At 44.2% G+C, this 144179-nt stretch overlaps 1 long non-coding RNA gene across 2 annotated transcripts; it reads right to left on the bottom strand.

Annotated features, from left to right (window-relative positions):
• Window positions 1-43861: 43861 nt before the first annotated feature.
• On the bottom strand, window positions 43862-102722 carry LOC144798794 (uncharacterized). Of its 2 annotated transcripts, XR_013603648.1 has the most exons (5): window positions 102665-102722; window positions 85258-85288; window positions 69981-70034; window positions 69028-69063; window positions 43862-44268 (listed from the first exon to the last, which is right to left on the bottom strand). It is a non-coding gene; the product is annotated as an uncharacterized LOC144798794 (long non-coding RNA). The 2 variants fall into 2 exon arrangements; XR_013603649.1 differs by lacking the exon at window positions 85258-85288.
• Window positions 102723-144179: the final 41457 nt, after the last annotated feature.

The following is a 144179-nucleotide window of genomic DNA, read 5'->3' as shown; positions in this document are numbered from 1 at the left end:
AGAGCACATCTGCTGTTTGAGTGCTTTACCCCCAGTGCCATACACAGAAAATCTTTCAGGTGAGCGGGTTGGTGAACTCCGCTCCGTGGTAGTTGGCAGAGTTTTGCTGAACTCTGCAGTCCAAGCAGAGGGTAGAGTAGGGAATACTCTGCAACCTCCGCTGGAGGAGTGGAGTTCCCCACCCATCCTCCTTATTTGAACTTTGCCAACATTGAAATCTTCTGCCATATTATTTGTATATGTATAGAACTGAGCAACTTCTTAGAGCAATAGGTATTCAAACAATGGACTTCTCTTTGGGTAATATGTTTCAACATATTGGGTTTCAAAATGTCTTTGTTAGTGGGATCAAAATGTGCAAGGTATTCAATTTCAGGTAGGCTTTTCAGGACTCTTTGGCATGATGATGACAATCCAAAGCTAAGCCAAATGACTGACCCGGATTAACCATATAAGCTTGATGACCTTTAATGGTCACGTTTTATAGTATTGACGTCACAGTGAGAGAGAATCTGGATGCTAAATCTGTATAATCTTTTACTTAGGGGTTGGTCAGCTGATATTTCTTCCCATACTTCCTTCATATCAGTTTTTTCAGCCTATGTAATGTAGGAAGTAACAATGTCCAACCGCCGTAGAGTTATCTGCAATAAACTGTATATCCATGTTAACATCCCCCATATGTATAGTTAAAGAGTTGCAGTCGTGGATCCATTTTGATGCTTGCAGTCTCCTAGGATTGTAAGCAACCCAATGTCTTACAGGATTACATTCAATTGTTGACTCTTCCTTCTGTAGAATGGGGCTTGAAAATCTAAAGCGACATTTTGAGTAATATTTAGATTTGTTCCGATATTTTCTTAAGCAGTATTTATAAAACTTATGTAATTTAAAGCGTAAAGCTTGCTAACCTAGTTTCTTATTTTGCTTTTTTGGGTATGTCACAAGTGGCATTACGTTCAATAACATTCAGAACAGATCCATCAGAGTTGGATCCAAACTTCAGTGCATCTTTGATCCACAGAACAATAAGAATGTGTGGCTTACCTCTTGCTTGATACTCTTTTCTCGCCAAAAAAATCAAGTACCTCTCCAATGGGATTTTTATTTTCATGGGTTAAGTAGTGAACCTTAGTTTGAAATTTGTTGTTGAAGTATCTGCAAACAATGGCAGAATCCAAAGAACATAATTCAGTGGGTGTTTTGAAGTTAATGTCTGTTATACTTGCATTTTCTTTCAGTAGAAATTGATACAAATCGTCCGATCCATACTTAGCACAGCTTAAAGTAATAAACGAAGTAGAAGGTCCTAAATGTCTCAGAATTCATTTCTATTCTCTATGTCTTCTAAACCAATATACATTTGTCCCTCGCTGACATGCCATTGTGTTGATAAATTTAGTCTAGTAGTGCACCTCTTCAACAAAATCCTGTGCTGTTATTTTAGTAAAAAACAAGGGGAGTTAGGCCCAAAGGGACGAGGATTAGGCAGGGCCATTTTGAACTATTATCTCTAGAACAGTAACCTGCACATCAAACTAATTTAAAAAAAAGCAAAAACTCTTTATGCTAAAGGACAAACACTTTTCTTCTGTTTATCGTGGTATATTTAATTATACTCTTTTATCTTAATATTTCATTTCAAATTTCAAACATTGGTGTACAGACAAAAACATCAATATTCCACAAAACCAGTTCAAAACATTTCATTATCTATTTGAAAAACAATCTGAAATTAATAACAATAGTGCTCAATAAGACAATATCACAAGACATACAAATAATAATTGTGACTAAATATTGCCAATAAACAGCAGTAACCGTTTAGATATCAAATTGCACTGTTCAATCGACGCGTTTCTAGTACTGTTATTTCTTTCACAGGACTCTCATCAGGGCTGTATGATTCTTGTCTGCAATGGATTGTTTACGACAAAAAGTAAATATTAAAAACTCTCTCACTCTACACTTTTTCCAGTTCCAAATACCTAAATAATTGTCATTGTACCTGAATGACGTGGGCGCACTCTCTCAAATTATAGCTTCTTACTTAAATAGTATGGATCTTGAATTAACGGCCTCCCAATTTTCTAAGGACAATAGTAAGTATGAATTTTTGTGGTTCACTGTACACGGCGGTTTATTCACATCTCCAATATTCTATTTATCATGTCATACCTTATTAGATGATGTATATTTCAATGCTTCTGTAAGCATTTTGGGGCCATTACTGCCTCTGTAAGAAAATGTGTGGTACATAGTTCGTTTTTCTTTAATGAACAAAACATGTATCGCTAGCTCGGGGCTGCTTGATAAGTACCTGTGTCTAAATACATAAATCCAGTCAGATTTGTTCCTCATTAACTTTTTTAAAAAAACGCTTTGTGTCTCTTTTCTACAAAAAGAGAGAGAAGGGTCGTCTGGAAGCGACTCAAAGACCACTCTGCTCTCTGGCCACTGTCTGCAGGTCCGGACGAAGCGCTGAGGGCGAATTCTTGACAGTGCTCCACATGTAGACGCTCCGGCATCTGCCATCTCTACAAACTGACTGAGAGCGATCTGGAGAATCCACCTTATTGTCCAGGAGCCTGCATGCTTCCTCTTATGACATGAGTTGGAGAAGTTCCCCTCTGAACTGGAAGATCAGTCGAAATGGGTGCCCCCACAAGTATGGATCAGAGGTGAGCAGAGATCGGGCGGCATGACTTGTGGTTTCAATAAAGTGGATGCGGCCAGGTCCCAGTAAAGAGTCAGCACGTGGCCCCGGAACTGCAGCGGCTTCTTGCCTCTGGCCAATTGGCAGATGCGTTCTTTCTGTGGGAATTTTTGGATGCATGACAGAATGTCAGCATGGGGCGCAGGGGTGAGTCTCCCAGAGCCCACTCCGTGGGTGAGATCTAGTTTGATCTCAAAGTTTGGCGGCTCATCAAGAATTGTGTAGAAGAGGTCACCCACAATGAAGTGATGTCAGGGCCTTCTGAACCTGATGGAATACCCCTAATGTGGACATTATTATGGCAAGACGGGTTCTTCAAGTCCTCCACATGGACCTGCAGATCCAGGTGTTGATCACAGAGGCAAAGGACCTCCTGCTGGAGGTGCTCAATCTCCTCCTCCTGGCTTGGCCCATGGTCCTTCAATGTAAATACCCTGTCTATGAGGGAATCGATATCTCAACAGACTTCTTTGACATCAATTGAAAGTTCCTTTTGCATGGTCTGGAGGTCTTCCTGTAGGGACAGAAACAGGGTCTCGATGAAGGAGTCATTCAGCACGGTCTCCGGTCTGTCAGGCTCTGCAATGTCTGCTGCACCTGAGGTGAGCATAGGGCCCTCCGCCTGAGAGCCAGTGGTCTTTAGCAGCATGTCTTTCAGGGAACGGTCCTTCCTACCCCACCCTGTAGCCATGATGGTAGAAGCGGCAACATTAGATTTGACAAGATGATGTAGGGGTCTTTATATTTCCTTAGAAAAGTGCTCTATCTCCAGGTTGATGGGTCTGGAGCAGGACCTCAATGACAGGCGGCCCTGGATATCTACAGTCAGTCCTGTTATGGTGAGAGTCTCTGGGTGTGGAGAGCAGTGTTGTTGGTAAACACTCTGCAGCGGGAGATGAGGGCAGATGCACCCAATCAGGTACAGGTCGTGAGGGAGGAAATGTGAGGAGCCGTGGCAACCATGCCCGCTGCATTACTGCAGTGTTACATTCAGCAGTTAGTGTCACAGCTTTGAGCACCTCAGGAGTCACAGCGCAGTGCAATCTCTGGTATCAGCACACCACCAGTTCCAGCCCCCAATACCGGGTCTCCAGCTCCTGCCCAATAGCATAATATGAGTGGGAGAGGGAAGTCCCAGGAAGCGCTGTGCGACAGCAAGTTGAGAGGCACTTATCTGGCATCTAGCCGCTGGGCCAATGGACTATGCTGGCTCTTCAATGCTGTTTGGGGTACACCAAGGCTTTCAAGAATGTCATCCACTAGTTCTGCGTATGCAGTGCAGACCTCGAAGCGGTTGAATGCTGCCTGGTCAATGACGTTCCTTTAAAACTGCCTCATCTGCAGCCCATATCGTTGCCTTGCTGAGCCCCGAGACACCTATCAGTGGACGGATCCTTTTTTGCAAATCCAGCGATTTCCCGCACCTACCTTTGGGCCCGACAGATTCTGGAAGAGGGGCTTTGCCCCACAGCTGCGCCACAAGTCACAGAGCCACATTACTACAGGCCTCATCCTGAAGGCAAATTCCTGATCTTGCCAACCACTTATATCGGGCCCCTTTGGACCTTATTATTTTCCGGCGACATCCTTATGCCTACTCTTTTGTCTACTGTATAGAGGTACACACAGTACACAAGCCATTCTTTATTGAAAAGTGCTAGCAGCGGCTGACCACTGGAAGTTATTCTGGCGCTAGGTCCGTATTTCAAAACTATATACTAACGGACCCGAGGACCTCATTTATTATTCATGATTTTCATTTTGTGTTTGTTTCCCCTCAATTCTATGGCTTTTATATTGGATTGCATCTACATTTGTGCCCTGAAGAAGGTGACGGCTAGCCTACACCGAAACGTGCGTCGGCACCATGTACAACAGGAACCGCACTTTGGTATAGAAAGAAGAGTCATTGACTGTTCATGTTTCACTGCATAATCCATATGCTGTTTCTCTGATCATTGCCATCAATGTATCTCTGAACAACTTTGAATGTAATTTGTGTTGCAGTACATTGTTGGGTCATTTTTTCTGATTTGACTCTTTGATTATTGTTATCTGCATACCACTGAATTTTGACATGTTGTTTCCGGCTTTTTTCTAATGTTTTTGCAATCCATTTCACTGTATGTTAGCGTTAGTGAGATAGTTGAGTGAATGACTTGTAGGTATGTATGAGTAATTTGAGTCAGGATTGTAGGGGTATGAGAATTTTTTAATTGTCCTTGCCCTCATTCATTTTGCTTTGGGGGGCCCCATTTCTAATGTACCCTGTATGAAGGTTGCGTACATTATATAGTTGTATTAATATGTTATTGATTTTGTCTTTTTTTGTTTTGTATATCTATCAAAAACTACTTGTACTATATAAAAAAAATGATTTTTTTAAATGGTTTACTTTGAATAGATAGAATTGTTTTCATTTGAATATTCTGAATTCTTAACTTTTCACTCTTCTTCTCATGCTCCATTTACCATTTGTTTGTCTGACCTTATTCTACAGTTTTTTTCCCCGACTCTGAATTTGACTTTTCTGACTTTTCACCTATTAGTGATGCATTGCGCTCAGATTGACCTGGTGGCAGGCGATACTTTCTCTCTCCGTCTTGGGGAGGGTTGTTATTCTTAATTCAGCAGTTAGTGTCACAGTCACAGCTTTGAGCACCTCAGGAGTCACCGCGCAGAGCAGTCTCTGGTATCAGCACACCTCCAGTTCCAGCCCCCAATACCGGGTCTCCGGCCCCTGCCCATTAGCATAATCTGAGTGGGAGAGGGAAGTCTTGGGAAGAGCTGTGCGACAGCAAGGTGAGAGGCACTTATTTGGCATTTGGCCGCTGGGCCGATGGACTTTGCTGGCTCTTCAATGCTGTTTGGGGCGCACCAAGGCTTTCAAAAATGTCGTCCACTGGTGCTGCGTATGCAGTGCAGGCCTCAAAGCGGTTGGGTGCTGCCTGGTCAATGACCGATTTCAGTACCGGCAGGATCAGGGAAAGACCTGGCCCAGCCCTCCATATCCGGGGCCAATAGTGGAGCTCCCAGGTGCTTCATAGCGGGCTGGTTCTTGTCACGGCCTTCCCTCAGCCGCCTCCGGCCTCCTACAGGGCCTGCATCCCGATGCGGGGACGTCCAGGCTTGCAGCCTGATCCCCCTTCTGGGGGGCTGAGATGCTCATTGGGAGCCCGGCCTTGTTGCGTAGGCCCTGCACCTCATCAACACTCCCCAGACGCGGTCCTCCTCTCCCCGCAGAGTAGGTCGACAGGGACCAGGAAGCCATGGCAGCAGGGTGGTCACTCTGCAGGTGCACCAGGACTGGTCCCGTGGCAGCGCATCTAACTATTCATCTTGGCCAGATTGGCGTTCGGCTCTTGGCCCGCTGTGCTCAGGGAGGCTTCTGGACTGCTGCTTCTCGACTCAAGCCCCAATCTCAGCCTCCAAGGGCTTTACGGTGAGCAGGCCAAGGGCCTTGGGCGGAGAGACAGAGAAACACACCTCAGCCATCCACGCCCCCTGAACATCATTTTAAACAGTGTTGGGGCAGCACCAAGACACTTCACTGCCTTGTGCTCCTTTGAATAATGTTTTGACTGCATGAACTTCATGCTATTGCGTATAAAGATTTAATTAAGTGATTGCGCGAGTTGCTCTCTTTCCTTTTTCTTTCCATATAACTATAAAACAGATTTGCGATTGAGGCTATTTTCCATGGTTTGAGTGGATAGTATCTCTTCGCCAATTTGTAAACTTCACTGGGCCTCACTTGATTTGGTGTTGGGCACCTACTGCACTGAGTTACTACACATGAAACAGTCACTGTGCCCAATGCATTCAGATAGCATTTTAGAATGCTTCTTATAAGACCCTTTTTTCCTCTTTTTTTGCTTTTGTTTTTTGTAGAACATCAGTGGACCCGGAATGTTGTTAGGCCATCCGCATTCCTGAAAGGCTTAATGTTGTGAGGTTGGTATTTTTTTTTTTTTTAATTATTTTTTTTAAAGTTATTTATTGTCATTCGTGCGAATATACACAGCAGTGTGCCTACAACCATATTTAGGCCGGCAGCGATACACAATCAGTAATGCAATAGGAAAGTCTTCAAAGATTAGTATAGGGGCAATCAACTGGAGCATCCATTAGCATAATGATACTGTACTAGGCAAAGATACGACAGTCCGTACAGCAAGCCTACCTGCAACTGAGTAATGGGCAGCGGGGGCACATCATGTGGGACAGCACAAACATCATTAGGGTCAATACAACATTGAGGAGAGTCATCACCGCAATCATCAGGCTCAATATACCATAGTTTCCCCTAGGAGGAACGGCGGTGCAGGGTCGACGCATAGCTGTCAGTCAGACCTCCAAACGGAACAGCGATGCAGTGCACAACAACTAACAAGCAGAACCCTGAAAGTCGATCCCACCTGCTTGCTCACACCGGTACGCAGAAACGCCGGCTAGGAGAGGGGAGTCCCAACAACCAATATGGCAGTGCCAGCGTGATCCCCCTACACTGCTCTCCCTCCGCCATCGCCCCACCCAGTGCATCTGTATTTAGTCCGAGTCAAAAGCCACGGATAGGCCAGTAGCGTCGGCATCCTCCCCCCCCTGTGATGTAGGTGTAAGAAGGTATGTCTGCAGAGGGCCCCAGATATCAGCAGGCCTGGAGCTGGGAGGCAGCAGTTCTACGAATACGCCATACTGCTCCTGACAATATAACATGTCTTGCACCCAATCTTTGAATTTCGGGGCCCGGCCCCGACCCCATCTACAAGCCAGATGTCTCCTCGCTAATAAAAGCGCAACGTTCGTGAATTTCCGTATCGTCCGCGCTAACTGTGCGGTATAACCCAGTAGGAACAGCAGTGGATCCAAGTCCATAGTAGCCCCTATCATGAGGGAGAGACCCTTGCAGACCTGTAACCAATATTCTTGGACTTGTGGACAGCTCCACGCCAAGTGGAAGAAATCCGCCCCCTCCTGTCCACACCTGTCGCATCTATCCGAGTCCGCCAGGCCAAATCTGACCTTCTTGACCGGCGTGTAATAAAGCCTATGGAGGAATTTGTAATGTATCATTTTGAAGCGACAGCTAGACATCACGGTTCCGGATAGATCACAACAATACTCCCATTGCTCCTCCGTGATCTCACTGCCAAGATCCAAGGACCAGTGCGCTCTAGCCGCACTCTCCACGACAGGCAGCTCCCTCCGGAGACATTTATAGATATTGGACACTAGATGTGCACCATCCGCGCTATTCAGCACAACCGCAAGCGGGGCAATATTGGGTGGTTCCTGAGGGTATTCAGGTAGCAAGGCTTTCAAGCCCTCTCGTAGCCGTATGTAATAAAACAATTCTAGGGGGTTGGGCGTAAATTCCCCAAAGAAACTATCACGAGACCGAAACACGCCATCTTGGAATAGGTCGCCCCAAGTTAGTATCTTCAGCCGAAGACACAGTTGGCGGAATCCCGCTTCCTGGAGAAGCGCCATCCGTGGATGATACGACAGTGGCAATCTGGCTGTGTATAATAATGAGGCGTGCAACTGCTTCCCAATTCTATGCCATGCATCCATTGTACACGTCACTGTATTAATGTGCATTTCCAATTCCGATACGGGGGCATGAATCATCCCAGTCAATGGCAGTGGATGTGCTATCCAGTCCTCTGCTGCAACCTGTGGCATGAAAGGAGCAGGCTTTATCCAATAGTACAAGTAATGTGCCTGGGCACTCAAATAGTACACCTCGAAATCGGGAACATCGAAACCCCCCACATTGTAAGGTTGCGTCAGAACAGCCCAGCGAAGTCGCGCCTGCTTGCCCCCCCACACCAGTCGGATAAGTTCAGAGCGTAAAGTTTAAAAAAAGAAGGCACCCGGGTAATAGGGAATATTGAGGAAGAGATACAGGAAGCGCGGCAAAACCACCATCTTTATGAGGGAGACTCTAGCCGCCATGGAGAGGGGCAGTGCGATCCATCGTGTCACCGAGTCAGATAGTTTCGACACAGCCACACCATAGTTCATTCGCAGCGTATCTCCCCGATCTCTCGATATCTGTATCCCCAAGTAGCACACTTCCGAGGTGCACCACTCCAGAGGATAGTCAAGCGGGAATTCCGACACAGCTGTTGTTAGGGGGAAGAGCTGGGACTTTCCCCAGTTGATAGTGACGCCAGACAGGCCCCCAAAGGCGACAAACTCCCTCAGTAAGGCATTCAAGGTGGTCTGGGGGTCTTTGACGAACAGCGTGACATCGTCAGCGTAGAGGGAAATAGAAAGTTGTCGCCGAAAGCAATTAAAGGCGCTGTCTTTGTGTAGCCGGCGGATGCGGCATGCCAGCGGCTCTATCGCGATGGCGAAGAGCAATGGGGAGAGGGGGCATCCCTGGCGGGTGCCCCTCGTGATAGTAAACTTATCAGACAGACAGCGTTCGCAAGCACCCTCGCCGTCGGAGCAGTATATAACAACCGCACCCAGCTCACAAAAATCGGGGGAAACCCCATTCTCTGCAATACCGTGAACAAGAACTCCCACTCTACGGAATCGAAGGCCTTCGATGCTTCTAAAAAGATCGCAGCGAGAGGTATCCCGGGGCTTACTGTCTGTATAAGGGAGAAAACCGTACGGAGGTTGTGAGAGGTAGATCGCGTAGGGACGAATCCCGACTGATCGGGCAGAATAAGCGTGGTCATGAGCAAGGAGAGTCTCGTGGCGAGCACCTTGGCTAGGATCTTGGCATCGCAATTCAGGAGCGACAGCGGGCGATAAGAATCACAGTGCATTGCGAGTTTACCAGGCTTAAGTAAAGATGTGATTACCACCTCTCTCATAGAGCGCGGCAGCACTCCCACCTCCAAGGCATCCTCAAATACCTCCCGCAAAACCGGAGCCATGATATCCACATAGCATTTGTAAAATTCAGCGGGAAGCCCATCGTGGCCTGGTGCCTTCCCGTTGCTCAAGGACATGATGGCATCTCGCACCTCGTCCAGCTCAAGTGGCGCCCCTAGAAACTGTCTATGGGCATCGCTTATCCAGCAGAGCGCAATATCCCCCAGGAAGCCATCCAAATCCACGTCACCGCTCGCACGAGAAGTGTATAATTGTTCATAGTGTGTTCGGAGAGTGTGAAGTACGCCAGCTGAGTCTCTCCGTACCTCCCCATCAGGTGTTGTGAGTTCTAGGATAATGTTCGAGCCACGCGCCTCCCGGATTATCATTGATAGCGCTCTTCCAGGCCTCCCCCCTTCATTGTAGACGCGGGCCTTCCAATGCTTTCCCTTGAAGTGCACCTCCCTCTGCGCCTCAGCCTCGTACTCTGATAATTTAGCCCTGAATTCCTGCTGTACCCCCCCCCCCAGCTCCCTGCACCATGCTCCCCTCAAGGGCCCTCAGGTCTCCCTCCAACCTATGAAGTGTACGTTGTATATCTCTGAGCACCCCGGAACTTTTAGCGATGCACCAACCCCTCACCGTGACTTTAAAGGCCTCCCATACTGTTTCCACACTATCCACGGTATTCTTGTTACGGGGAAAGAACTCCTCAATATCGCCCCTGAGTTCCTCGCGGAAGACCGTGTCCACCAGAATGTTAGGGTGTAGTCGCCAAGGTGGCCGTGGTTTATCAAACCCGGGCATATCTAAGGTTAACAAAACCGGGCAGTGGTCAGAGTGTGTTCTGGGCAGGTGATGGGCATTCAGGACAGATGGTGCTAAGTTCCTAGACACAAATATGTAATCAATTCTTGCCCAAGTACCCGTATAAGATGTGAAATGTGTGCCGTCACGTTGTTCAGGGTGCAGGTGTCTCCAGCCGTCGACTAATCCCCCCTCCTCCACTATCCCGTGAAGGGTATCTCTTGCCCTGGGATGATATGACGAACATCCGTCAGCCCTATCCAACCTCGGGTTTAAAGCCACATTAAAATCTCCACCCCAGACAAGATAACTAGAGCCCACATCCATCACAGCACCCCACAGTCCAGTGAAGAAATGGGGGTCATCAACATTAGGTGCATAACAATTGGCCATGGTAACTGTCACCCCACCCACCCTCCCCCATAGAATCACATACCTCCCCTCTCTATCTATGCGTTGACCCTGTAGTGTAAACGGGAGAGCACGATGTACAAGGATGGCCGTCCCCCTAGCATAAGAGGAATAATTTGAAAAGACCCTCACTCCCGCCCACCTTCCACCAAACACAGGGGCAGTCAACGGCGGGTTGTGAGTCTCCTGCAGCATGACCACCTGAACGTCATGTCTGTCCCAGTAGGCCATGAGCTGCCTACATTTACGCGCATCCTTAAGCCCTCGTACATTCCACGATATGAAATTACACTTGTTAACGTCCCCTGCGCCTATATAAGCCCAGTCGAACTAGCTGCATAACGCAAAAGTGCGCCACCAACATCATCAATGAAGCATAATCATTCCTTCCGCTGCCGGCATTCCAACATATCATCACGTCTTTCCGCTCTTGTATATCACACTCAACTAACACACGCATCCCCCAAACATTCCCCCAGCCCCCCCCAACTCCCCACACAGGCCTCCCCAACTTGCCAGTGTCTCCGTCCCCCTTATCCCACCCCAATCCCTTCAGCAAACAGGGGTGGCGACATGCCCCATAACCGCAGTAACTACGCGTGTAGCAGCCGCTAAGCATTCGTGCAAATGTCGTACATTTCCCCTTGCAGGAACCTGTACCCCCACTCACAGCAGTCATCCAACAACATCCTCGGCGAAATAGCCGGAGTCGCGCCAGAAACCCAAAACCATGCAACAAGAACCTGCAGCAGTAGAGGCCCGGTAGCGTGCTGTAGAATATAAGCCTGTGAAGCAGGAACCCAATCGAAAGCACAGCAGCAACATCAATAGTTAATGACAAGATAACAAGCAAATGAGCCGGCCGCTCACAAGCAATTGAACCCCCTCCCACCACCCACCTGAGCAACCCCAACCTGCCAGGACCCCTCACCCACCCCCCTCCCACAACGAACATTCCCAAACAAAATAGTAGCACCAATAAGAGCAAAGTGCACGGGGAATACCCTTCAGGGTGCAGTCTAGGGGCGCACAAAACCACCCCCCATGCCTCACCATTGGCCCGCATAGTTCAAGGAGGTGCGGCCCAGGCAGCGGGGGGAGGGTGCCTGGAATAATTAACCACCATAGTCTGGAGCATGTCCAGCGTCCACATGTTTTATGTGACAAGTAGATAGGAGAAAATCCCAACTCGCAATTCTCCGCTGGGGGGGGACAGCTAAGCAAAAGTGTGTAGGATATGACACCAGTGCGCGGCAGCCCCCCATGCGCACCCATCAGACATCACAACCAAATAACATGCAATATCACTCATCTTCGTCGGCGGACTTGATACCCTCCTGTCCGTCATCTCCACCGCGTCGGTCAGCAGCCCGCTCTCTCCTAAGCCGTTTCACAAAGTCCTCTGCGTTCTGTGGGTTAGTAAAGAAAAGTTGTTTCGCCTGATGTGTCACTCGCAATTTGGCAGGGTACAGTAGGGCGTAATCCACCTGGAGATCCCTGAGCTTCTTCTTCACATCCAGAAATTTACGCCTCTGCTCCTGTACCACAGGCGTGAAATCCGGAAATATGGTGAAGTTGACTCCGTCATAAGAGAGTGTGCGAGCCGTGCGGGCCGCATGCAAGGCTGTGTCCCGGTCCCGATAGTTGAGGAGACGAGCGATTATCGGTCGTGGCGGTGTCCCAGTAGCCGGCCGCGGTCCAAGAGAGCGGTGCGCCCTCTCCACGATGAACTGCTTAGAGAAGGCTTCCTCACCGATCGCACCGATGAGTATCTTCTCCACATAGGTTTCCATCCTGCCCACGTTGGTTGTCTCCGGTACGCCAATCACGCGTATGTTATTGCGCCTACTTCTGGCCTCCAACTCCTCATTCTTCGCTGCGATTATCCGGAGGACATTATCCATCCGCGCCAATTGAGTAGTATGGGTAGCAGCCGTATCGTCATGATCAGAAACGCGCTGTTCCACTGCTGTGAGTCGTTCCTCATGAACGTCCAGTTTTTGTACCACTGCATCCATTCGTGATGATAGCTTATCAACCTTGTCTACTATGGTCGCAAATCCCTGTCGCATTTCCTGCATCATTTGCTGGAAGTCAGGGGCAGCAGGTTGAATAGCAGAGTCAGGTACCGTAGAGGGAGAGCGGGACGCCCCCGCATCCTGTACAGCCCGGGAGTTTCTCTTGGCTGCAGAGGAGTCAAAAGATAGTTTCGGCTGTTTATTATCCGGCTTACCCATGTCGAAATATCAAAAAACCAGTCACGCCCAGTCGCCGGCACAGTGTCGCAGCTCAAAATCGTCACGCAAGCTCCAGCCCAGGTAGGTGAAGGATTTCCCCCGCAGCCACGTAGCACACACTCCCTGCAGGATGACCAGCCGGATGATTCAGCAGAAGAAGAGACGTCTCCCCGTAGCCGAGTTATGAAACCCAGGCCAATATCAGCAATGTAGGTAGCATCAGACAAGGGTGCGAAGGAGAGCAGGACAGCAGCACAGTTCAGGAACCCGTCCCCAGCACCAGATAGTATAACGCCAGAAGCGTCGAAGTGCAGCCAAATTCAGGCAGTGTAGCCCCTCACCGTCACTGGTCAAACACCCAGGGGGGCGGCAGGCAGGCCTCTGCGGCAAGGGAGGAACACAGCAGGCAGCAAGGTCGCAGATGGTGGGCGCAGCTCCCAAAAGCACAGCCCGCAGCCTCACCACAGCTCCAGCCGCCACTCCGCCGAGCACCAGGTAGGAGACGTCAGCAGTAGGCCGCCCACGGCCAGGAATGATCCCCACGAGGCCTCAGCACCCACAACCACTGTGATCGCCACTCACCATCGGGCTCTGCAGCTCAACACGGGATATCTGCAGCCCCGCAGCGCAGCAGGCAGGGTCCGCTCTCGGGCCCCAGATCGGTCGGTCCCACAGGATGGCACAGGGCGGGATCAGGGTATCTACGGTCCAATACGGCGACCAGGGGCACGAGCAGGCAGAGGAACAGCCCCGCCTCACCTGGGACACTCCGCAGTCACAAGCACCATTGCCGTCAGGTCCGCCAGCAGCAGAAGGGCGCCGCAAGGCAATGCGGCAGCCGGGCAGGTCGGTGTATCCCTAAATGTCCAGCAAGGATCACGAGCAGCTCACCTCGCAGACCGGCGGCCGTCGCCGCTCGCCGCCAGTAGCCGGGACCCCAGGTCAGAGGGGCTCATCCGGCAGCTCCGCAGCAGCTCGCTCAGGAGGGCCCAGTCGCCTCGTGGTGCGCCGCGGTCCCCAGCCACACACCAAGCCGGCCAGCAGATCCGGGCACCTCAGACCACTGCACGGACGGAACTCCAGCCGCCTGTATCTCCGGGCAGAAGCGGCGGTTCCCAGCAAAGCTTCAGCCTATCACGCAGTAAATCATCCCGCTTCGGTTCATATGGACCCTGGCATCACAGACGGTGATTAAGGTAGGATAAAGGAAGGATAATACTTCCAGGCAGCAAGAGCCTCACATTTGTGCGGCCATATTGCCAGTGCGCCCTCTAGCGCCCCGTGAGGTTGGTATTTTGACACATTTTAAAAAAAAATATCTTTAGAGCAGAGTGACATACCATCTGGGTCCCGAAGAATACTTTGGAATCCCTCTCAGGATTGACCAATGGCAGAAATATGCTGACCACACAAATGGGGTATATTTGTGGAGAATCCCCTTGTCCTCTCTGATTTGTAATCCTATCCCGTCGGGCATCCCAATAAAGTTAGTTTAGCCCTTCGGAGATAGTTTTAATTTTCACCTCAATACTTCCTGCACTCTGCCCCTCACTCTCCGATAACATCAGCTCATCAGATTGAAAACACCACAGCTCCTCCTCATACAGGAGCTGTAACCCACACCAGGGGCCTTGCGGTCCTAGTGTGAAGAGGGAACCCTATGATGAAGCAAGTCACTTTCAGTGAGTGAGGATTCTTTTCTTTAAAGAAGCACACTTCCTTGGAGACACCTAGGTCTGTGGTTGCCTTCCCTCTTTTCTATTGAAAATACCAGACTTACCCTGTGTTACTTATATTTGATTGAGGGAGTAGTACATATCTGGTTGGGCATTTATTTATTTATTTATTTATTGAACATTTATAGAGCGCATCTCTCTTTGGATCCTCTTTGTGTATTCAATATGTTGTTGTCTTGCAGGATTTATTGACAAAAAATTGCCAAGGTCTTGCAAAAAGATTGATATACCTATTGGCTTATTACATCTTTAATTGACTGAGTCTAACAGTAGATTCAGTATGAAGAAAACGGAGTATGCAGTTCCTAAGGAAACCAAAAGTGACTATGGTAGATTGTGCAGGTGACTGTCTATCAGGAAGAAGGAAGGGGAATTCCTCCTTTGAGATTTAGGGCCCTCACACACCCAGCCAGCTGGGTGTCATGCTTCATCATTGGGCATGCTCCTCGTCGGGTCGGCGCTGCAATACCCGACGGGCACCCTCAGTGGGGGCTCTTTGGCGGAGATCTTTTAATCCTTGTCGTGAGGGTGAGTGCGTGTAAGAGGCCCTGTAGTGTAGAAGTGTAGTGGGGTGTTGTGTGAAAAAAGGAAGTTAAAACAAGGTCAAGAGGATCAGGGTAACTATTTTAATGATCCTGTCTCCCACCTTGATTAAAAGAGAAGTGGTGGCGACTGTCTATAGTAATGTTATAGTCAGTTGCTCATAAAACTCATGCGGTCAACATGTTTCTTGCCTTGTTTGTCCCATCCGGGATCAAGCGGCAATTCTTCAGGACCTATGACTAGTAAATGTTGATGATCTACACTAAATATCTAATAGTGTTAACAGTAGATTAACAATGACATTGCTCTACCAATTATTGCCATTATGATTTGTAAACTGATGTCCTGTAATTTCCATGGTTTTTTTATGTTGTTACAATTAGAGTTTGATTTAATTTTTTTTTGAAAGACAGCCAACGTTTTGTAAGAATGGGCTATTCACCACAACGAGGAGCGTGTCTTTCACAAACAATTGTATTTACTTACATAGCTACTGTCTGCATTAATTCTTGTGTCATCAAAATCGATAATATATAGTCTTGTTATTTTTTTTACACAAGGCATAGGGATCTATGCCATTGCCTCTTTCAATACTGTAGAGCCAATGTAAATTATTGCATATTCTTAGCTTAGTCCCTGTAATTTGTGTATTGTTACCATGTACGTCAAATGCCAAATAAAGAGGAAACTGTTCTCTTCCAGTATATACATCTTTGATAATTAGGAATCTTGCTGCACACCAAGAAATCTGCTTTTGCTCTTTTATGTGCTCAAATCTCACTACAATAAATTCAATATCTTCATTCTTTGTAGATGTCAGAAAGTCCACTACAAATATCATGGTTCCATTTACTAGTCCTTCTCTTACATGTAAATTGTTACGTAAAATAAACATGGCAGTTTTTATACAGATATAAATCTTTCTCCTATCCTGCTGTACAGGACACTGACTTTTTCATCTTTGGAATTTTGTAGCTGAAGTTTGCTTATAGGTATGTTTAGTTTGTGATTCTCTACGTTATATTTACAAGGGAGATGTGCAGGTTCTTCTTTTTTCCAGATGTACCATTTCAATATTTATTTGAGCACCTTCTTCAACAGTTTGCCTTAAACAAACCACGGATTGTGATAGTGACAGAAGATAATACTTTACTTCAGCAGATGAGGAAACGATTTTCTAGTAATTCATTCTCGTAGCATATTCTTTGCTTCTTTTGTCACAATGCCAAGGCAAATGTATTGTCATTTGTTGGCATATTCTTCATCATTAGCTTGCCTCATACTCTGTGTTAGATCTGTGTATGTAAAATGCAACCACATGTTGACATTCCCTATACTTGTCAGAGAATTCAGTTTGGTTCTGCAAACATTTTTTTAAAACAGGTTCACCTTTTACAGGTTTTAGCTGTAATAAGTTTCCCAAAACAATGACATTTTTCCCCCAAACAGCATTTTGTAAGATCTTCTGAGCACGTCTTGCGTCCTCAAAAAATGAAATGGCAACATTAAGTTGGAAGCCATGCTTACTATAATCTATGATCAAAGATTTTATTTTTTATAACTCTATCAAGATCTTGACATGTATCAGTATTACATTTTAAGTATTCCATTCTGTTATCATGGCCCACAGGCAGTAACAATAGATGATGTAAAGGAATTACTTTGATGTTATGTGCTGCTAAGCCATTAGGGACAGGAACTACATACAATAAATTTGAAGTCGTAACTTTTAGCACATAAGCAGTAATTACTTTAATAAGAAAGAGTTTCCTAGTTCCAGATTGGCCGCTCACATTCTGAAATGTAGGTTCAAAAGTACTACATTGATATCATCCATTTTCATGTTGACGTCCATGACCCACTAACTGTGTTATGCTTATGTATATTTGTTTTTCTTCTTCTGTGTCATAACTCTGTTTGTGATAATTATTAAAAGTAGGTTTTGAACAACGTGTTAAAAATCCATTGGTCCCTTCAACATGAAATTAAGGGTGGGCGGAGCTCACAGAGTTGCACTATGTGGAATTTTGCAAAGTTGCATAAATACTCTGTGGAAGTCCATGGAGTTCAACTCCGCCCTACACCAGACCCACGCAGTACCAAAAGGCACCTAAAGCCCCACAACAGCATACTTACTAATTCATAAATAGGCCATGCAAACACCAAGCAAGTAGCAACAAAACAAAAGAGGGACACAGGACTAGGGAACTTGCACTCTGATACTGGGAGACAGCAGGAATATGGAGAGATGCCGAGTGCTCCAACAAGTAGAGGCTGGTAGCTGCTCCTCTTTAGCAGTGGCAGCGTAATGTGGTGTATGGTCAGTGTGCCCACTGCCTAGGCCCTACATGCACCCCCACTAAGATCAGAACTCGCTCACCCTTGAGTTCCCCACACCCCCAAATCTGGTGGTCTGTTATTCTCATGGCTGCCATCTACCATGCCTGTGGCTCAGGAGAGGGTGGCGGCTCGGAGGCCTCTGGGTGTAGGTAGAGGCTAACACTTTTGTCCTGCTGCCGCTGGTGTCCTGTGACTGTCCTGCAATGCAACCCTGCAGATGATTTGGGGACTGGCTATGAAGAAGGCGCTGTGTCTTGGAAAGGAGCATACCAAGGCCATAGATGGGCACAGGGGGAGAGGTCAATACAGACAGGCACACAGTGGGACTAGTCTGGATTCTGCAGTCTCCCACTCAGACTAATGTGCATCGTCCACCATGGCGAAGCAAATGAGAGGATCAGGAGGCTAGTGAAAGGCTCCGCGCGGGGAGCACCTTTCACCCATGTCAGCCTCCTCCCCCTTTTTCTACCATGGTACAGTCCACATGTCCAGAGTGGCTGCGGTTTTCATGGAGTGCAAGACTAGGAGGGAGAAGGAAGACCCAACAGAGAAGCAGCTGCAGGTGAGCTAAAAGGATGGCGAGCTGTGGCACAAATTAAAAGGGGTGACTAGCAAAATGATTGTCACAAAGAACGGCAGGTGGGTGAACAGGAGGACATGCATGGATTTTTAAAACAGCTTTAGAAGATTCGGAGCACATCTGCTGTTTGAGTGCTTTACCCCCAGTGCCATACACAGAAAATCTTTCAGGTGAGCGGGTTGGTGAACTCCGCTCCGTGGTAGTTGGCAGAGTGTTGCTGAACTCCGCAGTCCAAGCAGAGGGTAGAGTAGGGAATACTCTGCACCCTTCGCTGGTGGAGTGGAGTTCCCCGCCCATCCTCCTTATTTGAACTTTGCCAACATTGAAATCTTCTGCCATATTATTTGTATATATATAGAACTGAGCAACTTCTTAGAGCAATAGGTATTCTAACAATGGACTTCTCTTTGGGTAATATGTTTCAACATATTGGGTTTCAAAATGTCTTTGTTAGTGGGATCAAAATGTGCAAGGTATTCAATTTCAGGTAGGCTTTTCAGAACTCTTTGGCATGATGATGACAATCCAAAGCTAAGCCAAATGACTGACCGGGATTTACCATATAAGCTTGATGACCTTTAATGGTCACATGTTTTATAGCTACTGACGTCACAGTGAGAGAGAATCTGGATGCTAAATCTGTATAATCTTTTACTTAGGGATTGGTGAGCTGATATTTCTTCCCATACTTCCTTCATATCAGTTTTTTCAGCCTATGTAATGTAGGAAGTAACAATGTCCAACCGCCGTAGAGTTATCTGCAATAAACTGTATATCCATGTTAGCATCCCACATATGTATAGTTAAAGGTTTGCAGTCGTGGATCCATTTTGATGCTTGCAGTCTCCTAAGATTGTAAGCAGCCCAATGTCTTACAGATTACATTAAATTGCTGAGTCTTCCTTTCTGTAGAATGCTACATGCTAAAGCTACATTTTGAGTAATATTTAGATTTGTTCCGATATTTTCTTAAGCAGTATTTATAACACTTATGTAATTTAAAGCGTAAAACTTGCTAAACTAGTTTCTTATTTTGCTCTTTTTTGGGTATGTCACAAGTGGCATTACGTTCAATAAAATTTAGAACAGATTCATCAAAGTTGGATCCAAACTTCAGTGCATCTTTGATCCACAGAACAATAAGAATGTGCGGCTTACCTCTTGCTTGAGACTCTTTACTCCCCCCCAAAAAATCAAGTACCTCTCCAATGGGATTTTTATTTTTATGGATTAAGTAGTGAATCATAGTTTGAAATTTGTTGTTGAAGGGGAAGATGGCCGGCTGAGACGCTTGGTCGCGAGTTCCGACAAGACTCCAGGATAACAAATCTAAAAAGGGCTTCTCAATGCAGAATTAGCTGAATAAGGATGTGTTAAAATAACCTACTAAACGCTAAACGCTAAACGCTAAAACACGCCTTGCTGACATTTTCACAGAGCACCCTTTCCCCCACAGACGAGCAGACAGACCCCGCTTACCTGACTGGTGAGAGCGGTGAGAGCGGTGGGGTGAGTGCAGCGGTGAAGGCAGTTTTGACGGCGGCAACCTTTCCAGTCTCGGTTTGTTGCACCTCATTCCGGCTGACTGTTAACCTGCTGGGAGATATCTGCATGACGGGGTGGATAGAAGCTGTAGTGCGGAGAAGTTTGGACCCGGCGGCCAGCTCCACAAGCAGAGGCGGGCTGTGGGAGAGAGTGCGAGAGGCTGCCCGGGGTTACAGAAAGAAACTCGGCAAGTTAAATTTCTCCTTCCGGGGTAAGAGCAGCAGAGACTGCAATCCTGCAGCGTGTGCTTGGACAGATGGGACAGGTGCAAGCGTGGGAAACTCAGAGAAGGCTCAACAAGGGAATAGCAACAAGGTATCCAGCGCAAGGCTCTGGGAAAGAAAGATAAGCTCTAGCTTGCATGAAAACCGACTGGTTTTATTAGGAGAAAAGCGCAACGAGAGACATTGTGAGTTTGCTATAAATGCAAATTTGACGTTAAATCCTTGCTGGATGAATGAAAGGAGTGGTGAAAATCTCTCCCCTAAGGAAGCATTCGAAGAAAGGGGGCACACACATAGCAGGCAGCAAAGCGGAACTGAGGCAGAGGCGGCAAAGGCTGAAGTAGAAAATCAAGAAAAAGATCTGTTATCACAAAATTCAGGGAAAACGGATAACAATTACACTACTTCACCACTGGGAAAAGATAAATCTGTCAAAGATAAAAAAGAAAAAGGTCTCCCACATTTTTTACAATTCCCTTATTTTACAAGATCTAGAACGAAAAAGACACAAGCAGTAGGAGCTTCATTTTCTGTGTTAGGGAGAGCGGAAGAGGGAGGAACAAGGTCTGCATACTGCATACTGCCTCAGAAATCAAAACCTAGGCAAACAGAACCTTTTACAGTCTACAAAAAGGTGTATGACCCCGAAAAGCACAAAGAAAAATGTGAAACATCCTCCACGCTTAGAGGAATTAACAGAGAATATAAAAAGCAGAGGGTCTAGAAAAAGCAAAGACCAGAAAATCAAGATTACACCTTCTCTACGATCATACTTTAAGGTACAACAAGTAGTACAAGCAAGAGGAGGGGGTAAATGTCTCGAAATTAATACGACTGACGTAACAAACACAGCAATTATAGCGGGCACGGCACCCCTGCAAGTATCTGTAACAGTACTAGTACTAGACAATCAGTGTGATAGCCCAATTTCTGAAGAAGTGGTGATGTTTACAGACAAAGAGACACCAGTGAGAGTAGATATGCAGTCATCTCCAGCTCCAGACTCAGCTCCATTTCCAAATATAAATGTAACTCTCCCAGTGAAACAATCAATACCCCCAAACGAGTCTCCTCAACCAATACATTTACCTCAAGCAGGCTCAATGACCACATTGCAAGTTGTAAATGATCAAGAAATCGACTTAGAGTTTCAAGAAGACGAACCAGAACCAGAACCAGAACAAGAACAAATGGAGTATATAGCTAAGAAAAAGACAGAAAAAATCCTGGAGGTTTGCTTGGACAAAATGATGGAAAAGATAATGGGGGAAATGAGAGAAAAATTCTCTATTTCAGAAGGAAACCAGAACAAAATACAGGAAGTCGTTGAAAGTCTTGACCAGAAACTAAATGATTTAGGTGTCAGAGTCACATCGGTTGAAAATGAGCTCGGCTCCTTAAGCACAAAAATAGACACAAACCAAAGAGAAATAAGACAATTAAAAGACAATGAGAAAGCCATTAAGGACAAATTAGAATCTTTGGAAAATCAAGGAAGAAGGAACAATATTAGAGTACTGAATGTCCCTGAAAACTCAGAGGGATCTGATACCAAGGCCTACGTTATATCTCTCCTAGAAGAATACCTTCCCTGGACTAAAGACTGTGATTTGGCAGCAGACATTCAACGAGCCTACAGAGACCCATTCAGAAAGAGTAAGGAGAGGAAAACTCCGAGAAAAATCTTGGTAAATTTCAGAACCTACTCTCTGAAGGAAAAAATATTGAGTGAGGGTCTAAAAATTGGGAACTTTAATAAAGATAATTGGTCATTTCGTATACGATCAGATATATGCAAAGCCACACAAGACAGGCAATGGGAGCTAGGGCAACACATGCAGGAACTGAAAGCCCTCGGAACAAGTGTACAACTGAAATTCCCTGCTTCCTTAAGAATAATGTGGCGAAATAAAATGCATAACTTAAGGGAGCCTAAAGAGGTAGAAAACCTTATTCAGTCAATAAAAGACCAAATCGAGATCGATAAACTAAACAAGGAATAATGTAGCAACGAAGTACTAGAAGGAACAAACTCTTCTAAAAAGCATAAGAAGAAAACATAAAATGGGACAGAACACTCAGTAGTAGGATACATAATGAGAAGCACCCACGTAATAAAGAACAGAAAATAAAATACCTAGAGAATCGGAGCACGAAATCGGGTGTGATAACACCTGAAAAGGAGAAAAAGGGAGGCTTCCCCAGGGAGGGAATCTCAAGTAACACTCAAACACACAAATGCAATTTTGTAAATACACACGGGTGGGGAGCAAGGTAGGGAAAAAAGAAAAAAATCCTCAAAATTGGAATATAAAAGGAAAAGTAAGGGAGTTAATGGCTGCCTCAATCGAAACAACGACTTAAGATGGCAAAAGAGAAATCAATAAAAATTCTAACATGGAATGTTAATGGGCTTAGAACCCCTGCTAGAAGAAGAAGGATTGTGGAATACTTGAAAGTAATAGATAGTGAAATTATCATTCTTCAAGAAACACATCTACAAAATGCAGAATGGACTCAACTGGTAAAAAATTTACGTTGGATTGGATCAAGTGTACACACAACACAAGAGTGCAATATAAAAGGGGTAGCAATCATCATAAAAAAATCCCTTAATGCCAAAATAGAATCGGAAGAAGTAGACAGCAATGGTAGATGGGCAATTGCTAAAGTCAGAATTGAAGACCGTATCCTCACACTTGTGGGATATTATGGCCCAAACAGGGATGACCCAATATCCCTTAAAAAACTGTACTCTGAACTTTTAATATTTCCAACCCCGATTGGTATGGGAGGAGATTTCAATATTATAGAGGATCCTAAAACAGACAGATTGCCTCCAACAAAACAATGGAATCCACCAAAAATGAGGGAATGGCTAGGGATCTACAAAAAAGACCTAATTTTGGAAGACATGTGGAAGCAAAAAGGTGTAAAAAACTGCCTGTACACTTACCATAACAAGAAATTAGGACACAAATCTAGAATAGATTTCTTCTTAATGAACAAATCTTTGCGAGCTAATGTGAAAAGCATTGAACATTTACCTGCGCACTTATCAGACCATTCTGCGGTACAGCTAACTATAGTACTTCCACAACCCCATCTGCCCAGCAGGTGGACAGTTGACCAATCAATCCTTAGAGACGAACAAAGTGTAGAGCAACTCATAACAACCTCCTTCCATTACTTTGAAGATAATGCTGTCGGAACATCTAAAAGAATAATGTGGGATGCTTATAAAGCGGTAATAAGAGGTAAACTGCTTAGCTTGGGAGCACACAAAAATACAACAAAAAAATTGGATATTAAGAAGTTGGAATTGGAAATTAAAGAAGTAGAACTACAGTTAGAGTGTGACATAACTCAAGAATTAAGGAAAAACCTAGAAGAGAAGCATCGTAATGTAAAAGAGAATCTGACGGACTACCTGCAGAACATAGTCAAAGAAAAATGGGAGAACAGCAAATTAGCAAATTATGAATATGGCGAAGGTTGCGGGAAAATGCTAGCCTGGAAAATGAAAACTGATCAGACCAGAAATAATATCTTAAGTATTTACAACCAAGATCAATCATCCACCTGTTCAGACGATGTCTCAATAAGGCAAGAATTCTCTAAATTTTTCACTTCTATATATAAAGAAGACACAAATCCATCAGATGAAGATATCAAGAATTATCTTGAGAATGTTCCCCTTCCAAACCTGACAGAGGAAGAAGTGAATTTCTTGAACGCCGAAATAACATCAGAAGAAATAAGAACTGCCATATGTAACCTAAAGAGAGGAAAAGCTGCGGGCCCAGATGCGCTGCCTAATGAATTTTATATTGCACTAAAAGAAACACTGATTGAACACTTAACAGAAATAATGAATAAGACTTATCTGGGACACGAAACGATACCCGACTCATGGAATGATGCGACGATTAGCATTTTATTAAAACCAGGGAAAAATCCAAAGAACTGCGCATCGTATAGGCCAATATCACTTCTCAATTGTGATTATAAACTGTTTATGAGTGTAATAGCTAAAAGACTATCAAAGGTTATGGCTAAATTAATTAACCCGGATCAAAAGGGTTTTATAAAGGGCAGACAAATCCAGGAAATTACACACGAACTAGTGGCGACAATTGATGTAGCTGTCTGCGAAAAACTACCTCTAACGATTGTCACATACGATGCTGCCAAAGCCTTTGATCGTGTAAACTGGGCCTTTCTAAATAAAACCATAGAAAAAAACAAATTAGGGAGCAACTTTAGTAACATGGTAAAAGAAATCTATACTAACCCAAGAGCAAGGATAGCAGTTAACGGGAACCTCACGGAGAATATTAAGATTCAGAGAGGCACAAGACAGAGTTGTCCCCTGTCCCCATTACTCTTTAATCTGTATATCGAACCCTTGGCCTGCTCTATTAGAAACCAATCGCGCATAACACCTTTCAAATATCGGAATTGGACAAAGAAAGTTGCTCTCTACGCTGATGATCTTATGGTGTTCACTGATAACTACAACTTCTCCAAACTAGAGATTGAGGATGTAATGAACAAATTTGGTAAGGTCTCAGGTTATCTGATAAATATCGACAAAACAGAGGTAATGAGCTGGAACACTACCTTAAACACACCTCTTTTAAAGGATAAAATAAAATATTTAGGCATCACTATAACAAAAGAACTCGGAAAAATATCGGAAACAAACCTAAACATAGTGGTGAAAGAAACAAGAAGACTACTTAAAATCTGGTCAGGTCTGCCGCTAAGTTTTTTAGGCAAATCTAATGCAATAAAAATGTCAATCATTCCCAAATTCACTTATCTCTTTAATAACATTCCGTTAGAATTTAAAAAAGAAGCCTTAAAAAAAATACAAGGAGAATTATCTAGCTTTATTTGGTCAGCAAAAAGTACAAGAATCTCATGGAACAAACTCAGGAGAAAGAAGGAACAAGGTGGAATAGCAAGCCCTGACATATACGAATATTATAGATCTTTCCAATTCAAAAATTTCAGAGTCTTGTTAAAGGTACATCAAGCCTATCCAATCTACTTACAACATCTAACAAACAGTGAAGATTATTTCCTATTCAAATTTGGCCACCCAAAATTCTTTAAAAAAGTAAAACTGAAGGTTCTGAATAACGCTGTTAAGCTTTGGAATCAGATAAGAATTGCCACAAAGATGCCCTACTATAGTAGTATGGCTCCAATATGGGACTCGCCAGGCACCCCAGAATGCTTAAAGGACTTACTATCAAGCCCACTCAGACAATCTGGAATTGAAAAATGGGGACAACTACTGGATGAAAATGCTTTAATATCCTGGGAACATTTGCAAATAATAACAGAACGAAAAATCTCAAAGTTTAAATATTATCAACTATGCAGTTGGGCAAATACTATTCCGAAAGGACTAACAGATCCGAATAATTTGGAACCAGAAATGACGAAAGAGGTGGTAATAAAGAAAGAAGTTTCAAAGTGGTACTGGACTCTAATTGAATCCGGCGAAGAAAATATTACTACACCTGAAAAGATATGGAGGAAAGATCTACCAAATGAAGCCTTAGATCTAAGTCAAATCTGGAAAAAATCAGTAGAGAAATGCTGGTTGTGTGTAAAGCCCGCACCCTTAAAAAGAAACCACCTTTTCTCTATACATAGAGCGTATTGGACACCCAAAAGACTATCAAAGTTTAAAGGCTCGGCAGTAAAATCGTGCGCCAAATGTGGTGAAGAAAAGGTGGATGATATCCACATGTTTGGTGGCTGTCCAGCACTTACGCAATATTGGTAAGAGATCGGTAAGACACTAACTGCAGTACTGGGAACACCTATAACTGTGAGTACTCTTTTAATTATTTTTGGGATCCATTGTAATACTCAACCAAATCTGATGAGGCTAAGTAAGCATCAAGAAAATCTACTGTTCGTTATGGTCCTGTTAGCACGCAGAGAGATTTGTATTAACTGGATAAAACCAGCTCCACCAACCCATGAAAATTGGCTAAACGCTGTAATAAGAACTAGCAGATTGGATAGAAAAGGGAAACAACCCAAGAGAATGAAATACTGGGAAATCTGGGAAAATTATGTCACTTCCAGATGATAAACTAGAACCCCTTCTCAATTGGAGTTTGTCTTTACCTTTTTGGCTCCTTTTCCTTTTTTTTTTTTCTTTTCTTTTTGGATTCCAATGATTAAGCGGAACAATAATTCCAGGCACGATATGAAATCGGCCAAACATCTCAAGGGCCAGATACGAACAGAAACAAAGGAATTATTGAGCAAGATTAAGGTGTACGGAAGGAAACTGACTGGGTAGATCAAAGAAATTGAGAAACTCCCCTTGTATCCATCGTTAGAAGACAAGGGGCAGTATGGTGGAACAACTACTCAAACACGGTCGAACTCCCAAACACCTTTATTCTTTCTTTGCATAAACCGCAATATGAGGAAAAAAAAAGAAATTTGTTGTTGAAATATCTGCAAACTGTGGCAGAACCCTAAGAACATACTTCAGTGGGTGTTTTGAAGTTAATGTTTGTTATACTTGCATTTTCTTCCAGTAGAAATTGATACAAATCGTCTGATCCATACTTAGCACAGCTTAAAGTAATAAACCAAGTAGAAGGTCCTAAATGTCTCAGCATACATTTCTATTCTCTATGTCATCTAAACCAATATACATTTGTCCCCCGCTGACATGCCATAGTGTTGATAAAGTTAGTCTAGTAGTGCACCTTTTCAACAAACTCCTTTGCTGTTATATTAGTAAAGCCAGTTCCGGTTTGCATAATATGTGCAACAGCATAAGAAGTGACAGAAATTTCACTTTCATACAGCAGTGTGAAAATGTAAAGAATATCTTGACGAAAGGGTGGATCTTTTGAATATAGTCTGCTGCTCGTTAAACCGATGCAGAAATTTGGAGTGGACGATCACCATATCGTCCATCTTTCCCAGTGGGGAATAAATGAGGTTAACATCTTGCTTTTAGTCTTTCTTCTCAGATATTAAATGACTCTCCTCTTCCCTGATGCAGTTCCTAAACATCACCATCATGTCTCTGGTGTGTAGTGGGTGTATACTATAATGTTCATATATTTGTTCACTTTGTTCCTGATTAATCTGTTCAAATTGTCCAGTTTGATTTTCTTTTCCCAAATGATAAGTATGTAGATGAGATAAAGCTAGCAATGTTCAAATCTTTATAGTATACGTTGTTTTTCTGAAGCTAATGTATTTCTTTCTGAACTTTGTCTATGCTTATTAATTCTTGCCAAACATGTTTGTCTTTTGTAGGTACTCAATTGCCTAAAATCACTGACAGTTCCTCTCTTTGGCCTTCAACCCCAACAGTGGTCATGTGTTTTTTGCAAAATGTAATGGAAGGAAAACCACTTTTCCTTTCAATGCACATATTAGTTCATGTAGCTGACATTTTCCTGATTTTGGTTGCATTCTAACAATGGTTTAAAAAGGATGAACTGTTTGAATTAAACTGCTTTCATATAAATTCAGTTGGAGTAGTTCTGGTGGTATCGGATATATTTCCAAATTGTTATGAATCCCACGTGAAGGCCTCAAGCTATGGTCTAGTTTTCCTAGGCAGTAACTGCAGATTAGCTGATATTCGCAGACATTGTATTTTTCTTCCACAAATAGAGAGTACAATTTCTTCCTGCTAATTTGCCTTCATTTTCTTTGTCAAGGAGATCAATCATTTTAACTTGTTTGTTAAAATGTGCTCATTGGCAAAAAATGCAAAGCTGATTAGGTATTTCTGAAATTGTTTCTTGAAATTCAAGAATATCTGTTTTGTGATTGAACAAGTTCATGAATGGATTTTTGGCGTGAGTGTAAGTGAAGACAATTTCTGGACAATTATTGCTCTCATAGAATGCATCAAAGTACTTACATTGTATATAGTCCATCATAGTGTTAACTTATGCTGGATTAGAGTTAGGTAGAGCATAATTGAGTTGTTCTAATTGCAATGATGGGATTTTAGCAAAGTTTAATGCCCACACAAGTTTTCTTATTGTTGAATGATGTGTGGAGAGCATTTTAATGTGATGGAATGTGGTGTCACCAGAGTTTTTTCTGAGGAAACTTAAAGAATGTCCTTGTATGTTAGTAATGGCCCGAAATGGGCAGACATCTAAGGTTTGTAGAAGTGTAATTTTTTTAAGTACTGATGATTTTTTAAATGTCATCAGAAACGTTCTTACCTTCAGAATGGATGTTTCTCAAATATTGCAAATAGAAGTGCAATTCTATTCATATACTGGGTTTTCTTTCGTCCTGCAAATCATCAGTAGATAATAATTTTTATTTTCTTTGTTCTTTACCTGCTACATTCCTATGTAAGACTTCGTAACAGCAGCCTTCTTGTGCCACTGAAAGGACTGAAGTATCGTGTTGATGGTAACTCTCTTTGTGAAACTATGGTTCAGTGCTTGAGGTATGTCTTCAAGTGCCTTCGATAATGTTGCAGAGGTTTATTGTAGTTAGTTATTTTTTTACGTAATGTATGTATTTTATAGGTTGAAATTAAGTTGTCCAGGCTTTTGATGCAATTCATTATGAAGATATAGAGTTTTCTTTTTATAACAAATTAATTTGCCAGAATAAGTTGCACATGTAGTTTCTGTCAGTTAGTCTGTCTTTTTCCTTATGAAAGGAAGTGTTTGAAGCAGATTTTTTAGGACACAAGTTTTATAATGCTTTGCAGTTATATTCTTAAGGTGTTCTCTTCTTGAGAAAGTGTGTATTTTCTTGAAGGGGCAGCAAATGTTGTTTGGAATGGCTAGGTATGAATATTGGCCTCTCTAGTAATTGCTTCCTACTTACCTTTTTAGTACTAAAGTAAATTACTTAAATAAAAAGTACATAAATGTATATTATTCTACCAGTTATATTGGTTTTGAGTAGGCATCCTCTTTCTCGTTCCATTATTTCATTTTTTTCTATCAGTGTTGTACAAACTCCATTTTTTCTTCTTCAGATATTTTTTTGAAGGCATGTGAGGAAATTTGTTGTAAGACAGGAAAAAGTATAGGTTTGACTACTTAATGCTGTAATGCAACTGGTAACTTTTGTATGGTAGTTCTGTTTTTTTTTCAAACCATATTCTATAAAGCAATATACATGTTTTATGTAGATATATGTAGATGGAAGGGATGATATATTATTTCAAATTTCTCTGTAATATTTTGAAGAAGTAGAGTTGAATTCCTTTCCAACAATCAAAAGAGTGAGTATATCTGGTAGTATTGGGCTGTGTTGATAGTCCAGTTACTGGTATAAACCAATGATGTTCTGCTTAAGTTCTTCAGTTTATTTGCCATCTACTTTTATATTTGATTTCATTGTTATGTGACTGGAAACATGTATTTAGTTGCAATAGGCTGTGTTTCTAGCCCATTTTCTGTTAATAACCAATTACATAAAGCTTTATTTGTGTTTGTAATTTTTATGTCTTTCTTTTTATTGTTATGTGACCAGAAACAGGTGTTTCATATGTCTTTGCACTAAGTTTATAGCTGCATGCTGGTTTATGTTCTGACATCATTGTGGTTTTTGGTCATATTGTGCTACATTTGTCATCCAAAATTAATAAAAAACAATCATTGTTCTCCTTTGAAAATGTGTCAATGATAACTACTTTCCTACGGCCAATAGTCTAATCCTGTATATATTTGTCTCTGTGCCTGAGTGTTCCTCATTCTTGTATGTTGGTCCAGGAGCACAATGGTTTGTGTACGGTATGTTGGACACAATTTAGATATTTGCGCCAGAGATCATGTGAAAAGGCATATTTTGATGCAAATATTGGTTTGAAAGAAGCAGACGTTACATGGATTGAGAAAAGAGGTTGAGATGGAATTAATTATTGCCTCTACTACCCTTTGTTGGTGCATGTGACCGTCTGCACTTTATGATTATCCACTACAATAGACATTATATAGGACACATAACTGGAATTAGACTAGATATAGAAATGAAGAGACATTTTCCAACTTGATGTGTATGCTTCCAAGTACACATTTTGTCTTCTCCAACACTTGGCAGAGAAAAAAGTTCTAGTGGTCTATTTTAAAAGTTTGATTAAAATCGAAGACATTTTAACAAGACATTGTCAGCATTTCCTTGGAGTTCATGTAATGTCTACTAATTTTCATCTGCATATCAAATATTCACACATTTTTCATCTGTATATCAAATATTCACATGCTGCACTGTATCATCTAGATGTGTCCATGTTATCACCTATGAAAATCATGTTTTCCCTTCACATCTCAACACATGGCTTATCCAACACATTTAACTATGATTACTATGGAAAACAACCAAACTTTTAAGACATATGTTGACTGCCACCCACTCTCAGCTGCCTGTTTACTTCAGGGTCAATTGGTACTCAATATCCCAGGAGGCCATGCGTAACCCAGGAGGAGCCTGCAATCCTGCGCTGTGCACTATTAAAGTGTAGCTTGTCGCCTGCTACGCGGGATGTCTGACTGTCACACCACTCTCGGCTGCCTGTTTACTTAGGGGCAGATTGGGACTCAATATCCCAGGAGGTTGTGCGTACCCCAGGAGGAGCCTGCACTCCCGCGCTGCACACTATTAAAGTGCAGCTTGTCTCCTGTGGCATGGGATATGTGTGGGCCACGTCCGGGCGAAGCCTGGGTCAAGGGTGGGCCCGTCAGAGACCAGAGGTGGCTGGGCTGAGCTGGGCCTCTCCCCTTGGTTTTCTTGCTTTTGGGGCCCGTATTCTGCTGACTTTTATCCCCTACTGGCTCATTCTGCAGTTTGGCTCTTGGAAGTGAAGCCCTCCTTGACCCATTGAACTTGAACATGGAGAATTTGGGGGGAGTATCTGAAGTTGATCAGGACTCACTGTGTAAGAGGTACTGTTTTGCCTTTTTTAATTTTTCCCAGCTCAGCCTCTTTCTTGGAATGATCCTGGGACTATTTTTTTTCCAGACAGCCATAGAAAAAAGGAAAGTTACACAGAGCGGCCTTGGAGAAGCGTGTGTTTAAAATAAAAAATCCAAGAAGGCCATTAAGCATGCAGGAGGGAATTGTGTTTTAGATAGAATTGACAACCTCATAACTGAATGCGAGGAAATCTTAGTTCCATCAGAGCCTATGGCTAGTTCTAAAACCAAAAATCACACTCTATCAGCAAATTCCAGAAACTCAGTGTGTATTCCAGACATATTTAGGAAGCGCAGCACATATTGCCTTAGGCCTTTGCCCCCGAACCCTACTGACATCGAGGTTGACAATGTAAAGAACCTAGTCACCCCACAGACCCATGACTCCCCATCCATAGATGTAATCTGCAGCAACATATTTGCACCACTGTTATCTATGGCAGAACATCTGCAGGTGGGGGAGGTTACTGAGGTAGTGGGGGCTGGAGGGAGTAACAACCGACCACCTCTTAAGGGGCAGGATATCCTCAACATTGCCATATTAGCGATTATTAAAGAACTAAGAACAGAGATCAAGGCTTTGCACTCGACTATACGCGAGCTCAAAGGCCAGGTAAAACATCTAGCCACTAGCAAGAGCGTTACAACACAAATAAATTCTCTGGCCTCCGGAAAGGCAGTCACTTGGACATGGACATACCACATACCAACGTTAGTTCCCATCAGCCATCATCACGAGACAGCACTGATATCTCAAAGCAAAATTTGGCTAAAAATGGTTCCTCTAGCAAACCACCAGTGAGGCGGTTTGAGCCACCGACTATGGCCAAGAACTCTCGCTAGAGGCGGGAGTGTAGTGAATCCTGGCACAAGAGCTGCTCCATTAAGCATCCTGTGAGAAATAAGAGCCACGTCCTCCAGTAATACGATCTATATGACCAATGTTCGAACAATTCAATTCAACAGAGGTGGGATGGCAAAGACGCCCTTAAGAATAAATTAATACATTGGATTAGGCATGTGAGAGTCTGTAGGTCAGTCATCAGAGAAGATTTACTGCAAGTGAGAAGATGTTCTTGCACCAACAGTCCGATAAACTGTATTCAATTATCTTAAGTAGATGGTAGGCTGGCTCACAGTTTAATTGCATTGGAAGCAAGAACTTCTATTCCTGAGACATCTGGCATCCAATTTAAGTATAACTGCCCCAATTATAGCCTCCCATTGAGTAGCCCCACTATCGTACTACATCTTGGCCAAGATTCGATCCTGACGTTAAAATACTGACTCAGTGCAATATGTCCTCCGATTTGGTGACTCAATCAGTCTTTATATCACCATTAGAGGGCAGCTGCAATACTATTCAAGGACAAAGGGGTATAGATTGTAGGGAGCCACTTACGCAGTCGGAAGAGCCCATGGGTGGGGGAGAAGTTGATACATCCTGCCACTGCCAAGTCTGTGAAGAAGATCAAATCCCCAGATTTGGATCCCCTAAGACCCCCGTATTGAAGGCCCAATGTAAGCTTAAGATGGTGTCATGGAATGTGGTTGGGGCTAGACCGAAGAGCTCCCGCACTGGATTAGCTTTATGGAAGCCTTTGATATCTGTGTCCCTCAAGAAATCTGGGGCTCCACTCAATATCATATGCCAGTTTATCTAACATTTCACTGTCCCACTATTCAGAGCAATAGAGGACACCCCTTAGGTGGTTTGCTCTTTTGGGTAAAGATAGAACTTAACTGCCAGGTCTGCAAGCTTTCCTGTAACAACTCCGATATATTAGGTATCCAACAGAAGGGTGCGACTTGCTCGACCATTGACATCTATAATGTTTACGCTAGAAGTACCGGGGGGTAAATCTCTTGCCCTACAGGAACTTGAGGAGCTCCAATGGAAAAGGCACTTTTTGCACCCCCTTATTGTAGCCGGGGATTTGAATGTGACATGTGAACCCCTGGTGAGGGATGAGATCTCTGAGACAAGGGAGGAGGATGATCTTTGGCAAGTTCCACAACTTGAGCTACCCCCCATTCGAAAATAGTTGCAAATAGCTCTACAGTTAAATTCCATTACCTTGGCCTATGGGCTGAGAGCCACAAATGGGCAGGCCAAGTCTGATAGAATGGGTGCTAATATCTTCAACAGATCCGAGGGTGTAATTTGCATTGATTTTTTTCTACTTGACCTGAGGCTATGGCCCACACTCATAGATATGAGTGTGGGCTCAGATAGCAGATTAATGGGAAGTTCAAGTTCTGGCAAGATGAAAGACGGGAGTTAGTGGTGGAAAAGATGTTGGATATGGGGTATGAAGGGTGAAGTTAAGGTGAGGGTACGTAAAGGTTAATGAAGGCAATGAATGCGTGATTGCAACTGAGCTATATATTTTTTGATCTAGTAGAATGGGTTCGAGTTAGAAATAAGAATATTGACCTCTAGAACATTTTAGAATGTTTGACACGTACTACTTACATTTTATAAGCTTTGTAATGAATATATGCATATATTTGGTTGTGTAGTATTTAAAAGGATTTTTTTGTTGTTATTTACAGTTACCCCTGATGAAGGACCCCTGGGGGTCCGAAATGCATTGGGTCTTAATAAACTGCTTGAGACGAGTGATGCTTTTTTACATATTCTTGGAGAGAGGTTTGGATGGCCCGCCTGAATATGAGAAACTTAGGAAAATGTGCATTTACCTTGCATGGTTAATTGAATGGCAATAAAAGTGGAGGAAACGAAAATGAACAAAAGTAGCAGAAATTAAGAAGGAGGAAAAGAAATGGCGAATTTAAAAAATCTGAAAGCAAATGCGCAATGGAAAAAAAGGCTGTCGCCACTGCCTTTGGTGTAAAAGGAAGTCCCAAAATAATGTTGTTATGTGGGCTCAAGTGTCCATAGCCACCAAAATCCCCTGTGTTTGAGTTTACATTCCCCTTGGGATTATTCCTCTATTACATCCAGAGTGCATTTAGTGACAGGAGAGCTCATCCCATCAAACGATAACTGCTGCCTTAAGTAGCAAAAGGTGGCCCTGGATGAGGATACGCTCCAGTCACTAAATGAAGGATTGACAGCATGTATGGCAGACTTTACAGTCTTGCTTGGGCATCCGGGAGATTTGGAAGCAATGGTGCATAGGACCTTCCTTTTTTCCAGTGTTCTAGCTGCACACTTTGTCGACTCCTCACCCAGTCCAGCATAAAGCTCCAGTGGAACATCGCGGACTGTTCAAATTGAGAGTGTAGGCAGACAAAAACGGCAACTAACATCTGCCCTTAGATCCAATAATATCTACCTAGTAAGAGCTCGGAGAAGGTCTTATAAAAAAGCCCAAAATACTGCCAAAAGGTAGTGGGAGCAGAACAGGTGGAGTCTCATCAGGGAGGCATGTACCTGAAAGGACTCCAAAACTTTCTGGCTTTTAGTGACTCAGGGGGTCACAAAGAGGTATTTGCAATCTTCTAGTAACATCAAAGTTTTAGCCTGATATGACCATTTTAAGCTCTTGTATGCGCCCCCCCAGTCAGTTTCGGCGACACCCCACCCAGAAATATTACTCACTTTTCCAAAAGGAACTCTTTGCGATTAGTGACATTCAGTTTTCCATAAATTCAATAGCTCAGGCTAAGACCCCTGGCCCGGATGGCATTCCTGGCGACCTGTTTGTGCACAATAGAGAAAACTGGTCGGCCTATATTCTGATATTATCCAATACCATTGCTGGGGGCGCTTCCATACCCCAGACATGGAAGGGAGCAGAGGTGATCCCGATCTATAAAAAAGGAGATAGGTAATTGCCCAGCAATACAAAGTATAACGGAACCGCAAAGGAAACGATATGCTGGAGTTAGCTGAACCCGGGAGCTCAATAGCCAAAGGCATGCGCTCCAGCAACAGAACTACACTATAAAATCAAGTGGATTGAATTCAGGGTGGAATTCATCATTATCAAGCCACGGATTAAATAGTGGCTATACGTGAACAGGATTAATAAGAAGTCCTACAGAGAAAAAAACAATAGACATTTGGTGCATCGTTATAAGGGAAAATATATATAACCTTATGGATTGAAATCCAACAAAGTGCTTTTGCACTGGTTTGTGGAATATCCAATTGTGGAAAGGGATGTACAATACCCCTTGTCCTGAAGAAGGTGGCTTTAATGATGTTATGCCACTGAAACGCATCAACGCTTTATGAATTTTGTTAGATCTGTGGAAGGACAGCAGCAATACAAACACTTTACTCTTTTGGGTTGTGCTGTTTATAACACCAGAATTAACAGTGTTATGACAAATACAATTGTCTCACTGTATTCCTTTCCAGGAACCTTTGAAGTGTAATGAATTTGTTTGCTTGTGTTACTTTTGTAACAGAGATACATTTTAATATGTCTTACTAAAGGGAAATATTTTTTAGTAATTGTTTATTTGTGCATGTTTTTAACATACCGTGTTATTTTGGAATAAAAAAAATAATATTTTTTAATAAGTGCTCTGGTGTCCCGAGTGGAATTTTAACCAACTTCTGGGTGAATGTCGCAAGTGGCAAATAGGTCAGTGATTTAAATGGGTGATATCTCCGAAGAGAAATATTATTTTTAACCAATTGCCCAGCAACTACACACCCATCAATCTTATTGACTCAATTCAATAAGTGGTCTGTCGAGCATTGCTGGCCAACATACTGCATTGGACCAGTGAGAATAATATCTTAACTCCCCTCCAAGCTGGGTTTAGGGGAAAGACTGAGACAGTAGACCAGGTGTTCAGCTTCCTCCTCCTTTTTGGGAAGATTGTGGCCATCGGTTGGGGGATTCTATATGTGGTTCATTGACCTAAAAACTACCTTCTACCTTGTCCACAGACAAAAACTGTGGCAAGTTCTTTCAGAAATGGGGATGCAGTCGTATATGTTATCTCTAGCTCTCTGCCTTCATGATGCTACCTTTGCTGGGGTGATCAGGGCCAGCTCACTGATGGCACTGATGTTGGTAGGGGCGTCCACCAAGGGTGTGTCTTGGCCCCTACACTTTCTCCCTGTACATGAACAACATCCTAAAGGATCTCCAAGAGGTGCCAGCCGATGCACCACTATTGGGGGGTAAAAGGTCATGGCGCTCTTTTTTGCGGACGATAATCTGCTTATGTAAAAAAAACGGAGGCTCCAGATTCTGCTAAATGGTTTTAATGACTTCTGTAAGATGCGTGGACTTGAGATCAATACTGCAAAGACAAAATTCTTGACAATCAATCGCCACAAATCTTATTGGGGTTGTCCAACCTTAGGTGATACTCCGCTTGAGAGTCAGCACATTCAAATACTTGGGTATAAACTTATCCCAAAGCCTGTCCTGGAAGCCCCAGGTGGTCAAATATACTTTGAAGCTAACTCAAATAGCTGGGTCTTTGAGGAAGGGTCTTAGTATCTTCCATTCCAAAGCAGTGACAGCACCACTGCAGATATATGAATCCAAGGCAGTGAGTTCTGCCCTAAATGGGGCAGAGCTGTGGGGTTTCGACTGGCCAATCTTGTTAGTGCAGAGAATAAGTTTCTGAGGAGCTTGGTCCTGTTGCCAAAGAGCACCCCCTCCTCCCGTTAAGGTTAGATATGGGCAGGAAATCAATTATTGATAAGGATAAGTGTTGTGACTTTCCTCTTGGTCCCTTCCTTCCCCTCCGTTTCCCCCTCTCCTCTCTTTCCCCATGGTATCGCCCGTGCTGTCACCCAGTAGGCAGCCACAGAATGTTAGTGTGAGTCTCACGATCCTGTCAAGCTGGGAGCACCTATGTTATATGGAAGTGAATAACTGTTCTTGAATATCACCACGTGTGTACCTTTATTACCACATTTTTGGCGACGGAGGTGACGGAGCTGAGCCAGGGTCAGTGTGGTGTCTTCCCCCTGGAAAGTATGAGCTTGGACGAGGAAAAGGAAAATAAGAGGAAATGAAGTGAAGACTTACCTTGGGCGTTCGTGGGAAACTGAAATATTAAAGAGAAGTAAGACCCAAGTTGAGGAACAATGGAATAAGCTCAAATTCGTGAAGAGAGCAGTTTAAGCCGTGTGAAGAGATCCAGCGGAGCAGGGAACGAATTCAAATCTCTGACACCGTGTTTTGAAGTTGATGAACTGAGTCTTGCATGTGTTGCATATTGAGCGTGACCGGTGAATAAACGTGGAACTAGTTCATCGTAAGAAAAGCTATTGTGAAGGTAAGGAACCTTTGTAGCCTAATACTTGATTCGGTGCTTATCGTATATGAAGAGCCTTGGTGACTAATTCGAGGAGAAGTGAGCGGATAAGGGATCTTGTTGGGAATCAGCGCGAACGGCGTTTGAAGTGAAATCCTCCTCGAATCTCCAGTGTGCTGCCAAAGAAAACGTTTTAACGTTTAAGCGTGTGAGGTGAGATTCTCATTGTATCTACAGCGCTAACCCAACAGCAGACGGGTTAACGCACTGCCGCGGTGTGGCCATTTTGACAAAGAAACCACATGAAAATACTCCAGTAAGGAGGGATAATGACTTATTTTTTTAATTTAATGGCAAGTGGAAAAGAAGGAAAAAACGGCACTGATTATTAATAATTATGCAAATTTAATTGAAGAGGGAAAATAAAATTGAGCAGTTAAAAAAAAAAACTTGAACAAGGAAAAGGTATCGGCGAGTTATAATGGGGAGATTTTGGTGAATATTTGAAACAGCGTTACCTCGTTTGTGCTGATTTAAGGTATTTTAGCGAGTAAAGTAAAAGACTCTACAGCGTCGATTCTTGGACTTATGTAACTCCTGTTAATAGAGCAGCGCATTACAATCTAACAGTGTTTCAAAGGAAAGTGAGGCGCACGTTGAGAGTTGGAATTCCATGGATGTGTAAACAGAATAATTGTATGCAGTGTGACTCTCCTCAGAGCGAAGCGGAGAAACTCAACCACACAATATGAGTAAAGCAGCATCAGCGAATGTCGACTTTTCGTGTAACACTTCTTCAGTTTGATTTAAGAGAAATAATTATCTTACCTTGAAGCAGTAGTTTCAGGAACCTGAGGTAAACACGGTTAACAGTTCCTGGCGGCGCTTATTGAGCGTTGCTCTTTCCTCAGCTTTGTGGCGCGAAAGGGAGAGAGACGCACTTCACGTAGGGGCGCCACCTTACTGTTTATGCCGAAATTGCACCTTCACTCGTGAATTCCTGATCAAAATTTAATCTAGTGGTACAGCAAAGGATATTCTTATAAAAGCGTGCTGAGCGAAGACAAGAGGGATGATATTAGTACCTCCCAGGGTGGAACTTGAGAGTAGCACTTCAAAAGCCAGAACCTCCACTTTTAAGTTAAATTTTGAGGAAAATAACTATATGAGCTAAGGGAGAAGAACATGATCTGTTCCTAATAGAGGGAGAAGGAACATCTGAACTAAGCTAATCATCGGTAGCTTGTCAAATGGTAATTCAATAGCAAGAGTACGAAGACGGTATCCTTTGTGCTGATCATATGTGAAAAAAACCAGGAAGAAATTACTGTACTGTGGAAACATAGAGGAAAATATAATTACACGAGTTTTGGTTTATTGCGATATTAACATGGATAAAAACATGATGTTTAAATTACCACCACCTGAGCCATTTATAAAAAGAGACGAGGCTAATATCGCTGAATGGGAAGAGTGGAAGGAATATTTTTACAAATATATTTCCATTTTTGATGAGGAGGAGAAACCTTTAAAACCAGAGGAAAAGGTAGGAATACTGTTACACAGTTTAGGAGCCGGTGGACGGAAAGATTACCATGACATAGAAAAGGAAATCGATAAGGGAACAGACAGGAATGTTTTTGAGAATGTCATGCATACTTTGGATGAACATTATAAGCAAGTATTGAATGGAGATTCACAAAGAAGTAAAATATACAGTGAAGAGGGAGATATCAAAATAGTAGTGAACAAGTGTGAAACTAAACTGGAGTATACCATCAAAATAGGCAGAGTAGATATTGACATTAACGGTGACTCAGGGTCACATTGTACAGTAATAAGCAAAAGAATATGGAATAGTTTATTGGCAATAACATTGGGGGATGAATTGGAAGAAGCTGACATGTCCCTGGAAACATACACTGGTGAAAGCATTATCTTGATTGGAAGGAGAGAGATGAAGTTGAGTTACAGGGAGAGAAGTACTTGGAGTAAAGTGTATATATCGGAAGAAGAATTCTCCATACTAGGATGGGATGAACAATTGAAATTAAGAATAACGCACATTCCCAAAATCTCAGAACCAATGGGTAGGCTGCCCATAATCAAAAGTAGACAAAGTACCAAGTTGGAGTTGTTGATGGTGAGAACACCAGTATCCATGGATGCTGTTGGAGGGACAAGGGCTGTTTGGAGGAATGAGCGGATAAGAGAAGCAGCAGTTGACAAATCCAAAAGAAATCAATATACATCCTGGAGAGAAGATGGGGAAGGAAATATAAGAAAAAGTTTCAGTGAAAAGTTCAGTGAGGATGAGGTAGGAAGGAAAAAAAAAGAACTTGTTTATAAGGAAACATGTACGGTAACACTATCCACGAAGGCAGAGGAGGACCTTGGTAAGTCCACCCGCCACAAAGAAGTGAAAGCGTGGCGCTCTACTGCACGGGCCGAGTCCAAACCTTTTACAAGGGAGGAAGGTTCTAAGGACATTGACCTAGGAGGAGTTGTTGGTCAGATTTTGATTGGATCAAAGGGTAACAAGCAAGGAGAGTATTGGGACTGGTTATATAGCGAAGTGTCTGTGATGGAAAGTGAGGAGGCACACAACAACGACCGATATCCGCACCCCAAAGTTCTGTTAGGAGGGAACAGGAAGCTTACCGCAGGCTGGAGAGAATATGCGTTCAGAGACACTGAAGACCCAGCCACATTCTCCAGTAAATCGTTTTTGAAGGAATCTGAAGAAAGACCGGACTTTGACGAGGCACTTACCAAAGGTTTTACAAGTGGCTCTGGTTCAGAGTACTACAAGGGTACTGATGTTAGACCCAACGCTGATCTTGATGATGGGAAGGAAACCGGGTACATGTGTAGGGGTAGACGCAATGTTACATGGTCCAGGAAATTTCCCAAGAAAAAGAATTATATGGATGTGGTCACACACTTGGGTGAAGAAGTGTTACAAGTAAATCGGGGACAAGAGCACAACTGTAAAGGAGATTGCTGTGGCTAGTGGCACCCAGAGGAATTAGGGGAAGAGAAGTAGTTGGAATCTCTCCCCACCCATGCCCACACCATGAGGTATCCTAAGTGAATGTTTGTTTTTGCTTTTAGGATTGGCGCGTGAACACAAGTTCAGGTTACCGGTTGGCTCACCTGTTTCAGTTGTTAAATCCCTTCATCCACGTTGGGGGGGAATGGACAGACCTTAGGATGGACACACACGGAACTTGTGACCACAGTTTCAAAGTTACCCCACTTTTGAATTGAGAGTGGGTAAGAACTATACGTCTGGGTCTGGACTAAATGCAGATTATTATTACGTAGATTGCAACCGTTTATCCGTAAAGGCATCGCCGCATTATGCATAGACTCTTGTAGCCAAATAAACCCAGGTCACTTTTGTTTCGTGGCCCCTTTTCATCCTTCGTTTTCCATGGAAGGACTCCTGTTACGTGGGCACTCTAAACTGTCCTGGCATTGTCTGTATAATAGGAATCCTGCTGGCATTGTCTGTATAATAGGAATCCTGGGATCCCTCCCCACTTTGGGTCTTGGTTTGGGCCTCTTCCTCTAGGTCAACCCTTGTATTGAACCTTGCTAAGGGTCTTTTCCGTCTCTCGCTGTCGATTTCCTCTGCGCATATGTGGTCTCCACCCTTCCTCTGTTCCCCAGTTTTCCTCCCTCCCACACTCTCTCTCTCTCTCTCTTTCCCCCCCTTCCCCTACCTACCGTGGTTTCCCTAGGGAGTATGATGTGTTGTGACTTTCCTCTTGGTCCCTTCCTTCCCCTCCGTTTCCCCCTCTCCTCTCTTTCCCCATGGTATCACCCGTGCTGTCACCCAGTAGGCAGCCACAGAATGTTAGTGTGAGTCTCACGATCCTGTCAAGCTGGGAGCACCTATGTTATATGGAACTGAATAAATGTTCTTGAATAACACCACGTGTGTACCTTTATTGCCACAATAAGCTCCGTCACCTTTTATTCTGGAGGACGCCTAGAACCACCCCTGAGCTAGCCCCCTATGCCAAGGCGCTTGATGAAGTCATTCAACTAGACACACAGCATAAAATGGGATGGCTAAAGAATATATAGCATCTTCTATCTGACTTAGGGTTGGAGGGACTCTGGGAGAACAGGGACCCAGTCTTAGTTACTACTAAAGCCTCTCTTAAAATGCAGTTTTGGGGTTAGGTAGTCAAAACAGCAACCGCCAATACCAAAGAGGGCCTGTTAACTCTAGAATTCAACAACCATACATCTATTGCCTTTTTTTAACCATATTTAGAAATAATACAGAATCCTAGTAACTGGAAATGATATATGCAGCTCCGATTTGGCACGCTTCCCCTGAATGCTATCACCAGTTCTTAGAGTTCCACTCAAGTGTCATAGCGCTTCTGTCCTCTTTGCGCCGCCGTGTTAAATCCGTAGCACGTCTTGTTTGCCTGCCCAGCCTACCGATTTCCAAGAGGTAGTTGGCTTGCACCTATTTGCAGGCAGATGGGAATATGCAACCATGTTGAAGCGCTGCGAATATTTAGATCTGATCCTAGCCCAGTGATAGCATGCGCAGTGGCAAAATTCTTGGAACTTATGTGGAACCGCAGGAGAAAGCTCCTGCAAGCAGATTGAGGTTGAGGGGGTTGGGGAGAAACTTCCGGAGGGTTACAGTTACCACTGTACTGTGTAGCGCAGATAGAGGGATGTCTCCCTTGCACACTGTGCTTCTGGTCTGAGTTTTAAATGGTCTAAACTGATGATATGTCTCTTTAAAAGATTTTTATGAATGAGGTGATTCTCTTAATGTATTTAGAGTACTTTTAAGTAACGGATTAATTGCATTTTTATCTAGAGGCTTTTTATTATTAATGATTTTCAGTCTCATATTGTGTTCAAGAGTTGTACTGTACATGCACTTCTTTGGTCAAATGGCCGAAATAAAGTGTAAACTATTTAAAAAAAAGACCCACCCTATATTATGTGTAATGTCAATTTGTATATTTAATGTTTTTTTGTATTTTTAAGGTATTGCAGTACTTCCTAGATACATTTGCAGTACTACTGTGGTACGCCATACAATTGTTTTAAAAAAAGCATAAATGTATAAAACTTACTTTTCCTACCACACTACACTGGGTCATTTATTATTGTATTGTACAGCAATAGTACTCTCCACCATTTGAAATAGAAACACACAAAACAGAAGTGTGCTGTAATCAGCATGGCTGCAATTTCATTTGGAAAGGGCTTTCATTAATCAATCATATTCTGTTTAGTCATCTCCATGTACCGCAGTAGTACCACAGTACTTCCACTGCCTCAAATATCACTAAGTTTTGTGCCTCATAACTTAGCAACTACTGAACCAATTCACTTCAAATGCCAAAAGGATCGTTTACACACCATAATTGAGTTCCTGACAAATTTCAATAAAATCTGTTCAGCCGTTTTTGCACTACGCATGAGTACAAAGTCTATGGACAATAAATACACTGGTGGAAAAACCTGCTTTGGGACCCCTCTTTTTACTTTGCACCCCTTTAACTTATCACCACAAAACTTTCCGTTAGTAGCCAATGTAGAAAAAGTTATAGTCCTGAACAGGTTAGTGGAGATTCATCAAACAGGGGCAAAGTTATTATCAAGCAAAAATCCAAGGAATTCCTATCCCTGGGGATCCTAACTAAAACGACGGTGTAGCTACTGCCACTCTGTAAAGTTAATAGGGCATTTAAAGAGGTCAGGAGTAACTCATTCGCAATCTCTCAGTATTAGGAGAGGCTCAGTATTAATAGTAATGGAGTATCATTGGTTCCTCAGTATTAAAAGTGACTGAATGGCATCAATGGCTTAGTGCAATCACTGGGTCACTATCTTTAGTGACTCAGTGTAATTGGTGTTAGTGATCAGTGGGTAAACATAATTTCTGATCGTAAAGTTACACCTAAAAACTTGCATTTCGCATACTTGGTAGTGGTCTCCCCAACTAGGGCAGAAATCTCTACAACCCTGCCAGAGATATCCACATGAGGGAGGGAAACCTCAAAATTGAAGGGAACAAGAAAATTATATACACCTGAACCAAATCACACACACCTGTCACACATTATTTTCCAAGAACAAATACTTCCCACACGTAGGCTCTGCTTTTTCCCTCTTTATCTTTCAGATTCTGCAGCCACCACATTCTTCCGCAATAATGCAGACTTAAACTTGGAATAGGAAGAGAAATTTCACTGAGGTGGAGACAACCCGTTTAGTAAAATACAAACAACTGCATGGGCTGCATATATTCAGCCTCAGTGTGAAACAGAATGCAGCCATATGACAGGAGGTGACAGACTCTGTGAATGAGTTGGGGAGTTGAACCACGCATTATGGTGGATATTAAAAAGAAGTGGCAAGATGAGAGGAGGTGGGTGAAGGAAAAGTTGTCCAGGATTCAGCTGCCCAAGTTCTTATGAGTGGTGCACCTGGATCCCATCGCCATCTTTCCCCCCTCAAGAAGAGTTTCCACTCCTACAATGCCCACCTTCTATATTGGTTGCCGCTTTTGGACAACACTAGTGGGGTGCCAGGTAACATTTTAAAACCCTCTCTTACACAAAAAAAAACTACCATCACTCACCCATATCTGTCCTTCCCCCACCTACATTGGCAGACATCACATTCATACACTTCATAAACATCATATATCACATACCGTATAACTACCTAGAAGTTGTGAGAACATTTCTTTTAATTGTAGTCTTTTCATGCAGCCACTCTTTCAAGCAGATTGTGTCGGGAGGGTACCATAAATGGTAACCCCCCTAACAGATGAGTTGGTAAGTGCCCCAAGACCTTTTGTGAGGTCCAATTTGGTACAAGCAGCATAGTCCTGGCTAGCGCACTTGATAGCTGCATGGACTTGTGTTCTTGCAAGATCTTCATGTCTCATGAGAACAATTGCCATCTTGGGCACCAGTCTTCTTTAAACCACGTCCAGAAACATTCTGGCGTGCGTTGTTCAGGCATTCTAGCTTGGCTTCTGCGCTGGAGCTCTTGCCCCACAGCGGTGTTGCTTATCTTCTGGCTGCAATCTTCAGCAAACCATTTTTTTTCTGCAGCTCTTTGCTTCTTCGATCTTCAAAAACCTGAAAAAGTTGAAAAGAGGAATTTGTGGTGAAAGAGCATAGTGCAGTAGCGTGCAGTGTAGTCATCCAGCCAAGTGAATTGGAGTTTTGTAGTTTGAACATTAGAGAACTGCATTACTGATCTGATATTTAAAACATTTGCTAGAGACAGTGACTCTTTGGTCAGCTTATTTGTAGGCAAACATTACAGAACTTGTTTGAGATAAATCTGTTCTAGACTCTGCAATACTTACCAATGCAAGTAATTGGTAAATTAAGAACTGTGAAAAACCTAGGTGATTGAAACATTGCATGAACATATTTTTTGTGGTTATTAATCAAGAATTGTTAAAAGACGTGATTGAAACACTGCATGAACATAACTCACTGATAGCATTATGCTCATAGTACTGACAGATAAGTGACTTCTAACACTGTTAAACCCCTCTACTGCAATCAAATAGAGAAGATCAAGGTCGTCACTATGCTTGGTGTAAGCAAGGGAAGGTGGGTACAGCTGGGGTACAGTTATGGTTTGAAAATGGTGGGGCAAAGTGAACCATGTTAGAGTAAGGTGCATATACTTACATCGTTCTAGGATTACTCTGGCAAGATACACAATGAGGGACTCAGAGACAGCCTTTAGAGGACACAAGGGTGAAAGAGGTTATTTCAAGGTAGCCCACAGAAATGTAGAAGTGTAAGAACTGCATGAAAAGAGGATTGAGATGAGAAGCTGAAACACTTGACGTCAGCGGAGTCGTGAGCGATGCCGTGCCTCTATGACGTCCAAGTCCACGTCGGCGCGAAACTACAAAAAGAATTTCCGAATGTTGCTGACGCAAGGGGGATATTCACAAGGTGAGGAATCCACACGGCAGATGTATCAGAATAACCACATAGGAATTCATGAAAAACAGTGATCTCAACAGAAAATGATCACAAAACCAAAGGTCACTGAAAGAGTGTAGCTGGAGCAGGGAGGTTCTCAGACAGTGTGCTGCTTACTGTTGCTAACAATGGATTAATTTCCTTCCCTACTTATCATTTCTGGAAACACTTCATACAAGGCTATTATCACAAACCTTGTCAACAGGATAGGGAGCTAAAAAACTTTGACTTATCTCATCAGAACAGATACACAACATCACTTCCATTAACAGTTCTCGGAACCTCGATAACATACGAAACTAAGCAAAAGATAAGCATTTCCTTGGTGATCTCTGAACCACACAGAGAACATTCTACAATTAAAGCATTTCTTTTAAGCTCGTAGTCCAACTGACATTTTCCATGAACCTAGGCATGATTGAATACACTGGTAAACATGTTTCCCTCTCAACACAGATAGCACAGAAGACCAGGACAGAAATTAAATAATCTTTCTCAATTCTTCCCTTTGAATGCCCCTTTTACACGTGCATTCACTCTATTTCTATTTTCATCATTTGCATAATATCATGCAGGCACCATATACTTATGTTTACTTGAGGTTTAGGGATGCAAGATGAAATACATAATGACAGGGCTTGAATCAAAATGCAACAGAAAGCCAACACTACTCTTAGTAGTAACCAATCCCAACTGCCAAAGGACAGGCCCCAGTTCCAATTTGCACTTGCCAGGCCCTCAAGATTATTCATTATTTCCTCAATCTGGGCAGTTATGTTACTTTCTTCATTGTGAATTCCCATTATACACTTGTCCTTCAGTATCACACAAATCTTACCCTTCTGGGCAATATAAAGTCTATTGCATACCTATTTTGTTCCGAGTACGCTCACATACTTTCTAATTCTAAAGTTATACTTTTTAAAGCAGAGATGATGGAGCTGGACAGAATCCGATGTTTGCACCTGAACTATTCTCTAGCTCCTTCCCCTTTCACCCCTGCAACACCCCCCAGGGAGAATATTGAGCCATTGTGTAGGAAAACATTTTTCAATTGCTGTAATTATTAATTTCAAGATCTTTTACTCCATCACAACATTCTTTAGTTAATTTTCTATACCATTCCACTCAAGTTCTAATATCAGTGCATGGCACCTTCGTGGGTTAAAACCAATCCTACTGGCACACCTTTGGTACCATTATAGATACTCGAGTACATTCAGTAACAGAGGAAAAATAATCTGGGGCGTGCATGCAAGACCACACCCCTAACCAGTTTATGGGCACAGAGGGAAGAAATGCAGCAACAGTGGCGAACTCAACCCCGGACATTTTTGCAAAGCACTAATCAGGGAAGAACATCTCCAAAAAGGCCCAATAACTGAAAAGCCAACAGCACTGAGCACAGGATAGTCCAGGAGGACCAAATTGAAAAGCTGATCAAAAACGGTCGGCAAGAGGGGGCCCCAGGACCAGGAGGCATTCCTCCATGCTTGTTTAAGGAGGATCCGGCCTTCTGGGCCAGCAAGCTAGCTCCACTCTTTACCTCCATCTTAGAAAAGAACACCATCCCACCCTCTTGGCAAGGATCGATTCTCATTCCAATTTTTAAAGGAGGGGACAACAAATGTCCAGGAAATTACCGGCTAGTCGTCCTAATCGACAACGAGGCAAAGTACTTCGCAGGGACACTGCTCAATTCACTTCGGGCATGGGCAGAGGAACGCTCAGTAATCCCTCCAAACCAAACTGGATTCACAAGAGACACTGGCACTACGCTTAATCTCATGGCTCTCTCTTGCTTGATAGAACAGGCAGAGTCCAGGCACCAGACCACTCTACATGGGTTTTATAGACTATAAATTGGCGTTCGATAAGGTAAACAGGGCCAAGCTATGGCAGAAGCTCTTCTCACTGAATATACCAAATGGTCTATTAAGAGCAGTACAGCTACTGCATCAGGACACGTGGGTCAGGATCAAAATTGGTGATGGTCCCAAACTAGGCAGCCTACAGTTGTCAAACCTATTGTACTCCGATTACGTGGTCCTCCTAAGTAATACAAAGATAGGCCTACCATAGCTCATGGATGCTACTGCCGCATACTCAAATAGGAACGAGCTTCAGATAAACAATAAGAAAACCAAAATACTGGTGGTTCGTCCAGGAAGGCCCAAGAAGTTGGCATGGGTCTTAAACTTGGAAAGCATCATGGAAACTAACTGCCAAAAGTACTTAGGAGTCTTCTTTAACAACAACGTAAGATACAAAAGCCATTTGGGAGAGCAAAAAAGGAGAGGAACAGCGCTAGCATTTGCACTCAGTTCTATTCGCAGGAAACTAGTCGGTCCAACATTCGCTCAAATACTCCAGGTGGCACAGGCAAAAATCATCCCAACTTTGACATACGGAAGCGAGGTGCCAAAAGGTTTGGATAGCGGCCAACTAGATAAAATCATAGCAAAAAACTTTAGAACAGTCTTCCAGCCACCACCAAACACGTCCCCAGTACAAATCAGGCTGGAATTCGAAATCTGTAAACAATCACTGAGCAGAATGATGTCCTTTCTACTGAGCTGCCACAAACTGAGGATGTCAATGGAAGGTAGCCTAACGCACCATCAATGGACCAACCTGAATACAAAACGATGGCTAGCGGGGTACTGCTACTTGACAAGCGGGTTAAAAATCTTATGTCTGAGAGATGTATGGGACCTACATGTCAGCCAAAAGTAGTTCAAAAGGCTTGCAAAAATAAGCGCAATAAAGCTCTCCTCCATGGAAGACAAGTCAAGTCTTGCAAGCAGAAGCCATGGTTGGATGACCCTTATATCAGGTGATCAGTTGACTACTCAGAGCTATTTAACTTTACCATTCGGTGCACACACTAAACTATGCTTTTTAAAATTAAGATTAGGGGTGATCCCCTTGTCTTGCCACCTTCCCAAATGGAAAAGAGATCATGCCCAGGAACAATGTCAGCTTTGTGGCCATCATAGGGAAGACATAATTCATGTTTTATGTCTGTGTCCAACCCTCTTGAAGGAAAGAAGGTCCCTTCTACGAGGGGCTGGAACATCAAGGCGTTCAGAACGTGTAGAGCTGCAGTATTGGCATGTTTTGATCCGCGGAACACAAATTTAAACTGCGCACTGGTAAGGTTTATGGACCAGGCAGCAAAAAAGCTGGGGGAGGGGACAATTCGACCGCCACCTCAGGCAGCTACACAGACTTCAGGACCTCCACAATAGCTGGGCAAGCTTCCTTGTGGCACTTAGACACATGAAAATCTGTTGGAAAGCTCAAAACAAAACTCCCACCAAAAAAACAAAACAAAACAAAAAAGGGGGATTGGCGTATAAGCTGGCTAATTCTGGGACTTAATATACAATCATTCATGGGCAATGTGCGTATTTTGGACATGTGGGTGGCCGGGCGTTTAAAAAAAAATTTATTACAGGAATTGGGGCTCAATTTGACACAATTCAACAAGTGTTTCATTTTATCTTTTGTACTTGCAAAGGTTTTTTGAAATCATGCAATAAAGTATTCTTACTTACTTCTGGGTTTGCGTGCAAGGGCTCCATTCCCTCATAATTAACTATAGCATACTACATCCAATAGTATGTGGCTCACTCTTGTTGTATTGAGAGAGTATTGGTTTGTGCTTCAATCTCCTTGAACAGTTTAACATCAAATCAGTTTCATTCATAGTAATTATGTCACAGCATCCAGCATAATAATCATGTACCTTGGTCACAGTTATTTTCTCATAGTAGAAGCCTGCAAGAGTCACAATCTCCTCATCAAAATACAATGTGTCACATTGCGTGCCACTGTTACCTCAAGGATACCCTGCTGTGTCCAATTAAATAGGCAGGGTCCTAGGTAGGCAAATCCACATCAAGTATGTCTCTTCTCGAATTTGAGTGGTCTTGTGAATGTCCAGTAAACTGCCCACAAAGCAGAGGTAGAGTGGATGAAGTAACATGCTATTCCAAAAAACCTTGCATGCGCTATGACAAAAACATTAGCTTGGGCGCAAGTTATGAAAGTTAATACCATGCATACTGTAATAGTTATTTTGCATATTACGTGCTCCCTTTAGTTGATCTTTAGCACCAAGTCATCACTCATGTTAACTGTTAATATTCCTTGAATCTTTTCACGCATATGGTATTGTTGCTGTATTTGCAGGTCGTTACAACCATGAGGTTAAGAGACGTTACTAGTACATCAAAGCCTGGGGTCCGATAGGCAAGCTATCATTGGTTGTACCACAAAGGTGGTCTTGGTCTCAAATTATATCGAGGCTTACCGATATGCAATGCCCGTGGGATGTCTGCAGTCTGTGGAGGTTAAGGATCATCCGTAGGTGCTGGTGAAGGTGCTCGCTTTACATGAGTGACGGGTATCCAGTTTTTATGCCCCTAGAATTTCAAAGCAGTGATAGAAATCAGCAGCACTTGAGTAGGGCCTTTGCACCTTTTCTGAAGACAGTTGTTGAGCTGGAAGCTCTTGGTGAACACCTAGGCCCCAGGCTGAAGACAGTGTCCTACAGTCGTGGATGATACAGGAAAGGCGTCTTTCACCTGGTTGAGCAAAAGATTAAATCTTTTAGTCAGGTCAATGCAATAATCCCTCAGTGTTGCATCTCCAATGTGTACAGCAGCATTTCCTCGAAAAGCCCTCCATATTGTAATCAGTCTGCCAGTCACAATCTCATGCAGACTCAATTTAGTGGTGGCATTTGGCATACTGCTCATGCTTAGAAGTGCTATGGGCATGCATCTACCCAAGTCAACTCAGTTTCTGCAGATATCTTCATAATCTTTGCCTTAAGAATGTCATTTCTCTTTTAAACCTTGCTTGCTGCCTGTAGGTGGTACACACAATGGAACTTCTGCTTTATAGCTAGGGTCTTGCATACCCATTCCATTGCTTTATTTATAATGCGTGGACCACTATCTAACAAAATTCTACAGGGGACCCCGAATCTTTGGATCAGTTCCTTCAGCCAGAACTTACTGACTGCTTGTACATCAATCGTGTTCTTAGCATAAGCCTCTATCCAGCCAGAGAACATACAGACCACCACCAGTGCATACCGAAATTTGTGCATGATCGGAACTACGCAAACTCTATCTGTAAATGTTCAAGAAGTTCTTCAGGAGTTGGGAAGTGTCCTGAGGTGGTGGATGTTCCCTTACCATTGTTAAACAGTCCAAATGTGATACAGTTCTTGCTAATGGCCTCTGTATTCTTCCGGACATTCCTGTTATACCAAAATTATGAAAAGTACCTACCCTGGCATCGTGTCCCAAATGTGCAGGACCACGTTATATTATATACCAAATCCTTAGGCAATGTAACCATTCCTTTAGGTGCTACCCAAATCCCATCAACCTCGGTACCCTCCTTTTGCCATTCAATTTTTTCTTCCTCAGTTGCATTCTGTTGTAATAAACAGGAATCCATATAAACATTGCATTCTGTTTGTGACTTTTCTTCAGACCGAGCCACATACATAGTACTTCTTTCTGCTAAAGCAGTATTTTTTTGCAGTTTGAGCAACATAATTATTACCCCTACTTACATCATCAGTCACCCTCTGATGGACAATATATTTGACTATTGCTAAAGCTTGGGTAATGCCAGGGCATTGAGAAGGCACACAATTAAGGTACCATGCTTTACTTTGGTACTGCTAGAGGTCAGAAAACCTCTCTTCCCAAAGCCCACCAAAATCATGTGCAACCCCAAAGGCATATTGACTGTCAATATAGAAATTCACTGTAAAATCTGTACTCAATTTACATGCTCGGGTGAGAGCTATTATATCTGCTGCTTGGGCTTGAAATTGTCATATTGTCTAATCTCCACTACTGTTTGTAATGTAGTTATAGCAGAAGTTGCTCTAGTCTCTCCCGTTGCTAGTTTAAAACATGATCTTTTTACCCATGGATCTGCACCCCTTTCAATAAAGGCTTTGTCTGAAAAACCAATTCTGTCTTTAGTCTGGTGCTCCTTTACGAAAATACAATGATGCGATTGTGTCATTTGATCTTCCTCAGGCAAAGGTATCAACGTGGTTGGGTTAAAAAAAAGTACAGCAATGTAAAGTATTATTGTCAGCTGACAATAGAATCAGTTACCTAGTAATTCTGGCATTGGTCAAGTGCTGTGTGCGGGGTTTATTTAACAATGTATGAACTTGAGGGGGAATGTACACATTCAATGTATTTCCTAAAACCAAACTCTCATTTTGTTCTACTGAGACTGCCGCTGCTGCTCTCAGACATTTGGGAAGTTCTCTAGCTACAGGGTCTAATGTTGCAGACACATACGTACAATGTCTCTTAGGGGCCAGTGTTCCTGTGTGAGGACTGCAAGGGCACATCCTTCTCGTTCTTGTGTAAAAAGGTGAAACTCTTTAGCATTATCTGGAATCTCTAATACTGGAGGCTCACAGAAAACCTTCTTAATATTCTGAAAACTTTCACTGTTTACTGCATCCAGGGACAAGGATCAGTGACATCCTTATGTATTAGGTCTTGTAAAGGTTTGAAGATGAGGGAAACGTTTTGTAACCATTGTCTGCAATAGACTGCCATACCTAGGAATGAATGCACTTCATCTTGTATTGAGGGGACAGGATGTTGCATTATTGCACAAATGATTTTGGGATATTCTCCTCTCCCCTTTAGTAATCAGGTGGCCTAAGTAGAAGACCTGCTTTCTACAGAACTTCAAGTTCTTTGGGGATGCTTTGTGACCATGAGATGCTAAATAATTAAGCACGTGTATAGTAGCCCATGTGCACTATTCTTCCGTGTCAGCTGCTATAAGGAGATCATCTTTATATTGTAATAATGTCAACCCGGGATCCACAATATGTTGGTCAAGGTCTGCCTTCAGTATTTGCCAATAAATTGAGGAGGATTCTGTGTAAGGCTTGAGAAGCTGAAGGAGAAAATATTATTAGCTATAGGGGTGCAGGGGAATGGTGAAGAATGCATTGGCAGAGTATATACTTGGAAAGTAAGTGGCTGAGGTAGGTACATTAATTAGTAAGAATGCTGGTGGGGTTTGGCACTATGGGAAATCTGGGCTATACTATCTTGCACAAGGCACCATTCATCAGGTTTTGAGAGGTCCTTAATTTGTTTGCGTACCAGGAGAATCAAAGAATTACATACGCTCCCCTTTCTTTCTACCAGCACTTCTTAACCAGTGCTGATATTATTTCCTGCAAACCCAACTCTCGTTCTCGTGAAATATGGTACTGTGGAACTTGAGGCAGTACAAAATTCTGCTTTAAAACAACATGAATAGGTTCAACATTCAATATCCTTCCCATATCAGATTTGTTTAAAGCCAAAACATCAACTGTTACATTCTTTCATATGATATCAGGTAAATAATCCAAAACATCAGATTTAATTTCAGTAACATGGACATACATTTGAGATACGAATATATATACATCGCTGCATTCAAAGAAGACACCATCCGGTGTACATTTGAAAACAGCATTCATTTTCTTCTATAAATCAAAACCCAATATAGATTAAAAGTACTTTTGTCAGAAACCACAAAAGAATGCTTACTCGTAATCCAACCTAGAGTAAACATTACAGGTTAACTAATATAGCTTGTAAGGGAAACATTTGAAATCCCTACATAGTGTTTGTCATCCCCAAGAGTGGTAAGTATCGATAAGGAACTTAACATCATGACCATTAACCTCTCCTTGAACATAGGAACACTTCTGGTCAATAAACAATGCAGACACAACTACTCATTTTCCCATCCTGACACCCCTATGCTTCATAATATTCCTAATCATAAATGTCTTAGGGCATCATTTGGTGGGTCTGCTGTTGTCACTAATCAAAATAATTCCTGTTTATTGGACCCGACGGAGGTCCTGGACTACAAATGGTGAAGGAATTGGGTTGATATTGTAGTGGGGGGTTTCATACCAGATTGGAAATTCTTGGGTATATTAGGACATTCATTGTTCAAATAGTCATTAGCACCACAAATATTACATACTTGGTATGACTTGGGGAGTACCTCTCTACCCATTCCTCATTCTCTGAAGCCTCCACCTCTCTGGGTGCTGCCACCGAATTTCTTGCCCCGTCCCCTATAAGTGGTGTGAAAGTGCTGTAACTTTTGAATATCAACTTTGTTTTGTATTCTATTGTTAGTTCTCTTGTTGGTCCCACTGTTGTTGTTGAAACTCAAAGCAATATTGAGCATTAGCCAATATCTTATCAAGTGGTTCCACTGACCAGCAAGGAATAACTGTCTGAAGGTGTTTCTTGATGGAAGGTAGTAATCCTTGCACAAATGCATTTACTAAAGCAGAAGTAGAACCAAGGTTATCTATATCTATTCCACTACAGCTTTAAAAGTCTTCCTTATCCTCTCATAATAGTAATTAACAGATTGAGCTACCTGAAATATTTTATTACAAGCAATTCACTATAAGGCACTCTAGACCCTTTAGTGGCAGACCCAGCGTCTCCTCAGAAAGGGAACCATTCTCTTGTCATCCTTTGGCCACTGCACCTTTTGATCAGTTTTAAACTTAGCCCACCGTTCTGAAGGTGTAATTATGGAAAGCATGGTATCCAAGTCCTTCCAAGTCAGCACACCTAATTTCAATATCTGTTCTACCTTCGAAATACCATGCATGAGGCTCTCTCGTAGATTAACATACAGCCGTGATCAGGAACTACGGTTCGAAACGCGTAGGAGAAAGACACGTTTTTGAAATAAAGCAAATTTAAATCACCGAGAGGAGTGCTGCAATATTATTTTGTGGAAAATATTGGCGAGACCCTGTCCTGGTCTCGACGCGGGCACCAACTGGAATAGTGCTCCCACTGTGCAGGACACTTTGAGCAGTGATATATATATATATATATATATATATATATATATATATATATATACACAATATTTACAGTGGAAGACACAGGGGGAAAAGACATGCATATCAAGAAGGCATGTGCAACAATAGTGCATAAGGAGAAGATTAAAAAAACAGGTGGGTAACGTGAATTTACTCAAACACCCCAGAGACAGAAAATGATACCATGGGGCTTTTATCCTCTCCCCATGTCCATTGGTTGCCAAGGTCTCACCTTTATTCATCAAGTAGTGTGTTCCTAGTGTTCTGGATAGTTGGTAAAATAATGCCAGGAAATTCACCCAAGAGTCCGGGTGTCAGTTCAAGTCAGGTCCCAGCTCGTGATCTGTACGAATAATAGGTCTATTAGCTCAAGCAGAAATGTAAATGTAATTGCCTTAATAACTTCAATCCTAGTATTTACTATCCGCGGTGTATGCCCCAAACCATTGTAGGTGCCATACTATTGGATCACGCAGTGCCATGTAGCACTGCCATCTAATCCTACATTCCATTTCCAGGTGTTAGCAATAAAGAACTACCTAAACATCAATGATAGAAAATATGACACGTACACGTACAGTTCAACAAATACAAGGGACCACGATGGGTCCAAGTCCATATTACCTGGACACCTGATAAGTGCCCTCCCAAGAAGCGTGGGGGAGTGCAACTATTGCTTGGCCCAAATCATTGTAGTTGCCATACCAATGTATGTTACAGTGTAGAGTATCCACACATGGGGTGAGAGATAACCCCTTCAATAATAATAGAACACCTTGGAATATGTAGGGCTCCACACTGGCCCTTTCACTGCGATGGCGAAAACTAACTGGGGTGGCCTATGTCCATCTCCGTATGGGCCACCAAATTGCCGAAGCTGAATTGGAAATCACTCTTCAAATAAAGAAGGAGCCAGTCCTAGGAAACTTCAGTATCCATTTATTATCTGCTGCAGCAGAGATCTCTGAACAATCAAACATATAGTCTGAGTCCGCTTACAGACTACTCAGTTTATATAACTTCATAACCACATATGAAATAATGAAAAACAATGATTTCAACAACAAATTATCCAGAAACCAAAGTTTGTTGTTAGAGTACAGCTGTAGCAGGAAGGATCTCAGACAGTTTGCAGCTTACTGTTGCCAACAATTGATCAATTTCCTTCCGTACTCATCATTTTTGCAAACACTTCAAGGCTAATATCACTAACCTTGTCAACAGGATGGGGAGTTAAAAAACTGTGACTAATCTCATGAGAATAGCTACACAACACCACTTTCATTAACAGTTCTCTGAACCTTGATAATATATGAAGATAAGCAAAAAATAAGCATATCATTGGTGAGCTCCGAACCACTAAGAGAACATTGTGCAAGTAAATCATTTATTTTAATCACGTCTTCCAACTGACATATTCCATAAACTCAGGCACGGTCAAATAAACTGGAAAAAATGTAATTTCCTCTTAACACAGATATCACAAGAGAACAGGGAAGAAATCAAAATGGCTTTCTCAAGGGGACACCTAAGGCACTTTTCTGAGTCACCTAATGGTCCATCAGGGAAGAAGCAGTAGGTGTAGAGCACAACATTATACCAAGGACTTCACTGAAAGACCGCAAGACTTTTCTTCTAATAATATCCCAAACAGCTTTCTCCTTGAATGTGTGTTTATCCTCTTACAAATACTCTGTGATGAGTGAAATTGTGTATTAGCTTCTTAGACTTCCGAACCTCGCTGTCACGATGATCGAGCTCCTCAGGATCAGGATGATGCTCAAAGGGGGTCCACCTCCTGATGTCCCCGTACTCTGACTAATATATCATATATACTGAGTATAGAGGTAATCAAGCGAGGGATAGGGTTAGGGTGGGAACAGCGGTGGAAAAGGGATATCTTTAACACAAGAAACAACACATTAACATGATATAGATACCTAACTGCTCTCATGTATTTCTCGCTATGTGTGTATCCATACCCTGTAGGTTAATCAGGAGATGAACCCTTCCTCTCTCACTACGACAAGATGCTTATCTCACCGCAGGAAAGGACACACCTATAAGTCAAAGTACACAGTTATACCTTTTGTCAACATTGTCTGACTCTTGTAAATATGCCACCAATCCACATACGTACCATCTGTCATCCACCCTAGAACTTAAACAAAAGCCAACTCCAGCACCAGGAAGAGGTAATCAATCCTCAGTGTAGTTCAGGTGCTAGGACAAAAGAACCAGGCACAAGATAATGCATGTATTTAGTTCCTCTGGTTCCAGAAAGAAGGGGAGAAATTATAATCCAGGAATAGATCAGCTGACCCAGCCTTAAGTTTGAATACCCTGAATAAACAAATGAAAAAAGTAAAAGAAAAGCAAGTCTTGAATCAGACCATCCACACCGGATGATGCTGATCTTACCAGGACTCCAGATTCACAGCAACTTCCCCAGCACTCCTGGGAAAGTTTCCTTTCAGTATTGATGCATGAGACAATAGCCATGAACTGAAGCGGAACACAGATCCGCCAGCTGAGATCAGGAATACCGACAGAGATGAAAATACTCGCTCAGCCAAGCGGTATCCTAGAATGGCACCAAGAGCTCCCTCACCGGACCAAAGGAGGAAGGGCAATCACAAGCATCTCCCAGCGCCGCTCAGAGCCTAGAAGGAATCAAAGCAAAGAAGGCTTTCAGGCTCAGCCGAGCGGAACGCGCGAGGATATTCCGGGAAAGGAACAGCAGCCACCACAGAAGGAACTTGCGTCTCGTCCGAGAACGCAGTTCCCGGTTTGACATGATCCGCGGGAACAGGGCGTCCGCACCAACAGGAACCTCAGCAAGACTAGAATCACGTACAACACTCCCTGCGTGTCATATGACTAAATACAATTCAGTTCCTCCCAGAAGGACGGCCTTCTGGGAGATGTAGTCTGGCCTGCATCACATTCAGGTAGGCACGCCAGTCAGGAGCTGAAACTCGCCTTACTCCTAAGGGATCAAGCAGTAGGTGAGTGCCTTAGTTCTTGACAGAATGACAAGTCCATGTTTGCATCCTGTCAGAGCAAGATAAAGTTGCACAATGTGACCCTGAGGGACTTAGCTAATATGTTAATGAACCTTCAAGCCGAGACTCAAGCTCTTTTGCAGCAAGTAGATCGGCTACAGGATCAGGTATCGGCTTCGGCCAACCATCCATGGGACGGGACGTCACCTTTCACTATATCATAAAGCTGGTGTTAAAACTAACAGCTTTTTCCCTCCCAACCACTTTGCCTACTCACACAATACCGGTTAGTGAGGGGATCCAAGCTCCAGTAATCCTTGTTACTACCCACCTGTGGTCCCTTTGGCAGCTCCAGAATGGTTTTCTAGTAAAGCTACTAAATTTGCTAAATTCATCAACCAGTGTCAACTCCACTTAATCTGTAGGCCTACCTTTTTCTCTGACGAACAATCAAAAGTTGCCTTTGTGCTTTTTTTTGGGAGGTAAAGTAGCAACTTGGTCAATGCCACTTGTGAAGAGAAACAACCCACTTTTATATATATATATATATATATATATATATATATATATATTACCTACTGGCGGTCGCCAGTAGGTATATATAGTTAGGATTTTTTCTCTATGGGATTTTTGAAAATTCTATGTCTAATAACTTTGCCGTTTGTGGACGGAATTGGCTGAAATTTTCAGGAAAATGGCACATTTTGTTTCTGAGCAGCCTTTGAAAATTTGGGGGGGGTTCGTCAAGGGGGGGCCGAGAAAAAAGGGGGGTCCCAAAACGCGTTTTTCCCATGTTAATTTCCATAGGGCGGTTGGCCTCACTTTTAGCCCGAACGGCTGAATGGATTTGCACGAAACTTGGCAAAATTGTAGGGACTGGTAGCCCGATGTGCCTTTTGTAGGTCTCAATATATGTGCTCCAGTGGATTTTGAGAAATTAACGTTTAAAAAAAGATATATATCTGTAAGCGCGGACCGGGCAGCGGCCTAGGACGCGTACTTTTCGCGCAACGGAGCTTTGTGAAGCGAAGCTGATTGGTTCTCCGGCGTCTGTCAACATTCCAAACAGTCCGTAGTGGCCGCAAACAGTCCGTAGTGGCCGCCATCTTGTCTCTCGGTAGGATCGAGAGACAAGAGGAGGCCAAAGCGAAGGGGTAAATGACCATAAGGGGGAATAGTAGATCCTCGCTGACCCCCTAGGTTTGATGTGGAGGTTTTAAAAGGGCCCCGCGGGGCAAAAAAAAAAAATTATAATAATAATCTTACGGCTGAATGGATTTGCACGAAACTTGGCAAAATTGTAGGGACTGGTAGCCCGATGTGCCTTTGCTAGGTCTCAATATATGTGCTTCAGTGGATTTTGAGAAATTAACGTTCAAAAAAAGATATATATCTGTAACAGCGCACCGCTTCGCGTACTTTTCGCGTTACGGAGCTTTGCGAAGCGAAGCTGATTGGCTCTCCGGTGTCTGTAAACATTCCAAACAGTCCGTAGCGGCCGCCATCTTGTCTCTCGGTATAATAATAATCTTACGGCTGAATGGATTTGCACGAAACTTGGCAAAATTGTAGGGACTGGTAGCCCGATGTGCCTTTGCTAGGTCTCAATATATGTGCTTCAGTGGATTTTGAGAAATTAACGTTCAAAAAAAGATATATATCTGTAACAGCGCACCGCTTCGCGTACTTTTCGCGTTACGGAGCTTTGCGAAGCGAAGCTGATTGGCTCTCCGGTGTCTGTAAACATTCCAAACAGTCCGTAGCGGCCGCCATCTTGTCTCTCGGTAGGATCGAGAGACAAGAGGAGGCCAAAGCGAAGGGGCAAATGACCATAAGGGGGCATAGTAGATCCTCGCTGATCCCCTAGGTTTGATGTGGAGGTTTTAAAAGGGCCCCGCGGGGCAAAAAAAATAAATAATAATAATAATCGAACGGCTGAATGGATTTGCACGAAACTTGGTAAAATATTAGGGACTGGTAGCCCGATGTGCCTTTGCTAGGTCTCAATATATGTGCTTCAGTGCATTTTGAGAAATTAACGTTCAAAAACAAGATATATATCTGTAACAGCGCTCCGCTTCGCGGAGATAAAATTATATCTGTATTACCTAGCTGTTGCTAACACCAGTTAGCGACGGCTAGTAGGAGATAGCGACCATCTTGGGCCCCACTTTGCATGTGAGTGATATTTATCACTAATGACATGCAAAGTGGGCATGCCAAGATGTTAGCGACTGGAAACAGTCGCTAACATCGCTATCTCCTATTATCAACTTTTGGAAATATTCGAGATAAGCGCGAATATCTCCAAAAAGTAACAGCTGCCCTGAGCAGTTCTTAGCCATGTTATCCTATGGGAGGTGGATAACATGGCTAAGAGGATTAGCTCGGTAATGCATGAATATCGCTGAGTTTTCAGCGATATTAATGCATTGCGGTCGGTTTTTATCGTATTTGCGATAAACTTTGATAATAGTAAGGTTTATCTGCGATAATTTCTGACGGTAAAAAAATCTTTGCAATGCATCGTTAGGGATAAATATCGCTTAACTTTGGTAATATGCCCCAACGTCTGTTAACGTTCGATTCGAAGGAAATCAGGAAGTGTTGAAAAACATTGTCTGCGCCATCTTGTCTTTTTTCAAATGCCACACTTTTGTCGTGCACGGCAGCCATTTTAGATGCCTTGACCAGACCCACTCTGTGCACGCTGTCGATCCTTAGCATGGCTCCCCACCCTCGCAAGCATCTCCCCCAGGCAGTGGTCACCCCCGCTCTCTGTCTTATGCATGGGTAATAAACCTCCCCCCATCTGCGCTGCTCTTTCCTGAGAATCACACCCTGTGCCCGCCCGACACCTCCCTTTCGCCCTATTCACTACTGCACCCTCTGACACTCCTTTTCCTCTGTGTCCGATTGTCCAGGCTGGTCCTAGGGTATCAGCTAGCCCTGCAGATGTAGTTTATGGCCACAGCTGTAAAGATTCACCCCTCTTCAAAGGAGTTATAGTAGATCAAGGCCCACACTCGATGAGATCCGTCACAGCAGAAGCGTTGCTATTATCTGAAAACCATCCTGTATTGTGATTGGGGAGGGGACCGAGCGTGAAGCGGAAGATTCCAGGGATGACTCTTTGTACATCAAAGTTTTTACAATTATGTGTCACATTAAAAATATATAGCACTCCGACAAAGTAGTAAGATTATAAAACTTTAATAATTTATAAATATATACAAGAAAACAAAAATAGTAATAACATATAAACATTTTTAGGGAAAAACAACGAAGTAGCGGTCGGCTGTGCGAATAGTCCCAACGCAGCACAACGTCCAGATTTCCGGCGTGGGGCGGGTCATCAGTAGCAAACTGTTGTGCGAATAGTTCCAAGGCAGCAGAACGCGCTGAAATCTAGATGACACGAAAGTGATGTCTAGTAAGTTGCCACCCAGCAAATAACGGCGTGGGGCGTCGCGTGGGGGTGGGTCTTCAGTAGCAAACTGTTGTGCGAATAGTTCCAAGGCAGCAGAACGATGGCACCAAGGTGATGTCCAGTAAGTTGCCGCACTGGTTTTGGTATCCTACAATGCTGCTCCGAATAACGGCGTGGGGCGCCCCGGGGGAGGCGGCGTGAACGGGCCTCTCCAGGTGGAGTGTCATCTGTTGTAGTGGGGCGCCCCTTTACCGTTTCAGTTGCCATTCCGTCCGTTTTTGGTCCACTGTGTCAAAAGCCGCAATTCAGCTGAGTTGCGCCCACTCTTGCGGTGCAGCGATAGGCGGCTGTCACAGGACTCTCAAAATGGCGGCAGGCTCTTTCCTTTTTGGGCCTGGTCCACTGAAATGGCCCTGGGACACCTTGGAAATCGGACGCTTGTCTGCTAGGTCTTGGACCCCATTCTCGAAAGCGTCCCCTCCGCCTTGAGAATTCATCAAAAGTTTTGGGGGCCCCGACTCCTGCAGGCTTCTGGTGGGGAGCGGCTGCCATGATTGCTCGCGGAATGACTACGACGGAGCTACGAGATGGTGGTGCTCTCATGCTGACGCCAGCTTCAGTCTGAAACATCCAGAAACAAGGTGGGGCTTTCATCGTTTGGAAAAAGAAAAAGTTTTCATCCAATGAAAAGTGTTGTTTTTAGGTCATATGATCAAGCCTTCCATCATTAGGAAACCAAAAGTAAAATGAACCAATGAAAAGTTTTATAAACAAGTCACATGACCTGTTATGCGGCATAGGGTATAAAATGCGGAGAAAATACGTTGGCACGTGAGGCGGCGTCAGTAGCGGACCGATGTGCGAATAGGCCGAAGGCAGCACAACGCGCCAAGATCCGGATGGCACCGAGGTGGTGTCCAGCAAGTTGCAGCACTGGTGTGGCCATCCTACAATGTTGAAAGTCGGCGTGGGGCGCCCCGTTGGCCTGTGAGTTTGCGTCAGTAGCGGACCGATGTGCGAATAGGCCGAAGGCAGCACAACGCGCCAAGATCCGGATGGCACCGAGGTGGTGTCTAGTAAGTTGCCGCACTGGTGTGGCCATCCTACAATGCTGAAAGTCGGCGTGGGGCGCCCTGTTGGCCTGTGAGATGGTGTCAGTAGCGGACTGATGTGCGAATGGGGCCAAAGGCAGCGCAACAATATTTTCTGACGAGAAGACACCACAAGGCGCTGAGATGCCAAGATCCGGATGGCACCGAGGTGATGTCTAAGTTGCGGACTGATGTGCGAATGGGGCCAAAGGTAGCGTAACAATATTTTCTGTATGGAAGATACCACTAGGCGTTGAGATGCCAAGATTCGGATGGCACCGAGGTGATGTCTAGCAAGTTGGTGTGGTCATCCTACAATGCTGAAACTCGGCGTGGGTCGCCCCATTAGCCTGTGAGATGGCGTCAGTAGCGGACCGATGTGCGAATAGGCCGAAGGCAGCACAACGCGCCAAGATCCGGATGTCACAGTGGTGGTTTCATAGTTGAGAGGCACTTCATCTGCAGTGGGGTGCCGAGATCCGGATGGCACCGAGGTGATGTCTAGCAAGTTGCTGTACTGGTGTGGTCATCCTACAATGCTGAAAGTCGGCGTGGGGCGCCCCATTAGCCTGTGAGATGGCGTCAGTAGCGGACTGATGTGCGAATGGGGCCAAAGGCAGCACAACGCGCCAAGATCCGGATGGCACCGAGGTGGTGTCCAGCAACTTGCCGCACTGGTGTGGCCATCCTACAATGCTGCGCCGAAAGTCGGCGTGGGGCGCCCCGTTGGCCTGTGAGTTCGCGTCAGTCAGTGGGGGCTGTTTGAGGATCTGACTGCATTGGAAAGCAATGTGATGCTGTGCGTCGCCCCCAAGATGGAGGTTCCTCGGCTGCAGTGGGGCGCCCCTTGGTGTTTCACTCGCTATGCAGCTGAGTTGCGTGCGCACTTGTGGCGAATAGGCCGAAGGCAGCACAACGCGCCGAGATCTGGATGGCACCGAGGTGGTGTCCAGCAATTTGCCGCACTGGTGTGGCCATCCTACAATGCTGCGCCGAAAGTCGGCGTGGGGTGCCCCGTTGGCCTGTGAGGTGGCGTCAGTAGCGGACCGATGTGTGAATAGGCCGGAACCAGCACAAGGCGCCAAGATCCGGATGGCACCGAGGTGGTGTCATAGTTGAGAGTTCTGAGCAGCGCTTGTAACACTGTCTGAAGCTTATTTGCACCTGCTGCAGCTTCACTATTGCCCTGGTGTGGCCTAAGATCGCCCATGACATAGGCGGCCACCTCCCGGGGTCCGGCGGAACTTTTTTCCTTTTCCTTTCTGCATCTTGTCCCAAATTCGTTTGACCTGAAGACACGACCAGGTCCCTGAATGTGTGCAGGGGGACGCTATTGATTGAATCAAAATGGCGGCTTCACACAAAGCTGACTCAAGCGTTTTCTGGTGGTTTCATAGTTGAGAGGCACTTCATCTGCAGTGGGGCGCCGAGATCCGGATGGCACCGAGGTGATGTCTAGCAAGTTGCTGTACTTGTGTGGTCATCCTACAATGCTGAAACTCGGCGTGGGTCGCCCCATTAGCCTGTGAGATAGCTGTTCTTTGGATTTGGGCCTGGTCCACTAAAATGGCCCTGGGACACCTAAGAACTCGAACGCTCGATTTTTTTTTCCTTTCCTGTACATGCAAAAAAAGGTAAATGCCCGGTATGTTACACGCTTCATCTGCCACGATGAACTCTCCAGAGGAACCGAAAAAATATATAGTTGTGGTAACTATACCATGCATCGTCATATGGAGAGGTGGCACCAATTAATTATAGTGCTGCATAAAAGAGAGATTTGGAGGAGAACCCCTGACCTGCTAGTACATTCATCAAAGAAGTGGCACTGAGAGCTTCAGAGGCAAGGGAAACGGTCCCAAATATTTAGAAGAACTTTGGAAAGATTAAAATGACATGTTTAGATTGTGGTAAATTAATTTCATGTGGGCAGATGAGTGTTACTCTAATAAATACAGCATATGAACATCATCATAGTCGATGGTTGGTAGAGACATTTTGACTATATCCTGGACCTGCCCGTCCTCGCCCAAAATGGCGCCGGAATAAATGGGACTCGTAACTCCTTGTTGTGTACTGGTTGCAGAACCTTGAAATCACGAGATACGTATGCAGTTTTGAAGCACATGGCGGGCGGGGACGAGAATTGATTGAATATTTCGACATCCCTATTGATATTAAGTTCTGATGTGTTATTGATTACTGTACTGTTGAAAGTTCGAATTAACGTCACCCATGGTACTTGCCCGCAAATGTATATCTAGATAATTTTATTGTAACTGGCCCTGTCGTATTTTAATTATAAAATGTACGTCCACCGATTCCGTAACTGTTAGACACCTTAGTTCTTGCAACCTAATGGCCCGCCCGTTACGTTCCTCTACAGTGTAAATGTCTACTCATCACATACGATTACAGTTTGCTCCGTGGCCGGCCCACGTGGTTATAGGCTCGTATTTGTATAATGAAATTTTCACAATAAAGGTTTTTAAAAGAAAACATGGTAGTAGTATATACATTGGTAAAGTTTGTAATAATAGTCACTGTTTTAGAATCATTAAAAGGCAAGTGAAATAAAGCAGACCAATTACATGAAGGGTAAAAGGTATAATACGAAGGAACGCAGTAAAGATAAATGGTCATGGGCTGTTGTGTTTTCTATTCCTGCAACATAAAGTGATCGATAAGAATCTCATATTCAGGCGTATCGGCGACTAAGACAGCAGGTCGACCCTCTTTTGCTCAACGGCTCCATCATGGGACGAAGAAACGCTCTTTTTCTCGAAAAAAGAATATATTTTACTTGCAGGACAGTTGTAAAATTTCCGGGAAAGTACATTAGCCTGGAACATTATAACATATATTTAAGAAAAAATAATGTTCGGAAGTAATGAAAAGCGTAATTTTTAGGTCATATGAGCAAGCCTTTCATCATTACAATAAGAAAAGTAAAATGAACCAATGAAAAGTTTTATTAACAAGTCACATGACTTGTTATGCTTACGTTACGCGCTGCGCGCCCCGGATGACTTCCGGATGCGCTAACGCGGCGCGTCATATGACGCATTACGCGACAACGCAGGTCCAGAATATAGTCAAAATGTCTCCACCAACCAGCGGTCGGAACACAACCCCTTTCAGCAGGCTAAATAGTTCTGTTAAATGAGAACAGAAGGGACAGGCAACAAGAACCATCAGTGAAAGAGGGGAGGGCTAGTTCTTCTCTACCGGGTTACATTGGGGCGCTACCGGAACTGATCGAATTGGTAGTCTACAGTGTTTCTGGATGTTTCAGACTGAAGCTGGGGTTAGCATGAGAGCAGCATCATTTCGTAGCTCCGTCGTGGCCATTCCGCAACCAATCATGGCAGCCGCTCTTTATCGTTATTTTGGGCGGGGTGGGTGGCGGAGCCGAGCTGTTTTGCAGCCATCATTGTGTGGAGTTCAGTTCATCTCACTAGTTTTGTATTTGTCATGAGGTGTTGTTCCTAATGTTTCTATTTTAGCGAGGTCAAAAAGAGATCCCATTAGTGGCCTACTGATTTTGCTCGATTCCTTTTCTTTTTTTTTACACGATTTTTCGTTATCTGCAAAGACTAAACAGAGTATTGCGACTCTGTGTTTGTTTGTAAATAGAGAATGAACCAAAGAGAACTAATTCTAAAACAGTAAATACTTGGATAACAATCAATCAAATGGAGAGAGAAGCAGGCACGACGGATTACAACGGGGGCAAAGGCCTGCGTTAACTACCTTTCACTATCTGCAAAGAGAGAGTACTCCTAATAGAAATGAGGGGGGGGGGCACCATTCAAAGCAGATCAGTGTGCATAAACACGAAAATGTTTTCACTTACCACGTACTTGACATTCGACAGCTTATGATATTTGCTATTAAAAAACCATTGAAATTCACTGAAAAAACCATAGGTTATAGACCATATATAGTTAGGAATTAGCATTTACAAAACCTTGAAAATTCACTGAAAAAACCATAGGTTATAGACCATATATAGTTAGGAATTAGCATTTAAAAAACCTTATTTTACTCACACAAAACCATTGAAATTCCATATATAGTTAGTTGCACTAACTATATATCGCGCACCTGCAATCCACTGCTGATCATGTCACATATTACATCATTCATGACATGGTCAGTGACATCACTGATGACATCACTGATGACATCTCAAATGACATCACTGATGACATCACTGATGACAACATCCAGTGACTGTATGTTTCTGTAAAGTTAAAATATATCTTACATATTGAAGAATGAGTGGATGTATAAGTGTCTGGATGAAGGATTTAGTAGGTGCGTGACTGACTGTATGAGTGAGTGATTAAATGTGTCTCACTGAATGCATGGGTTAGTGACTAAACTGTCTTAATTTGTGCATCATTATGTCTGTTGTTCTGTAAACTGCTGCATGTGTTGATCATTAGCTATACGAGAGGCTATATGTGTTATTAATTGCTTGCCCAAGTATTTCTATGGGAGATTGAGTTTGTGTGGGGGTGGCTGGAAGGTGTGTGACTCTATGCATAGATGTGTGAACAGTTTATTCACTAGGTGTATGAGTTCAAGAGTGCATGTGGAAACAGCTACATGGGCAGTTGACTGTGTGCATGAGTGTATTGATGAGTGAATGGATATCTCAATGCTACATGTCATAGTAAGTACATATGTAAAACACAGTACATGTGAGAGTTGGCATATATAAATAACTGTGCATGAGAGCCACCGAATGAGTGAGTGGTTGTATCGATCATTGTGAACTTGTATCAGGGATTGTATAAGAGAGTAAATATGTGTTAGTATATGTTTCAATAAGTAAGGTGTGTTTAACTGTATAGTTGAAGAAATGGAGATGAGATTGTTTCTTTGCATGACTGACTGGGTGTGTGAGTAACTCCATGGATGAGTGGAAGTGTGTGAGTGTCTGTATACACTGAGTGTATCTAAGGTTATATTAGAGTCTGAAGAGGTTTATCGTATTAGCACAAGAATGATGTCAAATGAGATGTCATCAGTGATGTCATCAGTGATGTCATTTGAGATGTCATCAGTGATGTCATCAGTGATGTCACTGACCATGTCATGAATGATGTAATATGTGACATGATCAGCAGTGGATTGCAGGTGCGCGATATATAGTTAGTGCAACTAACTATATATGGAATTTCAATGGTTTTGTGTGAGTAAAATAAGGTTTTTTAAATGCTAATTCCTAACTATATATGGTCTATAACCTATGGTTTTTTCAGTGAATTTTCAAGGTTTTGTAAATGCTAATTCCTAACTATATATGGTCTATAACCTATGGTTTTTTCAGTGAATATATATATATATATATATATATATATATATATATATATATATATATATATATATATATATATATACATATATATATATATATATATATATAATCTCTTAAAGACTGATATGAAAAAATATTTTGACCAACATATATTTATACAATCAGTAGACAATGATTTGCTGAATGAAAACAAGGTAATAAGGACTTGTTGACCTACATTGCTACATTCAAAAGGATAGTAGCAAAATCAGATTGGTTAGAGGAAAACAGAAGTTCTGTGTTTTGCTGCTATCTAAAAGATGAACTCAAGGATGCGTTGGACCAGGTAGACAACCCTTCAGAGAATCATGAAAATCTAATGGACTTGGTGTTTAAACTTGACCATAAAGTGGATAAGCGAAGCTCCGATCAAGAGAGAACCGATACCAAGTTCATGGTGGTATAAGAGAAGAACACTGAAGCAAGGATTTTAAATGATTCTGGGCCTGTGAAAATCTAAGGGTTGTGCGGACGGTTATCCAAAGAAAAGGGGCAACATCACAGACAGAGAACAGAAATTCTGTTTTTACTGTGGCAAATGTGGCCATTTTCTAAAAGACTGCAAGGTAAAAGCAAAAAAGAAACCAAAAATTTCAGACACCACAAAAAGGATTTGTAAAACTAGCTGGCCTGAAAATCTAGGGAACCAGCTTTCCCGGGTTAGAAGCTTCACAAGGTTCCCAACACTTAGCGCAGATTAGTCAAATTTCCAACTCCACGCATTTTTATGTCTCTACCAGTTTGCAATCACAGGGAATGTCACCCAAACAGATTGAACTGGTAATAAACTCCGGATTGACCGGTAACTTCCTAGATTTTAGGCTCCTTCGGTTTTCAATTCAAAATAGAAAAAACCTGGTGGTCAAGCACAGAATTGATGGAAGCAATGTCTTGTCAGGGCCTGTAACCTAGAGAACCAACCTGGTCTTGTTGACAATGAAAGATGGACTTTCTGAGAATATTTACTTTGACCTCATTAAGGCTCCACAATTTAGGACAATACTGCGAACTCCATGACTGGAAAAACACAACCCAAGGATAAACTGGTCAGAAAGAATTGTTTAGTTTTCCTGCCCATTTTGTCAACACCATTGTTGAGAAAGAGAGAAGAAAACCAACAAGGTTACTGTGGTAGAAATTACGGTAGACAAACATTCCTTGCCAGAGGAGTACCAAGATTTCACTGATGTTTTTGATAAAGTCCTGCCCTCTTCGGCTAAACTAGCAAAGGTATTCTTACAAAATATGGTTGAGTTCCATAAGATTGAATAAAAGTTTATTTCTCTTTTGGGCTATAGAGGGTGGTGTGAACCAATCTGATTACCACCTAAAAGCAGTGTAGACAGATGTTGTATTTGTGTTTTTATTCAAATGTATGCATTTTTGATTTCTATGTTTATGTACATGCTTTTTGCTGTGTATTTAACATGAAAATGAGGTCCTCAAATATTGTTTAATGAATCTGAATACCCTACTAGGACAGTGCAACAGAGATTGTATATTTTGAATTTCAATTTGCTTTATAAAAGGCTTATTGCTTTAAAAAAAATGTTTTTACATTTCACTGTATATCACCCCAATGTGTAATCCCTTGAGATTTAAATTGATGTGCCCAAAAAGTAGTGTTAGGAAATAAGTATAGCACAAAAGCAAAATCACCATTTGTTCAGTCTTTACATCTACCCTGTCCCTTTTGGCCAATAGGAGTGACTCTTCTTTTTTTGCAAGCTCTACAGGAGTCCATCAATGCTGATCTCAGATAGAGGCCCACAGTTTATCTTGGAATTCTGGAAATCTATATGTGATATCATGGACATTGATGCCAGATGCTCTTCTGGTCATCACCCAAAAACAGAACTTGAAGGATAAACCAGTATTTGGAGCAATACTTATGGTGTCAGCTACTGCAATCTGACAAAGATTGGGCTGAGTATTTATGGGTAGTTGAGTTCCTGTACAATAATGTCATCAATGCTTCTATTGGTTATTCACCCTTCTACTGTGCAAAATGTAATACATTCTAGAAATATAATGTTAGGATGTGGGGGTTAAGATCAGGGTAGACCTACCGGGACTGCACCACTGGTCCACATCTCGCACTGCACCTGAAAAAGAAAAAAACAGAAAACGTTTTCATTTTGCAGGAAGTCCCCACAGAAACAAAAGAAGGACCAGAATAGGCATACCAGAGGGAAACAACTAAAAGCAAAAACAGACTAGAAATTACAAGTCAGAAAGAGGAGGAGACTTCACCCGGCACAGGAGAGGTCTCAGACTCAAAGAATGCTGGGAGAGGACCAACCACGCAGACCCATGTGAAGCCATGAAATGCTGAGAAGGACCCATTGACAGACTTTTGCTGCAGGACCTGAGGGACGACGCTGAGAGCACTCGGCAGGATCAAGACAGCTGTGGGCAGGAAACTTCAACCCGCCATGATCCTGGAGAAGTGTGGTTGATACAGGTGCGTGACTAGTTATGGTCTTTGACAGGGAAGGCGGGAGGCTGTAATGGGTGGGATGGGTCAGGGGCTAAACTAGTTGTGAGCAGCCCAGATTGGCCCTAAGGAAAGAGATTACAGAGTCAGGTGCCACCATGAATATGTTCCAATTATTTTTGTACCTTTGATTTCACCCAGGAAAAGGATTGTTTATTTTTGCCCGTTTCATCTAGCCTCTTCACTGCGGCAGTTATTCCACCGCAGTGCTAGACATTCCAAACGCGAGCGTGGTCACGACGGCTTCTGGCCGTCATGAGCACACGCCCACTGTGACTCATGACGGCCGGGAGCCGTCATGAACATGGAAGAGGATAATTTAATCCCTGTAAAGGAAGGGACTTCCTGGTTTTTTGTGCTCACTTCAATAAAATCCCTTCTTGGGGTAAAACAGGGAAAGACTCAAGAAGAGGAAACCCAATCACCCCCCAGAAACATTAAGACAAACCAGCAAGAAATGAAAGAAAGTATAGATAACAGACACTAGCCAGAGAATAGGTTATTGTATAAAGGAATAGAACTTACCTGTGTTTTTCTCTTTTCCTCGAGGGTGCTGGAGGGCTGAAATCCAGTCCAAACCTGGGAGAAGAAAAGAGAGGAGAATCAACACTATATGTCAATAACTTTGTAAAGAAATACAAATACCACCATCAAACAACCCAACAAGAGAAACGTGTCTCGCATGCCAAGTGACAAATAGACTTAAATCTTTAAAATTACACCTTGAGTACAGCAATATCAGAATTGCAAGACCATCTACACATGATACAAAAAGCACAAAATAATCTGACTGTAGCTATAGAAGGAGTATGCTGACAGACATCGTTGTCCAAGTCCCGAGCTTTATCTCCCAAGAGTTCACCGGAGAAGAAGCAGTAGGTGCAGACCACAAATTCACACCAAGGGCATCACCAAGAGATCACAGGAGTTTTCTTCTCTAAATATCTAAGAGCCATTTCCCCTCAAAAGTTTGTTTCCCCTCCTCTGTGAAGGGTGGGAATGTCTAGAGAGGAATTTTGCATTTGGTTCTTAGACTACTGGACCTCATCTTCCTCCCACAGGATTAAGCACCAGGTGAGTACCTTAGTTCCTGACAAATTGGATGCCTTGGCTGGGACAGAAATAATTGTAGGTGCAGCTGGGCATCACATTGGCAAGGTATCTCAATGCAATCCTACTCCAAACACTGGTATGTCCAATGTTGCAAACACACTATAAGGTATTTCTATCACTTCGCTTCACAATGTGTATTTAATAGCTTATAATTATAGTAAAATCTGGCACTGACGTTTATATTGTTCCACTTTCCTTTTTCACTTTTAAGGGCCCGTGTTGTTGTCTGATACACCATCTGACACAAAGTCTACTTCTGCTGATAGCACTGCGCCAAAACCCAGACTGGTACCACATAGCACATGGATGGTAGAGACTGGTAAGTTAAATGTTTGGTCTTTTAGGTTTGGGTCTAACCTATCTATTTATTTGGAACTGACAGGGTAGGTGAATATATATCGTCACACATTCCTATTTTCACCCAAGTCAATTTGTAATGCAATTGTTGATTAAGATATATTTTCACTGATAAAATCACCCTTAGACTTGACATTGTGAGAAAAACATTAATTTTAAATATAATCTTCATGTATGACTTAAGATGGCTCACTCATCAATTTATGTATCTCTCTCCTGTCAGCTCCTGTCATACAACATCCCCTGGTGTCCACCTTGAGAACATCAACATCCTTAACATCAGGGTACATATTGGCAGTGGCCTTTAGGCCATTTATGATCTGTTAGTCAGGTAAGTCAGGGAATCTCTGATCTTTACTTCTACATGTCATAATTATTACTTTACCTAACTTTTTTTATATTGTTTATTTTATATCAATCATGATTAAGTGTTTTATTTGGGTTTATTGTTTTCCTATCATGTATTTCTCTCTGATATGCCAGCATTTGGGGTCAAGGTCACTTTTATACCTTTCATGTATTTATTTCTGATATGTCAGCATTTGGGATCAAGACTACTTTTATAGTTTGTCAATAGCCATTGAACATAATTCTTTCCACTATAGCTACTTAATCAGGATATACCTTAGCAACAACAATTAAGAAGATAATGGTACAGCAGCTGACATCACAACAGACATTCTGAAATGAAACAATTGTGGATCAAGCTATTGTGCTGACCTTTTCATGATATAATATTTCCATACATGGATCAGCCCCTTAACTTCATGTTTCTTTATGTTCAGTAGGCAATACATGTATTAATTTTTTCAGAACAATGTCAAGTAAAGTACTATGTAGAACTTTTTAATTCAAAACTGTAATTGATGTATTTCAACTGTTTAAATCTTTGTGCATGTACTAGGGATGTTGCATCGATCGTTGATTTAGAACTATATACAAGCAGAAGCCGGTGAGAAATCCAAGAAGAAAATGCAATCTAAGTCATGGCAACTATCTCAGCAGTGACCACTGTTGAAGAAGAAGAGCAGGGGGAGGAACAGGAGCTGGCCAAGGAGGAAGACCTAGACAAGAAGGGGGACGCTGTTGTCCACACACTGAACATTTCCAATAAGAGCAGTTCATTTCTGGCAGTAATCTTCCTCCAAAATCACTTCTGCGAATTACTTGGCCTTTAGCCAAGCAGCCACGGATGCCTGTTACGCCTATGCAAGACTCACCTCCACAAAGCCCTCAACGAAGATGGAGCTCTCTACCATCTCCTACTCACTCCTCCCATGAAGGTGCATCTCTGGTCTTTCTCTCATTCCTCTGAGTGAGAGAATATACTCTTTTGAGGAACAGGTATTCATCATTCTACGCCACACAACCACCCAGAAGGCACCTCCCTCCACGATGGTCAAGCTGCTGGCCATGTCAGATGGCCTTGCATGTGGTGGGGTCAACATGATCTAATTCTGCTCTCTGAGGCAATATTTCTTTCGTACAACAGTCTAATGTACGACATATAGTCAGGCAATGGGGCCTACTCTTCATGAGATCACACTCTTCCTTAAAGGACTCTCTCAGAAGATTGATAAGCAGACGTGTGCCTTGGATAACAGTTCAAAATGTTATTAAGGCATGGCAAAGATGCATTGAGAAAATCTTTGAAGTTTCAGGGAAGTGAGTGCAAAGCAATAAGCCTTGGCCATGAAGATGATAGAGGCAACAGGCAAATGGTATGCTTCACAGCCACGGCATGCACAAGTTTTTTAGCAGTACCTCAACCTGTAAGGGACACACCATCTCCTAACCAACCACCTTGGTTACATGTACCTTTAACATCGCCACAAGCAGTAACTCCACCACCACTAATTTAACCACCAACAAGACAAGTATTCTCTCAACCAATTTCACCACCAGTATTGCATAGGCAGAGTAGTAGATTAACCCTCTAAAAATAAATGCTGTTTTGTTAATTTCACTACTCTATCCCTCACAGACACAATGAAAACCATTTTGAAAAATAAAACATGGTTGCTTTCATCGGTTTTCAATGTTTGGTGCTGAAGGTACCACATAGCAAGGTGTTATTTATGTACTGTCTGTATTGCATGAAAAAATGTCATTTTGATATTGAAAGCACCTTCAAAATAACTTAAGATTTCTTTTGCATGACACATGATCCATTTTTTTAAAACAAGAAAGAAATCAGTGTTTGACATTTTCTATGAACAATTACAAAATTATAAACTTGAAAAAAAATTAGTGTGAATAATTAAAAAACTATCCTTGAGTATGGGGAGATTTAAATAAAATGGAGTCTCTTCTGAGGGGGCAAGTGGGGGAAAACTTGAAGGGGGTGGTTAAATAACAACAACATATCAGCAAGTCTCAAGGGAGGGAAATCAATATGTAAAGAGACATATTTATAATAAAAAGTACATAAAGAGTCCAAAAGCACTGGCCCATAATCATTTTTAAAATTTGTTTAAAAACAAAAGTCAAAGTTCATTAAAGTCCACTGATTTTTATTTGAATACTTGACAAAATATAACATCTGTCGACCAACACAGAAAATAAGGAGTCAACATATTTCAATCAGTCATTAGAGCATTCCATTACACAAGCCATTGGCGGTCATCATATTGTCTAACAGCAATTTTGAACAATGGTTATATTCACATATTAAGCTGGTCAAATATCCCGTGGGATACATCTTGTCCCTTTATGTCATCATCAAACATAAGTGCCCCTGCATTCATGCACGTGATCTCACCTGCAGTCACATTTTCTAGACGTAATGTTCTATCCAGTACCACCACACTTTGTGGAACTTGTGGGGGCACCACTAGCTTCATACATTACTTTTTCTGATCCATATATGTATCCATTTCAGCTCCTCTGTTTCATTCTTCACCACAACGATGCTAAAGCCCTCCTCCAGTGTAGATATTAAAAGTCTGGCTGTGGCAGAACCAGACACCCCACAGGAAGAAGGAAACACCGGGGCAGGAGGACACGGGTATGGAAAACGAGCTAGAGATGGGAAAACAGGAGGTGAGGCGTGCATTGGGAGCTAAAGTGTCCCTTGACTTCTGTGGTTATTCTAGGAGGGTACTAAGAGGAGGAGCTGAAGGCTGGTCAGGGGATGCTGCTGGAGGGTTCAATGGTATGGGGGCATTTAAGTTAAGGAAAGGTGGATGAATTACAATGGGGTCTGCTTTTCCGACACAACAGTCAGGCCAGGAGAAACTCCAATTTATACTTCCTCCTGGCTGGTGGTATGTGTGTCCAGTTGTACTTTGTTGATGTAGTGTGCATAAATGTCTGTTTGTAGGGTGTAAGGAAATAAAGGGAGAGAAACTTTTACAACGCAGTGCTTTTACAACGCAGGTTTTACAACGAAAACCATTACAACGCATTGCGCTGGGGGGCGCTCTAGGATAGGGAATAGATTTAATTTACTATCCAACACCTTCCCTAGTGTCCACGGGGACTGGAGTTGGAATAGTAAATTAAACTATTCACTATCCAGCACCCCAAAGCGCTATGCGTTGTAAAGGTTTGCGTTGTAAAAACTGCGTTGTAACAGCATGCGTGGTAAAAGCATGCGGTGTAACGTCATACATCCGGAGAGAGACCATAAAGGCCTTACATGCAACAAAACCTGTGATATTTCTTAATAAGTGGCTCTATCCTAAATGTAATACATCATGTCTACATACATGCAATGTGTTTTGTATTGTGTGGTGGTTAATGAGATGTTCTTACTTACCAACGACCTACTTATCACTGAAACCCCAAGCAACATGCAAGAGGTAACTGACAGAGAATGTAGCTCCCATTTTAACAAATTTTAACATTTTGGACCTGATTGTTTTATTTTATCTTGAATCGTACAGGGGTGGGGAAATTTGAAAGGAGAAGCGCTGCCTGGGGCTATCAGTTTTAGTCAACTGTCAAATATTGAATTTGAATATGCTTGCATATTGCACATTAGTTACCCAGGGAGACAGTCTGGGCTGCAATTTTAGTAGGTGTTCCAGTTGTTTTTCGGATATTACTATAAATGAAGGCCAGGGTGCAGATGCACTGACAAACACGCTCGTATTCTACTCAATTTTAACATTCCAGACCAGATATTTCTTTTATAAACATTTTTACAGAAGTTTCAATAACATACACCACAGTCACCAAGTAGGACAAAAACTACCCACCCACACACTCACAGCCTTATTCCACCATCAGCAACATTCAGATCAGCTTTGATGGAAAAAAGGGCTAAGGCTGTAGTAGTAGGCCATCCATTTGGCCAATATCCAGGAATGTTTCTTCAGACATCCCCAGGACATGTATATGGTCTTCTCCATATGTAAGCATCAGTCCATTCCCCTAAATCATTCACAAATGGTAGGCGGTGCTTTCGATTCCACTTCGGCACAATGTCCCTTTTGGCCACTGCAGTTGCCAGGCCTATCAAGGCTCTATTTCCCAACTCATCCAAGACACCCACAAGTGACTGGTGGGGGGTTGACAGTATTTGAATGAGGGTAGCCATGACACATTGCCAGAAGGAAGTAATGAGGGGGTACTGCCAGACCACATGGTAGAAGTCTGCCCTGGGGCAGGAACATTGGGGACATTCTGGAATCAGGGATTTGCCAGCATGCCAGAGACTGGGCGGGGCAAAGTAGGTGGAGTGGAGTTAGTTAAGCTGCATGTGCCTCAGTCGCGAGGATATTGCCATTTCCTGAGGGGCCAGTTGCACCAGAGACCAGTCAGTGTTGGTCAGTTGTACTACCCATCCCTTCAATCTTTGCCTGAGAGGCTGGAAACCACAGGGGACATTTATCACCAATGTGCTCTATATTTGGGATACCTCACCACTCCCCAGTTAACCCATTAGCAGCTTAGCTTCAAAGGGACTATGTTCCGGGAGGTTGAAGAGCTGCAATTTGTAGGGTTCTAAGGTGTGCCGTAGTTGAAGACATTTATGGAATTACAATACCAATAAGGAGAAGCAAGTCTGCAGGTTCTGGACCGTACCGCCGACACAGACATCACCAAAAGGCTTTTTACCGAAGTTGTCCCATTTGGCAAATCCCTGTAGCCATGGCAGTGTGTGTGTGGTGGTTGCCACAGTGGAGCCTGGTGTGTCACGGTAGTCCCCAAGCCCATGCCACAGGCTGCCATCCCCACTCACCAAATCATTAATAACCAAGAGGTGATTGGCTCTATAGTAGAGCTGGCGGTCCGCCATACCCATGCCCCCACCATTTACTGATTTCCTCATTCTATTATGAACAATGCTTGGGGCCCATGGGACCAGAAGATAAAATTGAATATGGAGACTAGTTTGCAAAACCAGCAGTTACAGATGTGAAGGGTGGAGTTCTGAGAGAAGTAAAGACATTTGGGGAGTATCATCACTCTAACGAAGGCTATTCTTCCAAGGGTCTGCAGCATTGTTCCCCAGTGTAGGAGATGCTTTTGTTTGTTGCACAAGGAGATTAAGACCAAGGTTTCAGATGTCAATGGGATCTCTAGAGACAAAAATCCTCCAAAAACTGAAGCTTGTGGTACAGAGAGGTATAGGTGTCCGCCACATTGCGTCACCCTTTAACCCTGCGAGTAGCACCAGCAATGTTTTTTCAGGCTGACCCAGAGGCCCAAAGCCTGTTAGTAAAGACCTAAGGATTTCCATTCAGCAGGGGCCCGTGGTTTGAGGGTCAGAGAGGTAAAGGAGGATATTTTCCGCCTATAAAGCAATCCGATCGTTTGTACAGTCTGCCCATACCCAGCTCGTTATACAGGCATCAAATCTGAGCAGCCGTGTGGGGGGCTTGATAGCAAGAGATACTGGGTATCCATTTCTGGTGTCCCTGCGGATAGGAGTGGGCGCTACAAGACTCTATTGACCAACACCAGCGCCTGTGGCCCAGAATATAAGGTCCCAATATATCTTCAAATTCTGGGGCCCAGTTTGGAAATGTGCCTTTTAATGAGCACACCGGTGCAGGGGTCACCCGCCTCTGTCCACAGGTCCATAGACCAACAAAACAGAGATTGGCACTGAAGCTGGAATTCAAATAACAAGTTTATTCATCAGTCATGAGTGGGACCACATCGATACAACACCCTCAAGTGTTGCAGGAGGTAGTACATTAAGTAAACAGACCATGGGGCTTTTATACACACGTTGTTGCAGAGTAAGCATGTAGACACAAATAGAAGGTACAGGCCTACACAGAAATAGTTACCGACAAACATGGGCAGATGTATGATCACTTAGTCAGCAAAGTGGGAGGGGGAACAGAACTGTTTAAAAAAGGAGAAAATAGTTGACAGTTGCATCTTTAAAAAGGGGCATTTTAGCAACTACAGGCCTTTCCTCAGCACGTACATTGCTTTGGCTCAGTACAGAAAGAGTTAACTAAAGCTGAAGACACAAGCAGAATAGAAGAGCAAGAAACAGTGAAGATGGAAGATTTACATAGCTAACAAAATGGATGCCACAACCAAGACGGCTTCAGCTAATGCTAACGGAAATTATTTCAGATGTCCACAGACAACCCTTTTAGTATATGCTGAAGACATTTTCTTATGCTTTTGAAGGAATACGAAAAATATCATGGACTACAATCTGCATCATTTCATTAATGTCTTGATCACTTGCTAGTCGGGCATTTGCATTCTTACCATTCTGTTTAGTCAGTATACACAAGGTACAAGTAGAAACACAAAGAGAACAAAGCATCGGACCGCATTGAATACATAGGCAAGAAGTTAAAAGAATAGCAAGAAATATACATAGGGCAAGTGCTTAATTTGTGCTGGTGCTTTCCGGTGCTTAGCACCAGCACTTATGTATCAGGGTCGGTTCTAGAAGTCAGGGCCAAGTTCCAACCCACATCAATGGCCTTAGTGACACAGACACAGATCATTATCAGGGTTTTAAAACTGCTCCTCTTGTAAGATGAATTATGCCTGCTTTAGTGCACTAGAGTGAGTTGAAAAGGCGCAGCACTTCCAGCTATTGGGTGGAAAGTCAGTGCAGGGTATAGCTTTCATTATATGAATGTTATCAGGGGCAAGCAGGGGCAGCGGATTGAGGATTCACACACTTCCCGTACTTTACGCGAGGGTCAGTGCCCGGACAATACTATCTCTGCAGAGGCACCTATCTTCCTAACAAAACGCATCAATTACCCGGACTGTTTTTGTGGCATTGAAGGCTTACATAATTAAGCACCGGAGCCAAACCTGCTTTCTGTTACAGCTCCCCGGGTCACATCAGGTCCCACATGGACACACTGTTGCTGAGGAGCCATGTCCGGTCGCCACGCATTCTGTGGCAGGATGTTGAATTTCCTGCCTGCCAGTCAGGCCCCAAAGTACCCAGGAGATCAATCCCTGGCCTGCTGCAAGGCCTAGAGTTAAAGGAGTAAGCCGGTGTTTAAGGATTGACCACCTGCTCACTTCTGAACCTGTGCTGTTGCTGTGCATGCCCTGCCCCTGCCCAGGCAGAGCCCAACTTATGCCCTGGACTCACCACGCCAGCATGAGTCTTGTAGGGGTGAGTCTCGTAGTGGGAGCAGGTGACACAGGTTGAGGCTGCACTGCAGCATGGCTCGCTGTCTGACTGTAAACAAGAGACAGGCTAGTGATCCACGCGGAGCCACTCCTGCAGCTCCTTTCTGTAGATCATTCTGACAACTGTAAAGAGATTCAGGTAAGTCAGATATTCATTTATTAATCTCCTACTGCTGACATTTAAAAAGGTTCTGTTACAAGAATGGAGAGGGGACTTCAGCATGGAATAACCACACGCCTTGGAAATGGGCACACTAACTTTTCTGTCTGTGCTGTAAATCAAGGGCCATCTAAGGTGGAGGTTTTGTCTCAACCAGCACTTTTGCTGATTTATTAGTAAAAAGTGTTTAATATCTGTGCTTGACAGTGACACTAAGAAGCAGCAGCCTTTATTTTCCTAGGGCAGTGAGACTTGCTAAGTTAGAGGTAAGTCAGGTGATTAATGTTCCCCCTCGAGAGAGAGGTCAGAGTTTTGTCTACTGGCAGGTTTCACTCTGACCATAAAGCAGCGCAGAGGGTTAATATGCCTGCTGCAAAAGAAGTCTACCAGCTTATTGCATTGTATTGGACTGTATTGTATTTGGATAACTCAGTGGGTTGCTGCATTTGTCACAGAGATCTCTTTGTTACATGTGGTTCAGCCACTAACTGGAGCGGAGGTTGGGGTGGAGGGGGCTGATTATTTAAAAATTAAATAATAGCTTTAACTGCACCTGCTGCAGAGTTCGATTTTTTCTTGCTCAAATGAGTGTGATTTTTTATTTGTCTATTTCCATAGACTTCATTGTATGATTTTGGTCGCAAGTAGGTACCACATTTAGTCGTTGAATGACTCTCATAAATTCACAGACTCTATGAAAATGTCACACATAATCAATCTGAAACATTAGCAGCTATACTAAAATGGGTGCAATTTCTGATATCTATATGATTCCCTCATCTTCATTGCTTGATTTTGCTCACGAGAAAGTGTCACTCATATTTGTTGGAATGTCACTCATAATTACACTGAAATTATGAAAATGTCACACATAGCAATTTGAAACTTTGGCAACTATGCATAATGTCCTGAGGCACACACACACGCACTATGCACTAGCCAGCAGTCCGGCACAATTAACTGCAGTAGCAGCATGCAGTGCAGCAGCAAGCCTCTTTAAAAAGGCAGTAATCAAGTAAGTAACTAACTCTGATTTTATCTGAGCGTGCCACATAGGTCATTGAACGGTGGAATCTGCTTGTTCTTAAATGTTTTCTGACCACAGTTTCTTAACGGGCACCTGAAATGTGGCATCTGTTTATTTTGCAATGTTCAGTGTCTGCCATGTCTGCAAAGGTCAATGAAAGGTTTGATTGGTTTATCCTGGAAGCTTCGCTTTGCTGTGCGGCTGCCGCTTGGTCATGCAAGTTCGTTTTGCACAATGTGACTGTCACAGGCCAATTAGTAGCAAAGACAAAGGATTTAAGTGGTCTAATGCTGGAGTGAGATATTGAATTCATGTGCAAATTAATGGTCTCCGGCAGTCAGGCCACAAGCCCGATAAAGAGAGATATAAACAGAGCAATGGGAAGTGTAGGATGAGGACGGGTACTCGCACTTCCCTGGTGCAAGCTCCTCGTGGTACCCTCAGGTGCCAATTTGTCACACTGCTTATCAATACCAGACAAGGGATTATCCTGAAAATGTAAATACCTCCCTCTTTGACCACCCCTCTAAAGCGTTGGTGAGCAAAGAGGGACTCCACCGTCCAGGTTTTCAGGGGAGTTTGTGCTTAAGAAACCTTTTTCGTAGTTAATGATAAAATAGGGTTTTAAAGAAATTCTCCAAACAAAAAATGACTTCTGAATGCTTGCCCATGAAAACATACAAAGCGTATTTTCAGTTTGCTGAGGCTGACTGTTGGGGTTTCCTTCCTTTTGTCACTGTGATGGTGGGTGCGCGGCGGACCGGAAAAGCAGGCACGGAGGACGTATATAGTGGGCTATGCCGGTATTTTATTTCACAGTACAAGGCATAAAGTACAGGAGGTGCAACGGAGAGGGGTCCAAGGGTCTTCGGGGCTCTTCTCCACTGAGGGGGTCCAAGGGTCTTCGGGGCTCTTCTCCGATGAGGGGGTCCGGTTGGTCGTCGGATCGGCTCCGGTGTTGGGGATGTACCTCGGAGGACAATAAGAGACAAGATGGGACCGTTAGTCTGGTAGGACCACAGTGAGATTCCTTTCACCAACACCAGGGATGTGAGGACGGAAAGAGGGGTCCGTGAGGTAGGTCTGGGTCGGGAGGAGGAACGAGGGACGGGGATACAGAAAAGCGTGTGATGGAAGCAGTGAAGGGGGGGTTTCCACACGGTGCGAGTGCTTTACATAGAGTATACAGTGCCAGGTGGGGCTAACTCTACTAAGTGCTTCGTGACTATGAGTGCCTAAACGGAGAGAGGGGTGGTTATCTACAATATATACAGTGAGCACCTAGCGTGCTCTCAGGGCGGTTACTAGTACTCACCCGGTCCGCCGCAACTCTCCCTTGGAGTCGCGGCCGCTCTTCAGCCACCTCCTCAAGGACTCCACCAATCTTCGGACCACACGTCTTCTCCTCCTTTCTCCTCGTCTCCGTCGTCTCCTCCAGTCTGAGCGTCCTGCCACGATTCTCCGACGGCGTTCTGGGCTTCCTGTCTGTTTTTAACTGGTTCTGTTGCTGCCCCCGAGGCGGGACTTCCGGGGTCAGTGGGTTCTGTGTCCGGTCGGCGGCTTTCACTGGTTGGCTCCTGCGGCTCCTCCTGTAACACAGAGAGGGGTGGATGACTCCTCGACATGGCGGCTTTTCCGAAACGGGTTGCGGATGTGGGGTTTGCCGACCCGTCGGTTAGTGGTGAGTATCGGGGACATGGTAATCCGGGCGGGGAAGAGAGCGGGCCCCTTCACAGTCACCCTTTCTCCCCTTTTTCTTTCATTAATGTTTTTTTTTCCTTTTCTCACCTCTATACTTTTTGTTTCCTTTTTGAAAATTCCAGCCTTTGTGACCGCAAAACTCTTTCAAAATCAGTCTAATGTGGGTAAATGTAAAGTCTGGAGTGCTAATAAAAACTAATGCTGACAGTATAACACCCGATGTAACGCCAGGGAACATTCCCAGTCCTCAATTCAAATATTCAGTTGTTTTAAACACTTGAGGGCCGATTAGGATGGCGGTGAATCCGCATACTCCGGGCCGGCGGAATCCACCGCCGGCCTGGAGGATGCGGATTCCCCGCCGCGGCCACAGAAAACACCCACCGCCAGATTAGGATGGCGGTGGGATTGCGGTGGGCTATTTGGTGGCGGTGTCTGCAAGACACCGTCAGCCAAATTACGATGTGCATTGAAACATGCTTTTCCACAGTGGCTTTTCCGCCGTGGAAAACCATGTGGTCTTTGGTGTCAGGGGGTGGGGGGTGCACATGGGGGGTACCTATGGTACCCCCCAGAATTTACATGCACAAAGTGGCAGGCACCGCGCGGCGCCTGCTGCTTTGTGCATGTAAATGTAAAATATGCATTTTTAACCTTGCGGCGGGTGCTGCTTTAAGCAGCACCCGCCGGAAGGTTAAAGATATGGGATGTGACCTCCAGGGTGGCGGTCACATCCTAATTGCACCGGAGGGACCGCCGCTGCCCCTGCGGACGGTCCCTCCACCTCGGGGGTGGCGGACGGACGCAGGTCCATCCGCCATCCTAATAGGCCCCTAAGTGTTGAAGTTAGATTGTATTGTATATTTAATGGCAATCGAACTTTGATACTGAGTACACAACACATGTCTTGTGCTGGGCTGCAAATAATGAACATGGAGGGAGCCAGTAAGTGCATATTTTGTTACACTTGTCACCTCAAACCACCAACCTCCTTGATGCCTTTCAAAAACATAAATGTCCTACACACAATGATCAGCATTCAGCACATCTTAAGTCAGCTACCTTTTAGGTTCGACTTGATGACACCTGCACCCTTCATGGCAGATGTTTCCATATGATACACACAAATGGACTAGGTTTATAGAATTGCTTGCATTTCTTTGAAAGAAAGACATATGCAATTATGCCATCCAGGTGTCAGGTATGTCAGCACAGACGAGCTTGAGGTAACATTGAATGTTGTTACAACTAACTTTCTCAACTAGGATGGCACTGAAGTCTTACTGGACAATCTATGCCACAATGCATCACTGCTCTCTGCCAAAACAAGAAACACTAAATTTGCCATTAAATCCACTAATAATGGTTCCATGTGGTGACAGTGGAGCTGAAACAAACCAGTCTCAACCTGTAATGCAAGTTGCACAAGACTATATTAACTGAAGATAGCCCCTCTCTATAAGACACCTGTAAGGCCTCCATAGTGCCATAAGGAGAGCCAAAAAGTCTTAATTTACAAAATTCATCTAGCAGGTCTGACTGAATAAGAGAAATCTCCAGCATCTTTCAAGAACTGTCTAACCCAGAAACCCAGAAGAACAACCCCTGCGGATCACAAAAATATTGTGACAAAACTCCTGGATTTCTTTTGTTCAAAATTAGCACCATCGGTGACTCCAACATTACTGCCCTGTACCTTCTGTCTGACGCTCTCTCTCCTTTCTTCACAGTTTTCATCCTTTCTCGTGCCCATGCGAGACGTGTGCCCATGCGAAAACACATTACCCCATACATTAAAGAACTGCATTGGCTTTGAGTGGCCAATAGAATTAAATTCAAGGCCCTGACCGTAGCCTTTCGTCAGTTCCATGGGCTTTGCTTCAATTATTTGAAACAGTGATTATTTGTTTACAAACAATCTTGCCTATTGCGGTCCAGCAATAAGAACCTTCTGGCAACCCCACGAATCAGGAAAGAGCGCTGGGGTGGTAGATCCTTCGTGGTGAGAGTAGCTAGACTTTGGAATTTCTTGCCGCCTCTTTAAGGCAAATTGACTCAGAATGCCTATTTAGGAAGGAAGTCAAGACTTGGCTTTTTAACCTAGATTGATTCTGGAGGGGGAATTGATTCTGACCTTGTCTTTTTTATTGTGCTGTTGCTTTGTTGTTTTAGCGCCAGGACACCTCCTTCGGGAGATAACTGTTTTGCGCTTTATAAATAGCCGTATTATTATTATTATTTTTTTATTATTATTTTTTTATTTTTTATTTATTTTTTAAATTTATTTATTTATTTATTTGCAGAGTTTTATATAGTGCGAACTAGACCCGAACCGAATCGGGTATCAGAGCGCTTTACATAGCACCAGTTACGTTACATGAGGACACACTTTCATTTTTTTTAGGCACGGGGAGATTAAGTGATTTGCCCAGAATCACAGGGGGTTTTTATTCTCTGTCTATATGTGCTATATTGCTATTGCTTCACTGCCAGCACTTAACCTTCCCTGTTAGCTCTGGTATGGCATTTTAATGGCATTTTATTTAGTAGTGTAGGCATAAACAATAGGAAGAAGGGAGCCCATAAGGTAGTAATTATAGGTGTCCGCTTTCAGTGCATTAGTAATTTCAGCCAATGTATTCCAAAATTGTGCTTTAAGTGCACTTTTTGATTAAATTTTTCTCAAAAAGTTCCCGGGCTGGGGGTACCTACTATCAAACCCTTACTTAAGGAAGGCTCCATTGCTGAAAATTCAAAAGTGGTATTACATCTGGCTTTCAGCAGTGGCTGTTGAGGATGTGGGTGGAGACAAGTGGGTGGAGCCAGTGGAGGAAGGTGTGTGGTAAACAAATGTGAGCACCTGCACTTAATATTTTATAAATTAAGCACTGCATAGGGCTGACAATTGTTTCCAACCTCATACAGTAAACATGTTCCATAGCCATCCAGTCAAAGTCCATGTTCCTGAATCCTGATGAACTCCAGTGGCTATTCTATGCATCTTGGAAATTGCATCAAAAACAGAAGAGGCGTGGTCAGGAGTGTATACACAGAAGCTGCTCCCGATGATGCGACATGCTCCACCACGGTCAGCCAAGATGACGTCAAGGACCATTCTATTTTGGAGCGCCACAATTCTCACAATTTGTAGCTCTTCTGTGATATTTCCAAGCGCCATTCCTGTCTGATTGGTTACAGCCTTTACAACACGTGTTAAGCGTCTGATCTTTCTACTGTTTAAGGCTGCACCAACAAAGAAGAATAGTCCTAAATTAAAGTCAATATACTGCTGTAGTGCAGTATCAGTTTGATCCACCTCATCGTTATTTATTGTTCTTTTGATTCTGCTCTTAGGAATGCCATTATACAATTTATAGTCTTTATGGTAGGATGCAGGTGCCAAAAACACTAGTGGAAGCAAAAAGGACATGTAGCAACTTCCAGACCACCCAATAGGTAGGTAGTAATACCTTTTGCTTCCGCAAATGAAATAGGTGTTGTGTGTGGACAAAAAACTGCTATTATTCATTCCAGTAATATTCAACAATGAAGTACAGTCACTTTTTCCCAAAAGAATATTGCCAATACTGCTCAAGCAGAGATCCGCTCGAGCTCTAGTAACAGCGATAATAGAAGGCCCATTTGCCTTGGTTGTTCGAGTGTTAAGGAAAACAAAGTGTGTGGAGGAATTTCCTCGACGATACTCCTCCATTTCCCAATACAGTTTTTCCGGTTTGTCACTCGAATTGCAGTCCTGGTAGCCAGCAGCACTTGCTCAGGCCGTCGCCATCTCAGTGCTAGGGAGCTGGTCCTCTGAGAGGATTTAATCACCACGAAGTCACCAGGGAGCAAACAATGGCCCTCACCTTGCGACCTGCCTGGAAGAGTTCCTCGAACCTGTTGATAAATAGAAAAAAAACTGTCAGTCAACTGAGACAAATAGTCATTCATCAATACATAGGGTACATCATGTATAGGGTGTGGCTTAGGAATCTCCCAAATATTCATTGGCCTTCCAAAAACCACCTCATATGGTGTGAGGCCAGATCGTGTATGTGGTATCGATCTAATAGATAACAATGCTAGAGGCAGTGCATCAGGCCATTTCAAAGATGTGGAAGCCTGTATTTTAGCCAATTTCAATTTGAGGGTAGAGATGTAACGTTCCACTAGTCCTGCTGATTGCGGGAGAAAAGCAGCATGAAACTTCTGCTTAGTTCCCAACACTTTCATGAGATTCTCAACAACTTGCCCAATAAAATGGAGTCCATTGTCACTCCACAAAACTCGACAAATGCTGAATTGGGGAAAAAACTCCTTTAGGAGCATTTTTGCTGTAGTAAGAGCTGTACTATCTTTCGTAGCGTATGCCTCCACCCATTTACTAAAGGCACAAACCACTACCAAGATATACTTTAGGTTGTTACAACGCTCATAACTGTATGTAGTTCATTTCCAGGACCTCGACAGGTGCGGTGGGTATTGCGAGCCCTCCTATTGGAGTTTGTGTTCCCTTTCCAGGATTATACTGGAGACAGATCAGACAAGACTGTACTATTTTCTTAGCCGTATCGAACATATCTGGATGATCCCAAACTTGCATAAGTTGCTTTGCTATTGAGGATGTTCCAACATGTGCGGCCCATATACCATGTGAATCATAGGATGTAAATAGGCTGTGATTAACTTCCATTTTGTCATTTCTTTATTCCTCCAACAGCCCTATTTATACAATGCTCCCTCCTTGGACCATTGGTCTAATTCATCAACAGAGGCAGATTCTTACATGTCCAGCACCTCTTGCCTGGCATCATACCAACGTTCAGCCTGTGATTTAACTACAAATATAGATGTGGTACTTCGCTGCATTGCAGTTTCACGAGCTGTGTAATCTGCAAAGGCATTGCCTGCTCCCATTTTATCGGTCACTTTCTTGTGTGCGCTACATTTAACAATTGCCGCTTTCTTAGGATAGGTCAAGGCAGTAAGGAGATTATGTACTAATTCCACATGCACTATTTGTGTCCCATGTGAAGTGAGAAAGCATCTTTCTTTCCAAAGCTGCCCAAAGTTATGCGCCACGCCGAAGGCGTATTGGTTATCAGTGTCAATGTTAACAAGTAAATCTGTACTAAGCTCCCATGCTCTTATCAATGTTATCAACTCGGCTGTTTGAGCTGACCTCTGTGGAATGCGAGCTGTCTCATCTACTATCTGAAGTGTTGTAATTGCATAAGCAGCAGACATCGTGTCTTCAGGCAACTTCAACCCCAATGCACGGGGAGACCTTTCTCCCCAAACCAGTGCACAGCAATGTTTTGCCATTAGGCGTATTCTACTCCGTGTTCACTTTTTTCTTTTGACAAATTTTATCCTTTTATATTTCATGTTTCTTTTGCTCCATACGCAATTCCAGTCCACACTCGGGAATATGTGCCATTTTCCCAAGTTTCTTTTGTTCCGCAAGTGCCCATCCGGACCTCAGTGAAGAACATGACTGAAGCGCTATTCATAAAAAGCAGCATTTATTCAAATTAAAACCCAATTTAGTTCGGGCTGAAGTTGCCCTTCATCAGGGGTCACTGCAACAAAACGCCGCACATTGTCAAACCTCCTCGATGTGTAAATGATTCATTTATACATCAAGGAGGTTTAACAATACATTCGCCAAATATGCTTTTACCATTTTCTGGGATGTGCCTCAAAGAGATGTTCAACTGTGTGTCATCTGTATATGACTTCAAAGCCACAAGATTTTACCACTTGGGCAAGGGGATCTACATAGCTGTTAAAGAGCATAGGGCTCAAAGAGGAGCCCTGAGGAACCCTCTTGTCCAGAGTAATAGTGCAAGATTTGAATCACTGAAGAGACACTGTCTAGGTCTGGTTATCAAGAAAATATTTGAGCCACCCGAATGCTTTTGCTCAGAAATGAAAGTCTCTGAACTAAGATAGAATGAGAGATTGTGTTTTATGCAGCAGATATATCAAGTACCACCAATATTTCTGGGAGACCAGTATCAAGAGAAAGTCTGATAAAGACCAGTACAGCCACCAGCACGTTTTTTTTGCTGTAAAATGCCTTAAAGGCCGACTGTGTGGGGTCTAATAGGGAATGGACTTCCAGGTAAAAGGGGAATAGTTTGTTTACTAAGGCCGCCAAGAGTTTACTAAGGTAAGGAAGAAGGGAGATGGGCCTATAGTTAATGAGCTCATTGAGTTCGGCATTAGATTGTTTCAGAATTGGCATAACTTGTGCTACTTTCCATTCCAATATCATAGTGGCGAACTGAGAGAAAGATGAGCAGTGAGGTGTTGACAGGAAGAAGTAAAGTAGCTAAAGTCACCATGCTACACAGGGGAAAGATCAAAGGAAGAGCATGATTTAATTTTACTCGGCATGTGAGAGACTTGCACTAGGGTGATGGTTTCAAACTCATTATGTAAAGCAGGGGGGTCAAGGTGTGACACAATTATGCCTAATTTGTGGATGTTGCTTTGGATCTAAAGGGCATTGTGCAAAATCCAGGATCTGCATTGTGTGATTGCAGATGTGATTTTGCCTTTGAAGTCCATATTTTCATCCATGAGGCAGCAGGAATATATTGAGCTTGGAGGGCACTTTTAGCTTTGTTCCATGTAGAGATAGTTTTGCGAATAAGCTGCGGTGTGTAGTGTGAGAAAAGTGAGTATATTTTTGAAGCCACATGGCTTGATCTTGTGAAATGTTTTAGCACTCTCGGGAGGTCTTGTTCATGAATTTTCCCTAGTTTCCCTAATGTGGTCTTGAGTTTTAGAAATTTGCAAAAGTCTATTTTAGAAAGGTTATATATATGCTGTAAGGCATAAAAGGGTGTCAGGTTTTCATTAGAACGTAAATCCTTACAGTAATTAATTCTTAATGTACTTTTTTCAAATCCTCTTTCCTAGGCCTCATTTATAAGCACTGGAGAGTTGAAGAGGGACATCTGTAAAGCGCTCTGATACCCTCTAGGGTCATGCTCGCGCTACATAAAACTTTTAAAATAAAGAAATAAATTAATAAATAAATGGGTGTAGTACCTAGATTACCCAGTTCCTGTAGTACAAGATTACCTCCGAACTTATATTACTGCTATTCCTACCCCCTCCTCACAATAGCTGTTCACTCCGCTTGACCACTCTCTGCACCTGGCCCTTCAGCCAACAAGCTTGGCTATGCTTAGGATGCTTTTCGATTTGCTAGACCCTCTTCTATGACACACAATGGGTGAAAAGGCCTTCATCTCATAAAAAGAACATTAAAGTTAATAACGGCCATAATGAGGAACAGTAGGACTAGAAATAAAGGTATTCACTAGTAAGTAATTTAGGCATATTTCAGAACAAAATTCAATATGGTGGCTCATCATGACTTCCTCAGTGATAATATTATCTGGAGAATGGGTTTGATTCACCGGAAGGAAAACCCTCACATCAGTACTCTCAGCTACCCCAACAGGGGTAATAAGCACCATATAAATGTTAAAATGCAATACCATCAGTTGGAGCAGACAGAAATATGGACTCTTTAGGAGTGACAGGCACTTATCACTGGGGCAGCACTGATTGTCAGAGTTTTCTTCACAGATTCAGAAGAACAGAGCGATGCTGTGGAGCAGACAGAATTACTAAGCAACATCATTCAAGGAAGGGTGCAGCCGTCAGAGGAGCTCGACCCAGAGATGTAAGAAAGCTCTCTCTCTCTCTCTCTCTCTAAATATATAGATTCCCCTCTTCCTCCAGTCTATTCATTTTATCCAAGAATTTCCTAATGATATAATCATCTTTTCTTGAGAGTGACACATAGGTAAGCGGAATACACTCATACCCTACTTTAGACCAGTGCATCAATTGCATATGAAAAAATCCAAACAATTACAATAATGTTCAAAGAGAGATGGAGAAAAAGATATGGACCACATCACTTAATTATTAAACAAAATTTGAAGCAGCCACACTAGCGGGTTTGACAGTGAAGAAGCACCAGGCTGGTATACAGAGAGGTTCAACTCCATCTTGTGCATAACAGCGCAGTCAATTAACACTTGGCCACAAAGTATGTGGGAAAATCTGCTTTAAAGAAACTGGAGCACATCACAACAACACAGCCTTGCCTCCAAGCCTTAGAGACTGAAGGAGCCAGATGGACATATTGTAGATTGGCTCTAGAACCTCGAGTCAACTGTACTTATTCTCAGCATAAAAGGGTGGGGGAGAGAAATCGTTAGTAAAGTCAATCATTCCAATTGTGGTTCTTTAGGACCATTAAGAATCACAGACTACTGAATAGAGTTAGTTAAATTATTACAAAGCCAAGAACAATTGTATATACGGACACCTCAAGACGAGGGTGTAGATATACATTGGTACTAGTACAAAGCAAAATCTACAATTAAAGTTAAAGCGTTGCAGTATACACAAGACGCGAATAATTCAAGAATCAGGATACAAAATTTTTAGTGAACAAGAATTCAAGTTCTCCTGCATCAAAGTTTCATGAAAATAAAGTATTAATCTGTCCCTTTACTAGCACTAACGAGACATCCCTAGTTAAGTATTTTGCAGGCACAAATCGTTACAGTCCCTCCACTTCTTGTGGGTCAAGTAGCATGAGGCTACTGAGACAGAGATCGTTCTAAGATGCTCTCTCTCCAAAGGGCAGAGAAGAAGTGTCTCTTTCTCTACTTACAACATTCCCAGTATCTTAGGTAACTTCCCAGGATGCATTTCAGGTTAAGCCATCTGATCAAGCCTCATTCTCGTACGTATTTTTCCATAAGACGATGATTTAGCATGATGACCTTGATTCCCACGACCTCTCTGGTGAGAATGTACAATACTTCTCCTTATCGGCATTAGCTCCCAATGTATCATCTTCGCTCCTTCCGTAACCCCCAAAACAAGGACATTATTCTAACTAACAAGGGCCCTTCTTCCACCTGCAACATAAACGTGAGAAAGAACAGAATCTTAACATGCACACAGAATTCAACTATTATTGTCTAATGCGAGAGCTTCCAAGGGAAATGCATTTCAGGCCTACAATATTCAGCTAAAATAAGAGAAATGAGCATGACCTTCACAAAATTACATAGAAATTAAAACATGTATTGTTAATATTTTCATCTACGTATAAAATGACAAGATTAATAAACACATTCAATAATAAAACGATTGTGAGTTGCACAACATAAGGGCTTTATGTTTGTGCTCGCTGCTGTTTCCATTTGATATTGTACAGAATTCTTCATATATTCTACGTTTTGGCCTACATACATCCCATTCATGTTATTACATTACAAGATCCTAACACTCAGTTTAACATGACAAAAGATTATATGCAGATGCAGTCTTGGCGTGTGATTATAATGCACCCCTACAATGAAAATGAGGCGAGGATTAGGATTTTGTTCTTCACCTTAATGACATTCATTTTCCTCTGTGTAAGGGTGACAAGGGAAACCCTACTCACAAGGAACCAGGGTACGTATTATATAAACAGAAACAGTGGTTCCTGTGGATTAATATATTTAATACAAAATGAAAGTAAGCACAATGGCAATGGCTCAAGTGGTTAGATGGATATCTAATTGCCAAATTGCCAAACATATCCCAAGGAGAATAAAACCATATACCACTCAGTTTGGTAATTGCAACAGTTGTTTCTATATATGACCGTAAAATGTAAATACAAACAAGCAGTGCAAAAGTGTCCCCAGTGAAAATGAGGATATCCTCAAGACATGTTTCCAGACAAAAAGCCTTGGAAGCCATTTCCCCTCTAACTGAATGGGCTCCAAATCGGGAAATATCAATCCCTGCCGCCAGCAAGACCCATCTGGCAATCGTCAGGGACGAAACTGCGTTGTGGGGTTTCACCATGACGATGAATTTCATCCTTAACTACTTAATACCTTTTAATGGTGTGGACAATACACAATTTAGTAATTTGAAGAAAAGACGGATAAAACATGAACCTAGAATTACATTTTGTTCAGCGAGTAATATGGAAGGTCACCGTGCGGCGGTAAAATCTCTACCTGTATTATCCAGGGCCCGGACTTCAAAGACTCTGCAACAAGAGATCAAACACAATAGCATCTCTAATTTCGCAGGCAGCTGCTTCCTGGACAGGTACTTATTAGAGGGCCAGGCTTAAAACAACAAAAGGACTTTGTTGACATCCCACAATGTCAAATACTTGGGTTCAGGAGGAACTGAGAGTCTGATTCCCCTCAGTAGTTTACAGACTAGCGGATGCTCCCCTACTGGATGGCCGTCCAGCAGAAGGTGCCCGTGGAAATTGACGATCTGAAGGTGTCAATTGATTGGTATGCAAAACCTTGGAAGCTAAGCTCACTAGAAAGTTCACAATCTGGGCAACATCCGCCCCCATGGGATCCACGTGGTGTTGAAGACCCCAACCTAACCGTCTGGACTAGGAGGATCAGTATTGCTTGTTCAGACCGTATGCCCAGGCCCTGGCAGGTAGGGAGGAAGCTTCTCGTGAAAGGCTTGGGACTTTCCATCATTGCCTGTAACCCTTCAGGCCACGAGATGGAGATACCCGCTAGGACCAGCGGGTGAGGATTGCTCTGAGGATCCCGGAGATCCCGAAAGAGCCCGCCATCAACTCTGGGCAGTTGATGTGCAGAGATTGTTCTGTAGAGGACCATTTTCCACTGGTGGAGAACTCCCCACATCGCGCGCACCATCTGTTGCCGATGGCATCCAATTCAATGATGAGATCGGGCAGGGAACCAAAGATTGCCCGGCCATTCCAGACTTCCATGTAGGCCATCCACCAATTCATCTCTTCCCTTACCTCGACCAAAAGCGGAATCAGTTGGAAGTATAAGAGGCCTTTCAAGAGGTGCTCAAATTTTAAGCGTTGGAGTGCCCTGTAATGGAGGGGGCCGGGAAGATCACCTAGATAGAGGACGAGAGAGGTCCCACTATCCGTACCAAGTACCGAAGTGAAATCCGAGACTTGGAGATAGTCCTCCTGAGTTCGGGCCGACTTCCGCTTCGGGAGACTGAGGGTCGCCTTGACTGAATTCACCAAGAATCCCAGAAATTCCACTGACTGGGCTGCCACCAGCGCAGACCCACCCACATTGATAACAAACCCCAAATACTTTATAAGATCCACAGCCATCTGTAAGCTCAGGAAAAGGCGATGTGGGCACTGGTCCATGAGAAAAATGTCTTCGAGGTAGATGATTAGTCTCACACTGTGGGCCTGCAGGTGTTTGATGACTGACTTCATCAGTTTGGTAAAGCACCAAGGGGTCGATGAAAGATTGAATGGAAGGGAGGCAAATTCGAACACCTGCGGGCCCCACTGGAACTGTAAGAAGCGTCTGTGAGGGGGGAAAGATGGGAACCACCAAGGAGGTGTCCTACAGATCCAGGCACTTTTCTGTACAAGGAAGAGGTTGCTGATGAACTCGCAAGGTTGGATAGCAGACTTCACTATTGCCCCCTTCCAAAGAAGATTCGCTACCTCCTGGTCCGCCAAGGCCCGTTGTCCCAAGGAGAAAATGAGAAGACCGGAAAGCAGGACTGGATTAGAGCTCCGTAAAATTCGATGTAGAAGCCACCCTTGTCTGAAGGATCCACGCATCCGAGAAGAGCTTTTCTCAGTTCGACCAAAAAAGGGCCAGGCGACCCCCAATTTGAGTGCTTGTCAGGTCTTAAATCCTCACCTTGTGCATTGTTGAAATTGCCACCTCTGGATCTGCCTCTGCCTCCACGGCAGCGGGGGTAGGATTTGGTATGGTAACAATTGCCAAATTTACTTGAGTCCTGCCATTGGCCACAGCGGGAATCACCACCACTAGAGACTTACTGGAAGGGAAGGCAGGACGAGAGCCACCTACCAGAACTGGCTACTGCTAAAACATGGGGTGTGAATATTCTCTGAATAGAGGATTGAGCTTTGTCCAAAGAATTGAAGGTGTTGAAAAATTTGCCCAGTTTCCGAATAAACGAGTCCCCAAACAAGTTCCCCTGGGCTATTACCCATGCCTCTAAGGTGGAGAGCTCCAGCAGCTTGGGGTCAATCTTGATAAGTAGCGATCTAGGCCGCTCTGTAGGGATCGCACGGTTTGCGTTCCCAAGAAAGATAATGGTCCTCTGAGCCCAACTGGATAAAGAGTCAGGAGATATGAAGGATCTGGAGGCTTTTGGATCCTCTGCCATATCCATGATTTTCACCAGGGTGATGGCTATGTCCAGGAGCTTATTCCAGCATGAACGCCATGACCTGTTGATGCCCTTCTTGGGGTCATGGGCAAATTTCGCGAGGAAGGTGGCCATCTTGGGATCTATCTCTCAGGTGGACCCCACCTTCCCCTTCAAAGAAGGCTGAGGACATTCTGCCTTAAGGCCACCATTCACCTCCTTATCGAGAGGTTTCCTCAGGCGGCTTGCCATGTAGGCTGCTACCTTGGGAGCATGGCACCAGTCCCTCGCACCGCAGATGCAATAGATCACTGTGATCCACAAATCCCCTTCTGAAGGTTGCACAGCATCTGTGGTAGGGTCCGTTCCGGACAGGTGACAGGCCATTGGACACCAAGGTGTACAGCTGTCCCTATCCGAGGTATTGGGCGAGCCATCCCCATCCCCCTGGTCAGTCTGTGGGACCTAGAGTCTGAGGGTCCACAAGGGTTGGGAATCTAGGAACACCTTCTTGAGACATGTGAAAGCATTCAAATCGACCCCGGGGTCGTCTGTGCACTTACGCTTGTTGAGGGACTGGGGTTGGCTGAGAGCAGGGGTAGCCGTCTGCACTGGAGGTAAGGGGGCATGTGGCCCAGTGGAATCTTCCATCACTTTGAGGGTTTTTTAGCATTGTGCTTGTAGAGTCAATAACGTCTTCTTCTCTAGGGGGGCTACCACTTGCGAAACAGCCTTGAAGCTGGACGCGTCCCTCACTTCACAAAAGTGGTCATCGATTGGAAGGTAGGTAACCTCCTCCTCCTCCTCCATGTAATCCCCAGTCTTCTCAAATTCTATTATGGTGCTCTTGCGTGGAAAAAAGGATCCACTAAGATCAAATATGGGGCTATGTGGTGGGGCTGAGCCCTCTATGAAATGCCAAGGAAATTGGGAGTTGGGACAAATGCCCCTGTTGTCTATGGGGTTGACAATACACCTGATTGGTCTTAAGATTAGAATGTTCTTACCCCACTGGGTGTTATCTCTGTCAGGCATAGGCTTGCAGAACTAATCATCGGTAGCTCTAATGTAAGGCAAAGGCAAAAGCAAACTGCACTCATTTAAACCGGAGCTATAATGAACAAAGCTTCCCCCGTGTTTACGCCAGAGCAATTAACTGTAATCCGACAGTGAAACTTATGTATTCCGGATGCCAGTGGGGTCAGAGACGCGCCACGCATGTACTATAAAGTGTGCGGGCCCTCTAGTGGTCAGTACTGGATTAGAGCTCCGTAAAATTCGATGTAGAAGCCACCCTTGTCTGAAGGATCCACGCGTTCCGACAAGAGCTTTTCTCAGTTCGACCAAAAAAGGGCCAGGAGACCCCCAATTTGAGTGCTTGTCAGGTCTTAAATTCTCACCTTGTGCATTGTTGAAATTGCCACCTCTGGATCTGCCTCTGCCTCCACGGCAGCGGGGGTAGGATTTGGTCTGGTAACAATTGCCAAATTTACTTGAGTCCTGCCATTGGCCACAGCGGGAATCGCCACCACTAGAGGCTTACTGGAAGGGAAGGCAGGACGAGCGCCCCCTACCAGAACTGGCTACTGCTAAAACATGGGGTGTGAATATTCTCTGAATAGAGGATTGAGCTTTGTCCAAAGAATTGAAGGTGTTGACAAATTTGCCCAGTTCCCGAATAAACAAGTCCCCAAACAAGTTCCCCTGGGCTATTACCCCTGCCACTAAGGTGGAGAGCTCCAGCAGCTTGGGGTCAATCTTGATAAGTAGCGATCTAGGCCGCTCTGTAGGGATCGCACGGTTCGCGTTCCCAAGAAAGATAATGGTCCTCTGAGCCCAACTGGATAAAGAATCAGGAGATATGAAGGATCTGGAGGCTTTTGGATCCTCTGACATATCCATGATTTTCACCAGGGTGCTGGCTATGTCCAGGAGCTTATTCTAGCATGAACGCCATAACCTGTTGATGCCCTTCTTGGGGTCATGGGGAAATTTCGCGAGGAAGGTGGCCATCTTGGGATCTATCTCTCAGGTGGACCCCACCTTCCCCTTCAAAGAAGGCTGAGGACATTCTGCCTTAAGGCCACCATTCACCTCCTTATCGAGAGGTTTCCTCAGGCGGCTTGCCATGTAGGCTGCTACCTTGGGAGCATGGCACCAGTCCCTCGCACCGTGGATGCAATAGATCACTGTGGTCCACAAATCCCCTTCTGAAGGTTGCACAGCATCTGTGGTAGGGTCCTATCTGGACAGGTGACAGGCCATTGGACACCAAGGTGTACAGCTGTCCCTATCCGAGGTATTGGGCGAGCCATCCCCATCCCCCTGGTCAGTCTGTGGGACCTAGAGTCTGAGGGTCCACAAGGGTTGGGAATCTAGGAACACCTTCTTGAGACATGTGAAAGCATTCGAATCGACCCCGGGGTCGTCTGTGCACTTACGCTTGTTGAGGGACTGGGGTTGGCTGAGAGCAGGGGTAGCCATCTGCACTGGAGGTAAGGGGGCGTGTGGCCCAGTGGAATCTTCCATCACTTTGAGGGTTTTTTAGCATTGTGCTTGTAGAGTCAATAACGTCTTCTCTGGGGGGGCTACCACTTGCGAAACAGCTTTGTAGCTGGACGCGTCCCTCACTTCACAAAAGTGGTCATCGATTGGAAGGTAGGTAACCTCCTCCTCCTCCATGTAATCCCCAGTCTTCTCAAATTCTATTATGGTGCTCTTGCGTGGAAAAAAGGATCCACTAAGATCAAATATGGGGCTATGTGGTGGAGCTGAGCCCTCTATGAAATGCCAAGGAAATTGGGAGTTGGGACAAATGCCCCTGTTGTCTATGGGGTTGACAATACACCTGATTGGTCTTAAGATTAGAATGTTCTTACCCCACTGGGTGTTATCTCTTTCAGGCATAGGCTCGCAGAACTAATCATCGGTAGCTCTAATGTAAGGCAAAGGCAAAAGCAAACTACACTCGTTTAAACCTGAGCTATAATGAACAAAGCTTCCCCCGTGTTTACGCCAGAGCACTTAACTGTAATCCGACAGTGAAACTTATGTATTCCGGATGCCAGTGGGGTCAGAGACGCGCAGCGCATGTACTATAAAATGTGCGGGCACTCTAGTGGTCAGAAGATGGCACTGCGCATGCGAGCCAGGTAGGAGCGAGGAGCCCCCGCTGTCACGAGGAAATCAACACATCCGCAATCGGCTTACTGAGCCGACCCGTTCCTGAAACCGGCAAAGGAAAAAAATTAAGTCAACAGTGGTTACAAGGAAGAAAATGAGTGCACTCATATTATTATTATGCGTTCTTATATAGCGCTCGATTACCCGTAGGCATCTCGGCGCTTGCCTTGGGAACCCGTCCTGGCTTTTCCCTGTGAGATACCCATACTGGGCATCCCCAAGGTGAAAGCCAGGCATCCCGCCGCGGGGGGCCGTAGTGGAGATTAAGCAGGCTAATGCCCAGAGCTGCAGAGTGTGAACCCATGATTCGAGTAGGCACCGAAACGAGAATTATCAAGTCCGTGGATAATTGGGCTCAAGACCCTGCCACGTCGGGAATTGAACCCTGGTCCCGGGTCTGACCTCTGCTTCAGGGTCTGCCTCCTCTAACCAGTGAGCCACACTTCTCCACTATATATGAAATCTGCTGGAGCAGCAATGGAAGAGGGAAATAGAAAGGCTACATGGAGCATTATACTGAGGACTGTGTTGCGATTGGATGACCTTTTTCTGTTTCTTTTTTCCCAACTGTTCATGGGAAATTTAGTTTTTGCAATGTAATGATTTCTTGAAAAAGGCTGCTAGAGGAAAATTCATGTTATTAATGTGAAGAGAGAAAAGCCTAATCCTCGCCTCTGGGTCCTGACAAAACATAGGATTTTGCACTACATCAAGACTAAAACATGCCTCACTAAACATTCTTATTATCTTTAACACCACTTCCCCCCACCCCTAATTAACCAATCCAAAAACAACCCCAAGAGAATGGTGAATCAACTAACCTATATCTAAAATCTGAGATTCCATTAAACTCCTAAATTGCAAATCTTGAACTTCCTTTCCTTGATTTAAACATCAAGTTTAGGCCACTCCCCAACCCCCCTTTCAAGCTGGTTGACTCCCACAACTTGTATTAAACTATTTCTATCATAAACCTCTGCCAAGACCCACGGGCATCCACAGAATTTTTCAGGTGAGGGACATCATTTTAACAACATCCATCCACCGACATGAAGTGTGCAAGGTGGCACACAAGAAACATTTGGGCGCAGGAGGAGCCATGGGGCGCATGCCGCATATGTTCCCTCACACCAAAGGTTTGTTGTACCACAGCCATGTTTTTCTTTTATGGCCTTTGGTAGATATGATACCTTCTAGCAGTTGGCCAAAGAAAAAAGCAGAGTTGCAGGCAGTAACTGCTCCAGGCCAAATGATAAGAAGTGCAGGCGTGCAAAGGTTTCAGAAACCTTATGCAAACGCTTAATAGAAGGATCATGCTGCCATTGTCTGATTATCAATTTCTGATCTATTTTTATGTTGCCACTATTGAATGCACCACATTATTCATAGACACATGATCAAGGCACTATAACTGAATTAGTTTGTTTTTTTAAACGTCGAATCTGCATATAAGATTAAAGTATTTATTTTGAAAATAAAATTAAATATGTTAACTTAAATAAAAATGTTCTCATCCGAATTGGGAAGTAAAACATATAAACTTAAACTGGATAACTGTTGCAGGTTAGGAACTGCAAACATCTACACTTTTGTTTACTTTTAACAATCATATTTTTCAATGAGTAGTTTTATACAGTTTTTGTTCACTGGTTAGTGATCTAAAAAAAATAGTGATCTCAAAAAAATAACTGCAAATGTCTGTAGTCTTATGCAATTTTATCAACTACTTTTTCAATCAGCTGTTCTTTGCTTTCATCAATTTTTGCTCAATGTATGCTCATCCGGCACAAACCCGATAATCAATAATCTGCCATTGTCGACCTCAACCAGGTTTTTCCCTTCTCATTGTGCTAAAAGACCTTTCCATTCCACCAGTATCACTGGTAGTGTGAGAGCAATGAGAATTGCTTGATGGACATCTGCATGGTTTAGGAAGTGCAGAAATCTATTGTCAAATTGCTCATCCTTCGTTGACCAAATCTCAAACCATGTGACTGTTTCTGCTTCCAGGTTTTCAATGTCCTAAATTTCTCTGATATTTGCAATCTGGCATTACTATTGCTCAAGTGTCATTTCTACCATGTGTTTTGGGTAAAGTGAGAACAGACTGAAATGTTTATTGTTTCAATTACCAAACAGGCTTTCTGATGATGCTATGATAGAGTCCATGTATGGCACATAGATATACTGGTGATAGTATTCTTCCACAGAAGAGGAACCAAAATTAGAACTAAGTACTTGTTGGACACACTTTCTGGTAACACAAAGTTCTGTGTTCAGTTTTTCTGCCATTGTTTGAACATCTGAAAATATTTCCTTAAATTGCTCTTCTGATTTTTGTCTGTCATCACGGAACACAGTCAGAAGGTCTTTCACCTGATTACACACCTAGAGGATATCACACAGAAAACCTTGGAGAGCCTGCCTTACAGATTCCAATCTTGATGAGTAATTTGAAATTATGAAGAAGCAAAAGAGAATGCTCACCAGGCTTGAGAACATTGAAGCTGAATTGCTTGAAAATATCTTCAAAGTTTGAGCTAAAAATTCAAATGCTCCTGTATTTTGTTGTCCGTTGTGTTTCACTAAGCAATGGCACATTGGCAATAAGAGATCTTCTATTTGGACTCTCATGGAAAAACTTGACGGTGGCTTATACTGTGCCAATAGAATTCCGTATTCAGTCATTAATAATCAATAAGGTTTATGTGCAGCACAGTGAGCAAAAGCAGCGTTAGGATATTTTCTTTTTATTATGGTTTGAACGCCATCTTACTTCCTTGCCATTCTAGAGCATCCATCATATTCTTGGCCATGGAGTTCTTCTAAGTTTAATGCAGATTTAGAATTTGTATCCATAATCATATTTGCAATTGAGATAGCATCCATTTCTTTTAAGGTTGCAAATCCAAGGAATTCTTCTCTGACCGCTACGGTGCTACTTGTGTCTACGAAATGTACTCCAAGTGACATTTGTTCTTTTCCGAATATGTCAGTACTTTCATTAGCAATGACTGAAAAGCCATTGGACATATTGACTAAGGATAGTAGATCTTCTCTTAATGTTTCGTCACATGATACAATCAATGCATTTTCAAATCGAACTGATGTTTAACGTGCATTAACTGGTGCATTTTCCAGATGGTACTTTAGGATCATATCTACTGCTTCAATGTGAAATTGGTACAGTCTTTGAACTTTTCTGGTTGCATTTTTTTCCCCATGAAAAGCAATGTCATGTGTGCCACAAAATAAGATAGTGGCCAAAATTGGAAATAGCTTTTTCCAATTTTCTACTTTCACAGCATTGTCTATTTGGCAAACAATACTTGTTTGTGGTTTCTTTCTGATCGCCAAAAAGTGAGTTGCATCCACTTGTGCATTTTTATGCCAAGACGATGAAACATGGTTGTGTCCACTTTCATGGAAGTATTTATCTTTAGTGAAAGGTGTAGTTATGAATAGTCCTTGTGCCCCACAATGAACTGCCTATGGAAAAACTGTGCATTACTAGCAAATCGCACCTTTCAATTGTTGAGAGTGAGTAATCCACACATGACGAAAACAGCGTGGTCCACCTGAATCCTTCTTAAAGTCATACTTTTCTGGTTAGGTTTACATATGTATTAGTAGACTGCAATTATATTCATCTGTTTTTGGGAGGAATTAAAATACAATCCAATATCATTTACAGGAGCATCAACATTATGGCTACAGTCAGTTGGAGCTGAACCTGGACCTGCAGAATTGCTTGTGCTTGCTTCTTTTGCCTCCTTTTTACCATGACTAAATTATGTTCTTGCTTCCTTAATATCAGATTCTAAATCACCCAGTCTTAATTTTGAAAACAAAGTGAGGATGTCCATTTCTTAAAAGAAATGGGGATCATTAAATAGAGAACTGAACAAGCAATGGCAGCAAGGGGCCCTTATTGCTGCACCTTTACGTGTGCTTCCTATTTTAGAACACTACTTTCAACAATTATTCTCTGAAAATTGCCCACCTCTAAAGGCTAGCCGCCATTAATAGCTTTCAATAATTCAATATATATACATGGAAATAGAGGGCATTTTTCAGAAGAATTTAAACAGATGACATAGACAATGCTGTATTGCGCAACATAAGGACAATTTTAGGGTTTTTTGTACTTTTTAGCTTGTGATTCTTTTATTCACTTTCTTCCAAAGTGACATAGATAATTCCGCACAGCCAACTTGTTTTGCCCACACTTAGGGTCTCTTCAGGGCGTAATGACATTGAATAGTTCATTCATGCGCCAAGCGTCGTATGATCCCATCTTCTCCCATTTAATGCTTGGTTTAACTGTGTACTTTTAACCCAAATCTTAATCCATTGCTAATCTCATATAGTCAGGCTTCATTCATTAGTCCAAATTCGATAAGCGAATGCTTTATGCCAAGAGTCTGTCACCCTCTTCCTGCTCATGCTTCTGATTTCCGACAGGGGGCCCTCGGAATAGTACCTGGTCTCATTCAGGACTGTAGAGTTCCAAATTCTGACTCTCGAATCGTCCGCCTGTTGCGCAATAGAGCATTGTCTGTCATCTGTTTAAATCCTTTTTGAAAGTTGACTCTCTTACTTATATATGTATATATGTGTGTATATATATATATATATATATATATATATATATATATATAGGATCACTAAATACTCTACTCATCACCTGGCATGATGTATGGAGTAAATTGTGAGTTGTAGTTGAGCTGCAGGGAGTTGAAAAATCCTTTTAAATTTCTCCTGCAATGAAAACCAAGCTTTCTTTGCATAATGCATGGTTATATTGTTAAAATTAGATTTGTGAACTTCAAATACCGCACCTACAATGCACTATTTATTGAATACAGTCCTGTATGCTGTAATAGAAACATGAAAAAGGAAAAGTGTATGCGTGTGGGTATATCTTTACATACACACACACACACAAATGCACATACAATATATATATAGTAACAGATTTCACTTGCCACAGCACCTGACTGCATGCACAGCAATTGCCACAGCACTGGATTGCACCCACAGCACCAGATTGCACCAGGGCCCGACTGGGATTGCAAACCAGCCCTGGGATTTAAGCCGGTGGGAAGCACTGCTGCTTTTGGTGGCACACAGGGCTGATATTGCAGCATTGCTGTAAAATATCTCCCCTGTACAAAAAACAGCCCCCACAGGTCCAAAACCCGACCCCACCCTTACGGCCCACTGAGGAAATGCCCGGTGCCCACTACGGCCAGTCTGGCCCTGGATTGCACCCAACACACTTGCCACAGCACTAGCTAATAACCCTCAGCATTTGCCTTTGCACTGGATGCATCTATATCATTCACCAAATATAATCCCACATCACTAGGTCTGGCCCCACAACACCAGATAATCATATAACCCCCCATAGTGGCACAAAATATAAACCCACTGCTTTCTCCTGCTCATGCCGAGGTTTTTGCTGGTTTCTTCTTCCTCAAACCCATTTTCTAATGCTCTTGTCTCATTTTTTTCTGCTGTCTCCTTCTGTTCCACCCATTTTCGGAGAGTTTTCTCCTGCTTTTGCCTTGTTTTTTACTGCTTTTTCCTTCCTATTCCCGTTTTTAGGTCTCGCTCGAGACCTATTGCTATGGAGTCGGCTCTGAAGGGAGACAGTTCTGGGAACGCGCGTCGATTTCAGATCGTGGACACGCATCCCCAGCCTCCCGGCGCCGTGCACATCTCCTGTCTGTCCCACATTCACTCATCGCCTCTCTCAATCACGCACGCAGCCCCCCCCCCCTGAACACAAACACACACACAGACACGCACATGCACATACACACACATACATACATACATACACACCCACCCTCCCCCCTACAACTAAACCCCACTCACAGAATCGACGTCCTCAGTCACCCGTCCTGACTTATGCAGCCACCGCGCGATAGCCGTGACGCTCCCGAACTTCCGGTTTCGGGACGTGCACGCTCACGGCTTGTTTTAGGCTTCCTTTCGCTGCCCATGGCAAAGCATTTTTTCGACTTTTTACCATTTGCGTTATTATGTGTTTACAAAAGCCCACATGTTGGAAATGTTTTTTTTTTTGCTTTTCCGAGCAAAGGGCTTTTAGGCTTTCTTTTGCTGTCCATGACAAAGCATTTTTCTTCTGCACTGCAAGCTAACATTTCACATTGATAGCGGCGCGCCTTTCCCCAATGCCTTCACGTTTAATAATATCAGGCAGCATATTGATATAGCCCGTCTACAGTATATATTTTGTGAATTGTTTTTCTTATATTTGTAAAACTACAGCACATAAAGCTGCCACGCTTTGTCTTTGTCGCGTGCGCCACAAAAATGTGTTACTTTTAATGTGTATGTGGTGCACAAAGCTTTATGTTTATGGCAGCCCGTACCAATCTGCATTCTAACATATTGTATTGAAAATGCTTGTTTTAATAGCGCAAACCGGACACTATCAGGCAGCCCTCCGTTAATCTCTTCCCCACCTCCGTAGCACACACGCCACAGCCTCTCCTCCGGTTGCAGTCATGCTCCTGCATCTGACCAAGACCCGCCTTTGCCACTTTCAGGCTCGTGACCTGGCCATGGGTGAGGTGGAGGAGAAGGGTGTATCTGTTAACTTCCCGGGACGAGGATTAGAATAGAAAGCGATTAAAACAAAGAGTACATACACGTCGAAGAGATAGTAATTTATATCAGGTATGTTTTATTTATTAAATTAACATGTTGGCGTAGGCGCTGGTATGCCATACCCTCTGCCGCTTCCTCTCGTCATGGTTTTCTAAATCAGCGTGACGCCTGCTGTGCCCCAATGTTCACCCTCCATACCCCATCCATGCCCTTCCTGTGGCTTGTCTTTTTTTCCGACACGATGTTCGCTTTATGGTGTTCCTGCAGGGCGCCTTTGTTTTCTTTGCTCTGCTGGCCAACTGGTTTAACTTCTTCCTTACAGTTGGTGTTAAACTTCAAGCAGCATGTCTTCCTGAATACTATCACAAAGCTTTTTGCAGAAACTGCTGTGTCAACAGCGGTCAAAGGCAAGCTGAACAGAGCTCACCTCTGACCATTTACATAGTAGTTTTTTTGCTTGAAGATTCTCGACCGTGTTCAGCAACACATGCTGCCAGTCACAGTTTATGTTGCTTCAGACGTCAGCAGCACAGTTCCGGGATTTGTGTGTTCTTGTTGGAACTGGTGCTCAAGTACAGTGCTCCAAAACCTTCAGGTCGAATTTGAACTCTATTAAACAGCACTTACATCTTCATGAGCAGTCTTTTTATTTTAGAGGCAAGCTGAACAGAGCTCACCTCTGACCGTTTACATAGTAGTTTTTTTGCTTGAAGATTCTCGACCGTGTTCAGCAAAGCACGCTGCCAGTCAAAGCTTGTGCTGCTTCAGACGTGAGCAGCACAGTTCCGGGATTTGTGTGCCCTTGTTTCAGCGCTCCAATACCTTCAGGTCGAATTTGCACTACATAAAACTGCAGGTGAAAAAAAATGATTAAAATTGGCATGCCCACCATTAAAATTTCAGGCAGTCACTTCTCGGGTAATTTCTGAAAGTGTTGAAATGTTCTGGTGAAGAAAATAACCGCTTGTTTGTTTAAGCTATAGGTTAGTCCGATTTCCCTTAACACAGTGGTGTCTTAGTTGAGAAACGGCGCATAAATCACATCTTGCATTTAGATTTTAAATAAGTATCTGAGAGTGCAGTTTTGAAAACTTATCCAGGGTATGTCCTGTGGTCTGTTGGTGCCAGTGTGGGCTCAGCTGTGCTTTTCCATACAGTCATAAGTGGCGCTCGCCCCTATTTTGAGTCAGTGGCCACAGCTATGTTACATCAAATCCACTATCGTCATAGAAACCCTATGACACTCTGACATTGCTTTTTGAGAACCCTGCACTAAAGGTGTCTTTGATAAACCATCCGATATAAGCCAATACAAATAATACATACTTTAGGCTTTTTAATAAAACAAGCATTGGCAATGCCAAAAGGTCGCACCTTATTGACCTATTGGCTTTGCCAATATTTTGCTGATGCTGTGTAACATAGGTAAAAAAAATAAGCATTTGCAATGCAAAAGGTCTCGCAACTGCGAGTTTTGGAGCTATTGGTATTGTAAATGGTATTGTAAATGACAATGCCTTTAATTTATGTCGTACAAACGAAAACATAAATTAAAGGCATTGTCATTTATAATGCCAATAGTTTAAACTTGCGTAAATGCGAGACCTATTGCATTGCAAATGCTTTTTTTTTTGGTGACGCCTAAGACATCTCATGCACTGTCTGTTGTGAGACATGTTATAAGCTTACAGTGAGCCTAGGGCCCGTCCATTTCTTTCTGTTGGTTGGCTTTATTGTCCCTCTCATTTACCTGCTTCTTCTTTATCAGTTTCCTTGGGCTTTCCTTCGTCTTCTGTTGTTTGTCCTCCTCTGGAGCATTGACCCATTGCTAGCGTCTTTCCACTGCTCCCTTTTCTGGAGCTACGTTTTGCTTTTAGCTTAAGTACTCTATAAGAGTGAGTGGTTTTCAGTAGTCTTTCTCGTGTACTCTGTGTTCCTGTTCCTCCCCTCTCACTCCCTCCCTCAGTTGCTGTTCTTGCTTCCTCCCCACCGTACACCTACTGTTGCTGTTCTTGCTTCCCTATCCCCTCCATTGTCCATTTGTTTCCCCATCCGCACTCACCAAAATCTCTGTTGTCTGTCTGCTTTCCCTTCTCAGCACACATCCTTCTCTTTTGTCCATTTGCTTCCCCTTCCCCGCCCTTCTTCCCTTGTCCATATGCTTACTCATCACAATGGCTTTACATTATCTATGTGCTTCCCTATCCCTGCATGTTCTCTATTGTTCAGGTGCTTCCCCATCCACTCTCGGTTGTCAGTGTGTTTCCCCTTTCTTGTCTCTCGCTTGTGTTTCTGTCCCCCACCGCATCCTTCTCTCCTGCCCTTCCTTCCTGTTGCCACGTCCTCTGCTCGCTCTCCCAACCCACTTCCCTTTTTGATAATTATTTGTTTAGCGCATTAGCGGTATATCAAAAAAGTGCTTTTTTGGCTACTTTTTTTCTAGTTCACCTCAGAGATCAATTGGGAGACATATATACACACCTCATTTTGTAGGTGCATGCCTCTGTTAGTGCGTGGCTACAAAAAGATGCGACAGCACATGATAATTTATTTTAAAATATTCTTTTTAGCCCTGCTACAGTACAGTATGACTAAAATCATTGCCAAAGCCAACTCTTTGAAGAAGAAGAACAATAGGTCTTTAAGGCGTGAAATATTGACTTTGTCAATGCTTGTTTTTCCCTGCTATTGGTACTGCAGAATCAAATGCTATGGTACGGCTTCATTTTAATTCTTTCTTGTGCAGCATATTTACGTCAACTGTTCAAGGGATTCAAAAATACATACCACCCAACCTGGGAGGTAGATGTTTCCCAGTATCCGATTAGAAAACCACAGGTATCCGAGGGAATATTGTCTGGATGAAAATAACCACCAGGAAAGAAGTCTTGGAATTCTGAAATGAAAGTCAAAATCTTCTGGCAGAGTAAGACTTGAAGCTGCTGCCGGGCCGAACTTCGTAATGCTAGATACCTTCTCTGTAATGTTTTTCTCAACCAGTTTTCTCAGTGGGATGAAATCGTTTTCTTTTTTTTGTGTATCTTTAACTGTGACCTCCCTGTGCACATCTCCGCACACTGTCCCAGTTCTTTGAAGGTGGAAAAAATGACTGAGTTCCAACATACACAAAGCGCTCGGAATGTTTCTCCTGGTCCTTCCTGCAATCCCTAGCTGCTCAGGTTAGATTTCTCAACACCTGGTCTCTCTACAGCCAGGTATTCTGTAGGGTCCGGTCTTTTTGTGGTCACCTGAATGATCTTGAAATCAGGACTTTGTCTGGTTTTTGTGTCCACAAAGCAGGCAAACAGGAGGCTAGCCGCTTGACTCTTGGTGCAGTTCCTGTCCTTGGCTGCCAGCAGGATTCAGGAGTCTTTTTCTTGCTGCAGCAGCCAGGAGTCTATTTTCAGCAAGTGCTGTCATCTTATGGTGGAGTTTTCCTAGGCCCAGCAATGTTCTCAGGAGGTGGTGGCAATGTGTCTAAGATTTATCAATGCACTTGGCTGAGACTGGAGAAATTCTACCACCAAATCCTAACTCTTTTCTTTCCGCCACTTTTTTTTTTGCAGCACTTCTTTTTGATCCAAGATTGCGGAACCCAGCTTCCACCAGGCAAGCCTGTCATCAGCTCCTTAGCCACTTATTTAGATGAGCTCTCCTCCCACCTGATAAGGGCAAAACTGGTTCTGTCACCTTGTGTGACTGAGAGAATTCTAGGAATTAATTGGAGAAGTACTTCTTGAATGGAAAAAAGGTGGTATTAAAGGTACTACTAATTCTGCCAACTGTCCCTACTGCCTCCCAGATAACTAATCCCTGTTAAGTGGCCACCAGTTAACACTCATTTGTTCTCTGGGCACAGCCAAGGATGTCTATCCCAGCTCTGGAGGCCATGGTGAGGGGCAGAAATTGTTTCTAGCCAGTTCTGCCTCGGTAGCCTTAGTTAATTTTTTTGCAAAGTTACCTTTCCACCCAGTGTTTCACTATTAAATCAGAATTTGAAAATTATGAAGAGAGTAACTTTGATTTTTTGTTTCTCGCATTTTCCCCAGCAAAAATAGGAAACAAAGATTGTAGACACTGTTTGTGGGAAAAGTTTAGTAAAGGTCAAACAGTAAAATAGCTTTGGGATTGATTTCACTGTGTAAGCACACCAACCCCAATATATAGTATATTTTAGCTCCCTGCCCTGTGGGCACTCTTTGGTGGTGACTTCTGTATACATAAAATAAGCTTTTTTTTTTAAAGCACACATTAGGGATGACTTTCGAATAGATAAAAATAGGCTTCTATAAACGGCAAATGGACTTTTTCCTACCATTGCAGTGAATTTAAAGCTGCAGCTGAGGCGGAGCCAGTGGTGCTCATGGCAGCCATATATTTTTGTCATATATGTAGATGTGAATACACACTGCAGCCCACATATGACTTTTAACTTCGACACCATAAGTGCATTTTCTGCACCATCTATAATGGTGTTACAGGAGCCTTGGAACAGGCACTGCTTGCACTTTCTTTGAGTGTGAACTACTAGGGTCCATGGTCACTCCTTCAAGTGGGATTTATTTGTAAAATCAGCATCTGCAAACTCTTTGACAGATCACAGGATGCCAATGCAAATCAATAAATCAATCAGTCAATAGATTTAATTTGATTTAGTCCTCTACTGAGATCAACAAATTACATAAAATACATTCTGTTAAAAACATGATAGTATAGCTGCTTTAATACAATTTTAGAAAACTCTTAAAAAATTGATAATCAACAATGCACTTTTCAAGAAAACATTCACAACTTATTCTTGCAAACCATTCATCACATTATTTACTTAATAGTCTGTTCTGCAACTAAATGGGCTTAACGAAGACAATTGAATTCACTTTACAGGGAAATAACGTCTTTTTAGGTCTCGCTCTTGAGACCTATCGTCGTTGAGATACCTCTCAAGGGAGACAGACTGGGGCACGCGCGGCGATTCTGGTCTGTGGACGCGCACGTGCAGGCCGGCGCCATCCACATTCCCAGCTAGTCAGCCTATCGCGCGTGCATGCACACACACACAGACACAGACACACACACACAGACACACACACACAGACACACACACACAGACACACACACACAGACACACACACACAGACACACACACACAGACACACACACACACAGACACACACACACAGACACACACACACACAGACACACACACAGACACACACACAGACACACACACAGACACACACACAGACACACACACACACAGACACACACACAGACACACACACACAGACACACACACACACACACAGCCACGCGTGCACACACACACACACCTACCTCCCGCAACTATCACACATGTTTATTAATTTCCCCCAAAGTGTCCGCTTTTGTTTTTGTTTGTTTCGCTCCCCACGTGTACTCCCCTCCCTCTCGGTGATCCAGGGGCCCGGCTTGCATGTATCTGTGTCTACGGATGAATGTGCATCATCTATAGGAATCCCTCTCTAGGTCCTCACAGGCACTCACCTCGTTCTTGGTGATGCGGTGTCTCGCTAGCTTCACAACGGCGAAGTTGCCCATCCCCAGCGTGCGCTCGATGTCGTAGAAGGCCACCCGCCCCAGGGAGCGCTGGGGGTGCCCCGGGGGCTTGGCCATGACCATGCTGGGGCCAAGAGAGACTGAGCAACCAGGGGCCCCAAACAACGTTAATCTACAAATAGCCCGCCGAGACCTACACCCAACATGGCCGCCTATAATTGATCTGTGCGGTCTAGCTTTAAAAAGTCTTCGGTGACGCAATCCTGAGAACCCAAGCAAGACCCTGGAAGATTGCTATTTGGTGCTGACCCAATCCGACCTGGAGTCAGGAGTTCCATATGATGCTTTAACGGCAATTGTCTCATGTGGTATCTCGTACTACACGCATCTACCGATGTATAAACCCCAGTTTAATTTCTGAAACTGGAAGTCGCTTTGACCCGTGTATCCTGCTGGATGTATGACTTTACAACGCATGCTTTTACCATGCATGCCTTTACAACGCATGCCATTACAACGCATAGCGCTTTGGGGTGCTGGATAGTGAATAGTTTAATTTACTATTCCAACTCCTGTCCCCGTGGATAGTAGGGAAGGTGTTGGATAGTAAATTAAATCTATTCCCTATCCTAGAGCGCCCCCCAGCGCAATGCGTTGTAATGGTTTGCGTTGTAAAAGTTGCGATGTAAAAGCACTGCGTGGTAAAAGTTGCGTTGTAAAGGATGTTTCCCATCCTGCTTCTCTTGTTAAGGGCTGTGATGATGCCTTCGGGCCTTTTCGGGCTATGTAAATGTGCAAACAAATAACAATTGTAAAGAATAGTGTACCTTTCAGGCTTACTGTGGAGGATGCAAATTGTCTTGAATCATTTTGCATGGTCAAACACTTGCGGGTTTGCTAGAGGCGTGTCCGAGGCGGGTAAAGCGCTGAATGGGCGAGAACGACCTCTTTCTACCCAATATCTTCAATGGCAGTTCTGGCTTTTTTAATGGACGAGCAATGCACATTATATAAAGTATTTGTACGTCTATTGTAAAATGTGGGATGCTTTTAAATGACTCAAAATGCAATGCATGGCAGACCTGGCTTACGATCTTACACATGCATTGGGTCCTTAATAAGAACAAATGTAACTGAAGTGGGTCTAAAGCACAACAACTACTTCCTCTTTTGTAATCGGATGTAAGATTCCACTGCTGCCATTAAGTGTCCCGAGGTCCTGCTGTCACGTTAATCGGATACAGGGGTTCCCTCTTCTGGAGTAGCTGAATGCTAGCCTGTACTGCAAGTCTGTGATGCGTCACATGTCTCTTGGATGGTAGTTGGCATAGAAATTGTCGATGTTTGCGGTGGTGACGAGGCTTCCTTTTTAATAATTGGCATGCTGGTGAGATCACTGCACAAGAGAAGGGGTCGGGCACTGTTGATAGCTAAACGTGCCAACGTTGTAAAGAGGCTCCAATAAAACTCGCTATAGAAAAGTATTGGGCTGAAATATTATTTTGGACAGTCCTAACATAATGTTAAGTATTTGATAATATAAATAACTAATAATTACTACTATAAATAAACTATAGTACATCTAAACAATAGTTACTTTAGACCTCAGTATTATAGGGTTGCCCCCTTACACACTGCCCACTCCAAACTGCCCCCTCACACTCTTCCCTCTCACACTCTGCCCACTCGCACACTTCCCCCTCACACACTGCCCCCTCACACTCTGCCCACTCACACTCTGCCCACTCACTCTACCCACTCACACTCTACCCACTCACACACTGCGCACTCACACATTGCTCACTCACAGTAATGTAGTCCACACATACTGCACCCTCACACACACTGCCCCCTCACACATTGTGCACTCACACTACTTTTGGCCACACACACTGCACCCTCACACCCCGCACCTCGACACCTCGCACCCTCACACACACTCATTACACTGTGCCCTCACACACTGCCCCTTTACACACTGCCCCTTTACACACTGCCCCCTCACATACTGCCCCCTCACACACTGCCCCTCACACACTACCCACTCACACACAGACCACTCACACACAGCCCCCCACACACTAACCCTTCACACACTGCCCCCTCACACACTGCCCACTCACACACTGCCCCTCAACACACTGACCCCTCACACAGACCCGTCACACACTGCACACTCACACATTACTCACTCACACTACTTTAGGGCACACACACTGCACAATCACACCCCTCATACACTGCCCCCTCACACATTGCTCACTCACAGTACTTTAGGGCACAGACATAGCACAATCACACCCCGCACCCTCACACACTGCACCCTCACACACTGCCCCCTCAAACATTAGCCCCCACTCGTCACCAAAACATCATCACTCAGCGCCACCACAGCATCAATCTGTGCAACCATTCAACAACAACTGGTTCAAATATGTTCTCTCAATGTTTCAAGCTTTATTACAAATGTCACAAAAAAATGTTAATATTTCACTTCTGTTCTTGGATTTTCATCACAATAAAATACACTGAACATAATCTTCACAAAAGTTATTTACAAAAGTTTAAGCTATTGCCATTATAAATTACAATAACTTTAATTTAAGTATTAATTATTTAAAAGAAATAAAAAACATTGTTATTTGTAATATTAATACATCTAACTCACGTAAATACAACACATATTGCATTACAAATGCTATAGGTGTCACATTTGCGAAAGGTATAACTATTGGCATTGTAAATGACAAAGCTATTAATTTCGCTATTTTCAAAACCAACACATAAATAAACAAGCATTTACAATGCAATGGTTTCGCCTTTGAAAAAGTTTGAGCTATTGGTATTGCTCACACACAGAGCCCCACACACAAATACACACACAGAGCCGGACACACACACACAGAGCCAGACACACACACACGGAGCCAGACACACACACAGAGCCAGACACACACACAGAGAGCCAGACACACACACAGAGAGCCAGATACACACACAGAGCCAGACACACACACACACACAGTCAGACACACACACACACAGAGTCAGACACACACACACAGAGTCAGACACACACACACAGAGTCAGACACACACACATACAGAGTCAGACACACACACACACACACAGAGTCAATGAACCTCAAACCTAGATTCCTCTAAAACACACATTTCCAATTTGTTATGCAAGCATTGCTATGGTACTTTTTCCCCTAAATTGATAAACATTTGCTGCAGATGTTTGCGCGGATAATGCCATGGCTGTCGTTTCCCCCTTGAAAGCACCCTGAAAGCGGTTATGAAAGGGTACGCATCTGGTGTGTGGCGGAGATGGCGCGGAGACAGGTGGCCGCACGGGCGCTGCACGGTGTGTACACGCGTCCAATGCAAATTTCAGACATTGGCTACTAATAACACTCAACAGCATGCGGCTGTGAATTAGATCAGGCGCTATGACGACATTCATTGCATATTAAGTAGGGGTGGGGTGGAGAGTTGCAAGAGAAATATGAACAAAACTTGAAGATTAAATTCCTTATTATGGAATGCATCTGTTATGACTAGATTGAAAAGTCCACAGCAAAAGCATTTTTGTTTCAATTATAACAGTTTCATGTACAGTACACACCAAACTTTTCCAAAAAAGGTCATTTACAATTGGCTCGTCCTAGAAAGGTTTACAAGTAATGGGTAAAGAAAAAAGGTTATAGGCATTGCCTAATTTACTTTCACCATTTTAAGTAGCACATGAAAGTTTTAGCGAAAGCTACAAATAAACCAAAGAAAAGGAGAAAAACGGTCTCCACAAAACAACACCAAAACTTGGCATGACAGGAGAGGTCAGGTTTTATGTATAGTTTTAATGATTTAATTTACACCAGTTCAAAGAATGTCAAAAAATTTCCAGATGAGGCTAAACAAGCACTACAAAGACATTCTACATTCTATAACTGAAAGGGCCTCTTCAGTTACTGTGGAGTTTAGGCACTCAAGACATCAACAAGCACTCTGTCACGCATCCTTGCAATCATACATCCATCCCGACACCTACTTACTGGTCGACAATAAAACAGATACCTTGTTGAGTTTGCGTAAATTATTTCAATAACAACCATAAATCATACATAAATCATGAAAACAAATAAAAGAGACAACATTATATAAATAATGTACTAGTGTTGTTTAATCACACTGGACATACAGCGTTTCTAGCATCAATTGTTATTAGAAAAGCAGTAAGTGCCCAGGAGAAGAGGGGAATAGGGAAAGCTGTGTGATTCAAGTGAGGTTTAAAAGGGTATAAGGAAAGGAAATGTAGTGACAATCACAGATTCATATGTATATTACAGACTGGCTTTTTCTTCGGCCAATAGATTCATAACATATGCTCTATAAATGATCATCTAGCCATTGTTCAGACAAAAGACCACAGTGGACTAATCACTGTTGGTTATATTGGCAGAGTGTAGTGTCTCGACGTTTCGACCCCGTGCCTATGTAGGTTCTTCAATCCCTTACGTGGGAGTCTTCATCAGGACTGGGGTGAAAGGAGGAGGGGCACCATAAAAGGCCCTATAGAAAGGGCATGTTCAGCAAAAAGAAGGGCGCGTAGGCTCCAGGTGAGTAAAAGAGCGAAATACCAGCTTTTCTCTCCCTCTCCCTGATATTCCAGAAATACCCCATGCCCTCCCACGCTAATACCCGCAGTCTATTTTTACCAGAAGATGTGTGGGGGGAGGTGGCGCCAGAAACCGGTGCCACGAGCATCCCTCGCACATTTGGAAGGAACTCATGCCATCACATCGACCAGAAACACTACAACAGTCACCTGGCCCTTCATCAAAACGAAACCTTGTGCAAATACTTTTTTTCTGTTTTGCTCAAACTCGCAACGAACTGTGGGAAAGGTTGCATTTTTTTCATCACTTTTTAACTTCCGAGTGAAAATTGTGACTTCTGTAACAATTATCCTTGTTTATTGTTAATAAAATGGTTCAGCATAACATATCCTCTGCAGAAAACACCATGGCCCGGAATTAGTTGTGAGAAACCGAGAACCCACGTGGCATTTACGCTCTGCACAACTCTTGGTAGGCCGGTGCTCGTGCACCTTGATTTACAGGGTGCTGGAGCAGCGGAACCAGTTTTCCAGCCAGAAGATTGGACAAGTAAAATTGCCCTGGGTAAGGGCTGCATGCATCTCAGGTCCTTTCCATGGCCTGGCCCTTTACCCACCGCACAAGGGAGCATGCAGTGATCCTGCCTGCCAAGGACATCACCTCTTCTCCCCCAGCTTTCCCTTCACTGCACAGGGGCCCTCACATGTATTCGCCTCATAGCAGGTGGTTAATGTACTTCTGAACAATGTGATTGTGCATACAAAAGCTCAACAATAAGAGACTTGCTGAGAGAATCTCTAAATGCATTTTTCAGTTTGGTTGGCTTGGATTAGAGTGAAACTTTTGTTTTGCAGCCTATATTGTCCTGCAATGCAGCAATAAACGTTGCTCGTAAGAAGTTTAATAAGAATTATTTGTAAAATTAGTAAAGGTTAAAAAAAAAATAATAATAAAAAAAAAATCAGGAGCTATGCACATCTTCCCTGGAGGAGAGGAGAGACGGTGGTCTTTGCACACTGTTCATTTTTAGCATCAATACCCCTAAAAAGTTAATTCCAGTCAGAAACCCCTTTAGTGAAATCAGCCCGCAGGGCTGGCCAGCACAAAACACAGCAGCGGTTGTTTACAGATATTTAGTATTCTTCGGTACAACTTTTAAAAGGAAGTAATGAGTTTTGTGAGATTTTTTGCTTGGTTGGTGAGATACATATTATGATAAAGATATGTGAAGCTAACAAGCGCTGCCCCCCGAGGGCTGCCCAGTTTGCTTCTGTCAGCAATACTGCAGCCTGCCAAGAGCAGATCCCAATAAGTATTGTTTCTGAAAGACGAAATCTGTGAATCATAAAAACAAATTTAGAGAACACTTTTGCAGTAAATTAATTTTCAGAGAGTTAATTTGGGCGAATAGCTACTCTAATATTTTTGTTGATGGGACAGAGGTCCTGGGGAGAGTGAGGCCAGAGGTGTCTAGAATTCGGAAAGTCACCCTACAAAAGTCTCTAGAGTTCGGTGGCATCCTTTAGCGTTCTCTGGCATCGGGGTGAAGTGCCAATGACGTCAGATATGTTTCCAACTTGAGGAGGAAGGAGAGAAGTCACACGGGAGCCTCTCGGCCACCAAACCCTCTGTGATGTCATCATGGCTATGCTAAGAGTCTAAGGCTTTGTGGAAGTTTTTAACCAGTTCCCAGCGCTCAGTGCAGTCTATTTAGGGGTGATTTATCGGTTAAGGGGGCAGATTTAGGTAGGACTGTAGACAGACTGGAGAGCTCTGCATACCTAAAGTGATTGGCATCTGTGGCAGTGCCCAGGTCAGCGCGGAGACTCCATTTCTCACCTTGCAGGTACATCAGCTCTCACTGGCCCCCCAGTTCCCGGGGCCTGGCTGCACCCCGCATTTGGCACCCCGCTGCCGCGGCTGCTGGCGGGACGCAGGCCACTCGGTTATTAGTTTCACGCACTTGGTAACCTTAGACTCGGGTTACCAAGGCGATTTCTGCTGTCAATTTAGTCTAACTATTTTTGAATGCATATAATTTGTTCCAGCTCTTCCCCCTTCTCAGCGGGGCAAGTGGTGTCTGCCACAGCGCGTTGCTGCACGTGGCTTCGATTACAGCTCGGCGTGGCCTGGCGAGCCCTCACCCACGCCCGGGACTGCTGTCGGAGCGGGGGGGGGGGCAGGGCCCGTAAATCTGCCACCCTACCTCCGAGTAGTATGGTTAGACTCCGCCCCTTCCTCTGCTGTGCTACCTGGTAATCAAGTGCACTCTGCAGGGAAAGGAATAACACCAGAAGCAGGGGAGAGCTACGCGCCGTGCCCGAGGGCACACGCCTCCTCTGCGGCGTGGTACCCATTGACAATGCCCTGCTGTCTCGATGTTCTGGTGGAGCAGCCTGCCTCCGCTTCACTGCAGTCCTCATCCGAGGGAGGGGGGCGGGAAAGACACGGAAGCGGGAGGGGGGGGGAAAGCACACGGTCCGGGGGGGGGCGCGGGAAAGACACGGGCGGCGGGGGGGCGTATAGCGGCTTCTTAATCCTGCTCAGAAAGAATGGAGCTATAGGAGAGCTGCCAATTTAGCACTTATTAGGTCCCCAATCTTATTATCAACGGTGAGATGGCTAGTGGAAAGAAAGATGCAGACAGATTCATGCACGCTAAAACATTGTAGTACTTCATAACACTACAAAAATAAAATCAGAAAAGGACTGACCTCGGCAATTATTTCCCCAACTTTAAGACAAAAACATGGCAAATTAGACAGAAACACTGTCATATTCTAGACCACAGAAAAAGGTGGTATTAAAAGCATACAATACAAATTGTGTTATGAGCAACCAGACGCCTGTGAATGTGTCGGACTGCGCACCCCTTACTCAGTGACCACGCGCATTCTTGTCATGACAATTACTTAGACTGTCCCTTGTCTGGAGGCAGTAACTCTACTAACTCTAGTAGAGCACCAGCAAGCGCCCCTACAATGGGGATTCATCTTAAATGGTTTCAGCCAGGGGTTCGCAACACTCGCTGATAAGCTGCAAAGTTTGGTTTTGGAATGTCGCACAAGATCACACGGGGGAAGCCACACATAGGTACTGGCTGATGCCAAAATGGCAGTCCTACATATCTCAACAAGAAGGAGTCCCTGTACTTCTGACTACGTTTTGGGCACACCCATTGTAGAGGGGGGTCAGTCTCTTTAACTGCACCCATGCTGGATGGGCGCTGCACGGGCACAAATGCCTGCCGAGGTTGAAGCCACGCCCTTAGTGAGTGATGAGGAAGAAGGACACGCAGGAAGTTTGGTCAATTATGCATACTATAGACCATTTGTTTTAGAATTCATCCCAGTTTTATCTATAACTTGATTTAATGCTTTTCATGCTATCGCCCCTGGCAGGTGGAAGGCTAAGTCAGCCCCGCCGTGGAGGGCACCTAGCACCTGGATTCACACTGATTTTTGCAGTGGATCCTCGACCACTGACCTCTCATAGTGTTTGCGAATAATCCAATAAGTGTTTCTAATAAAACACCCCTAATAAAGCTGAGCCAGCTTGTAAAAAGTAACTGTGATTAGTTGCACCTGTCCACGAGGGATTCCATTCAGCTTAAAGCGGTTCTTGGCAAAGAGGCCCACATCTTGCGTGCAGCGCCCGCTCACATCGTAAAAGGCGTCAGATTCGTGGGTCAAAAGCTTAATGTCCGTGCTAGATAAACGATCACGGCTATTATTGCTTTACCTTTATGACCCCTGGGTCTGCGCTGGGCCTGAATAGGTCGAGTCACACAGATGGTCCCCGTATGTGAGGCCACGCCGCCTTCAGGTATGGTCACATTCTCTGTGCCCCGATTGGTGGCCTCGGTGGGCGTCGGCCCCACAGTGGTGCTCTGGGGTGCAGGGGCTGCCTCCTCTTGATGGCGCTGTCTGCCCAGGATGGGGGGGGCGCATCAGTATGGCGGACCTTGTTTGTCCCTGAAGGCAGTTTTTAAATGAATGACGGAAAGGGTGCCGTCATTCTTCTGCAGCCATTGAATGCCAGGGTTGTGCTCCTTAGCAGTGATTAATAAATCCTGGCACCTTTAAGTGCCTAGAAGTATTCGTCCTCCGCTGCAGACACGGAAGCGGGAGAGGGGGGGGGGTGGGGGGGCGGGAAAGACACGGACGGCGGGGGGGCGGGAAAGACACGGAGGGGGGGGGGGGGAACGAACACTCACCTGGACTTCTTCCGGCGGCCGTGGTCGGCATAATGACGAAAACAAACACCCCAAGGGAAAAAAATGAAACTCCGCCCACCGCCGCGATGACGTCATCGCAGAGGCGGAGAGGGAAAAAATCGCCGGAACGCCCCCGAATCTGGTCCGGCCTTGACAGACAGATCTCTGTTCCAATGGCTAGCCTCCATTTATGGAGCTAGCCAATGGAACAGAGGGCGGAAGAGGGCGTATTCAAGTGTCCTTACTGTGAAGACTACAGATTTCTCTGGAGGCGGAGCTAAAAGCTCCGTGCTCCAGCGAAACCTAAAAATGTGTCAGTTACAATACCAATAGCTCAAACTTTCCAAATGCGAGACCTATTGCATTGCAAATGCTTGTTCTGAGGGCTTTCTACTACCTTTGCCCCGTTTTTACTGTCATCTTATTCATCTCTTCACCATTTTTCTGAGGGCTTTCTCATGCTTTGCCTAATTTTGTTTCTGCTCTCTCCTTCTGCTCCCTTTGGTTTTTTGAGTGCTTTCTCCTTCTTTTGCCATGGGTTTTACTGCTTTTTCTTTCCTCTCCCGGTGTTTCGGAGTGCTTTCTCCTGCTTCAGAATGTATTTATTTTTACTGCTTTTTTATTCCACTCTCCCCGTTTTTTTGTCTTTCTCTTGCTTTTGCATTGGTATTTCACCTGCTTTTTCCTTCCTCTCCCCCCATTTTTCTGAGGGTTTTCTGCTGCTATTACCTCATTTTAACTGCTTTCTATTTCCTTTCCCCCTGTTTTTCTGAGTGCTTGCTTTCCCTGGTTTTTCACTGCATCTCCTTTTTTTTCTCCTCAACAGCGCTGCACAGGGTATATAATTTCTAAACTGCCCAAAAAATGCCTCAGGCAGTAAACTATGACATACAGCCAGGATTGGATACAGCAGTTTAGTCAGGTGCCAAAAAGCACTATGAGCCACTGAGCTAGTGAGAGAACGGAACCTGTTGACCTGTTGTGCAGAGTGCTACTTGCAGCGCACGACACACGCTGCTTCTTACTCTCTGCTCTGAACCTCTCCATCTGAGTCTTGACACGCGAGCCTGCACACTTTGCTGGGGCCAGCCCATGGGTGGGCAACTCAGGTGAGAGCGGAGGTCGGACCATGATTGTTCCGACTCAGGAGTCGGGACACATGAGGCAGCTCTCATTGGTAGCACTCAGCTACCAATGACAGTGCTGCTGGAATACAATGGTGGACTGAAGTTGGACTGTCATTGGTAGCTGAGCGCCTCCGTACTACCAATGAGATTCATGAGAGTCTAGCACTCCGCTACCAATGACAGTCAGTAAAGTCCACATTTGTAAAGCGCACAATCACCCGTAAGGGTCTCTAGGCGCTGGGGGCCGTCGGGAAGATTAAGCGAGCTATTGCCCAGAGTCACATGGTGCTGGGCTAACCTGCCGCCGGAGCCGGGGATCGATCCGTGGTCCACCAGATTCCAGCGTCAGTCGCCCTGGCCGCGGCGCCACACCTCTCCCACCAGTAGGCTGCCACTGGCATCTGCCTGCCACTAGGAGGACCCACCCGCCATGGCCCGGTCCATCCCAGACAGTTTTTGGCTAAATTGCACCATCGGTACTACTAGACTAGCGCTAGTGCAGTGTACAACTAAGGCAGGCGACGGCGGTAGTGTTACTTTGTAATTCCACCAGGCTGCCGCCTGCCGCTGCCAGGCAGCCTGTGAGTGACCAGAGAGATCCAGGGGGGGCAAGCACCCCCACATTCCCCCACTGCAGATGTCCATGCCAATACCCCCACCCAGAAACACCATGCCTGGTGGGCGTTTTTCTGGTCCCTCCAAATGGTCAATATGCACTTTTCAAAACTTCTCCCCCATTGCTCCTGCTATTGCCTCCCTCAATTGCATTTAATAAAGTTACAACCCCATCACAGTCAAATGAACACCATAGTCCCAAAAGAAACCCGCCACCTCAAACTTGATATCTAGGTGAAACTCTGGCACTCCAATTTTCCCTATAAAGCCTCTTCATCCCTCTATTCTTTCTTCCTCGGCACCTTATCAATTGCCGCTGGCTTGTCTGGCCCTCTCCATTCCCTCCTAGGTATCAGCTCAGTCCACAGCGCATATGTGCCCATCAATTCACTTTCACCTCTCTAAAAGACCTCTTCATAGCTTTAATCAGAAATAAACCCTTTATGTGAAACAAACTGTTTTCAACTAAACGTTCAGCCAAAATGTCAGGAAAAACATCCAAACCCAACAAATCAATTACAGTTGATACCAACTTGCGCCATTTCATGCCACATTTTCCAAAACACTGAACCTTTGTCTTCAACTCATTCAAACCTAACTGCTTCCCATGGCGCCTTGTCGCCGCCTGACTCTACCAAGTTCAAGAACGAGTGGTAGTATATTGAAACCTAAAAGTCACCCTTTGCTGGGCCCAAAACTGAACCTTAAATTAATGAACAAACAACAATTAACAACTCTTAACATTCTTCCAACGAGCTACACACTTAATTACCGTAGCACTCCAAGGACCATCTCCCAGGCCTTTTATTTGCCCTGCAGACCACCCATACTTTTTCACCTCAGTTGTCACCTATTACAAAGGAGCGAATATCATGATCCTCTCCCTTCAATCCCAATTTCCTCAAGTTTCTCTGCAGCACTCCACACAAGACATCATCATTCGCAACCCATCCTCATGAGTAAATACCCACTTGCCCTTTGCACATTCTTCATTCAAAAACTGCTTCCATCAATATAGCAGGCACATGTTGGAAACCAGGTAAGGGCTCAGACAAACTCTCCCCTCCTTTCCCCTTTGATCAGTTTTAGGCCTCTTCACCATAAACCACAGCCCCACCTTTTTGATGTTTACATCTGTCATCTTTGCTCCTCCATACAACCTGTTACCCAATAAGTCTGATGCCCGAAAGCCCCCAAAATACATCTGCAAACAGGAAGTGGTTGATGTATGGCCATCCCAGCATAGCTATGCAAAGCACCCAACACCCGCTGTAAAAGAGGCCAAGATAAAGGACTCAACTTCCCTCCATATCCTTTTCCCTACCAAACCGTCGAAAATCATGCACCCGTATTCCCATGCCAAGGACTTGTAATCCTACAACAGATTCCAATAGAAAGTTACTCCCATCAAATTAACCCTAATAGTCTTAATGGTCACTTTCAACACACCTTTCTCAATCAAAGATATGATAACCTCCACCACATCACATCATCCCTTCTTCTCCCCTCATTGCAACCTCTACTCCATTTCCATGCTCCCAATTACAGAAATTCACTTCACGCATGCAAGTGATTCTCATATGTATACCTTCCATAACTCCTGTGGCATCCTTATATCTGCATCTGTTCTTACAGCAAGCCCACTCTGTGAATGAGGCAAGGCATCCACAGTTTCAGTGTGAATCCCGGGAACATGCTGTGTTTAAAACACAAAGTGGTGTTTAGATCAACCCCAAAGGAAAGCCCACAACCACTACCACACCTTAAAGTCTTTCGCTGACTGTTTATTAACAATGCTCACCATTGCCATGTTGCGCACATTGAAGAAAAAATGTGATCGCAAACTGCTCTACCCTTATCACAAAAGCCACCCAAGTGGAAAAAAGCTCCAGAAAAGCAAAACAATGCTGTGCCCTCCAAACTTCCATTCTTTCTGCCACTTTTTGCGCACAATTCCCACTGCCAAATCAGACTGAAACCTGTACCTCCTGCTGCATCTGAAAATATGTCCATATTCCATCCCAATTCTTCTTCCAGGCCATTCAACAACATACCTTTAAAGTGTTCCAGATATGTCTTGCACATCCTTGGATTGTACGGCACACCACCTAAAAGCCTGACCCTATCATGTGGAAGATATAAACCCGATAGTGCCAATCCTAGCCTTCTACAGAATCTCCTGATGGCCATCACCATTCTGCATGCAAAATTGAAATGACCCAACAAACTTGCAATTTAGGCTCCATTCTTGCTCAAGTCAATCTCAATACCAAGAAATGACAATAGCATAGCCAGGCTGTTAGAATTGGGGGTCTCTGGTTGGCGCAAGTATTCACTTGTGACAAGCAGGGACCCTCTCCTCTAAGTCAGGGCAAAGGATGACTCCTTAGAATTACCCTTGCTCACCCTCTAGGTGCGTGGCGTTAGCAGCCAAGGCTATTCTTCAGGCGTTTCTGAGTTAAGCATTTGTAATCACATTATTAAAAATTATTTATATAATTATTAAAAATTATTTATAACGCGCACTATCACCATCGGTTTCTTGGCGCTCATTGACAAGTAGCGTGGGCCAGAGGCCGGAGGTTTAGTCATATGCGGCTTGGAAGAGCAGGGTTTTTAAAAGTCTGCGGAAGCAGTCATACTTTGGACAGAGACGGAGAGAAGGTGGAAGGGAGTTCCAAGTGGAGGGGGCCAGGACAGAGAAGCTCAGGCCACCGTGCTTTTTCCTTTTAAATCTGGGGACCTCAAGGAAGTTTAATGAGGCTGAGCGAAGAGCTCTAGTAGGGATATGACGGGACAAGGCCGAAGTAATGAAAGCGGGGGGTGCATCCGAAAGGGCCTTAAAGGTAGTGCATGCCAATTTAAAAGTGCAGCGTTTCGAAACAGGAAGCCAATGTAGACTGCGGAGGAGGGGCGTGACGTGCTGGTGTTTGGGCTGGTGGAAAATCGGGCGGGCGGCCTGATTCTGCACCAGCTGCAGTCGTTGGAGGTGGCATGCAGGAATTCCTGCATAAAGAATGTTGGCATATTCGAGCCTGGAGGTGATGAACGCAATGACAACTTGGGTCAGGGCCTCTTTGCTGAGAAACCTGCTGATCTTACGGATCCGCCTGAGGTGGAAGAAGCAGGCAGAAGTGACCGCGTTGATATGCGGTCTCATTGAAAGATCTTCAGAGATGATCACCCCCAGGCTTTTGACTGAGCTCACAGGGGAGGGTGCTGGCCCCAAGGATGTTGGCCAGAAAGTAGAATTCCACGGGTGATTGGGGCCTCCTACCAAGACGAGCTCAGTCTTGGTAGGATTCAGCTTTAAGTGGCTGTGGTGCATCCACTCTGCAATGGTCAACATGGTGGTCTGGAAATTGGTACAGGAGGAGGGGAGGGAGTCTATGGGAAAAATTAACTGAAGGTCGTCCGCGTAATTAAAGATTGTGACCGGGGAGTTGCGGAGGGAAGCTAAAAGTGGTTGGAGATACAAATTAAAAAGGAGAGGAGATAGTGCTGAGCCCTGTGGGACACCGCAGGGAAGGGAAGTGTAAGGTGCGGAGAAAGTGGAAAGGTGAACGGACTGTGGGCGTTGATGAAGGAAAGATCTGAGCCAGTCAAGGGCCACTCCTTGAATGCCGGCGTTATGGACACGGTCGATCAAGATGTTGTGATCGACCGTGTCGAATGCTGCCGAGAGATCCAATAGGACAAGGGCTTGAGAAGTGTTTTTGTCCGCACCTTTCCTAAGGGTGTCCATGACAGCTACTATGACCGCCTCGGTGGAGTGGAGGGGTCTGAATCCCGCTTGTTGAGGGTCTAAAAAGGATGATTTCTCTATGAAAGAGCTCAAACAGCGGGTAGCGTAGGTCTCCAGGATCTTTCCTAGGTAGGGTAGAAGGGAAATGGGTCTATAATTGCTGAGTATAGTGAGGTCAGCGTTGTTTTTTTTTAATATCGGTAAAACTGCAGCTTGCTTGAAGGAAGCTGGGACCACCCCGATAGCAAGAGAGTTATTAAGTAGTGCTAAAGGGGGGCCTGGGCAAGCAAGAAAGGCTTCTTTTAGAACCTGCGGGGGACAGCAGTCATTGGGGGATCCCGAGCTGACTTTATGAAGGAGAGAGATGAACTCTTCTGAAGATATAGGTGGGAGCTCTGTCAAGATACTAGTATTTGTAGGGGGAAGAGGAGGAGAACTAGGAGATGCCGGAGTCGGAATATTGTTTTTTATTGTAGTTATTTTTTCTGTGAAGTAGGAGTTGAGCGAGTCACAGAGGGTTTGGGTCGGCTGGGGTTGAGGGGTGACTCTATCTGGCAGAGAGAGCTCATTCACAATTGAAAAGATATCTTTAGTTTTGTTATTAGAGTTCAAAATTTTTTGTGAAAAATATGCCGTCTTGGCTGCCAAGATAGATCGTTTATAAAATTTCAAGGTCTCGGTGTAGGCGAATTTAAGCTGAGGATAATAATGGCGACGCCAGCGGCGTTCAGCTTGCCGCAGTGCAAGTTTATCCGCTTTCAGTTGGTCCGTAAACCAACGTTGTGCGTCGTGGGGGCGCTTAGTTTTGATTTTTTTGAGAGGGGCAGCTTTGTCACTAGCCTGACGCAGCCATTCGTCCAGATTGTCAGCCTGATTCTCTAATAAGGTCGACGACGAGGGCGCAGTAGAGGTCAGTGAGTTATAAAACTCAGGCAGGTTGGCCCGTTTCCAGTTGCGAGCCATGATATTTGTGGTACGGGGGGAGGACACGAAGTGTGCAGATGTAGGTGGAAGGAGATGAAATAATGGTCAGACCAGGAGCAAGGGAAAACTGAGGGAGATGAAATATCGAGGTTTGATGTCCAGACTTGGTCGAGAATATGACCTTTTAGATGGGTGGGGGTGTGAATGTGTTGAAGAAGATTCATACCTTTTAGAAGGTCTGTGAATTCTACCGACGATTGACTTTCGTGGACATCGAATGGCCAGTAATTGAAATCACCAATTACCACGATATTGGCGTGGTTAATTGCTAGTTGAGCGATTGCATCACTGAAGAGTTGAGGAAAGAGAGGCATAGAATCAGGGGGTCTATATACAAGGACACAAACAAAGGATGATTTAGGGGAGGTGAATTTTAATGCCAGATATTCAGTTTTAGGGATAGGAATTACCATGATGTCAGAAAAAGTATGTTCAGAGTGGATGATAGCCGCCACTCCGCCACCAGTCTTCCCAGCAGGCCGGTTAGAATGCATAATGTAGTATCCCGAAGGGATAGCAGCGAGAATATCAGGAGCTGAATCTTCAGTGATCCAGGTTTCTGCGAGGAGAAGAATATCGATGGAGCTCTGATTCAGTAATTGGAACACCTCAAGCTGATGGCGAATAAGGGAACGGGTATTAAGATAGTAAACCAATAAGGAGGTGGCGAATTGTGGAGCTGGGGGGGACGGGTCATGGAGAGGAGCCAGTGCCGAGAAGTCAGATGGAACGAGAATGCCACATGTCTGGGCCGCTTTAACGGCGCGAGCGGGAATAGGTCCTGGTAAATTAAGGCTCAGGAGTAAATGTAACAATCCCCCCACAAATGGACACCAGGCTGTAGTCATATAAAAATACGTCTTCTTTATGTAAAAATATATATATGCAGGCAAGTATTTATCACAAGACAATCAATAACGCTTTTCTTAGCCACCAGGTTGAAAATAGGCAAGTGTTCTCTTAGTTTGCAGTTCCAAATTGGTTCTTCTTAGTCTCTTTAACTTCTAAAACAGTTTCTAGTTCCTTGGTACCTTTTTGGGGCTTACTAGCCGCTTCGCGGGCTTCTGCCGGTGAAAATCGGGTGAGCCCTACCGTGACTCACGCATCTGGCGTGAGCACGGGTTTGACTCGTACCGCTCCCAGCTGCCGGACGTACGGAGCAGCCCGATCAAGTGGCACGCCTCTCGAGGAGCCCAGGGGACGACTCGTACCGTGCACAGTGCTTCAGGGGAAAGAAGAACGTTGCGGGCCCCTAGCCCGTAGCAGGCACTGTGCGTCGGTGAGCGGCGTACGCTCCCTTGGTGTCGACATACAGGGAGAGATCCCGACTTGACCTGGTGATGGGAAACGGGGAGCTCCACAAGCCCACCGTTGGTTGTAAGGCAGGATAGGCGGCTAATCTGTTTTACGGGTAAGGCGAGGCGCACCGTCACTCGAACCAATGCGCCGCATACAGTCTGGGAAAGGCAGTACGAAGCGCTCCGCTTGGCAGGGTACGACGCGCACAATACCTTTGTCTTCTTCGAGGTCCCAGCGGGGATGGACGCGGGGCACCCGGCGGCTCTGGAAGCAGGGCGAGGCCGGCGTCCGGGGCGTCCGCTCCTTGTGGGGTCTACTCTCGGGGTCTTTGGGGTCCGGTGTGGACGTCAGGCGGGAGCGTGGGGGGCACACCAGCGAACCTCCGACGGCGAGGTGATGCAGCGATTTCCCTCAGCGGGGGGAGAGCAGCTCGGCGGAGCGGGGCTCTCCCTCGGCAGGGACGGGGAAACACAGTTCGATCACGGCCTCGAGGAGGGGCTGGGGGACACCAAGATCACGGCTCCGGCGGGGCAGAAGTCCTCGCAATTACCGGCAGACGAGCAGAGAGTAGGTTGAGCCAGATGGTCCTGTGGCTCAGGTCAGGGGGCAAGCTCAGTCAAGCCCTTGGAGAAAGTTTCTAGCACAAATCAGCAAAGTCTTTTCAGCAAGTCTTTTCCTCTCCTTCCTCAGCAAGGCAAGCAGCAGGCCAGTCCTTCCAGCGTCTTCTTCTCCTTCTAGTTGGGAAGAGGTTCTTTGTGGGAAACAGGATTCTGATTTACAAGGAGCAGGGCTCTTTCTTTTATACAGCATTTCCTTTGTTCTCACAGGCCAGGGGGGCCTCTGCATAACTTCATTCAGTCTCTGAGCACTTTGTTGGGTGTACTCTGATGTCTTCTTTCAGTGTGAGGGGCAGGCACATCAGACGCTCCACACGAGGTGGAGCCAGCATTGTGTGGACAGGGGCAGCCAGGAGTACCTTGTTGACAATGCTTCGCCCTTCCTGGGCCAGGTGCCGGCTGAGTCATCAGTCGCTCCCCAAGGGGCGGAGCCAGCATTGTGGTGGCAGAGCACAGCCCTATTCAGAGTCTTGGGGCACTCCCACCTCCCACTAAGGTGTAATCCTGGCATTCACCACCTGTCATCCCTCAGCCCTGTCACTCACATATCCCAGACAGTCAGATACACATACTAGCAGAGGGGGGCTGAAATGGTTAGGCGAGCAAATGCTAGCTTTCTAAAAGTAGCATTTGCAAACACAGGATATTAAAATAAACTTTACTAAAATAAGTATTTTATTATTCTGAGTTCTGGCATACTAAACTTGACTTTCTACCATGTTCCCTGAGCCTGCTGGGATTATAGAGTGTAATAATCCCAGCAGCCCATCTTGGCCTAAAAGAACAGGTAGCCTTACAATAGTGAAAAACGAATTTGGCAGTAATTCACTATTAGGACATGCCACACACATCAGGGCATGTCCTACCTTACACTTTCAATGCACCCTGCTCTTGGGCCTACCATAGGGGTGCCTAATATGAAGCAAAGGGAAGGTTTAGAGGCTGGCAAGTGTGTGCACTTGCCCAGCCAGCATGACAGTACCAGACTGCACACAGGTTCTGCAATGGCAGACCCTAGACACATTTTAAGAGGCTGCTTCTGTGGGTGGCGCAACTAGCGCTGCAGGGCCACTAGCAGCATTGGCATTTACAAGCCCTGGCACTCCTGGTGCACTTTACTGGGGACTGACAGTAAATCCAATGAACCAATTATGGAAATCAATCACAGTTACACTTTACATTGGGAGCACTTGCACTGCGGCACGGATTGGCCGTGGCGCAGTGCCCTGAGCAGCGGACACCAGCAAAAACATCTGAGGCACATCAGCAAAAAGTGGAAGGGAAACTCACGCCAAGGTGCCAGGTCTAACACGTGTCCCTTCCAGTTGAAATGTGGGGAGAACTACCCTTTCCCAGGGAGTTCCTCATCACTAAGGCGGAAAAACCTGGACAGACCGTCAGCATTGGGGTGATCTGTGCCAGGGCGATGTTCCACCGTGAAGTCCATACCCTGTAGGGAGATGGACCACCTCAACAGTTTTGGGTTCTCACCCCTCATTTGCATCAACCATCTGAGGGGCCTGTGGTCTGTCTGAACCCGGAAGTGACACCCAAACAAGTAGGGTCTTAGCTTCTTCAGCGCCCAGACCACAGCAAATGCTTCTCGCTCTATTGCACTCCACCTACGTTCCCGTGGAAGTAACCTCATACTGATGAAGGCTACAGGTTGGTCCTAGCCCTCCTCAGTCATCTGTGAGAGAACAGCCCCTACACCATGCTCTGAAGCGTCTGTTTGCACTAGAAATTCCTTGGAGAAATCAGGAGCCAAGAGCACGGGTGCCGTGCACATGGCAGTTTTCAGGGTGTCAAAAGCCTTCTGACAGGTGTCATTCCAGATCACATTCCTGGGCTGCTTCTTGGAAGTCAGCTCTGTCAAGGGGGTCACAATAGTGCCATAGCCCTTGACAAACCTCCTGTAAGGCTCTCACTGCAGTCTGGGTCTTGGGGGGTTCCCAGGCCTAGATGGTCTCAATTTTGTGTTGCAAGGGTGCCACCTTGCCACTCCCCACTTGGTGTCCCAAGTACACCACGGAACCCTGCCCAATCTGGCACTTGCTTGCCTTGATTGGGAGGCCTGCCTTGCGCAGGGCCGTCAACACTTCCCAGAGGTGTCGCAGGTGTTCTGGCCAGGTGCCACTGAACACTTCAATGTCATCCAGGTAGGCGGCACTGAACTCATCCAGCCCAACCAACACCTGGTTGACCAACCTCTGAAAGGTGGCAGGGGCATTCTTCATTCCAAATGGCATAACCCGGAACTGGAAATGCCCATCTGGTGTAGAGAATGCTGACCTCTCTTTGGCCCCATCGGTCAAGGCGATCTGCCAGTACCCAGACGTTAAATCAAACGTGCTGAGGAACCGGGCAGCCCCTAGCCGATCAATGAGCTCATCAGCTCTGGGGATAGGGTGCGCGTCAGTCTTCGTGACTGAATTGAGTCCTCAGTAGTCCACACAGAACCGGAGTTCAGGTGTGGCTCCCGGTGCAACAGCCTTTGGGACCAAGACCACGGGGCTGGACCAAGGACTGCTGGAGGACTCAACCACCCTAAGAGCAAGCATCTTGGAGACCTCCTCCTTGATGCAGGCTCTGACCCTGTCTGTTACTCTGTAGGCCTTATGCCTCACAGGTAAGCTGTCTCCTGTGTCCACATCATGGACGCACCAATCTGTGACACCAGGAACCAGGGAGAACAGATCTGGAAACTGCCCCAGCAATTGGCGGCAGTCTTCCTGTTGCTCAGGCGTCAGGGTGGGTGAGAGGTTAACTCCATCCACTGACCCATCTTTCTCAGAGGCTACTAAGAGGTCAGGAAGAGGCTCAGACTTCTCTTCCATCCCATCATCAGTTGCAAAGAGCATGCCCACTTCGGACCTCTCCAAGTGGGGCTTAAGGCGGTTAACATGTAGGACCCTCAAAGGGTTCCTGGGAGACTGCATGTCCACCAAGTAGGTTACAGGACTCTTGCACTCCACAACCTCAAATGGACCTGACCACTTATCCTGAAGTGCACAAGGCTCCACTGGGGCCAAGACCCACACCTTTTGCCCAGGTTGAAGCTCCACCAGAGTGGGATTTTGGGCGTACCACCGCTTCATCTCTTCCTGGCTGGCTTCCAGATTTGCCTCAGCAAGTTGCCTGAATCGCCTGGTCTAGTTTCTGAAGGCCAGCATGTAACTGTATACATTCTGGGGAGGTTTCCTGGGAGATTGCTCCCAGCCTTCCTTTACCAAACTCAGAGGTCCTCTCACTGGGTGACCATACAGCAGTTCAAAGGGGCTGAACCCTAGGGACTTCTGTGGCACCTCACGGTATGCAAAGAGAAGGCATGGCAAGAGGACGTCCCACTTACGCCTCATTGGACCTTCCAGGCCCATGATCATGCCTTTTAGGGTTCGGTTGAATCTCTCAACCAACCCATTTCCTTGGGGATGGTAAGGGGTGGTGAACTTGTAGGTTATACCACACTCTTGCCAAAGGGATTTCATATACTTGGATATGAAATCGGTGCCCCTGTCGCTCACCACCTCTAGAGGGAATCCTACTCGTGAGAAAATTCCCATCAATTCCCGTCCCACCACGGGGGCCATCACTGTCCTCAGAGGGATGGCTTCAGGGTACCGGGTGGCATGGTCCAACAAGACCAGGATGAACCTGTTGCCCATGGCTTTCTTGGGGTCCAGAGGCCCAATAATGTCAATACCCACTCGCTGGAATGGAGTACCGACCACGGGGAAGGGTTGCAGAAGAGCCTTGTGCCTCCCTCCACTCTTACCACTTGCCTGGCAAGTCTGACAAGATCTACAGTGAGCATTTGAGCTCTTGTGCATTTGGGGCCAATAAAAGTGGGTGACAAGCCTGTCATAGGTCTTGTCCATCCCCAAATGTTCTGCTAATGGCACATCATGAGCCAGCCCCAGTAGGAAGGCTCTGAACTTCTGGGGTACCACCAGCACACGGGCTGACCCAGGTTCAGCAGCCTTAGGCTCTGAATACAGGAGGTCATTCTCCCAGTACACATAATGTATCTTGGCCTGAACACCATTGGCCTGGTCTGCAGCCTGCTGCCGCATACCCATGAGAGAAGGGCATTCTTTCTGCTCCCTGCAGAATTCCTCCCTGGAGGGGCCTCCTTCTTGCTGCCAATGGGTCAGCTCAGGCAGGTCCCCCAGTTTGGCAATCTGTTCCCCTGTAGGCTCCAGGGCATCCCCCTCAAGGTCTGCTTCCTCCTGGACCGTGGGAACTTCAGGGGCCGGTTTCCCGCGCCCCCTGCACCTTCTCCCTAAGGCCGGTTCCTGGGCCTCTCCTTCAGGCTCCAGGATCTCTTGAGCACCCCTACTGGCTGCCATTGACCGGGTGGTCATGCACGCCCAGTCAGGCAGACCCACCATCCTCAGGTGAGTCGTCTTCTCCACCTTTTCCCAAGGGGAGTCCTCCAGGTCATTCCCTAGCAAACAGTCTACAGGCATGGCCGTTCTCACACAAACCTGCAGAGTACCAGAGACCCCCCCCACTCGAAGGGAACTTGAGCCATTGGACACTGACTCTCTGAGTTATCAGTATTGATAACCCTACAGTAGGCATGGGGTACAACCTGCTCTTGAGACACCAGGTGCTGCCTCACTGCAGTCACACTGGCTCCTGTATCTCGAAGAGCCTCAGCTTTCTTACCATTGATGGTCACTACCTGCCCATATTTCTTAGTGTTAGAGGGCAGGTAGTTCTCAGGGACCATCTCACTGTCTCCTAAAGAGACTAGGGTCATCTGGACAGGATCTCCACCCCCGGGGACTACTACTTCTTCCCCCAAATTAACACTAGCTACTTGCCGGGGTGGAGCACCAGTGGGTGCTGGTTTACCAAACAGGAGACACTTGGGGTCACTGGCAATGGGACCCGGGTCACCACACCTGTAACAATTGAAGGGCCCCTTTGGAACAGGCTTACCTGTCGGGGCCCCGGTCTGCTTCGGGGGTGGGTGAGGCTGAGAACCTCTCTGCTGGTTCCCTAGGGGATTACTTTGGGGACCTCGCTGGAACCCTCTTTGTTTACCCCTGTCCCCCCCACTCTTCTGCTGGGGACCCTGCACACCCTTGGCTGAGTCTCCCATTGGACCCTTGTGGACCCTGGTGCTGAGCCAGCGGTCCGCCTCCTCAGCAAGCTTCCTCTGGTTGGACCACTTGCTATCAATCAGGTGCTGGCGTAGCTCAGAAAAACAATGTTGCCACAAGTGCTCCCATGCCATTAAATCAAGAAGCCCCTGGCCAACTGTTTTCTCCTCCACCAAAGGAACCCCAACATCTGCCATCAACGGTATAAAACTGTTCAGCATTCTCTGGCACTCTTCCGAGAACGCTGCCCCAGAAAGAAAAAGATTACTCAAATAATGGATCACCAGCTTGTGCCCTGTCAAAAAGTAAATAGCCACTGTAGGAAAGAGTTCAACTTTTCAAACATGGCATGTTGCACAGAACATCCCATTGGGAAGGCCATATCCATGAACCTTTCACCCTGAAATTGAATGCTTCATAGCTCGAAATCTTATTGGTTTACTGGTAACAAGCGTAATGCTGCTTTTATATAATTCTAACCATCCTAGCCCCTCCCTCTTACCTCCCTGACCAATTCAGTAGCAACATCTACAGAAGAATAAGTCACAGATGCCAAGTCCTCATCAATAAAATCGTCCACCGAGCAGCCCTCTGGCCAAGATAGGTGCTGGACCAGGCGATATTTCGCCCACTCCTTTTTCGGTACTACCTTAATGGGTGAAACAATCACCCTTGCAAGTGGCCAGTCATCAATATGCCTACCATCATCTCTTTCTGCTTTTCCTTCATTAGTTTTTCCCTCACCACTTATTGATGTTCCTTTGCAGATTTTGATTTCTCCATGCATCTTCTTTCCCTTGATCCTTGAGACTCCAACTTAAATGCAACCTTGAAACCTTCAACAACTTCCTTTCTTCTGCATTCCTGTACTACTGAGACCAATATTCAATTATGTGCCGCTTAACTGGAGTATCTACCCTTTTCCAACTATCCTTGTGTGCCTAGCCACCCCCCGGCCATTTTGCTACACAACTGCTTATTGCACCTGAACCCCTTAATGTATGAGTGGGACTGCACTCCACATTTTGAGCATTCAAAGCAAAATTTGCAAAGCTGCCTGTTAGAGAAACCTTGACTGAAGGTCCAACATGCACCCCCTTACCCCTGCTGTTCTCTCCATGTTGACCCACCCCTTCCGGAGTGGAATGGCCCTGAAAGGATGGAGAGGCCACCAGACCAGAAGTCCGCTGGCCATAAAACACTGTTGGCGCCAGTCTCGTACGCACTATAGTGTGTAGCTGCAAGTCATTGTCTAGATCCCCCACGTATCTTCTGCGTCCTCTGAAACACAAGCACTGAACTCTTTGTCATATTGCACCCGTGTTTGTCCCCCAAACTTTATCTGGGGCTTTCTAATTACATCCATATACTTAAACAGGAATATATGACGTTATTCCGCAAACTTTAATCCCGCATACCATGACTCCGCATTTATTACAACGCATGAGCCATTACTCCGCAGTACCATCACTCCTCAATCTTTTACCCCGCATAGAACTTTACCACGCATGCCTTTACAACGCAAAGGCATGTGTGGTGAAGTTATAAACTTAGTAAACTTAGTAAATGTACTTACCACATATATATATATATATATATATATATATATATATATATATATATATATATATATATATATATATATATATATATATATAAATATATATATGTATATATATATATATATATGTATATATATATACTTAATAATGCATATGTATATAAATATATATATGTTACATTTATAATTTTTTACAAATATTTTATAAATATATATATATATAGTCGCACAATCCACCAATTCTCGGTCGATAAAGATGGCAAGCACACGGATATCCGATTACGAAAAATGTTTATTTCCAAACCCCCTTCACCCTTGACAGACGCGTTTCGCTTTGAGCTTCGTCAGTGTCAGTTTGTGCCATACGAAAATCGCCATTTTAAACCCCACCAGGCATTGCACATGTTCAACAACATAAATGATGGTCAACTATAGTAAACATGGTGGCCATTTTGAAGTGTCTTTTTCTTACCATCCTTTCCATTGTTTAAAAAAGGCGAATATAAAGTGCTTCAGTGCAAATTAAAAACAGTGACAGCAACAAACATATCAATATTATTGTGCAAGTTCCATTCATTATACTTCATCACATTGTTTCTTTATATTGTCCCTTTGTTTCAAATTAAGCTTTCACAGTTTATTTAAAACCATTGTTTTGTCACATCATGGAGTGTATCCCCAGGACTGTGGGAACTATTATTACGCCCTGAATGGGCTAATCCTTTTATTAATGTGTTTGAAAAACTAATCATAAGTTTGGCATGATGTCACAATTCTACGGAGTTATAATTGTACAGTCACAATACATGTTGTTATTAATATTCCAGAATTTTCCGTTTTCTTCAGTTTTTTTCAGTTTTTCTAGGAAGGAGGGCAACTTATCGCTATCTAGAGGTGTACCCACATCTCTTCATCGTTATTAAGACCCCATGGTGTCATGGTTTTCAGGTCGATAATGTATCTAGATTCTGCGATGCGGAGTGCCTTTTCCCTGTCCCCCCCACGTTCTGAGCGACTGATTTGATCAATGCAGTAAAATCTGAGAAGATCCCTGTTGCTACCATGAAATTTCGCAAAATGGCGGGCTACCGGATATGTTTTGTCCTTGTTAGCGATGGCCCGCATGTGTTCCAGGATCCTCAACTTGGTGGGGTTTATTGTACTGCCTATGTATCGTTTATGACAGGGGCACTCTAAACAGTAGATGGTATATTCTGAGTTGCAGTTGAGATGTTTAGTGATTTTTCTATTCTGTGTCTCATCCCCTGTCCTTCCTGGATATTCTTTTGTTTTTTTGCTGTACTTGCAGGCTTTACAGCGCATGCATGGGTAGAACCCCTGTATACTGTTAGTGACCGGGGTTTTAGTCTGTGGGGAGAAATGGCTGTGAATTAAATGATCAGAAAGAGACTGGCACCGACGATATGTAATCATCGGTTTATCTGAAAGATGTTTCCGTAGGGTGTTATCTGTGTGTAAGATGTGCCAGTTCTTCTTAAAAGAGTGGACCAGATCACCTGATTTGTTGTTGAATGTGGTGATCATTCTTGCCTGATCACCTTCTGGTTTCGCCTCCTGCACAACTAGGAGATCCCTCCTATTTATGGCTGATGTCTTCACATCTGCCTGCTGTAGAATGCCTCTCGAGTAGCCCCTAGCCAGGAACCTACTCTTTGCATCTTGTTTGGCATTCTGAAAATCTTTCTCTGCTGTGCAGTTTCTTTTGAGGCGTAAATATTCACCATACGGTACGTTTTTTATTAGACTCCTAGGGTGATAACTTGCCGCGTGTAGCACGGCATTGCCCGCCGTCGGTTCTCTATACAGTCGGGTTTGGAGGCTATTCTTCTCTACAAATACCTCTAGGTCTAAATAACATACACTTTTTTCACTAATATTGCTAGTGAATCTCAGATTCAGGTCGTTATTGTTCAGGGAAGCGATGTATTCCTCCGCCGAGGTCCTATCGCCCCGCCAAACAATAAAAAGATCGTCAATGTATCTGGTCCACATTAAGATCCTCTCACTCCATACCTCATTAGTCCCTCCCCAGGCCTCGTGCTTCTCCCACCAGCCCACGAACAAGTTCGCGTAGCTGGGGGAGAAGCACGAGCCCATGGAAGTACCCCGTGTCTGTTTGTATAGTTGACCAGAGAAAAGGAAAACATTATTATACAAACAAAATCTCATCATGGACAGTATCATGCTACTATGTGTTTGAAATTTAACATGTTTTCTATCCAGGAACCATTTTGTTGCCTTTAATCCATTTTCATGATTTATACACGTGTATAAATTGACAACGTCCAATGTTATTAGTAGCATATTAGGTTCCCAAGAGATATCGTCCATGATACGAAGGAAGTCTTGTGTATCCCTCACATACGAGGGTAAGTCCTTCACAATGGGCGCTAGATATGAGTCAATGAAGCGTGAGGTGTTTTCCAACATGCTCCCAATTGCGGAAACAATTGGTCTCCCTGGTGGTCTTTGGGCATTTTTATGTATTTTGGGTAGATGGTAAAAGGTAGGGAGTATCGGACATTCACAACTCAGGAAATTGAACTCATCTGTACTTAGCATACCATCTTCTTTCCATCCTTTTAATAGGTTTTGGTATTCTATGGTACTCTTCACGTATTGATCTTTCTTTACAGTGATATAGCACTCTGTGTCTTGCAATTGTCTCAGTGCCTCTAATTCATAATTTTCCTTGCTGAAGATGACGATATTCCCACCTTTGTCCGAGGGCTTTATCTCTATCGTTTTGTCATTTTTTAGAGCCTTTATTGCCTCCCATTCCCTCCTTGTGATGTTGGAAGTCCTCATATCCATTTTTTCTTTTCCCATTTTCTCCAGATCTAACAATACTGCTTCATTGAAGACATCAATAGCATCATGGGATGCATTCGGTAGCTTTTTTGATTTGTTCTTCATATTGCTCGGGTCCCTGGTTTGTGTAACAGATACATGATTATCTCTCTCCAAATTTAACTCCTGATCCTGGATTTCTTGGGTTGGAGTCAATACGAAATTTGCCAGAGTTTCTTCTGTTGATCTCTCAGTTGGATCCTCCGTGGCTGGATCCAAATGTGTTCCCACTTTCACATTGTTTGGGTTTTGGAGAAAGATTTTTTTGAATTTTAGCTTTCTGATGTATCTGAATAGGTCTATTTTAGTGTCCACAAGATTAAATTCGCTCGCAGGGCAAAAACTTAATCCTTTCTTCAGTACCATGGTCTCGTCTCCTGTCAGTGTTCTTTTTGACAGGTTGATGATGTTGTTATCTTCCATGTGTGTTACTTTCTCTTTTTGTTGGAGACACTCCGGGTTACCATTGGTGTCATTGTTGACTGTGAATCTCCCCTTGTGCCTCTTCCCCCGCCTCGTCCTCCTCTTTGACTTTGCTGGGGGGGATAATTCCTTGTTGGTGGTCGTTGGCGGGTTTCCTTCATGACCTGGTACTCGTCTAAAAAAGGTTGTTTGGTTGTTTCCTTTCCTTTTCCTGCGGATGTCGCGGGTTGTTCCCCATCCGATGTTTCCACCTCTGATTCCTCAGTTTCCACAGTATTTATTTCATTATTGCCTTGTGCAAGTCTTTTTCTTGTGGCGTCGAACTTCCGTGCAAAAGTTAGAATTCTACCTGAGAGATAGTCTTGTTCATCCTTATGAAACTTTGATTGTTTCCTTTTTCTGATGCCCATTTCATATTCCTTAAGTCTTTTGGTCATGGTGGCTCTCAACTCATTGGTGGCTTTGGTGTCTGTTTCCTTTGCAATTATTTCCTCCAGGTCCGCAAAAAAAAAAATATATATATATATATATGTATCATTTTTTTAAATTACTCTTTTCACCCTGAAAGACTAATTCCACCCTGCTCCCTTAAAATACCCCAGCACCCCAAAATCCTAACCCACCCTTACTCCCTAAAATACCCCAGCACCCTTAAACACTAACCCATCCTGACCCTAGAAATACCCCTGTACCCCCAAACCAAAACCTAGCCCTGAACCCTAAATTACCCCTGTACCCCTAACCCCAAACCTAGCCCTGAACCCTAAATTACCCCTGTACCCCTAACCCCAAACCTACCCCTGAACCCTAAAAATGCCCCTGTGCCCCAACTTACCCCTGAACCCTAAAAATACCCCTGTACCCCTGTACCCCAAAACCCAAACTTACCCCTGAACCCTAAAAATACCCCTGTACCCCAAAACACAAACCTAGCCCTGAACCCTAAATTACCCCTGTACCCCTAACCCCAAACCTACCTCTGAACCCTAAAAATACCCCTGTACCCCAAAACCCAAACCTACCCCTGAACCCTAAAATACACCTGTACCCCAAAACCCAAACCTAAACCTGAACCCTAAAAATACCCCTGTACCCCATAACCCAAACCTACCCCTGAACCCTAAAATACCCCTGTACCCCCAAACCTACCCCTGAACCCTAAAAATACCCCTGTACCCCAAAACCCAAACCTACCCCTGAACCCCAAAATACCCCTGCACCCCAAAATACCCCTGAACCCTAGAAATACCCCTGTACCCCAAAACCCAAACCTAGCCCTGTTCCCTAAAAATACCCCTGTACCCCAAAACCCAAACCTAGCCCTGAACCCTAAAAACACCCTTGTACCACAAAACTCAAACCTACCCATGAACCCTAAAATTACCCCTGTACCCCAAAACCCAAACCTACTCCTGAACCCTAAAATACCCCTGTACCCCAACACCCAAACCTACCCCTGAACCCTAAAATACCCCTGCACCCCAAAACCCAAACCTAGCCCTGAACCCTAAAAATACCCCTGTATCCCAAAACCCAAACCTAGCCCTGAACCCTAAAAATACCCCTGTACCCCAAAACCCAAACCTAGCCCTGAACCCTAAAAATACCCCTCTACCCCAAAACCCAAACCTATCCCTCAACCCTAAAAATACCCCTCTACCCCAAAACCCAAACCTAGCCCTGAACCCTAAAACACCCCTGTACCCCAAAACTCAAACCTAACCCTGAACCCTAAAAATACCCCTGTACCCCAAAACTCAAACCTAACCCTGAACCCTAAAAATACCCCTATACCTCAGAACCCAAACCTAGCCCTGTACCCTAAAAATACCCCTGTACCCCAAAACCCAAACCTAGCTCTGAAGCCTAAAAATACCCCTGTACCCCAATACCCAAACCTATCCCTTAACCCTTATATACCCCAAAACCCAAACCTAGCCCTGAACCCTAAAAATACCCTTGTACCCCAAAACCCAAACCTAGCCCTGAACCCTAAAAACACCCCTGTACCCCAAAACTCAAACCTAACCCTGAACCCTAAATATACCCCTGTACCCCAGAACCCAAACCTAGCCCTGTACCCTAAAAAATACCCCTGTACCCCAAAACCCAAACCTAACCCTGAAGCCTAAAAATACCCCTGTACCCCAATACCTAAACCTATCCCTTAACACTTAAATACCCCTGTACCCCATAACCCAAACCCACCCTTAAAATACCCCTGAACCCCTAAAACATATACCCCAACACCCTCAAACTAAAACCATATACTTACCTTAAACTTAAATTTGAAAAACATATGCTTTTACCATTCATGCATTTACAACGAATTTCGTTGTAAAAGCATGCGTGGTAAAAGCATATAAAATGTAATGGTATGCGTTATATTAGTATTGCGGAATAATGGTACTTGCGTTGTAATGGTATGAGGAGTGAAGGTATGCGGAGTGAAAGTTGCAGAGTGAAGGTGTTTTACCTATGAAATCATAGCTATCGTTACGCAATACTCACAAACACCAATGTGATCTGTATCACCAGTCTGGGATGATTACATTGCAAAAGAAAGGATTCTCAATGCTCTCTCCAAAATGAAGCAACCATGTTATGACTTGTAATATTGACTGTTATGAATGCAATGTTTGCAAATAACTAAAACAATACTGAGCAAAGAAAAAGCAATGTCAATTGTTAACCACTGTACTAGAATCCTGCAAAAGAACAAAGCAGAGTTTAAAGAGTGTGTTAACTGGCTGAGGGAACGCAAGCACCCTCCTGGGATATGGGTTGGTGGTGTTGGGTGCCAAGAATTTGGATCTCTATTATCTTGGGACCCAAAAGCTCTAGAAAAGCAACTCCTCATTCAGAGCAGTGCCGTTGTCAAAGCTCTGCTCAGATACCCGCTGGCATGTCGGCGCATTGAATGCATAGTCTTGAATCCGCCTCATCCCTCTAATCCGTAACCAGGCACACCTTGCCCATTTATTTTTCTCTTACAAATTCCTGCTTTCTCCCTTTTTAGGTCTCGCCCGAGCCAGCGCACGGCCTGCCCTGGCGAGACTTTTAGTAAGTGCGCTTCAAAAAGCCAACCACAGCTTTTTGTGTGACCTAGAGCGTGCGGTTACGCGCACAGTTATGCGCACAGGCGTCATCTGGCCTTCCTCTCTCATCATGCATCGCTTGCGGGCACCTTTAAAGCCCACGATTGCGATCACTTTCAGATTCACGGCTGCACGGCGTGTCACTTTCACGGCCGAGCGGCCAATGCTTTTTTTAAATGCGCCAAGATACATATTTGTTTTGTTCAAAACAACTATGTATTAAACAAATCAAAGAACATAAATCTATTTTGATTTATACTTGTGTCGGCCATTTATTTAGATACTTTGATAAAATTGAGTGGCATATGTGTCCATAAAACCGAACTTTCAAGCTGAAATTGTCCTGAATTTTTAAGATATAGACTCTACATAAATTATAACGCACCAAAAAAGAAGAAAAAAACGCAAACTGCTAAAGTTTGTTCTGACTATATTATTTTTTTATCAGGAAGTCTAAACTTGTGTGCGTAAACTTTTCGTTTAGCATAGAGTGCTCACCTTCCGAAGATACCAGTCAGGACTTCATTTTGAGGGAATCCCCAGAAAGGACACTAGAGATGATACACAATGGTCTGCATCATTTTAAATGGCCATAAGTGGTAGTTTAATGCATGCGTGTTTTTGTTTATCTTATATAATACATTACATTGTTTATATCAACCAAAATTAAACGTTATTGCTTAATGTGTGCATCACTCAGTGCTGCCGACAATGTAACGCACAGTTGCACATGGACACATGCAGCACTCATCGCTCACTAAAACCATTTCTAAAGAAGATGAGGCAACATAAGCGAGTTTAGGAGGTTTTAATTGAATTGAGCCTCACAAAACATAAGTTGTGTTTTACGGTCCCCATTTGATGCGTTTCAAACCTTGGTGCGTTAGTATAGAAATAAAATAAGGGTTGTAAAGCTTCATGCTACAGAGAATGGACAAAGTTTAAACCCAGTTCCCAAAGGTTATGGATCGTTCAGTGCATGTAAGCATAATCTTTTGTTGGACTTTGATCCTTAAACTGTTGACAAGTTCAGACGTTCGTGGAAACACGAGTAACTCCTTCGGTTATTGACTAGAGTACAAACAAGCATTGGCATAGCCAATAGGTATCGCCTTTGGGACCTTAGAAGTGTTTAGCCATGCAACACTTGATGTTGTTGCACCAAGGATATTGTGCTGCATAACTAAACACTTATAAGGTCCCAAAAGTGAGACCTATTGGCTATGCCAATGCTTGTTGATGGGTTTGCTGTCTTTCTCTACCTCTTCTTTCATCTTTGTTTGTTTTCCCCTCTCTTGGTCTCGGAAAACGTCTGATGAGGAAAATTAAGTGCTGGTCCCCAAAAATTGACTGCCTGTGGGCCCACCAGCCACAATATGCACTGAGTTGAAGGGACACGAAATGGAAAGTGGGAAAAGAGGAAGTATTGTAGGGAAAGGGCGGGAAGGTAGAGGAAGGAAAGACTAAAATTAAGAAGGAAAGAAACAAGGAGGGTAAGTGAGGGTGAGGAAGGGGTAAAGGGACCAAGAAAGTATGACTGGGGTGGAGACGGCGTAGAATGGATGTATAGAAAAGTATTGGAGAATGGGGAGAAGGGCGGTTTAGATTTCGAGGGGCATGTGTAGGATGGTGTTTCTATTGTGAGAGGTACTGAGGAGCTGGAATATGAAGCGGATGCAATTTGGAAAAGATGTAATAGGATTGAAATATTTCGTTTCGTTTTGAGCGGGAGGGGAGATGGTAGAAAGGAAATTTTACAGTCTGTTTTCGATTTGGTTTTCAGTTCGGTTTTTGGATCCGTTTTTAGTTTGTCTCGTTTGGATTAGTCACTTACCTTAGCCTTCACAGCCTACCCTCCGCCGCTCTTCATATCAGGGGCCAGGTCAGCCCGCCATCGGCCAGGCCTCCCACCAGCAGCGGTCCTCCCAGGCCGGTGTCCACGTCTCCAGTGCTGCGGCTCCCTGGCTACCAGGCTTTTATACCAGCGGCATTTCACAATGGATAGCTTACCGACGTCATGATGGCATCACAAGAGTGAGGGCGATACCACGTGCTTCCATCTTTAGAGGAGGAGTTTTTCTTGACTTCTACGTTTACGGATCCCGCTATGAATCAGATAAAGAAGGCCTAATTCCCTCCTTGGGAACACTACCCAACAGCGCCTGCATTTCTGTTTGCTGTAATGGAGGCCTTCCCGGGGCAAGATACATTTTCTTCATAAACCAGGCCACGTGATATCAGTGCTCGGTAGAAACCGCCTTTAAGTACCTGTCTGTGAGGCCGCTGGGATGGATGCTTACAAACTCAAGTATGTATTTCCTAGTCTTTGATTAAAAAGAATACCATGATATGTATAGGATAGTGCAGAGGCGTAAGTAACACAGGCAGGCCCCTGCCTCCCCGGTGCATCTCCAGTGCGTGTGGGGTATAAAAGCAGGCTGCCCTATGTAATTAAGGGGGTGGCTGAAACACGTAAACTACATTTCTGTGATTTCCACAGTGTGCCAGCCGTATGTTGGTTCCTCCGAGGTTTTGTTATTGCCTCTAGAAATATAACTCAACAGCTGACATACACCTAAAATCTCCCAAATCTATTGGCTTGTTCGGTGGGGGTTAGTTGTAAAAGATAAGTGAGTAACAACAATAATTTTGTTGTAAATAATGTTGAAAATATTTCAATTTTGAAATTGTGAGACTGCGCATTAAACATTACTGAGGCCTATTGAAGTAGTAGCGGTCTTCAAAGTGTCCCAGTCACTCTATGTTAGACATGTAAGCCCTTTTTCTCTCCACATCTCCATCTGGATATCTTACACCTCACCTCTTTCCTCCTCAGCACCCTTTTTTCACTCCCTCCCGGATGGACTTCCTCGCATCTGCTTCATTTCACCACCCTCTAAACGCACAAACCAGCCACTCACCTGTCAAAAGTGCATTTTCTTTTACTTCTGCGTTGCCAATGTTTTGGCAACTGCATACCTTCTTACACAGCTCCACCTCCACCAACCAACCACCTCCAAACACATTTTCACAGAATAACAATTGCAACAGGAATACAAGACCATTGTTCTGTGCGCTCTGCAGAGAGACCAATGATTGGATGACCATGTCTTCTGAACACCTTTTTAAACCACTGATAGGCACACTGAGAGCCTCTCACTGCCTTCAGCCACAACTCCAGACGTCTCAATCATGGCCCCTTATAAACCTGGTGGAAACCATGCTCAATGTTTATGTACTATCTTAGGGCCATATATACGAACACATTTTCCCATAGAGACAGAATGGGTAAAACCCTTTGATACATCTGGCCCTTAGAGTAGTATGCTGCCTAGGGAAAAAATGCAGAAACCCAACATCCTGGATATAGTTAACACTCTTAGGGAATGTAAAATTAAGGAAAACATGTAAAATATAAACGGAAGCTAAATTTCTGTTGTGATTACTTTAACATTTCATACATTCATTGTTCAATAATCGATCAGTGTTTTTGATGGTAAAAAAGTTAAGCACATGAACAGAGAGCCCAAAAGAGACCCATCTCATTGTCTTTTTTGAATTACTACCGGGTCTCAGACCCAGAAGGACCCGGCCCATTGAAACCCTATTCAACCCTTCAGGAGGCCTAGCCTCCCCCACTCAGCCCAAGGTCAATTAATTATAGTGAGATATGGGCCCCTCATCACATTCTGCAGGGGCACCCACCAGTGTGAGCTAGTTAAAACTGAGGTTTCTGAGAGTCTCATCAGTGGTTTGAGAATGTCTGTAGGAATCTAAGAAACGCTGCAGTTGGGCAGTGCTAAATTTGTTTTAAAAAAAAGATGACTGTTGTGGCCCATCTTTATTTCTAGCTTACTAGTTTATGGAAAGACGTACCGTGGGCTTACCAAAAACACAAGGGTCTTGCAGCCTGTCTATTGCTTACCATTTGTTGGCTATACTGTCGTTTTTATTTGTTTGCTTTCTATTGGAATACTTTCTTTGTTCAGCCTGTCCATCTTGTGTTTGCCCCTTCGCTGGGGCACATAGCCAGACTGAGAAGCTAAGCAGCCCTAGCAAAATGTTCAGACCAGTCCTGCTCCCTTACTCTACGTTCTCTCATCTCTCTCTCTCTCTCTCTCTCTCTCTATCTCTCTCTTATTCTCTCTCCTCTTTCCTGAAGCCCTCACTATGCTTGGTCTGATTTCCTGGGAAAGCTGGCGAAAGTGACAGAGGCACCTGAAGCAGTCCCTTGCCTTCAAAGCCGCCCTGCAAAGTCTCTAGCCCCTCAGGGAAATGCCCAGTAGAAAAAACTGGCGGTCTGAACCCACTGGAGCATAGCCTCCTCACCATCTATTTAGCTGGCTGGCTTCTATGCTTCCTTTGCTCGTTGTTAGGGAGCTACTTTCTTCTTTTTGTTTAAGAACTTCATGACAGTACATGTGTTTTCCAGATGTCTTCCTCTTGTTTGTCTTCCCCATCCACGTTGCTCACTCTCGCCTATGTGCTTCTCTCCCCCACCCGCACTTGTGCTTCTCTCGCCTGTGTACTTCCACCCTCCCGTTCACACTCCACGTTTCTCTTTTTCGCCTGTGTTCTCTCCCTCATGTTGCTTCTCTCTCCACCCGCTGTGTTGCTTCTCCTTTCTTGCTGTGTTGAATCAAACCGCCACGTTGCTTCACTCAGTTCCCCCAGTGTTGCTTTATCCCCACCCAACCCATATTGAATGCATGTGAATGCCTACAAAATTACATAGCAGCTATATCCTCATGTTTAAAACAAAAAATGTATAACCACGTTTATTTTGTTTATATAGCGGCACCATCCAACATTACAGGCAGAAAAAGCTGAGCATTCAGAGTAATAACAATACATAAAACGACCCCACCAAGAATCAATTTGTTCATGAGGACAAATACGACCACCACTTCCCCCACACTTTATCATGCTTAT

The sequence above is a fragment of the Lissotriton helveticus genome, chromosome 12 (assembly GCF_964261635.1).
Source record: "Lissotriton helveticus chromosome 12, aLisHel1.1, whole genome shotgun sequence".
Taxonomy (NCBI): Eukaryota; Metazoa; Chordata; class Amphibia; order Caudata; family Salamandridae; genus Lissotriton; species Lissotriton helveticus.
This window is presented reverse-complemented; position numbering and strand designations above follow the sequence as displayed.